Source organism: Elaeis guineensis, chromosome 15, assembly GCF_000442705.2.
Source record: "Elaeis guineensis isolate ETL-2024a chromosome 15, EG11, whole genome shotgun sequence".
Lineage (NCBI taxonomy): Eukaryota > Viridiplantae > Streptophyta > Magnoliopsida > Arecales > Arecaceae > Elaeis > Elaeis guineensis.
In genome coordinates this window covers 69,092,635-69,236,380 of record NC_026007.2, presented here as the reverse complement: position 1 = coordinate 69,236,380, position 143,746 = coordinate 69,092,635, and the positions used below count along the sequence as shown (strand labels likewise).

Below are 143,746 nucleotides of genomic sequence, written 5' to 3'. Positions count from 1 at the left end.
TCCATTTGATTTAAAAATTCAGCTGACCTATGAGCAGCAGGCGGTCAAGGATGCAGACGGTTCCACCAAATGTATCGGGAGATGCTGTTAAGAAAGAAGGAACTAGAAGAAGAAGTTGAGAACTTAAGGCAATCCCTGATAATGGCTGGAACCGAGAGTTCGAAGTCAGAAAAAGTCAAGCTTCCTTAGAGCTTCTGTGCATTCTTTTCTTTTCTTGTCGTTTTTCTTTTTTGACCTTCAAAGATTTTGTAATGCACGCTTTACTAATGAAATGAGAAGGAATTTTCTTATTACCTTGTCTATTCTTGTTTTGAGTTGTTGTTTACCGAGCTTCTTTCATCTTTTGTCTTGTTCGATGTTGACGTTGTTTGAAGGTTCCTGATCGTCGCCATGTTGATTTGCTCATTTTTGTTCATGACCGAAGGTCTTTTTGAGGCCACTTGAGTTTGACGCTTCCTCCCGATGCTCGAGCTTAGAGGTCCGAACTTCTCGTTACCTTGAGGAAGTCGATTTTCTCCTGCCAGTGTCGGGTTCCCTCTTAGAGACTGAGGGTTTTTGACAAGGGTCTCCTTTCTCGTTGAGATGAGGTTTCTTGTGTCTTTAATGTAGTTTGTTTTTCCCTTATCACCGGCGTAGCTCGTCACTTTTCCCTTTTTTGTTCCCCTTTCTTTTTTTTTTTTATGTTTGAGTGAGGGTTTTTTCACTGCTCTTAATGGGATTGTAGGGGTGTAGAGGAGCCGTTGAGAAGACTTCCCCCCTCATCCGGTCTTGACCGACCAGGTCTTCGTTTGTGTCAGGACGAGATTCTCCTCATGTTCCTGACACAGTCAATTTCAGCTCATGTTTGGGCTGCGTGGGCACATAAGGGCCGTTGTAAGGGCCTTTCTCCTCATCCGGTCTCTAAATAACCGAACCTTCGACTTTGCTCATATTAGGACGAGGTTCTCCTCCTGTTCCTAACAGGACTGTGGGGGCATATAAGGGCCGTTGCAAGGGCCTCTCCTCTCATTCGGTCTCTAAATAATCTAGCCTTCGATTTTGCTCATGTTAGGATGAGGTTCTCCTCCTGTTCCTAATAGGGCTGTTGGGGCACATAAGGGCCGTTGCAAGGGCCTCTCCTCCCATTCGGTCTTTTAATAATCGGATCTTCGACTTTGCTCATGTTAGGACGAGGTTCTCCTCCTGTTCCTAACAGGGCTGTGGGGGCACATAAGGACCGTTGCAAGGGCCTCTCCCCCCATTCGGTCTCTTAATAACCGGGCCTTCGATTTTGCTCATGTTAGGACGAGGTTCTCCTCCTGTTTCTAACATGGCTGTGGGGGCACATAAGGGCCGTTGCGAGGGCCTCTCCCTCCATCCAGTCTCTTAATAACCGGACCTTCGACTTTGCTCATGTTAGGACGAGGTTCTCCTTATATTCCTAACATGGCTGTTGGGGCACATAAGGACCGTTGCAAGAGCCTCTCCCCCCATCCGATCTCTTGATAATCGGGCCTTCGACTTTGCTCATGTTAGGATGAGGTTCTCCTCCTGTTCCTAACATGGCTATGGGGGCACATAAGGGCCGTTGCGAGATTCTCCTCTTGTTCCTGACATGCTTAGTTTCAATTGTCTGAAGGAGCTACTCCCTGTCGTTATAGTCTCATGTCAAAAGAAAAGATATGCAAATATAAAACTTTCATTTAAGGCAAAGTTACCGGTAATACATTCGTAGATTTTTCAAGTTCCACGATCGCGGAAGGTCTGCTCTTTCGAGCTCTTTTAGATAGTATGTTCCGGGCCGGACTACCTCCTTGACTTCATACGGGCCTTCCCAGTTCGGGGCAAGTTTTCCTTGGTTCTGTGGTTGTGAAACAGCAGTTTGCCGAAGTACTAAGTCTCCCACTCTAAAGGCTTTGCTCTTGACCCGGGAGTTATAGTAGCGGGCTACTTTCTGCTTGTAGGCTGCCATCCGAACTTGAGCTGTCTCCAACTTTTCTTCTGACAAGTCGAGGTTGGCCTTGAGATCCTGTGAGTTGCGCTGCTCGTCGAATGCCACGACTCACGCCGACAGAAGCTTGAGTTCGATCAGGATCACGGCTTCTGTTTCGAGGGCTAAGACAAAGGAGGTCTCCCCTGTGAGCAGTCTTTGGGTAGTTCGGCCGGAGCCAGTGTAGCCAACTTAGAGAAAAGATCAGCCCTAGTATTTTCTGCTCTTAGAATCTGCTTGATGGCAAAGCTATCGAAGGCAGGGATGATCTCTTTTATCTTTTCGAGATACTTGGCCATACTATCCTCCTGAGCTTCATAGCTTCCGCTGACTTGTCCCACCACCTATTGGGAGTCACTGCAGACTTGGAGCCGATCTACTTCTAACTCTTTGGCGATCCTCAGTCCTGCAATCAGAGCTTCATATTCTGCTCCGTTATTCATCGCAGAAAATTTGAAGCGCAGCGCGTACTCTGAAATAATTCCTTCTGGATTGACCAAGATCAGGCCCGCGCCTGTGCCTGACATGTTGGAGGAACCGTCCACGTAAAGGACCCAAAAACCATCAGGGAGATCTGTTCTTTCTTCAGGAGAATTCAACTGGAGCCCTGAGTTGTCGGCTTCACCTCGTTCAAGTTTGGTCTCTTCTGAAATAGTGCACTCCACTATGAAGTCTGCTAATATCTTGGCTTTAATTATCGGTCGAGATTGATAGTTGATGTCGAATTCTGTGAGCTCGACTGTCCATTTCGCTATCCTTCCGGAAGCATCCACTCGATGCAGAACCGCCTTGATCGGCTGGTCGGTGAGTAGTGTTATGGTGTGCCTTTGAAAGTAAGGTCGGAGTCTTCGAGCTGCAATCAACAAGGCATAAGTTAGTTTCTCTAACTTAGTATATCTGGTTTCGACGTCTCTCAATACTTGACTAATGTAGTAGATCGACCGTTGAATTTTTGCTTCTTCCTTATCCAGAACTGCTGCGAGAGCCATAGGGGAGACCACCAGGTACAGGAACAACTCTTCTCCGAATTTGGGCTTTGCCAATAGCGGAGGTGAGCCAAGGTAGCTCTTCAATTTTTCGAATGCTTGCTGATATTCAGTGGTCCAACAGAAGTTCTTCGGCTGCTTGAGGGTTTGAAAGAAAGGTAGGCATCGTTCGGCCGACCTTGAGACGAAGCGATTCAGAGCTGCTACTCTCCCAGTAAGGTGCTGAACTTCCTTTATTGACCTCGGGGCGGTTATTTCCTGGATGGCATGAATCTTTTCCGGATTTACTTCGATCCCGCGCCCCGATACCATGAAGCCCAAGAATTTTTCTGAGGTTACTCCAAAAGCGCACTTGGTCGAGTTCAGCTTCATCTTATATTTTCGAAGAGCGCTGAAGGTCTCCTCAAGGTTGGCGACGTGGTTCTTTGTGGATTTACTTTTTATAAGTATATCGTCCACGTAGACCTTCATGTTGCGGCCGATCTGCTCTTTGAAGATCTTGTTCACCAGTCGTTGATAGGTCGCCCCTACATTTTTGAGGCCAAAAGGCATGACCCTGTAACAATAAAGACTACGGTTAGTAATAAAAGTAGTTTTTTCTTCATCCTCCGGTGCCATCCTGATTTGATTGTAGCCGAAAAATGCATCCATGAAAGTGAGAAGCTCGTAGCCCAAGGTTGCATCCACTAATTGGTCAATTCTGGATAGAGGTAACTGTCCTTCGGGCAGGCTTTGTTTAGCTTTTTGAAGTCTATACACATCCTCCACTTGCTGTTCGCCTTCTTGACGAGAATCACATTGGAGACCCAGTTCGGATAGTTAACTTCTCTGATGAACCCGACTTTCAGGAGTTTATCAACTTCCTCAGAAATTGCCACTTGCCTTTCTTGTGCATGACTTTGGATTTTTTCCTTCGTCGGTCGATGTTTGGGATCAACAGCCAGACGGTGTTCCATAACTCCCGCATCAATCCCTGGCATATCCGTCGAAACTCAAACAAAAACATCCGCATTCTTTTGTAGGAAATTGATGAGCCGTGTCCGTACCTCTTCTCCTAGGTTAGAGCCAATCTTTACCACATGCTCCTCATTCCCATCGTCCAAAGGAATTGAGACAAGATCTTCAATTGGCTCACCCCGTTCTTCAGCAAAGTCGTCGCGGGTGTCCAATCCATCAACCGGATAGGGGTCGAACTGACCATTTCTTTGAAGGGCTATGTTGTAGCAGTGTCTTGCCAGGGCTTGATCTCCTCTGACCTCTCCGACTCCTTGGCTAATAAAAAATTTTAGCTTCAAGTGGTAGGTCGATACCACAGCTCGGAGGGCGTTGAGGCCAGGTCAGCCGAGCATTGCGTTGTAGGCAGACGGCGCCCTTACTACCAGAAAATCTACTTACGCTCTTGATTGCTTTGGGTACCGGCCTGCAACCACGGTTAAAGTTATTACCCCTTCCACTGGCACAGCATCGCCAGTGAACCCTACCAACGGAGAGTTTATCGGCCATAATCGATCATCCGGAATGGACATTTTCGAGAATACATTGTAAAATAGAATGTCGGCTGAGCTTCCACTATCAACAAGAATACGGCGTACATCATAGTCAGCAATATTTAAAGAAACTACAACCGCATCATTATGGGGGAATTGAATCTCCCAGGCATCTTCTTCAGTAAAGGTTATAGATTCTTCAGTCCTCTGCTGCTTGGGCAGTACGACCGATCCACTGGCTGCTCCCCGTCGGGGTCCTCCAAAGATGGTGTCGACGATCCCGATTGGAGGTCGATCTTCAGGCTGTTCCTCTCTCTTTGGCGGCTCTGGCTGTGGTAGGGCCCTCGGCCGATCCTCCCTACCTTCAGGTTGGCGTCGGATGAATCTATCGAGCCGATCTCATCTGATGAGCTCCTCGATCCGTCGGTTCATCTCTTGAAACCTTTGATCCTGGAGATCTTCTCGACTGCGAGTCTCGAGGGTCTCCTGGTGGAACGGAGGTAGGGACCCTCCGGGGGTGGAATCGTGATCGGACGAAGGACTCTCCGCCCTCTGCTTCTCCTTTCCAGGGAAGATGTGGCGACTGGCCCAAGTGGCCCGTCCGATCGTCGGATTCTGGAACTCCGACGATACTCTTTCCAGCCACACTGATGCCTGCAGCTGTTGCGGCTGCTGCTGCATAGCCTGCACTGCTTCGGTGAGGCCCCTGACCTGCTGAACCAGCAAGTCAAACTGCTCCATGCAGACTGCCGTTGTCGGAGGAGGAGGAGCCTGGAAAACTGGAGACGAGATCGAAGCTTGCGAATCTCGCTGAGATCTAACCACGGAGGCCGTAGATCGTCTGGCGGATGCCTTTCGGGGAGGCATCAGGTGGAGATCTGACAGGAGAAGAAGGAGAAAATATCGAAGAAGATGACCGAAGACAATCCCGCTGAGTACTCCTTTAAGAACAAAGGTACTGCGAAGATACAACCCCCTTCCTCTAGCGCCAATTCTGTTGGTGTAGAATTCTGCCGATGCCGGAGAAGCTGGAGTCGAGATGACCGCGGCCGCCGTCGGGATCTGCAAGGGAAGTCTAAACCGAAGTTGGGGGTACTCCGGCAAGACCCTCCGACACTCAAGTCAGTACTTTGCTTCAACAGAAATGGAGTACTCAAATAAAATTTTGGCAGAGTTTCGAGATAGAGTTTTGAGCTTAGAGGAGAACGTATCTGGGGGGTCTCTTTTATAGACGGAGGAGCGTAACTGATTGATGGCGACGTTCGTAACTGCCTGGTAGTGGGTCGTTCGGAGCCACGCAGAGTTTGTTACGGAGAGCAGTGGTGCCAGTGGGCCGTTCGGAGCCACGTGGAGTCTGTTACGGAGAGTGGAGTGGTGTCCGTTATCACGATTTGCCAAAGAGTTTGGGCCGGACGGCTGAAGCTCGGTTGGGGCGTCTAGTGGAACGGAATAGCTCTCTGCCTCAGCAATCTGAGAGAAGCTTGGATGTTTTCGAAGTTGCTGACGGGTTAACTGTTGTTGGGTGTTGTGGTGCTGCAAATGAAAGTCATCTGCTGTAGAAGCTCGGATGAGAATTGCCTGTTGAAGAAGTCCGACAGGAGCCCAATTGCTGGAGAGTTCGTCTGGAATTTGTACGATGTAGAAGCTTGTCTGAAGAATTGTCTGCTGGAGAGGTTCGATTGCACAAGGAATCTGGTTGAAGGTCGGTCGATAGAAGAGTCCGGAAGGCGTTGTGGAAGTTCGTCCGTTGGAGGAGTCTGGAGGATCCTGTGAAAGTCCGGTTGGCGTTGTTGAAGTCTGGCTAGCGCTGTTGAAGTCCGGCTGACGCTATTGAAGGTTGATAGCTGGAGAGGTACGGAAGACACTGGAGGCGGTCGGCCGTTGTAGAAATCCAACTGCTGGAGCCGATCTGCTGTAGAAGTTTGTCCGAAATTCATCCACTATGGAAGTTCAGAAGGAGTCCGGTTCTTGTAGAAGTTCGGATGGAGATCGCTTATCGAAGAAGCTCGGCTGAAGTCCGCAGTAGAAGTTCGGACTGGACTGCTTGTGGTAGAAGTTCGGAATAGACTGCTTGCGATAGAAGTTCGGCTGGAGATCGGTTGCCGTGGAAGTCCGGATGGAGACCGCTTATTGTAGAAGCTCGATTGAAGATCAGTTGTCATGGAAGCTCGGGTGGAGATTTCTTATTGTAGAAGCTCAGAGTAGAGACCCGGCTGGTGGGGCCTGTCCCGTTGTAGAAGTTCGGAGTAGAAACCCGGTTGGTGGAGCCTGTCCCATTGTAGAAGTTCATCTGTGATCCATCCACTATAGAAGTTCGGCTGGGATCCAGCTCTTGTAGGAGCTCGGATGAAATTCGGAAGGCGGTCGACCACCGTAGAAACTTGGATGGAGTCTGGTTACTGAAGAAATCCTGCTGTCGGAAAAGTTCGGACATTGACGAAGTCCGAAAGAAATTTGGAGTAAAGTCGTCCGTGGTCGGAAGAAGTCTGGAAGAGATTCGGAGAATAGTCGATCACTGTAGAAAACTGGCTGATAGCGAAGCTCAAAAAGCGTTTGGAGCAGCCCGATAGATGAATAGAGCAGCTCATTATCAGAGAAGTCCAGATAGTATTATGGAAGCTCGGACGATCGAGGAAGTTCAAAAAGACGCTGCACAAGGTCGGAAGCTAGAAGAGCCCTAGAAAGATCGGCCTTTTACGAACTTCGGCTGAGATTATTTTATATCCAACAATCCCTATTATTGTCGGCCCAGGCAGGATTGGCCGGGCCAATGCAATTTTTATTGTTCCCGAGCCTCTCTCGAATTTTGATCGGGCTGAATCAAATGACCAAATGGTGAAGTAGTTATTACTGCTTGACAAATAGTACAATATGTTATTCTGTTATGATACGACGGTAAACCGCAGTAAAATAGCATATGGATATGTATCCTGCTTAATTGAAAAATACTGTAGTGACAAAAATATTACATTGCTGTTCTATTTCTGAAGAATAGCTGCTTCTACTAAAAGCTCGTACTTAATATGGTATAAAGTGTTGGCATGTGATAAAAAAGGGAAGCTACACATAAGCGTGTAACTTTCTCTTTTCTTATTTGCTTCCGAGCGGAGGGTTCTTCAAATAGCTGGTGATGGACATCTTTTCCAAAAGTAAGCGCACTATGGACCATAATGAACCCAGCGCTAATGGACCGTAATGAACCCAATTAGTCAAATTGAGACGCATAGCCAGGTTGGACAATTGCGTAGCAATGCACTGGTTACTCTCTCTCTCTCTGCACCCTAAGAGGTAGTGTGCAAGCGCGCGCGCGCGCTCTCTCTCTCACAGAACTCTTTTTTATTTATAAAAAAAAAAAATTTAAAAATTAAAAAAATTATTTTTTAAAAATATAACTTTAACCTATTTGATTGAACATGAAAAAATAATTTATTTTATACTTATATTTAATTAAACATTCACTTTTTTAGAAAAACTATATAAAGTAATTATTATATCTTTAATAAATATAAGACGATATTTTTTTACTCTCAAACTTTATATAAATAATAATATTATATTATATTAATATAAATATAATATTATATTATAATATAATATTAAATCATAATAATTTATTATATTAATATCATAACATATGTATTAATATTATATTATTATTTTAATATAATAAATTTATTAATATAGATATAAATATAATATTATATCAATACAATATTAATGTTTTGCTATAATACTATATTAGTATTAATAAAATATTATATTAATATAAATATCAAAATAATATTAATATATTATAAATATTATAATACATATTAATATAAATATTATATTAATATTAAAATAATATTAATATTATATTATATTAATTTTATACTGAAGAAAAAATAAAAACTTTCAAATATATCACTATTCAATATTTCATCTTAATTGTCCATTAATATTTTATAAACTTTCGATCATAAATATTAAAAAAATATTTTTTAAAAAAAAATCATTAATTTTCATCATATAAAAAATTTCATAACCCATCTCTCCTCTCCCATGAATTTCCACTTCTCACGAGAAAAATATCTTCCCACCAAAATAACTTTTTTTTATTCTCTCTCAATTTAAAATTCTAATCAAATAAAAAAACTTCTCCCCTTCTCAACAATTATCTTTTCCTCCCACCACTTTCCATAAACCAAAGGAGTCCTAAAAATTTCTTGTTTATTGTATTAGATATTTTGCATCATGATGATCTGAGATGACAATATTTTGTAATATCAAGGGCTAAAAGAGAAAATAGTCCAAGACAATTTTTTGTAACACCCACAGCAAAGAGAAATTAGTCCAAGCTAAAATCTAGATCCCACCCCAAGTCGAAGGTACATACGGCGAAACCAAATAGACCTCCCAGCCAAAATATAAAACCAAATAGAAATTCTCCGCAAGCACTCGAGACATCTGAGGGCCCCCAAAAGCTATGATTGCCGTGATGTGACCTGACTCTAGGACCACTGACTCTAGGATCACAAAAACATTTTTATGGTAACAGTAAGACAGCTGCATCTCCACAGTTTGACCACCCACTATATACAAATGAGTCCCAATTACTGATAGATCAGTGTAGCTTCTATAGCCAGGGATAACTCTTCATTTTCACAAATGGCAAAGTGAACTGTATGGCTATCTTAATGGCAAACAACACGGTTACCTGACAAATACACAGATCACCTAAAATCAACTTACATTTTTCAAAAGATAACTGAGAAGAGAACAATGTTCCCTCTTCTAAGATCACCAGCACCGGTGTCATGGGATGAAGCGGAATGATACAATGAAATCAGTCGAGAACAACTATGTCGGATTTCCCCTTCCTGATTTTGTTGCAAAAGAGTGGTTGGGCGCACAGTATGATTCAGCTGTAAGAAATTGACGTTGGCCCTCCCATGTCTCAAGCATCAAAAACTTCCATCTGAAACAAGAAATGAAATAGTAAAATGGAAACCAACTTACAGAAACATGGTAGAGAATTTGATTTTGATTGCAAGATAATAAAATAAAACTTAATTCTGCTGACCTTGTGAAAAGAACAAAGAATGCCAAGTAAAAATTTTGGATTTCATCAAAACTGGTCAATGGAGCAAAAACATTAAGCAACATTAGCAAGGCATTTTTGATGAATACATCGGATAGCAATTTTCTTACCAACTGCATTTTAATCGAAAAGTATGGCCTCAATCCACAGGAAACATGCATGCAAGAATCAAGCAAGATATCGATATAGTTTCCTGTCCGCTTTGTCCCTCTCTAAAAACTCCCTCTCAATGAGAGATTCGATTCGTTTCTTTATCACCACAGGATTTGGCAGGAAACGGGACTGCAGCTGCGTTGTAACTTCAGTTACGATGCTGTTATGATCTAACACCCTTCTGGATTTCATGATTCTCACGATGGCAGCCTCAATCTGAGGCTTTCTGTCTTCCTCCACCCTTTGACGAGTCTCATGCTTCTCTGGTTCTGACTCCTTTTGTGCCACCACCGTCCCTATCTTCACCTTAATAAACTTGCTTGTAAACTTGTCATTGAAGTAGAAGGCATCATCCTCTGCAATGTCCTTGCTCATGGGTTCCTTACGGAGAACATTCTTACCCTTGACACAAGCAAGAGACTGAAGGCACCGCTTCAGATCTGAAGCTGGTATTTCGGTTGCTTGCTCAATTTCTTTATAACTCGAACAATCCGCTGAATTGAACAACATGAGGACACACATTTGGTATGTAGAAACATTCAGCTCATGCTTCTGTCCCTTCCCAAAGGTTGCTTTTATATCTGCAGTGCCCATATTTGTTTGCCATGTCAATCTCCGTCCAGTATGAGTTCCAAGATAATACGCACGAAACTTCTCACACACGCTAAGAATTTCAGCCGGAAGGTTGCAAGGGGCACTGGGCTGTGTTGGCCAAGAACCTGTTGTGAGAACTTGAACAGCCAGAGTTGGGCCATCTCCCATCTCAGAATACTGACTAGCATAGAAACCTTGCATGGTGTCCTGGGATGTCCTCATATCTGTAAACATACCTTCCAGTTTAGATGTGAACTGATACCCACATTCAGTCTTGAGCTTGACTATCATGCTTCTTTCCGCATCATCAGAAACAGTCTTCCCCGAAAGAAGCCTTTTTGCCAAGTGCTGCTTGTAATATTTCTCAAAGACATCCTTCTCCTGCAGGTACCGGAATAACATCATCACTTTGTCCAAAACAACCTCTACATCTTCTTCAGTGACCCCCTTGAGACCTTTACGGAGCTTATCATCAACATACAAAGATATAAACTCAGGAGACCTATTGTTTAGATTGATAAAATATTCAAATGATGAGTTCAAAGCATTCTGAAAGGTCTTGTCATTATTAAATGCAACGTTAATAATCTTATCATGTTTGTCCTTCATATCTAAGAGGCGTTGAACAAAGTCCACAGGATCCCTTAATCTATCTGGATCAATTACTAACTGTTTCCCAGTTTCTCTAAGGTGAGAGGTCATCACATCTCTGATCGTTGAAAACCCTTCAGGAACTCGGCGAAACAGGTTGTACATTCTGCTTAAATCTTCATACTTGTCATCCACAAGCATATTCACAAGACCAGAATTCTCCATGTGGACCAATCTCTGCATGTGGTTAGCTATCATCTCTTTCTCCACTACACTTGTTATTTTCGCCTCACTTTTGGCATCTAGGTAGTGTGAAACCCGCTCCATCTCTTCATTAAGCCGCCTCTCAGCTTTCTTAAGGTAATCACCACAATCACAGCACTCAATGAATTGCTGGGACTCGCCACTGTAAAAACTAGCTGAGACCTCTAAAAATGGTCTCTCGAAATCTTCTTGATATACAGAAGATCCAAGGTCCATTAACATTTTTGTAATGTTTCTCATCAACCCTCTGTTTATTACTTCACCTTTCCGCTCTCTGTGTATGAGGTCAAGGAGTGTGTCGAGCAACCTAGTCTGGATCTTGTGGGAGTGAATGATGTTATCCCTCCACAGATTAAGTCCAAGTTCATGAACAGGAGTCTTGTGATTACTTGGAACAAATGTCCTATCCATGTACATCAGTATGTCTCGAATCATCTGCAATGCCTTGTTGTGATCCCCCCATTTTCTGTTCAGCTCCTCTAAAAATAAACCTCCCTGAGCAGCCTCAATTGATTTTGCTATTTCTTTTAGGTGCCATGTCATAGTAGTTACAAGGCCAGAGTACAGCTTTTCTCCATATTTGTGCAGCACCATATTGTAAGCATTCCTGAATTCACAAGAGAAGCCCAGATTTTCTAAAAGGGTTCTGGTTCAGAATAATTACGGCAAAAGGTTTCAACTTGATATAAACACAACTGAAATCACAAAAACCTCAAACAATCTGAGGTAGTTGTGAATATGCATGTATGTTCCGAGTGCAGATCATCATAATATTCAGTAGAGTGGAGAAAGCATATGTGGCATGAACAGAAGCATCATCTTTTAATTGATAAGTGCAAGGGAAATTTTTTTCAAAACAGCAGAATATCATAGAACGAGAGAAACATGCAAGGTCTAAAAAAGATGGGATACGTATTTCCACACCTCCACTGAAAATAGCACAAAGACAGAAGAAAATTATGAGGCACAGGTCAAACTCCATAACAAGCTTAGGATGACCAAGATGCAATTGATCCAACTCAACACTTCAGATTATTCAAGTACCCGGATTCCCATTCCAGACTAAGTTCTATGGCAGGTTGAAACCTAAATTCTAACATGATCCCAACATGATCATGACTAAGTTATAAATTAGCTCATTAGCCTAAATATGAACTAGGTTAATTAGCTTCAGTATTCCCTCTCAAATTTAAATATATACCTTAAAGTACAGGGCACAAATATATGCTGCATTAATACCAATCCTATGGGGAAAACTGCCATACCAAGGCTACACAAAAACAATATTTACCAGGAAACCTCCCAATTTAGCTGGTACCTATTGCCTTACATACTCATTTCTAACCATTCCCAACTGTATTTTCTAGAAATTCTAAGAAGTCATCATCTTTAATTCTATTAAAGTTACACTTGCATATGGATATCCAAGCTTAAACTGTTTTTCTTCACCAGGAACCTCTATGTATATGACATCTTCATTCAAATTTTACCTTTCAGTTTCCATTATGTTTCTGGCAACTAAAAGGCCGGCAAATAAATAGTCTATAAGCTAAAAAGGACCATGTCTGCTGATCTATACAACTGCGACTGCCAGTAAAGTAGACAGATGGGAGCTTTTATGTTTGAAATAACAGTATGTTGTCAAACATGGAAAAGCCTATACTTTTTGACTTTGCAAATTCAATATCCAAATTTTCCATTACTAAAAAAATGAAAGCATTAGATGTCAACAACAATTCAACAATGCGAAAATTACCAACTAGAATGGATAAATGAATTATTAATCATAAAAATTTGTCATTCCATTGGTGAGGGAAATGCTAATCACATAGTCATCCCCAATACATAAAGGATCACCATGTATACATTGTAACATGTCCCACCACATTCAACAGCTAATCATCATAACTAGAGGGTCACCCATTAATAGTTGAGGCTTACAATTTCTGAATCACCCATTACTGCAAGCTCTTGCTTTATCAAAACCAAGTATCTTACCACTTCAAGTTTATCTACAAAAGCTTAAATCACAACACCTAGACCTTTAATTTCAGCACATAAAACAGTTAGCACCATAAATTGACTGATTCCTTCTCAATCTTAGTATAGCTTGTATGATACATGCATACATAGCCAAGATAACATGGATTGAAGTTGTGGGAAAGAATTTAGAAAATCTTGCAAATAACATAAAAGAAGTCCTTCATGGAAATTGCTGGCAACTCACAAAGGCCACACAAAAAAGTTGGGACAAGGCCTTTTTGTTTTTTATGCTTATGGCTGTATAATGCCAGACAAGGTTTTCGCCTAATAGAAGAATCACCAGCATGACCATCCTAATGTGACATAACATTGTAAAATTATTTGAAAAAAGCAGCCATCTTATGGGATGTTAGAGTAGGATTCATGAAGAAAAACTTTAGCATTTTGTACAGATAACTTAGATTTTTCTGCCTTTAGATTTCAGGCCTTCTAGAAATCCATAGTTATCATATTTTAAAGACTTTTTGGTTAATTAATTGGTGAAAACAATTTTTTTTATTAGGATAGGAGTTAAATAGACATAATCAACATATCACAGAATCCTTTAAATCCTATTTAACAAAAAATGTGCAGCCCTATATGTTTACAAACATATGCTAGTTTTGTTTAAGTAAAAAGGTCAAGGTTTTTCTACTCCTAACAATTCAAATAACATCCATCAGCTGGAAAACAGTACAATTCACCCAGATTCTCCAGTTTTCCATATGATAGTGGACCATGTTTTTACCATTTTGTAACAATCATTTCAGTTAGCAATCATTATACAGTAATAAGTGATTAAATTTACATAATGGAGCTTAGTAAATAAAAGTGCAGCATCTTGCTAGCGCAAATTGTCATCACAGAACCTCCTCTTTCTGTTTTCTGAAAAGAGCTGTACCAACCAATAACGATCAAACTACCTCATCAACTTTTATGCAACAAGATATTAGTATTTGTTTTGCTAATACAAACTGATCGACCATATTTTTTTTCTCCCATTTAAATTTTAAAAAAAAAAGTTGGGCATGATGTTCAGTTATAAGTGAAACTAGAAGATTTTTTTTTGGTAAAATATGTCTAAATTATTTTTTCTATGGAACATGCACAAATAATGATGTTCCTCTCTATTCGTGCTTCTAAATCCAGTCCAACAGCCCATTTTGGTATTTTTCACCATGCAGGCTTCACCTTGCAAAGATGTATAACAACAAAAATGGTCTTTGAAATGGATGCCTTGCATCCTTCTTCTGAAGCTCACCAGTTTAAAATTAACCACATTAATATAACAACCTTTTATGCAATCAAAAGCAAGGTATGAACCAAGTTCCACATCATTTATATTTATATACGTCATTACATTATGCAAGATTTCTTTCCCATCATAAATGCTGTATCTAATAACTGAAAGATCCAACAAACATGATCTACCCCATGATTAACATGAATTTCGTTCATCCATGAAATTCCAAATGGAGTAATCTAAAATTTGCTTGATGTCAGAAGTCTTCTTAGAATGAAGTGACGCCACTAAACTCCCAGATAAAGGTGAACAATGATACAATCCCATTTGACTTCCTTCCATTTACCTATGCAATGATTTAATAAGCCTCTGAACCTTATCTGCCTTTTGCTCCACTGGACCAAGGGAAAAGTGTCATGAAAGTAGTGCCTCCTCTTTTTTCTGAAGTTCTCCTCATAATACTTCATTATAAAACTCCTTCTAACCACCATCCTTACCCTCAGTCCATTTGAAAACTAACTCCATCCATGGGAACTCCATCCATGGGTTTTGATGATACTGAAAAATAATTCAAAACCATCAACATAAACGTACAAGGAATCCTTCAATTGCTCAATTTTTAACCTCAATGAGATTTAAACTCATTGAAAAAAACAAAATATAGGCACCTACATCCTCAACAAAAGCATGCCATACAAATCAATTAACATACATAAATCAGGGAAGAGGGCAGAGCGTACAGAATTTATAAAAATTGTTTGCTTTACAAACACAGAGATTTCTCCAAGGATGTTTGCAGCTTCGAAAGAGCTCGGTCTATAATACAAGGTAAGGCATCTAGGGCTTTCCAAAAGTTCCAATCGTAACATGATCGAAAGGCGAGATTGTTATGTCTATGGAAATCAAGTTCAGGATGTAGACAAAGCAACATGAACCTTTCTGTCTTGACGAGCTTTAGTGAACAAAAATGTGAGTTCCTAATGGCAAAGAGATGATAGCGAATCGTGGAAAGCAAAGAGATTTAAAATGCAGACAGGGAAGAAAACACGGCGGAAATGAATTTCTAAAATCAAAAGAAAGAAAAAAAAAAAAGTTTCACAGTTTGTGGGAGGAATAAATAAGGTTTTGTGTGGATGACTCAAGTATCCACTTGAAAAGTGATAAAAGGACAGAGAGAGAGAGAATGGTAGAGACTCGATAGAAAGCTAAAAATTGATTTTTTTTTTTTTCCTGACACCACCATTTCTTTTCTTATTTTACTCCATGCCAGCATGTTGTCAAGCAGAATTCTGGAAAATTGCTTGCTTCTTACAACTTTCCCTAGAATTGAAGCATGGCAAAGGTGTACATATGCAACCCCCATCACCCATAGAAGTGTCAATGAAAGGCTGCTATTTACAAACACTGATGTAGCATGAAATCTCTATGATGAACTAGAGCCAAAGTTCATTTAGAACCATCATAGTCTCCTCCCTAATTCCAATAAAACTAGTGCCAATGCATTCAAGGAATGCAAGAGAAGAACTAACGAACTTAATTTCCTCAATGAACTACCAAATTTTGGTTTCTTTACTAGTCATACTTAGTGGTATATATATTGTCTTGCATCTTTTAGTATACCTTAGCATGGTGTTATTGTCCCCTCAATTAAAGACCCCACAATTACTTGCTCTGACAGACATCTGACTTCATCTTCAATGGGAGGACCAGAAAGAGAAGGGAAGGCCCAAAAGAAATTGGTTGGGAAATGGGTATGCAGAAATTACATGTAAAAAGATTCCAATGATAACCATATAACCTTTGATAGGAACCAACAGTGGAGGAGTTGGAAGCCATTACAGATATACTAATTTGATTCATTTGCAACCATGCCTTTTTCTTTCAACCTGCAGATTTCTTGTAATCTAGACACTTTCTGTCTCCCTCTACTAATAGATTAAAGATAACAGCACTTCCAACACCATCTAATTAGAATATAACTCCTTGTCAATTTACTTAAGGTAGATTAGCTTTCTGGCTTCTAAGGACTCATAATTTACCTGTTCCACTACGGCAAATTTTGCTCCACCACTTCTATACCTCTACAATTTCGCATGCTCCATTATTTTGGGATACATCAAACTCTATAAGCCTAGAACATTATTAAGAAACTTCAACATAGTCCATCAGAAATAAGTATTTCAACTTTTCAAATTCTTACAACTTCATCAAGAATCTCTTACATATACATCTTTTCTGGTCCTTCTAAACAACAAATTTAGAGAACATATAGGCCCTTGTCTAGTCTTCATTTCACATTCAATGTTTGCTTGTCGCTTCACCAATTCCAACAAACCATAGATTTTCTCTAGTCAAGAAACTTTAAAACTAAGCCTTCAATGCTTACCACTTGAACAATCTTATCTCAAGCCTCCATCTTATGTCCATCAACCCTAACCCATTTGACATTGTTGCTCATCACTCAGCAGCCATCAAAAGCTCCAAAATCACTTCCAACTTCACCCACATCTCAAACTATTCTAGATGTAGCCCACTTCTCTCTCTCCCAAGTAACAAAATTGCAACTAAGATCTGTGGCCATAGCTTGGCCATTTAATTTTGATTAAGTCCTCATGTTCTTTTACATTCCCATGAAATTGTAGATTATATTCTTCATAATAAGAGTTTCAGACCCTTATCATCTGAAGCCCTCCACCATAATTTATGTCTACAATACACAATTCCACACTCACTCTTATCTCATCGACATCAATACATAACAGACAGTTATAACACACACCTAAAGTTCTCTGACCCCCTAGGCTGTCAAGCAAGAATGAATACATATTTTGACATTTCATTCAAAAGAGGAAAGAGCAACAGAGAGAAGAATTTACTTCAATCTGTAGTGCAGCCCTACTAGAACGAGAGTCTACCAATGGAAACTTCTGACTCTTGATGCAATTATCTCTCATTCATATCACTATTTAACTATGTATCTCGTAAATAATATTCACACATCATTACAATACATTTTCCATATGCTTCCTCCAACATGACAAAAGAATAAATGCAGATTCTTTCCTCTCTAAAATACTGCCACCAACTTTGACAATATTATTTCCATCACCCTCCCATACCATCAAATAGGGTCCATATATTTAGCTTCACTAAAATTTTGTGAACAAATCCATTTTTATGAAGTTGTAACACAATATCTCGCCAATCAATTGGTTTGTATGTCTAAGATCATATGAATAAGCATGTTAACAACAAAAGCCCAATTTGCTTCCCCAAAAACTAATAGTATTAATAATATATAGCATGATACTACAGCCTTCATGTTCACATCCTTTTCACAACATTTCTACCTTGATTTGCAAATAGATGGTGCATAGGCAATACCTAAAATGTCAGCCTCCCAAATCTCTCCCCTTGATAAAGTTCCCATTCATAAACAACTCAAAGAAATGTTTTTGCTGTGCATCGACCTTACCGATCTTCACAGATACTGCATTGTCCTTACTTTCAAGTTTCAAAGCACAAATGTTGTATCTATCTCTACTGCCCCTAAGAACCAATTCACTTGTGAGTGAAAGCTTTGCCTTACAAACCTTTTTTCTTGCCATTTTCGTTTTCTTCATCTTCCTTACTTTCTATACTGCCAGATCCTTCAACACATTTTTTTTCCCTCACTTCACCTTCATACGTATGTACCTTTCAGAGTCTCCCAGAACTTATCAAGACAACCTTAAACAAAATGATTAACTAAACTTGTATAGGAGTCGTATATAGTAACAAAACACTTGCATGGGAGTTCCACCAAACTGAGGGCATGAAGACAAGAAAATGACACAAACTATGGATGTATGCTCCAAACAGAACCTAGTGAGTAGAGGAGCTAGAATTTGTGCCACACAAACAAGAAAGAGGTGACAAGCCTAAAATAAACAGTTGGAAGCTGTGACAAGCCTTTACAAAAGCATATAACAATAGCAAATGTAGACGTCAATAGGAATAGATAGTGGAAATGATTCATAAAGCTAAATTTAATTACTCAAATTTTGATGGCTACCTTTTATACTCAATTACCACCAACAGCAATGAGAGTGTGGATGAGAGATAAGGTATGAGTTCTATTTAGCTGCAGCAAAGAAAAATTGGCTGTTGAGAATGACACAAATGCTGTATAGTGATAGAATTAAGCTACAAAGATTCAATCAATGCAAAAATAGACACTGACTGCATGTTGGGGGGGGGGGGGCGCACATGTTGATCTTAGAGGCTCACCTGAAAGGATAGAAGAGAAAAGAGATAGAAGCAATAAAGGAATAGGTGTAGATCTCTAAGGAGAAATTTGAGCAAGTTTGCTATAATGGACAACATGGCTCCATATAAGTGGATAAGCAGGAGTTTTGAACCTAAATATGTTGCTAACTATGGGAATGGCATCAAAAATCAGAAAGATCAGACATAAATATTCAAGCTTGGCATGGCAGCATGACTGCTTAATTATGAGATGTGATGGCTAACAAAAGCGTAATACAACTGCTGCTGATCAAAGCTGCAATTATCAATGATGACTACAAATAGCTGAAATTTATGACATTAACTGAGATTTTTTGTTGAAAAATATAAATTCAAATGAAGCTTTGCAACAGATTATACTTAAATCACAACCCAGTACAAAGCTAAAGCATCTAGGTTTTGATCATCTAGAAATGATGATTATATCAAATAAAGAATTTCTCAGCAGTAGTAAAGAAAAGCACCTCTTGCATCCAACAATGTGCTATAATTTGAGTATATCTGTTGCTTTGCGTCTGTAATTCAATTTGACTTTTTGGCATCTAATTTGTGCCTTAGAAATGAAGATGATTCCTTATATTAAAACTTGTATACTGTCTCTTCATATCTAAGGGAATTTGGAGGTTTTCCCTATGTTGCATGAGTTTAAACTGCAATTGATTAAGTAATTCTTCTCTGTTTGTAAAACAGCCTTTTAGGTCTCATGGCAGTCTCCTCTCCTGCTATAAGCCATGTTGAACAAGAATTCAGCATGAATTCTAGGGAAGTTGTCAACTTGACTGATAGTCATGAAAACCTGTTGAAATCTTCCATAGAGCCTGCTCAAAATAGAGCTTTGCTCTATTGTTGACTCAATTTAGGTGGGAAAATGCTTAGATATTAATGGTGATGATGTTTTTCAAAAATTATGATAAAAAAGCATATCCATCATGAGCAACATTTTGCTTGAGCTTTAAGGATGGTCTATGATCAAAAAGCATCTTCAATAACAAGAATGAAATTTCATTAGATGCTTGTGCCTATGGGCAAAAGAGACAACCATTATAACATTATAATAAGATAGGATCATGATCGATAGATATTCAATCTAAAATACAAATGAGAAAGAGAACCGACTCTGAGGAGGCTGAATCCTCCCACAGTGCTCACTTGAGGAGGATAAAAACCTCTTACAAGCCAAGCACATTTCAAATTGTTTGTTTGTTCACTCTTACAACAATATAAATATAAAAACTAACAGCAAATAACTGGAACCAACAACCAATAGCTACTTGGAATCAATATAATTAATTTACTTAAAGAACTTTATTCTCAAGGTTCATGCACACAAGAAGAAGCATGATTAGATTCATCCTCATGCACAAAAACAGTGTCAAGGAAAAAGGTGGCCGCTTAAACGGGGGCTTCCTCCCAAACTTTCACCTTCACAACAAGATTTTCATCTTCGCTGAGATCTCAGTTTGTATGAATATCGAGCACCCCCTGATATGATATATAAAATCTAGGTCCTATTACCTTGGCTGATATAAAACCGATAAAATCTAAGATATCAGCCAATGCAATATATTCATACCAGTCGATATTTTTCAATCATTTTTTTTCACTTCCTCGAAAATCTTTTAGTCAATAAATCTCGAAATTAATGGTTAGATATAGTTTTTAATTTGTGATTTGCCATATCATCTAATATTTCAATATCTTGGTTCGAAAATATTGACTAGGATCTCAGAAAATCTCAGATTCCTCCAAATTTTCTCACTTACCATATTAGCCGAGATAAACCAAGATCTTGATCCATCTTGGTCTCAGCCACTCACTGAGATAACTGATATATCAAGATTTTAAAAGCCTTGCTTTGCAAGGCTCATTCTTTCATTAAACCCACAGCCCTTGGCCGAAGAAACACTCTGGTACCAACTGACGTGTCTACCATAAAAGATAAGTTGTAAAATGGATAGAAACAAAGAAGTGCCCACGTTGGAGGGAAGCAGATCCTCCAAAGAGACCCACTTTGAGAAGGGCAAAAACATCCTACAAGCCAATCCTGATCCCTGATTAGTTCATTCCCCAACAAGTCATAAACTGTCAATACAAATAACATAAGAAATAACCAAATATAGCTGGTAAAAATTGAAAGGGAAAAAGCACTACTCCATAATCAACAAATAACTAATTTCTTCAGTGCGAAGAGTAGCCAATATTTATTGAAATTGGATAATAATAATTCAAAATAAAAAGTAGAATAGAGAAGAGCAAAATAGTGCACTTAGAAAAAGGTACTTCCCACAAACCAACTATGAGCCAAACCTATTTTACGCTAGTTCCTTCCACCACATGGTGCAGAATCTACCATATGTCCAATTTAGATACAAAAAATAACTGAAAATAACCGGATTATGTAATCAACTATTGCCATATATAATGAAATAGGATGGTGTCAGCTTTCCAAATTCTACTCCACTAGATTACGAGATACCGATCAGTCTCAAAACCTAGAAAGAAGGTTCGTCGGAAAAATGAACCCCTGATAAACAACAGCAAATAACCTATAATTCAACAATTCACCACGAAATCAATAAAACTACTAGATTACCAAATTCCAGAAGATTGTACAAAACCTAATAGATCCACCATACAGACTAGTTACAGATTAAAACAATGAAAAATTGGAACAAAGCAAACAATACATAACTAAAACGACTCGAGAAAGAAATGGATGCATCGGACAAGGAATCGAAGCAGACCTATAGAGTTCCTCGAAGCTGAGGCCGCTGGCGTTGTGGTTATAGATCTCATGGATGGCGTGCTCCAAGATCTTCCAGGTCTTCTCGGCGTACTTGGGATCGACCTCGACCCGGTGCTTGAACGCCTCGATCTTAAAGTTCCTCTTCTTCTGGGCGCTCATCGTCCCCGGCCGCTGGAGCCAATGTTCCCCAAAATTAGGCGTTGGAGACCGTCTTGGGTGGCGCCGGAATCGATTCCTCCAACCAAACTGGAGGCGAATATAGGATGGGAGCGGCGGAGGCCGCCTCGGATCGAGGGAACGAGGGTTAGGGTTTCGGGAAATGGCGGGGGTTCGACAAGAGGAGGAGAGGAGGGGGCGAGAGAGAGAGACACTTGAAAATAGACAAAAAGGAAATAATCTATTCTTGGTTTTGTTCTTTCCCTCTCGCCTCTTCTGCCTTTCGTGTTAGATGGACCAGGTTCAGTGGACCAGTCCGAATCACGAGGCACATATACGGTGGATAACGGGATGAATTCACTCCGCTGTTTTGATCTTTAATTGTTCAGATGCTACGGAGTTAGCGTGACAGGTGACTATTGGGCTGGGCTGGTCCACTGGACCTGGTTCGTCTAGTACTTTGTTCGGCTTCTCTCTTTCCTCTGCTCTACAGCTTCTCTCTTTCATGGACGGGGATTCGTCCGGTTGGATTTGGCCCTGTGGGCGGCTCCAATCATGCATGGGGGCCATGATCGTATTTTGATTATCAGAAATTCCTTCTGGAGCATGGCTGATCAGGACCGTCTATTTGATTGATATATGATTGATCAATGTGCGATGCTATCTGCTAGTCATGTGCATAAAAATTTTCATGTGTGCTTTGGATGGGTGCCACTGATTCATTTCGTTTATCTGGTGCACACCTAAATTCTGATACGATTAATGTGGCATTACTGACGTTGGTCGTGCATGATCAATTGGTATATCTACGAAGGTATATATAGCCTCTTTATGATTACGTCCAAAGCTTGCATGTACATTTTGTATTCATGCCCGTTGCAATGCTGTATCTTCGATGCAACGGTTGGGTTTTAATATGCTTTTATTGTTTTCTTTTTGTGTTTTATTGATAAAAGTTACGATGAAGTACCATCACAACTTATTGATATCGTGAACCGTCGCATCAAATAGACGGCGAACTACAATGAAGGAGATTAGATGACACAAGCCAGGAGACAGCTGCACAAGCTTTGCATCGACCCATAATACCTAAGCCACCGGGTTGGATCGTATCCTTTGCGCAAAATGATGGTTCATTTTCCTTCGTGATGTCATCAATTGGATCGCATAGTAGCCATTTTGAGATTTGTGCAAATAGTTGAAAGAAAAATTTAGAATGCTTTAAGATCTGGTAATTCAACAATCTGAATCTTTAGCCAGTCTTTTTAAACCCTTGTTTACAAGAGCCAAAATCCATGAATTATAATTGCTATATTTGACGTTATAGGTGCGTCAGTATGGCTTCATGCCTCGGAAGAAAAAATTTTACATCATAGACTCGTAGCATCATATACATGGGTAGAAGGGAAGCATTTGGAGGAAATTCTACTGCATATCCACCTCTTCACGTGCTTAACATCAATATTTACATGCAAGGGTAAAGGTCAATATGTTAGATTTTCCCAAAATATCTATCCAAAACCATAAGCCACCTTGTGGAGAGCGAGAAAACCTTTTTATCGAGTAAAATGATTTACTCAATTATGAACCTCTCATACTTTCATGGCTATTTTTATACCTTTTTTTTTTTTTAATAAGACATGCACATACATGCTTTTATATGATATGCAACAATATATATAAGAGCAAAATATCTCGAAATGTAAGTACCATGACATACTTGTGTAGCAATGTAGCAACATATACAATGTCAAAGAATCCTAAAAGGGTTGTCGGAAGATTTGTGATGGGTAGGAATAGAGTGGGGGGCAACAAAAAATGTGGTTTCTTAGTTTATTCAAGATGAACTTCTTGGATCATAGACATAGTCCTACTCTAATCTATATATAACTAATCTTATCTTAGTGGATTAGATCTATTAGAGGCAAAATATCATCGTGGATCTTCAATAAAATTTTTATTTTATTGTTAATAATTTTTTATATTTAAATTAGCATGACTACTTATATAGCAAGAGTTGCATATTGTAATTTAAAATTCTTATAAAATTAGGAATCTAGAAGATTACTCCAAAAAGTGAAATCCAAAATTTGAGATAAATTTTTTTTATCAAATTAAGAATCCATTTCTCTTAATAATATATATATATTCTTTTTAGCTCTTTAATGTTGTCCATCTTATCTCATAGCATATATCATCTCTCTATTTTTTTATGCATCTCTTGTCCCTCCATCTATTCTACTAGCCGTTCACATATCTGCTTTTCAAATTGATATCAAATTAGATCATCATCTTTTGCTTAATTTTTGTTTTGCTGCTCGTGCCATAGCTATTGCATATAACGTGATATCTTGTGGTAGTTAGATCAAATCTATACTTGTCAAGATGATTTCAAAAAAATACTTTTAATGATTAAAATATCATAAATATATCCACCGAATATATAAGTACATGTAAATGATTATTCATATCAAAATTGTAAAAATTTATATTAGTTTTAGGCCATTGCCTTGAATTGTCGCAATATTGATATATTATGCTGTTTAATTATTTTTTCTCCGTATTTGATCATTTTCCCTTGGAGGTATGCTTGAAAACTAGTTCTTGTTGTTCAAGTAACCAATTCATTCTTAAAAATGGTTTATCTCATCACTTAAAGCTCACCCCTGCAATTGGAGGAAATCTCTCTTGCAGTCACTCTTTAGCTAACCACTTCTCAACCACCAACATCCACGGTATATTTGGTGGATAGCTTACTAGGTATTTGGCCAAAGACTAAAATATATGCATCACTATAGTAGTGCATTACAGGTGTACCTAGATTTTTTTTTATTTTTTTTGCATGTAACTCTATGTATCATTAGCACTTGGAAAGGTTTCCGATTGTTCTACCAAACAAAATATCTTGCTTAAATAATCAGATCATAACCATGGTCCATGAGAACTTTCCTTACTGAGGGAATGCAGGATGATCTAGCGCGGGAAAGACTTGTTGGCGGAAATTTAATTCTTCAAATTTTGTAACATAACCTCAATAGCAAATCAGAGTGGCGCAGCGGAAGCGTGGTGGGCCCATAACCCACAGGTCCCAGGATCGAAACCTGGCTCTGATAGAAAAGCTTTTGTTATTTTTAAATTTTTTCCCCCTCCTACCCCTTTCCAGCTCCACGCCACCAAAACCTCTTTTTTTTTTTTTTTCCCCGTAAACCTTTTTGTATTTCCCCTCCCTCTCCTCATCAGGTAAAAGTTCTCCCTTATTTTATTTATCGTCGAATTAAAATTGCACTTTCAATTTTTACGTTCACCATTTTTTTCCCCCTAAAAATCCTACTTATTCTACTCAAAACAAATCGAAGCCTGATTTTGAGAGTTGCTGGTTCTGTACGCAGTGTGAGTAAAATTTACATATTACTTTTTTGTCCCATCCGTGTAGTGTTTAATTTTTACCTTTCGATGTAGCTAGTTCAGTATCATCAATTCGCATATAGCATACTTTTATTTGGTTGATTTGGTTGTTGTTGTTGTTGGCGGCGGCGTGTTGTAGTTGTTGTTTTGTTTTGGGCTTATCTTAGGATCACTAATGTGAAGTAGTTGTATCATGTTTTGTTACATTTTACTTGTTTTAGTCAGTTCATTGCGGTGTTCAATCATAGCACGACATAATCATCGAGCTGTTGTACTAACTATTTCGATTTAGCTTTAGGAATCTGTGTGCACTAATTATTGCTATCAAGGATCACATCTGATGTATCTATGAAATTCTTTTCACAAAGTTTGCATTTTTCTTTTTACCGCAGTCTCTGCAGGTTTATGATACATGCCCATGCCATCTCTGTTTATTTCTCCATTCACTTGATGCAGTATTGCCAACCACCATCGCCACAATATAACTATATACATATATAGATACACACATGCATGCTTGCATATAGAGAGAGTTATGTTGCACTTTTTTCTCAAATGCTTTTACTTTGAAGTTGCTTTACTATCTTTTTTTTTTTCATTATAAAAAGAAACTATTTTCCTTAAATTAGGTTGCACTTGTCTTTAAATTTGAGAATTTATGACTAGGAAATAATATCATCTATCATGATTTTTTGCTGAATATTTTAGTGATTTGGATTTGGAAGTGCCTGATGAAGGGAATTGTTAAGAAAATATGTGGTGAAATGCCTGTAGAAGATTGCTCAGTGCGGCCCTTATTTGCATGTGCTATAACTAGTTGCTTTGCTCCAAGGTTTCAGGTGGTTCCTTATCTTCTTCTCTTTCAAATATAACAATTTTTGGTTTTGGTTAATCCAAATATAATAATAGAAGTGGGGAAACTAACATATGCCTTTGCTTTGGACAGGATGTAAGCAGCATACGAGAAGTTCCTGATCATCAAGTTCACTAATAGTTTCCCTACTAAGCTTAAATTTATTTTAATATGATGAAGTCTGGGTTTGTTGACATAGTTTATGTATTACAAAAACTCTGTAGGAGGTTTTTGTGGATCATAGCCATGATGAGAGCCCGATTTTTGAGCTGTTAGATTTGAAACATAAGGTTGGAGATGATGGAAGTGCTGCCTGATTTTTACGTGACGTTGCCCATGAACAAGATGCTGCAGAAACCATGGTAACTTTGTTTTCCCATTACCCTTTTGCTAATCTTGTTTATGCTCGGGGCATTGAGCATGTCTGTAAGAAGACAAATTGTCATTCTTGAAGGTGTGCTTACTTTATAAATGCGGAGGCTCTTGGAGTTGCATGATGATTGTAATGTAGTTTTCACAAGGTTCAAACTGCAATTTGATACTAAAAGGGTTACATGTAGTTTTTATGAGGCAATACTGCTTTTCAAAACATAAAGGCTTGTTACTATACTTAAAACCATGGTATGACAACTTGATAGAGATAGAACTTTTAGTCATTATTGTCCAGGCCCTTGTTTTTGTGGTGGTGGTGACGGGGGATAGGTTTTATTATTATTATTATTATTACTACTACTACTACTATATTTTATTTTATTTTTTTGGGTGGGGTGGGGGCAGTGTTTGCTAGAATAAATTTTAAGGCAACTTTTTATTTTTTGTCACCTAGGTCATGTTCAGTCGGGAACAAACCAGAACAAAACACCTTGATCTTTCTTAAATCCGCTTGATTAGTCCATGCAAACATTTTTGCTTTGGAACAAGTTGGAGGAGCAATATGGAGATTTCAGAAAAACATTCTACTCATTTTGCTTAACCTGGATATTTAGACAAAATGGTAGAATAGACATATTCTAATTAGTGTTTGCCCCTCGCTTTTTCACCCCAAAAGAATTGCTCTTATTAAATTTACCGGGCAAAATCATCCCAAACCAAACTGGTCTTTAATGAGTTAATGCTAACAGCTGATTTTCTGAAAGTAAACTGTAACTATTCAATAAATCTAGCATAAGATGAGTTCAGGGCAGACCTTGACCAGGTTTTTCTATAATCTTTTATGTGCTGGGGCTGTAAATATGATAATTGGTCTACCTCCTCTTGTCAGTAACAGAGCTCATATTGTCTGTGTAGCAAATTAGCAACTACTTTGCAAGAGGTAGATGTGGACATTTTGAATAGTTCATTGCTGATTCTGACTCTTATATCAGTGATGGATAGCCTTAGAACAGATGGTGAAACCTTGAGAGATATGTATGCCTCTTTATAATCTTCTCAATGCTCTTAAATCAGCAATAAGATCCCTTTTTATTTCCACAGATTGTATTTGAAGTAGAATTTGTTGGTTGGTACATGCTCTTACTGAATGTGGACACTTTCTGTGGTGTATGGAACATTGATACCTATTGTTTGTTAGTCATTTGACATCTTGTGTTGAAAGTCCAGTGTAATAGAAGTAGTAGGCTATGATGTTATTTGATTGTAAAACTGCAGGGAAAGCCATTTACTAATTGATTTTTTTATTTGTTTGTTAAATATCTAGGTGCTCGAGCATTCTGGCACTCTTAAGGCAGCTGGTTTAGGTTATGGAAGGTGGACCTACAATAGTTAAAACATTAGTTGGCCAAATGATAATCTATTTATTCAAAATTTTTGTTGTTAGTTTTATTGTTCAAGTTCTTTTATTATCGTTATGACTTTCTTGTTTTGGGCATTATTTATGCAAATCAGCATTTGCCTAATTGTACCAACGGCCGACCAGCATGGTTCCGACGTGAAAAACGGTACACTGGTGAGGAGGGAGAAGAAAAGAGAGAAAAAAAGAAAGGGGAAGGGGAGGAAGAAGAGGAAGGACTGGAGAGACCGTTGGAGATCCGTCGAGGCCATCGGAGGATTGTCGAGGCCTCCGGAGCTCCGTCTTCCTCTATAGAGAGGAAAATAGAGAGAGATAGATAGAGAGAGGGGGGGAGAGGAAGATTTCACTCTTCGGGGGTCTCTGCGATCCTCTGGCAGCCGCCACCAACCTCCACACTCACTCTCTCTCCCTCCCTCTCTTTTTCTCTATCTATCTCTCCCCGACTCTCCCTTCCCCCACTTACTTTGCCGTGTCGGTTCGAACGTGGTACAAGGACATATCGAATGGTACCGCTAGTCAACCGACCTGGGATCCGATTTTGATATTGGTAAACTTTGATTTGAATGCTATCTTTCTGCAATTTTATGATGCATATTGTGGTGGGAATGGTTCCAAAATTTGGAAAATTCGGGATTAGATTGTCAATGCCAAAAAAATTGACTTGGATGAGTCAACTCGAAAAACTCAGACAAGTTATGACAAATTTTGACTCAGACATATAAATAAAAGATAGAATTTCTCACATTAATCATTTAATGAAAAATAAAAATTTTTGCATTAATCATTTTATCAATGTTCTGCACTTCTGCTAGTATTATTCAAATACAAAAATACTTGGATGTCCTACATATATTTTGTGTTTACCATATAAAGGGGAACTGAGGTTATTGCAGTCTTTCGATATGATCATTCTTCTATCTTTTGAATTTGAAACATCATAGGGCTGTGAGATTGTAAGTGGAAGCTTTGATATTATATTAATATTTTTCAAATGTGTATGCATGACTTTTGTATTTAGTTAGTGAAAGTGGTCATTGCATGATTTCTGTCAGCTTTTACTTATCGTTGCTGGTCATCACATACTGTGCTGGGCAAGCAGTATTTGCACCAAGCGCTGGTTGACAGGGCATCAATTGAATATTTTGTAGTATTTTTTAATTATAAAAAGCACAGCGATTTTAGGTCTTTCACACTTGTCCCCTACGATATTTTGCAACTTCATTTTGGCAGCACTCACATATTTGAAACTGAGTCCACAGATCTTTACATTACAGTAAAGAAGGCAATATGATACCTTTTGGTCTTTATATTACAGTGAAGGGGGCAATCTGAATTCTTGACTAATATGTTTGTTGAAATTTGGAGGCTATGTGGTTGATTTTGTTTAATGATGATGTAGTGTTAACGAATGGGACTAGACCATGGGTGATTGTCAAATTGTGTTAGAGAAGAGTTATATGGGAATACATATCAAATGAGGGTCCTACTCAAACTTTATGGGCTTAAGATATCATAATGTTAGAGTGGCAAAATTTAACCAACCTGTTACTCTGATCCTTAGTTGACCTGATCTGGGCTAGATTAAGGGCATGCTTATTTTATTCTGGGTTGAGTTTGGATCAACCGACTGCTTGGTCAGTGTTGCTCTTAGTTATTGTGTGGTTTGCATTGCTAAAGGGATCCCATTCAAGGCATTTGTTTCACAAGTGGCATGCCCACCAAGCAACTCTTACAGTAATTGAGATCTAACTAAATTAGTGTTTAAATGCATTTCTTGAACTTGTATATAAAGAATGCAATCTATTAGTTACATGTTAAAAGGGAGGGAACCTTTATAGATTTTACCCCCACAGTAAAACATTATCCAACCCATGTATTTCTGCTCTTGACCGTTCTTAAAGGGAACCTATTTTCCAAACTATTGGACCTTGTCATGGTCCTTTGCAATATCTCTTCACCATGCTTGGTGATTGCATCTCTTAGTCATCTGCATCAATCTTTCCTCCCTTCTCTCTCAAACCTCTTTATATACTCAAAATAGGTTCTGCTTTCCCCTTTCTCTTCCAACAAGCAAATTCAGTAAATACTCGATCAGGATCACTGCAAGAAGAAAAATTAGGAAAGTTCTTTGGGGGATTTTACTTGTGCTCGCTGTTTAAGTTTGAGATTTTCTTAGTGCATTATGGAACATGTTGTTGTTGTTGTTGTTGTTTTTTTGGTGTGTGTGTGTGGATCTTATCAGATCACATGCTCTACTTGCTGGCAGGCATTGGTCACCGGACCAGCAGGTCAGACTGGTTTAGTCAAGTCTGATTATAGGAGGCCGACCTGACCTGAGCTCGCTTGATCTATGGTTACATATTCTGTTTATCTTGGATTTGTAGGACATAAGAATTGAGAGATGTCTGAACGCATTAAAAAAATCTTAACTGGAATATTCGTTTCATGATCAGAACCATGTTTTAAAGCTTGCTGATGGTATAGTTGATTGTTAGGAAACTTAAATTAAATATGAACACTCTGCTTGACATCAATTATGGTCTCAGACTCATTACCCAAAAGGCCGCTGTCATGTGATGAAAGAGCCTACTCTTTGTCACATCATGATGAAGATATGTCCTTTCTTGCAACTTACAGCTTAAGCTTGTTTTGGAGGATTTTCCATGATGCTAGGGTGCACATATGGTCAAGATACAAGACTTGATGAAGATTTCGAATAGGTGGTTTGGTGGATAGCAGGCATGTGAAAACCATTGGAGTATCTAAAATTATTCTAACTCACATTTAGAGGTATGAGAAAGTTTCCATTCTTAGGGAATTAGACACACAAGAAGAGAAGTTAACTGCAGTTTGGTTGGAAGCTGAGAAGGGTCCAATGAAATATCTTGTTGTGTATGTGTCTGCAAGACCTACCCTATGCAGATGTTTCCGGTACGATTGGTGAAGGTTGCATGTAGTGAATTTTACATGATTTAGCCCATCCTAAATTCTAGCATGGAGCATATTATTAAAAAAAAATGTTGTAATAGCAGATGAGAATTGGGGTTGGGGGGGGGGGGGCTGATGGTTTTGGAACACGTGAAGCCATGATAAAAATATTCATTCATATATAACACATATAATGAATGTGAGAGGGATGAAATTAGTTCAGGATTTCGATGTGACTTGGAGGTCAGTTACATGCCTTATCAGCATCCTTTTTGTTTTCATTTTTCTCAAATACTCTCCTACTTTTATGAAGCCGCTATAACAGTTTTCTGGAGGCTTTTGTTTTGATAGGTTCACTGTCTCGATACTAGATCTTGTACTAGTACCATCTTATTAGAGTTTTGGTATGCAGTTCGGTACAGTACAAAATAGCATATCGAGTATTGGTATAGTATGAGACAGCATATCAGTATAGTACTGGTATGGTATATCCCGTATCGGATGGTGTGGGGCGGTATGGCAGACCACCGTCATGAAGATTTGCAGACATTCTGAGATATGCTATTGCTGATAACCCTTTGTATTGTACTAGCATTTCTATTCTGAGTACATTGAGTTAGTGCAAAAAGTTGACTGTCAGTGGGCCAGGAAATCTATTCTGCAATGCCAGCTTAGGGAGATGCAAGACTTATGTCTAAACGCTGAGTATTCTGAAGGTATATATATGTATATATACATACATGAATGCATAAATACATACATACATACATATATACATACATACATACATGTATGTATGTATGTATATATGTGTGTGTGCGCATGTGTGTAAACATTTATTGATTATCCGTATTTCATGAAATTGAATTTCTTATTTATGACAGTTCTTCCGGTCCTTGCATATAAACTTTGTAGCACAACCATTTGAATTGATGAATCCATTTATCTACTGTAGGAAAAAAAAAAAATCCTGTGGTTTGTGATATTCTATACTTCTTTCAGTGGTAGACTTATGTAGCTATGATACAAATTGTTATCAAAAGTTTTGATTACTGGGGTCTTGATATGTTTGAGAAGAAACAACATTTTGAGATTCAGTGAACTTGTTGATAGGATTTACATAACCTATTATATAACGCTAATATATCAATGACTTGACATATAACTTGAGGAAAAGAAAAGGACTCAGATACATGTCTGATGCTTCTATTCACTAAGTAATATTGATGCACCATTTTGTGGGTACTGTTACTTTAACACTGCTAGCAAAATAAGTGCCTGCTTCTTATGGTGTGGTTTGTGTTAGAACTGCAGTATATCTGTTCATTAAAAGTGGCTTTTTTTCTTTTCTTTGATAGGCCATATCAAAAGGAAGACGAGCAAGGGAGGCACAGAATGTTGTGCAGGTATGTTTACATTTTGGTTTTCTTATTATGCATAAAGAGGCTAGATACATGGTGGCTTGGACTGTTGCTTGACTTCGGGTATATCCAGTGACATAGCCTCAACAACTTTCTTTGGGGATTTTTTTTTTTTTTTTTTTTTTACAATTTTCGTTAAGAGCTCATGGATGATGTGTGCATGGTGATTATTGAACTGGTAGTTTCTGATGACATTCATCTATCAGTTATGTGGCTTAAATGGCTGATCTGTTGATGTGTTATGTTGTCTAAAATCTGTGGGAATTATGGCTGGACTGTGTTGTGCTTTCTGCAATAACTAACATCAAATTAGCAATCATGATCATGTTGGGCCTGTTCGCTTGCATGTTAGCCTTGTTAAAATATGCTTTTAATTCCATTATCTCTATGCGATGTAAAATTTCTCTGTCTTTTATTATTATCTGGAATGATGTCTAATATCTGCATGCTGTACAAAATCTCTCTCAACTATGTGTGCTTTCTTAGGTGGTGTTGAAATGCAAGTGTGGTGAATTTTTCCCCCCTTTTATCTGTCTTCTTTTTGTGGCTCTCAAGGAATATTTTTCACTTTAAAGGCTGTATCTTTTCTGTTATGATTTCAGCCATTTAAATGAAAGCACCAGGACTGTAGGAGCTGGTCCAGCTGTACCAGCTGCACAATCTGGATGTCTGCCGGTAGCTGAGTTCTTCAAGCTCGCTGTCACCAACTTTAATGTCCATGACTGGAGTCTTTTTGGCTAAGGGGCTGGAAAAAATAAAAGCAGATAGGTATGTGGGTTATTTTATGAACAAGATGTTACCATCTCTTCTACCCTGTGGCCTTTCTTCTAGAAATGGGCTAAATGTCTGTGCCTCATGTGAAGCATATCTTGGTCGTATTTTAGAACTGTTGAAAGCCTGAAGGTATGTACAGAATTGCAATTTATTCTAAATAGGGCCATGTTTTCAGTAGTGCACAGTGTCTAATGCATAATATGAACGGCCAGAGGGTCCTAGCTGAAGTTCATCTGGTGCTTATGAATTTTCCTAGATGCATGTCTATAATAAGGAGAGAGTATTTCACCAAAGGGAGGAGATATTCTTCCAATCTGGTATTGCAGGCCAGCTGTAACAGGTTACCTGCTAACAATTGGGCCATAATCTCCATGTAAATTGATTTTGTACTACCACATTCATTCATCAATGTTTTGCTTCATATATTAATTATCAGTTATTACATTGTCTTACCAGACACTGTCAGTGAACTATGATAACTTGTTTGAAATTTTACATTTAACTAGTAGACATTACTGCTCTTTGCTGCACCAATTGCTGCTTTTTTTCCCCATCACATTCATTTGTAGTTTAAACGTTAGGACATGTACTACATGACAGTAAAGAGGAAATTTGCTATGGGAATCTTTAGCTAAATCCATGGAATGAAAACCCAATTCTAACAGCTGGAAAGATGAATTGTTGCAGTGGAGGAGTTGGGGAAAAGCAGGATATTTTTCTTCTGACATCAAAATTCCGCAGGGTACTTGGTTCAGTTCATTTCAATTTCCTTCAATTAGTTGTTGATGAATTCCAAAACTTGGTTGACTTCAATTGACTCACAAATGCTGCATCATCTGGTTTGTATTTAAAATTTACCGAACATTTTCTTGATCTATGCATTTCCTTATCAATAATTACTGTTCTAAGTACCGACAGAAATCTTAGGGTATCTCTTCAAAGAACTTGCATGATTTATACTGCACTTTTTTGCAGGTACATCACTTCAACTGATGGGTATAGTTGCAGATGAAAACTAATTCACCCAGGTAGATAAGAACAGTGCCCGAATGTCATGATGAGGCTACAAATCTTTCCACTGGTTTTGAACTGCAGCTCTCAATTAGAGAGATGGTTTGGTATGCCATATCGTCAGCTTTGTTGCTGTTGTTTTTGCTGTCACTGCTGTCTATTATTAGTGCTGTTGCTGCTTCTGTCATTATTGTATTTGCTAATGACATCAAAGTTACCGTGCTGGGCCCAGATGAAGAGCTCTATTCCTGATAGGGTCGAAAGTGGTAGGCCCTATCTATTGTCAGTTGCGAGCTTTCATGGGCCTCGCACCCGATCTATTTGAGTTGTGGGTTCCATTGCTTCTTCTGAGCTGGTTCCAATCATATATGTTTAAAGATGGCATGAAATATCTTGCTTTCACTATCAATAATTCTAGTAACATGGGCCATGTAAGATTGGAGCTCCGCTAGTTTTTCGATGTCATACTGGAAAAAAAAGAAAAAACAAAAACAAAAAAGAAAAAAGAAAAATTCTTTGCCATACATAGGAAGCTATAATGGGATAATGACATAGGATTATTGGGCAGATGCAAGCTCTTCCACCAAGTGGCCATGCACGAGCCATCAGAAAGTTGAAGACCAGCAGGTACACCTGTGAGTTTATTTACTGAACGCTTATAAACTTTGGGTATCATGAGAGCAGGCTGGTTTCAGGGTTCATATGTGCAGTCTGGGCCTTATCTATTTTGGGCATGTCTTGGGCCCAAGCCCTTTCGGCAAAGAACATAGGCCCCACTAAGAACTACGAGCAGGAAGCGTGTCCTCTTTCAGCTTTGTACAGTTTGCCTCCTCCAACCCGAGAGGGGGCTTTAATTAATGGTCGGAGCGTTGGCTTCTGCTCACCCCCAGTGAACGTTAGGCTTCTGTGCCCCACCTCTTCCGTCCATTTGTATTGCTCTTCTGGCTTGAGCCCATATTGGGAAGTTATGTGGGTCCCTGAGGGCGTGAGCAGGGAGCAAACACATGCCTTTAGTTTTGATATCTGAAGGCTGATTTAAAGAGATTGCTCCTTTTCACCTCTTATTGCTGGCAGTGAGTGGGATTCGTCTGAGGAAAACGGACTGCAGATCTTGGGTGCTTGCATGGATTCTTTACACAGATATTATAGTTGTAGGGTTGGCAATGGACTGGGTTTTGGCAGGTTGAGAGTAAGAACCAAGCTCACTTGTCATTTGATCGGGGAACTCGGCATGTACCCGTCCACAGGCTGGACTCTCCATTCCTAAGGGTGCTGACCAACCCATGGCTTGCCGCACACAACTTGATCCACTTTAAGTTCGCTAGGCCCATCTTGACTGGTGCTGAAGAGGGATGTAACTAGACCCTACTTTGTTAGGATTAAGGATGTTAGTATGATTCTTTTTTTTTTTTAAGTGGAATGTTTTTTTATAACAGGAAGCGAGTCCTATCACCACTAAGTTATGTGATTGAAAAGAAAGATGAATGATTGTGTTTGAGACAAATGATGACCTGCTATCATTATAATTATCCTTCGTTAATTTTCTTTGGAAAGCATCGTTCCACTACTGAAACCATGCTGTTTGGTGGTTGCTAGGCAAATGTGTGTAAGCATCAATTCAGAAAATGAATGTTTGTTATGTCATCAAATTAATATTTAAAATCTAAGTTTGCTACGAAATCCCTTTCTATTTTTTGCTTCATGCATTTTGTTTTCTCTTTCCCTTGGAGAATTGAAGGCATTGTTTTTAGAATATGGGGAATATATAGAATAAAAAATTTGAGATGGAGCTTGAATCTTAAGAACCTGTGGGCTCAAAGTCTTTTGCATTGTGGTTGCAAGGGTAGATGTTACTACAATGACAATGTGCACCTAATCAGCGGACTCAATGGACAACCATAAACTTCATAATTTCTCTCAGGTCAGGCCCCAATTTGAACTAGGTCTGTTTGAAATTTAGGTGAAAACTCTTAATTCGAGCCAAACCAGCTTTAGCCTAGAAGGTCCATGGCTCCATGCTTGCACATCACCAGCCCATGTTTGCCAAGAGGGATGGGGGTGAGGTCACCGGCTGCGTGGCTGGACCCAGCACGAACCCCGGAAAAAACCTATCATTAGTGGTGGCGAGTCCGGAATACACGGGCGGGCCCCACGTGGCGGATGTGGTGGAATTCGAACAACCAGTTCTTCTGGGGGGCGACGTCAGCCCTAGGGCTGGTTGGGATGGGGCCCGCCTGCTTCCCCGCGGGTTCTCAAAAGAGAGGTGGCTCCTCCGGGTGACGTCATCCCTGGGGATCCAGGCAGGAAGATTCCAACTGTCTGATGACGTGGCGGCTCCAGGCCACCCACCCCCGGCAGTGCCGGTGGGAAGGACATTCGCCACCCAGCTGGACCCTGGGCCCCATCTTTCTGATGTAAAGCTCCGCTTTTTTTTTTTTTTTTTTGGGGTAACAGTAAAGCTCCACTTCTTTGGCTTAGCTTCATGGCTCATCATTACACTTGCTCACACCTTGCTAAGTTAGCAATAATTATGATTTTGGTGAGGATTTGTAACATGATTTTGTATTTTGTCTTTTATAATATGTTTTCAAGGTGATCTCGTCTTGTGAGGTCCAGTGCCCTTGAGACATCAATACTTACTTTTGTTAGTTTTTATTTGGCACTGCTATTGACTTGACATTGGAGAACATATTGTCCCTCCAGTAAATAATTTTGGCTGAATTTGCTGAGTGCATGCATGCGTCTCACCATCAAGTTCAACATTTACATTTGAAGTAACGACTGGTATAGTTTTTTCTTGCCAACCATGTCATGTTGAGAAACATTAGTTGTCGGACTAATGTTCTTGGTACCTCTTGAAGGATCCAGCCCCAAAGATGGCACTTTTTTGGTAAGAAGATTAAAAAAATCTTATTAAAAGAGAGGTGATAACTACATTTGATCGGGTGTCCGCAACATTCTTACTAAGTGTAGCTGTACTAATTTTGATGGAGTTTGGTTGCATTTGAACTGTTTCCTTTAATTAAAAAAGAATTTGGTGGTGGAGAAGCCATGTGTGGCGCATGATGGACAAGATAGCACACTATGCATGACTCTAGTGAAAGCATTTATGTTGCTGCTTTGGTCGCCAACGTATACTATTGACATTGTCACATCATTATTATTGGTTTTTTTTTTTTTTTTTTTTTTTGAAATTTTCCCAAGATGTTGTTGTTATCATAAGATACATATCATACATCAGAACGGTGGCATGTGAAGATGCCACACATAGGACGAACGTTGCTTTCTAGGTCACGTCGAGCTTGCTTTTTATTGTTACATGGCGGGGTGCAAACTTTCGTGTCAATAAAATTTTCTTTACAATTAACTCCTAACATCTTACAAATAGCTCCAGGTAATAGTAAAATCTTGAATGAACGTAAACTAAATTTTTTTTGGTATGATAATTGTAATGGGAGTAGAGCTTGGCGTCATATGTATAAAGTTTGAAAAGATATTACTCGTATCTTTAATTTCCTATCCACAAACGCATGAGATTTGCCAAACACCCTCTCACCCATGTGTGCAATAATTAATGCAAGGGATTATATGTAACACCCACACTACACTTCAGCTTACATGGTTGGAAACTGGAAGCCTTTTGATCAGCTCCAACAATACTCCTTATGGGATGATGTATCACTCAGAGCTTTATCTATACTCTTCAACCATCTGCTTCAACTTAATTTTGTTATGAATGATCTTATCTGATTGTCCTTTTGATTTCATAGTGAAGTTTACGAGTCTTTCATCCATTACTTGGCTGAACCGTGCATCACGGCCAGGTAAAATTTTCAATTGCGCAAGACTATAAATACAAGTCTCAGCTCATGCAGAAGGAAGAACTTGGAACAAAACTTCAGCTCATGTCATACAAATTAATTTAGTTATATAAAAGCTTGCACCTTAAGCCCATTTGCTTATTAAACAATTGGTGCATCATTGTTTATTTGTTTGTTTTTCTCAATCATTAGTCATGGGAAACCTTCCATCATCTATTCTTTATACTCACCAAATTTCTTGACATTTTGGACATTTATGTGGGCCCTAGCATAGTTTAAGAGATTTCATGTCATTATTCTACATGATTAATGCAATATTTTATTCCTTGCTTTCTTGTTGAGCCCCATAGGACGAATCTTCTCATATTTGGTTTCCTCTTGTCTCGGTTAAACTAGGAGTGTTGGTTACCAAACATCCACACCCTTTTCTATTTCCTTTACTTCCCCAACCATCCCCACCCACCCCCAATTTCTGGTTCTTGTCTCCCTTAAGACCCTCATCAAATGCCCCATCTCCTTTTAACGAAAGGGCAGGAGCATTGGAAGATTATCCATAAATTCAAATCCTCAAGCTAAAATACACATTGGCATCTTCCCCCCCACCTTTTTTCTATCTTTTTTAAAATCTTTTAATGATCTCAAGATCAGGTCTTTTAACAACCAGTACATAATCTTTAAAAAAGGAGAAAAAAGAAAAGAAAAAAAAATAATGGCAGGCTGAGCAGTGAGCACTTGGAACAATGTGATTGCACAACCGACTCCCCTTTTTCCATTTTCTCTCTTTTGGTTTTGATTCTATTGCTACAAAGTCGCAAGCTTCCGTATTTAACACCCTTAAGCAAATTATTGCTCATAGGATAAGGGCGTGCTAAGGTTTTGTACAAGGTTTTCAAAGAAAGGAGTATGTTTCACTGAACAAGCTAGCATTGCTTGGGGTCCTACCCACCTCCACCAATTCTCCTTGCCCAAAACATCATAGCTAAACCACCTTTTAGCTCGAATTCATCAAGTAATGAACAATGTATAGTCTGGAAATAGTTTAGTAGATGCAGTAAGAGACATGTCATTGATGTCCATTTATCATGACAGTAGTCCCATTTGATGCCCAACATCAATGTCTCCATAACATGCAGGTGCCCCTCTCTCATTTGGCACAAAGAAAACACAACCATGAGGCACAAGTACATGATATGTTCTAATCCACATGGTTGAAAAGCTGTAGATGTATACTGAAGAAAGGCTTTCTACGGAAAGTGGACCACAATTCTTAAACGGAAAATGGCCAAAGTCTTTGGAAAAAAATGGAGGACATAGCTTCAATCTATTCTCCCACCTCCCATGAGTACTCCCATTGCAGGAAATGTCCTAATAGATCCAAGCCAAAGTTTTTATTTTTATTATTTTTTTTTTCCATACGTTCCAAAGAGTGGCGCAAAGCAAGGTTAATAAGCTCTCCCGACGGGTTTGATGGTTTAAAAGCAAGCTTATAGCTAAAGGTTTTGCCATTTATTTTTTTTTTCAAAAAAGTGGGTCATATGGGAACCCTAACCCTAGCCAAGGCATTGAAGCAGAGGGAATTTGGAAGGGCCCCATCCCGGGATCCCAACCATGGTTAGGAAAACAAAGGCAAAGGCAAAGGCTAATGGGGAAAAGGTAATGGAATGATTACCAGAATGGAGGGGGGCCCCACCTGATTTTCCTTTCTGTGGAGTCTCTCGTTTTTTTGACTCGGAAAAGGGACCCACCTCGGCCACTAATGTCTTTGTGGATTGAATGATAAAGAGCACCGCACGTGGCGTCTGAGCCAAGTGACTGCCCCGCCACAGTAAAAGGATTGAAAAAAAAAAAAAAAAAGAAGAAGAAAGGAAGACCTGAAAGAAAAAGATGGAAGGAGAGGGGGCAAAAAAAAAAAAAAAAAAAGCTCGGTAAAGCAGACATTTCCTCAAAAACCATTGCTTTCCATGCCACCATGTAATCTCCACTCATTATATTTCTTGCTTAAAGTTTTCCTTCTTCCTTATCCTTCCAAGTCCCCTCTCCTTCTCTCTAGAAGTTTAGAGAGAATGGAGCAATTAAGTCTCGCCTTCCCTTTCTATCTATTCCTCCAATCTCTACAGGCTTAAATTTGAATTGTGTGTCCTACGAACTCCCTAAATAGTTGGATCTCTCTCTCTCTCTCTCTCTCTCACTTCATCTACTGTCAATTGATCATCCCTCTTTCTCCATACATGTCAAAAACTTGAACTTAGGTGTCCCATGGGCTCCAGAGTTCTTTGATTTATCACCCCCACCACACAAATCACACACACTTGGGTGTTCCATAGAGTACCTCCAAGCTCCATACAAGAGTTTGATCTCTCTCTCTCTGCGCCTCCCCCCTCACCCACCCCACCCACAGGTATCCATCTCTCTTTCTATTATCTACGCAAACATAAAATTTTGAATTGGATGTCCTACCAAACTCCATGAAATAGTATGATCTCTCACTCTGAGCCTCTCGTTTCATCTCTACACACATCCAAGTTTGAATTTTAGGTATCATTCTACAAACTCCACAAGCCTGCAGGTTGATCCGACTACTGCTTCCCTTTTCTCTAGTCTACAACGTAGGTACTCGAATTGGGTCCCCTACGAGCTCCTTAAAGGCCTAGACCTTCAATCTCATCTCCTGTAGCTGTCTCAAAGATTAATTCACTCCCCTCCCCATCCCCACACCAATCAAATCACCATCACCACCATGGTTTGATCCAACATGGAGGGCGACGCCACCGGAGGATCCCGAAGGCCCAATTTCCCCCTCCAGCTCCTTGAGAAGAAGGAAGAGGACTCCTGCTCCAGCTCCGGCTACCCGTCCCTCGCCATCTCCTCCGACCCCTCCACCGCTGCCGGTGGCAGCGGCAGTGGCGGCCACGAGCTTGCCACTGACCCCCTGCGAAAGGCTCCCCCCAAGCGGAGCTCCACCAAGGACCGCCACACCAAGGTCGAGGGCCGGGGTCGCCGCATCCGCATGCCGGCCCTCTGCGCAGCACGGGTCTTCCAGCTCACCCGCGAGCTCGGCCACAAGTCCGACGGCGAGACCATCGAGTGGCTCCTGCAGCAGGCCGAGCCTGCGGTGATCGCCGCCACCGGCACAGGCACCATACCTGCCAACTTCACCTCACTCAACATCTCCCTCCGCAGCTCCGGCTCCAGCATATCCGTCCCCTCCCGCCTCCATGCCAACTACTTCAGCTCTGCCACCGGCCTTACGCCTCCACCACTCCGGATCGGCGGCTCCGGTTTCCCCCCTGAGGGCCCTTCGTCATCCTCCTCGTCCTTGCTCCTCAATTTCAATTCAGGCAGTTGCATCGGGGCCGACACACCGTCGGACGCCGACATTGGCGGTAACATGCGGAAGCGCCGGTGGGAGCAGGAGCTTCAACAACATCATCATCACTTGCCACAGCAGCAGCAGCAGCAACCGCTACAACACCAGATGGCGAGCTACAGCCAGGCGAGCCACGGCCAAATACCGGGCACCTTGTGGATGGTAACAAACCCTAACAGCCAAAGTATCGCGAGTGGTGAGTCGATATGGACGTTCCCACAGATGGGCAGCACCACAATGTTCCGAGGATCCATGTCTAGTGGCCTGCATTTCATGAATATCCCTACCCCTATGGCTCTACTGCCAGGTCAGCAGCTAGGCCTCGGCTCGGGCAGCGGCGGCGGCGGCGGAGGAGGAGGAGGAGGAGGAGGAGGAGGAGGAGGCTCCGGCGAGGGGCACATGGGAATCCTTGCTGCTCTCAATGCGTATCGGCTGCCGCCGAGTGCTTCCGACCAGGTGCAGACCAGGTCCCAGCAAGCGCATGGCGGAGGCGACGGCCGGCATGACACGATGAGCACGAGCGAATCGTAGGTTCGGTTGGTCTCGCGCCCATGCATGCGATGATGTTGCTCTCGATCTTTCTCTTCTGTTCTTATTTAATCCTATCATTTTTCTATCATCTTCGAATCTCATATTTCTCTGAAGTATAAAACATGCTCGCAGTATACATGCAAACCATTCTTTTTGTGTGTGTGTTAGTGAGAGGTATGGATTTTAGAGTTTTAGCTAGGGTTTCAAGTGAGGCAGGAGAAGAGTGAGTGTTGATGGTTTCCAGAGAGTTTCAAGTTAGGGTTTCTTTTTCTTTTTGTTCTTTTTTGTTCCTTTTGTTTTCTTTTATTTTTTTCGGATATGGTGTTGAGTCTTTGGTTCAACAAAATTCAGTGCTGTGACACATTTATCATATTCTCGTCATATCATTTTTCCTTGTTTCTCCATTCCCATTTCCATCCTTGGGAATATTACGTCCATGAATTTTTGATCTTTAACCAGCCATAATTTACTAATTGCAATGCATTCAGACACCTTTTTTTTTTTTTTTTTGTGTGTGTGTGTGAGAGAGAGAGAGAGAAACCATTCAGCCTTTCAGGTCAACAGGAGATATATATAGAGATGGAGAAACAGTTGCGAGTGATGACAGTACACAGAAGAGAAGGATCCTGAAGTTCCTAGCGAATGAAGACCCCAAGATCCATCGAGTCCAACAGTCAGTGAACTTAAAATTCTTAACTCATATATAGGGTCATCTGATCAATGATTTCCTGGCCCTATAGTTCCATGGGTCTTTTTTAATTTGTAAAACATATAAGAAACTCTTTTGTTTATATTTGTTAATACTCATACCTACTAGATATGAGTCTTTTAATTGTCACAAAAATAGGATTGAGGGTGGTGGGAGAGTAGTAGTTCTTAGCTCAAAGGTTGCCTTGTTTATTCGGATGTGTGTGCTGGAGTTGTGGGCTCACTCCTTCCAGGGTGTGAAAGCTGAATGCAGCAAGAGGGCATGGAAAAAAGGCCAAATGGGTATAATACCATGGAGGTGCTGTCGGTTGTTTTGTTCCATGTTAGAGCTGTCACATGTCGAGATGATGGGTTACATTGAGTAACTCTAACCACATGTTTGGTCTTATCCTTTTGGCCCTTCTTTTAAGCACTCCTCTCATCAAACAAGTAAGGAACTTGACACTCCCTCTTCCAACAATGAGAAGAAAGAGAAAAAAGAAAAGAGAGACCATCTTCAGGAGTTACAGCCACCAATTCTAGAAAGAGAGATCGGGGTGGGGGGAGAGAGAGAGAGAGAGAGGGAGAGAGAGCGAGAGAGATCACTTCAGTGAAGTTTCCTTGCCATTACTTCTATAAGCTAGCACATTGCCTTATTTGTTGTTAGTTTTGCAAGGGTAACACTAGTTTCTTTTTTCTTTTTTGATGAAAAATATTGTAGATATTAGAATTATAATATAGTAGGAATGTTGGATAAACAGGACTATATATGGACTACTCGTGATTAATTTTGTGTTGTTTTTTCTTTAGATACTTAGAATAAATATTTATTTCATTAGAGGAATGACTTACATCCCCTAGATAAATAATTTGTAAAGCTCCTGTAGATAAATAATTTGTGAAGCTCCTGGCTTTTGTTTCCTTATGCATGCTCATGAAATCTCCATCACGCAATCACTTACTGTGAACCAGATATATATATTTTTTTATGGGTTGCTCGTGATGCTTATGCCTTTTCTGCAAAAGCTTCATTTCTAGTTTTCATGATCGTCAGATGATCTTTTCAAAAGAAAAGTTTCCATTTCAATCTTTTGTTTCTAGTTTCATCTCTAGTTTTATTTCTAGTTTTCATCTTATAATTAATCTATCCCATCATTTTAATCTTTTGAGCTTTCTTTGGCTGTGGCTGTAATTCTTTCCCTCCGGATCGCAGTATTATTTATGTTTGATGCATGGCATCATGAAGGAAAGTACCATTTATCGAGGTTATGAGACCCAGTAAATCACTGCTCACCAGAGGAGACAGTATATATTTATAAAAATATTCTTCCTTGGAAAGAGAGTCATCCGGTTTGAATTTTGAAGAATACTGTCCTCCAAGAGAGACCAACCTCAAAAGCACCTGCGACCAATAGAAGTCTATCATGCTCAATAATTGGCAGTGACTTAATTATTATATATTTGAGATGCTTATCTGCTCATCTACGATGGTCTAACTTGGTTTAGGCAAAATTTATTTGCTCCTCTGGCATAGAGGTGTAGAGGAATCTATTCTTAGATAGGGAGCATGTCAACATCGACCTTTACGTGTTTATTGTAGCATAAAGCAAATTATTGTGATCAATGATTCATCATTTTTTTTTTTTTTTTTGTAAAAAAAAAAGAGAAGTTTGAAGCTTCATATCATTTTCCAAGGATCGTCGGGATTCTGAAGTTTTTTATCTCTATATTTAGTAGTGGCTCTGTCATAGACGCAAATTTTCCTAAACAAAACTACTCCTTTTTGTTAAGGGTCTCTCTCAGTGTATCTCTCTCTTGTGCACACAAGCACATAATAGCTTAGCCCAAATGCTAAGGCATCATGCACCAAAAAAAGGAATATAAATAAAACAATCTTGCTCCCAAAACGCAAGGAACCGTTGCATTTTGTGGATTTTATATTTCATGATAAATAAATTTTACTTAGAAGTGTACTCAAAAAGAATACATGATTAGTTTGCTTGCATATATGATTTATTCTATTGTAAAAAGTTACAAAAACAAACTCATGTACCAATCGTAGCACTCGTGAAACTGTTTTAAATCAAGACTACCATTTAATGTTCTTAACGTAACACAAAACACAATAAAAACCTTTCCTATATAAATCTAAATAGCTCAAATTTGACTTTATTCTCATTCTTCAAATTTAAGCCCAAATTTGCAAATTAAATGACAATTAATTAGCTAAAGCTCAGAACTTGTAACTGGAAGTCTACTTCAAAATGAGTAATCACATTCCTCATCAAACGGACATAAATTACTCTAGCCCATGCACCTAGAAACAATGGTATTGACTTGATTGACTTGAAAGTTGAGATGCTCTAGAAATCCTAATTCTGATAGAATTCAATATTTGCATCACCACTGAACAAGCCGATCACTGATTTCTCTTCCATTGACCATGTATCCCATGCTTCCTCGTGCACTCTTTGGATCTGTCGCAATGCCCATTCCATCAACTTTGATATATATTCGAACAATAGGTGCAACTTAAATTTCAAAAAAAAAAAAAAGAAAGGGTGCAACTTGAGAGCATTCGTTAAGAATGACTTTCTAGATGAAGCTCTTCATTAGATAACATAACTAACATAAAGAAAAGAGAAGCTACTGAAGATTCTCGACTGTGGCTTCCGCATCTAGCTAGCTAAGAGGCTAAAGAAGGATTCTCTCCTTCCTTTCTTTCTTTACTTTTTTTCCCTTTTTATGAAACCATGATGTTGGTGTAGGGGTTTTGAAAACCTCCGGCCCGCATCGAGTCCATCCTTGTTTTGATCATCTCCTCCATTTTTGTTTGTTTTGAGTTGGTGTATGAGTAGTTTCTTCTTCTTTGTTCAGGAAAAGGGAGGAAACCTTGGTTTCATAATACTCTTATTCTCCTAACAACCATATATGTTTCCTTTCTTACCCCCCAAAAAAAAAACACAACCATGATTCTTGAAACAATAAAATGATAGGTAAATAGTATAAGAAATCGTCTTGCCTAGTGGAAAAAAAAGAAAATGCCTGAGAAAAGTGAAGATTGTGGGACTATGCATGTTGGTGCTTAATTGAAGAGCAAGAAAGTAAAACATTTTAATGTTTAAATTGTTTTATCATCTACGTACGTGATTAAAGGTAATTCAGCGAAGAGACAGACTCAGTTAAAGGAAGCAGTAAATAGTACACAAAAAACCCGTAGCACAATGACAAGTTTGGTCGCCATAGCTATAGCTGTACATCAAGCCTTTCATTTAGTCGTTTGATGTGCTTTGTTCGACAAGTTGTCAGCGATTTAACACCAACACTCGGTCTTTCCCATCCAAGCATAGAACTGGCATTAGGATTGCGACATTAATTTGCAGGAAATTTGGAACAATTTCGCTGGAGAGTTGATGATGATTGATGGGCATGCACGAAGTCATGATCATATTTGAATAGGATATATAGTTTGTCAAATTGTTATTAAAATTATTTGTTAGACCGTTTGAGTATTGAAACGGTTGTAATATTTTTCATAGTTTAATAATTTGCTCAATCACTTTGGAGTTTGGTCCAAAAAAACAATTGCTTTCTTTTGGCCTATAACTGCCGACTGATGAGCTGCATATGCCTATATTTGTCCAGTATCTCTCCATAAACACGATTGCCAGACAACTACAGCACAGACATGAGCCACCTAATATGAAAAGAAAGGAAGAAATTAAAAAAAAAAAAAAAAAAAGAAGAGAAAAACAAAAGACTGTCTGCTTTCATTTCATCTGTGTTAATACTATTATGTTATGTATCATATGCCAGAAGCCCAGAGATCATGTATACGTGCTGCCATATGTTTCCTCATCAGAATGATCCTTTTCTCATGAGATTGTAAATGTTCACCAATCCACTTCTATATATATATATATATGGCTCAAGATCTAATCAGCTAGCTTTTCCCCTCACATATTCCTCGCATGAAAAGGCTACATACAGTCCATTGACATACGCCATCCATCTGCTTGGAGTTGCAAAGTTAGACACTTAGAGACGCACATAATAATTTCCATGTCATTAGCAATCAGACTACCTTGCCCGGACTCTCCTTCTCTCCTTCAGGCATGCACAGTTCTGTGTGCCCACGCATGATACCATGCACACATGCGGGCGGATAAGATGCGAATGAGAGATGCACCATCTGTTTTATATATTAATCAAACGAGTGTGTAACACAGGAGGATAACTCATGTAGACTAGCTGGTCTCTCAGTTCAGCATGAAAGTTTTTGGACTAGCCATGGAGTCGTTGGAGTGTGCGAGTCGAGTATTTGACAAACTTAGCATCTAAACAAAATCAACACCGCAGCAATAGGAGATCGTGATTAGTTCCTAATTTAGTTTTTAGGAAAATCTTTCAAAATTGATAGATTTAGCTCCTAAAGTAATATAATTATTTTCACATTGTAATAAAATATTTTTTAATATGCATGTGAGAGCTCATGCTCACATGCGTATGTTTAGTCCTATATCAATTTTGCAATAAGAATATTTCGAATACTTATATAGAACCAAAGAACCAATATGAAACCTCTGGCTAACACTTGTTGAATGAAATAGTGAATTATTATAAATAGTATCAAATTAAGCAAACCTGGCTCGGGGCTTATATATCATGTGGACAAGGAATACTATAGCACAAGGACTAACCACAAGCTATTCATAGTAGTTTAATTTATCTATTTTGATTTATGTGCTTTGTTTTCTGTTTGATAAAATGGATCAAGTATATATTGTTTTATTCTTATATATAAGTTATTTTTGAATATATGATTTACGTACTTTGAGAAATGGATTTGAAAATTTAACTGGATAATATGTGAAATTTTTTACATGCATATATACTTAGCATGGGTATGATTCGACTCCATTAAAAAGGATTATACATTGAATCTATCGACTTATAATATGAGAAACTACTTTCGCCACCGAGCCACCGGTGATTAGAATAGTGATATCTATTATTTGGCATTTTATACAATATATATTTGATTCATGCCATTGGATTACATGGCCATAGTTTGTTGTTGGGTTTAATATTAGTTTCTAAAAAATATACTCTTGAAAAGTAAAAAGAATATTATTCTCTAAATTTTGATATGCATATATTATAAATTATATTTAATTTACTATTTAGCAGCATGCTTAGACCCCATTTTGATGTATTTACTTATTGGGCTGGTATATATAGCTCATGATTCTTTCTTTTTAGTAAGAAAAAATGTGAGATGCGGCCCTTAGGCCAGCCTAACACCTAAACTTGGCCTTGTCCATCGACTGGCATGGCTTAAGATAAGCCAACCCCAATTGAGTGGGCTAGCATGAACTCCAAAACAAACTCCCAATGGGAGTCCATCTCCCCTCCTGACCCCTTTGAAAGGTGGAATCCTAGGGCACATCAAATTCTAGCAAAGCCCTAGGTATTCATTTATAAATCACCTTTCCTTCCCTCTCTAGGCACTCCACTATTGAAGAAACCACTTCTAAAGTTATTGGTTTTGAGCTATTCACTGACAATTCTTCAGGTTCCATTAGGAGATTTTGCCAGACCATGATCGATACGTTGTTAGGAACGAGGTAAGGACCCCTAGTGCTTCTTCTTCTCTCTTTTTGAGTTTCTAAGCCATGGGTTTTATTTTGGTTGGGACCGGTGAGTCATCAGATTTATTTTGAAATGGGGCCCTCTTATTTTAGGAATTTTTCATCTGGCTTGCCATCCACCACCATCGGCCATCAGTCTGTGCTGACCTTCCACTACAAGAAATTTGATTTTTTGCGACGAAATTTTTTCGTCGCTAAAAATCTTATTTTCGTCGCTAAAAGTATTTGCGATGAAATATATCGTCGCTAAAAATTTGTAGAGAGCCTCGTAGCAAAAGACCTTAGCGACGAAAATATTTTATTTCGTCGCAAAAAATAGTAAACCCAGACGACGAAGTTATGTACTGTATTAGCGACGAAAATATTTTGTCGCAAGAGCTTAAATTTTCGTCGCCAAAATTGCAACGAAAAAAAATTTCGTCGCTAAATATTTTGATTAAAAAAAATTTTTTCTTATTTTTTGCGACGAAAATGACTTTCGTCGCAAAACTTAGCGACGGATTTCGTCGCAAAATAATTTGTCGCAAAAATTTTGTGGCAAAAATTGCGACGAAAAAATGTTCGTCGCTATAATTGCGACGATAAAAATTTCGTCGCTATAATAGCAACGAAATAAAAATTTCGTCGCTAAAAGGGCGACGAAATAAAAAATTTCGTCGCTATAATGGCGATGAAATAATAATTTCGTCGCTATAATTGCAACGAAATAAAAATTTTGTCGCAAAAAGTTTAAATTTTTAGCGACGAAACTTTTTTTTCGTCGCAAAAATAGCAACGAAATAATTTCGTCGTAAAAATTACGACGAAAAAAAAATTTCGTCGCTATAATGACGACGAAATAATAATTTCGTCGCTATAAGGACGACGAAATAAAAATATTCGTCGCCATAATTGCACCGAAATAAAAATTTCATTGCAAAAAGTTATAATTTTTAGCGACGAAACTAAGACTTTCGTCGCAAAAATAGCAACGAAATAAAAAATTTCGTCGCAATGAATAATAAATGTTTTACTTTTTTGGGTTCACAAATTTTTTTGCGACGAAATTAATATTTCGTCGCTAAAATAAATTTTGGATAAAAAATAAAATTTTTATTAATTTTCTAAATAAATCTGCTCAAATACAAATTATCTGATAAAACATATTTTAAATAAACAGTATGTTAACACAATAAAAATATTCTAAGTCAAAAGACCAATTTCAAATAACAAAAAGTTTCATAACCATCTTTGTCATATACAAAAATATAAGTCCATACACCATTTTAAATTTAAAATAAGTACAAACTAAGTATGATCTGACTCATTGGCCTCGTTCCCTCCTCCAGACGTCGATCCCTGACCCGATACGTGTCGCGATGGTGGTGCAGAGGCAGCATCATGTGACTGTAGAGGTGCTAACTCAGAAGCATCAATACCGAGCCGTCCCGCCACCGCAACTACGATCCTCTCGAGCGTCTGACTACGATTCATCCAGTAACTAATCTGATCTTGCATCATGCTCATGGATGTCCTAACTGCCTCTGGCACCGATGCATCATCAGACCGGCCGGATGACGAACTGCATGATTTTTGGACCGCATGCTATGATCAGATCCTAGCTGCCGTCCGAGGACGGTATCCAAAATCGTATCATCTGTCATCAAACAAACCTGCTGCGATCCAGTATCACCATCAGATCCCACCTCCCTCGTCGCCTGCTCTCTCAATTCTAACATTTTTTCCTTCATAATAAACCAAATAAAATCATAAATTTTTTTCAAACTCTTTAAAAATATTCAAAATGTAGAGTAATGATACTTACATGATGCTGCCTCTTGTTTTGATAGAATTTAGCATAGGCGTCGACTCCGGATAGTCCCTGTTCAAACACAAAAAAAAAAAGAAAAAAAAGATATCAAAATAATGTAAATATTTAATAAAAAGTTACAAAGTATGATTGCAAATGTAGTTACGTACCATCCTCTTCATTCCCTGTGCAAAAGAGGCACTTCCTTGTGTGTGAATAGAATCAATCTTGCTCCTATTCACCTTATTCGCCTCCGATCGTCGCTACAAAATACATACAATTATAACCAATAAAGGACATAACATAATTAAAAAAATTTGGAATACTAGACATACCTGAAATGCCTCACTTCCAAAATGCTCACATAACCACCGCCAATCGTCACTAGATCCAGCCCAATTTCTGTATGGCTGGGTCACAGGATCAATCCCCTTCGCCTGCAGCTCATTGCAGTATTTATGAAGCCTACATCGCCGATCTCTGTATCTATTTGCAGCCATTTTGAGAATAGTGTCCGTCACTTCTTCGTCAGTGCAATCCTCGAAGTCAATATTATCCTACACAGTAATCATACCAAAAAGCAAATACATAAAATTATTCATATAATAAAAAATTTATTTATATAACCAAAAATAATATGGATCATGTAATGATATGCAAGACATCCAAATTTAATATGCTCCCCTGGGTGTTCCCAAGTCATGAAAAAAAAGGGAAAGAAAAGGGCAATCCCCCATCAATCTTCTATTTTCTTCTTATTCTTCCTCTCATTTTCTCTTCCATCGATTGACCAGTATCGCTAGTTAATTTGATGGCTTGTTGCTATCATGGGATACCACGTTTGGCCTTTGCCATCCCTACCTCGAACCCTCTCCTTCCCTTTCTTTGCTTGTGAAATAGAGATTCCATGTTATTGTTCTCACTTTCTTCTCTCTCTACCTTTCTCTTTATAGATGGTAGGCGACCCTTGAGGGTCTCCCTTCTACAACCTGCTATATTTTTGATAAAGGTTCCTAACTTATAGCTGTTGGGTAGTGTATCGACCTCCATCTCGGTCCGTGTTGTATCTCATTAGATTTGGATATCCTCGATTATTGTGAGTCATATATACTCTGGTCTGGCCTCTGATTGGATGGCATTGACTTGACTTGACTGATCATGTTGTTAGACCCTACCATCTGGTAAGTCCTATCCTTTTCCATCTTTGTTGGATATGAAGTCATATCCTTAATAATATCTTAATTTGATTCATCCGAATTTTCTAGGGTTCTTATTTTTGTTAAGGCTTCTAAGACATTGATAACAAAATCAATCGTATGTTAGTGTCATTAAATAGGTAAAACCAACCCGTTTAATTGAATTTCAGATTTTGAAGTGTGAAGAGGTAAGTAATATAATACTTCAAAGCATACTTTCTATTTATCTCTTTGAAAAAATATAATTAGTTTATTCGATTTGATTTATGCTTTCTATTTGATAACATAGGTTAAGTATATATTGTTTTATTATTATATACGAGTTATGCTTGAATATATGACTACTTTTAGAAATGGATTTGAAAATTGATTGGATAGTTTGTGCAATTGCTTTTATAAATACTCTTACTATGGCTGTAATCTGGTCCCGTTAATGGAGATAATACATTGGATTTATTGACTTGTGATCCGAAAAATTAGTTTTGATACCAAGCAACGTATATTTGAGCCATGCCACTGAGTTATGTGGCCATAGCCTGTTATTGAATTTAGTATTAGTTTCTGAGAAATATACTCTTAAAAAATAAAAAAAATATCATTTGCAAATTTTTGATATGCCCAGCTAATGATATATTATAAATTATATTTGATTTACTATCTGTTAATGTATTTAAATCCCACTTTGATGTATTATGTTACTTACTGGGTTAATAATGTAGCTTATTATTTGTTTATTTTTATTTTCAAATTTTGAATCATGGATTGCTTGGAACTTGGTAGTGCACGCTAGATTGCTTGGAACAATTAGTAGATGTAACTTCTTCGTCACTTGTGTTATTCAGACTCTGTATTAGTTTCGCTTAAATTTAAAGATTTTTTTTTCTCTAGACTGAATATTATTGTTGATGAGAATGATTTGATTGGATTTTTATTAAATTAATTTTTTCGAAGATTGAATTATTATTATTATTTGGTCTAAATTATTATGATTTGATCAGTAGCCTTATATACTTGTATGGTTAGTCTTGCAGACATGTGATATCTATTATGTGCTTGATTTGAGGGCACGAAAGAAATGGTGAAAGAATAATTTTCAATCTGATGTAGACATTAGAAGCAATCCATGAATGTATGGATGTATAACAGATTAGGTCTTCGTTAAGTTGTCAAAAGTGAGACACACCACTGTCTTGAATCAATCGGCCCATATATACTGAGCTTGGAATCGAGGTTGCTGAGTTTGGAATCAAGCTTTCTTTATTGGATGCATCAGCATTCTCCTTCCATGGTTACCGTTGTACATGGACCAATTTTCCTGCACACTACGTCACCACTTCGTCTGTCCTACCAGTAATCATTACAAGAATAGCAACCTTCTTTGAAATGGTGGAATCGGCTTCAGTCTCTTATGACTGCCAGTCGATTGCAAGTATGGTAATCAACACATTCTAAGGTTCTTTGCAATTCTAATCGTTCTACCGGAAGGAACAGCAAGAATACCAAACATGATGGCTAGCTTTTCACTATGAAAAGAAAAAGCATTCCCCTCTATATCCATATCATGCAACTCATGCTATATTTGCATCGTAACCAGCAATCTCCAGCTGCCTTCCTATCTTATCAAGCTTCTCATGAATCTTTGCCTTCTTTGGATGCGAATCATCATCAACAATAAACTGAGAACCTCATCATTCAATACTATGGTATGAAATGCTTTGAGACATGTGCCAGTAGATAGATGACAAAGGATTGAGAGTTTTTAGATTTGTATAAACAAATAGATGAAAGATGATATAGTACTTTATGATCTGTGTAAGTATATGAATAATATTGGATATAGTGCTTTAAGATCTATGCAAACGGATAGATTATAGAAAATGGAGTACTTTGAGATTTTTATGGGCAAATAAATGATAGAAGACAGAACACTTTAAGATCAATGCAGACAAATATATCACAAATGAAGTACTTTGAGACTTATGTGAGCGAATAGATAACAGACAGAGTGTTTTTAGATTTATGTTGTGCAGGTGGATGGATGACAAAGAATGAAATTTTTTGAGATATGTGCATGCGGATAGATGATTGAGGCCAGAGCACTTTAAGATCTATGCTGACAAATGATAACAAAAGATAGAGCACTTTAAGAATAGGGTTGGAACTGGGTTCAGATCAATCTAAAGCTCATCGGACGGGCCGATTTTGAGTTGGGTTTCGGGCTAAGCCCGAAACAATTTAGGCCAGACTCAGGCCTAAATATAGGACCTGTTTATCTTTTGGGTCAGGCTCAGATATATCTTTGGCCTGGTCTGATCTGAAGCCCGAAGCCCAGCTCGACAGTAGCCCTCTAAGCCTAGACCGAAGTCCGATATCTATGACCTGCAATCCACGGGCTTGAGTCTAAGCCCAAAACCCTAAACCAAGATCCAAAGACCTAAGCCCAGGTCCAAGTCCAATACCTATGTATGACCTGCAATCCACAGGCCTAAACCTAGGCCCAAAATCCTAAACGCAAATCCAAAATCCTAAGCCCAGGCCCAAGTCCAATGCCCATTACTTGCAATCGACGGGCCTGAGCCCAGGCCCAAAACCTAAACCTATGACATGCAATTCATGGGCCTGAGCCTAGACCCAAAAACCTAAACCCAGCCTTAGGTTAACCATGTCCAGGCCCAAACCCAGTACCATGGGCTGTGATCCAAAGGCCTAAGCCTAGATCCAAAATGATATCCAACCCAAGCCCAACCGATAATTCAACCCAACTTAACAAACCCTGACCCTAAGTCCATGTCCTGCCCAACCCTATATGTAACTAGATCTGAATCCACACCTATAGATCCAAACCCATCCACAAATTCGAATCCATTTATAAATTTGGATCCTTTACCAAACCTGTATCTTAAACCCATTTACATACTCATTATTATTTTTTTTTAATTTTTTTTCATGCGTTCCACTCATTCACCCGTATCTTACCTTCATTCTTTCTCTGTTTCATTCAAATAATCTTCCATAATCCGATTCTTTTTTTCTGGCATAGGAAGGCTGCTGCACCACAGTAGCAACCATGCCCCAAAAATTTTTTTCGGCACAATAAGGCTTCTTCCATGATCTGGTTCTTTTTTTTCTGAGATAGGAAGGCTGTTGCACCACAGCAACAACCGTGCTCCGAAATTTCTTTTTGGCACAGTAAAGCTACTGCACCTAAGTTGCAATTGTACCCAGACTCTCTGACCGTCCCTCCCCCAAATGATGTTATAAAATAAGGAGCAGAAGGCTGTCATCACCAAAACTTCAACTCTCCTACATAGCTGATGAGAAATCGAATTAGATTTCTCATATGATGCTAAAAACAACATGATATTGATGGGGAGCAAAAAAAATTATCTGATTCTAGCAGCAACCTCTGTCCAAGTTCATGGTCATTGAAAGGCTGCTACACCACAGCAACAATTATGCTTCAAAATTTTTTTTTGACATAACAAGGCTACTACACTACAGCTACAACTATGTCCAGATCCTCTGATTGCCCCTCCCTCCAAATGATGTTATAAAATAAGAAGCGGAAGACTGTTGTTACTAAAAAAGTAACTCTCCTATATAACTGATGAGAAATTGAATTAGATTTCTCATATAATGCTAAAAACTATATAATACTGATGAAGAATAAAAAAATTATCTTATCTTGCTTTGGCCATAAACTCTCTCGCTCAAATAATCTTTTCTTCCTTTACCCAGCCCTAACTGAAAATCGAGCGATTGAGCCAGCAACTCCCATAGAACCCTTCTTAAAGGCAATCCCTTCATGTCCTCTTTCTGTTGAAAATTATGTTTTAAAGTCAATCGTTTTACGATTGTACTAATTATAAATGTGTATGAATTGATCAATAATAAAAGTTATTTGATATTTTTCATCATAAAATTATATCTTCTAACGAACTCCTATGTTGTGATAAAGTCCTTAGGACTACTTTGATCGATAAAGGAGGATTTATCATGTAGTCTTTAAACTGATTCGTGATCAAACGATACGCTATTACTAGGAAGATAGCATTATCAAGTGTAGGTCATTGTGTACTATATGCATTGGTTGTCCTCGTAACCAAATGGTATGGAGATACTGGTATGGCACATAGGTGAGATGTAGGGGTACATCATCACTGAACGTGACCAACTGTGGAGTACTCTGCTGTCAAGGATAGCTCGCGAAGGATATGGATATAAGTGTCCCTCCGATCTGAGATCACCATGGTGACTTACAAACAACTCACTATAATTTGGTACCGGACTAACTGAGTTTCTAATTTAGTAACAAAAAATTTTTGGATACAATCAGGTATTTGTCAAGTCGGTGCATGAGTCAAGATGGGATTAATCCCTCCGAATTAGTAAGAGATATGTATCAGTGTATTTCAATTTAGCAAAATCTGGATCCGGATAATCCATATGATGGATTTGAAAAAGATTGAAATATAATGTGGATGACTTATTTAGGATTGACAGTTAAATCTTAGATCATCTTCGAGTATTAGGATCAAAGAGATGAATTATACGGTAATCATACACCAATAGGTTCTTGAGTGTTGCTTCACCTTCATTCGATCTATCCGGACGTCGAGTCATCATTGCTAGATGGTTACATCGATTGGTTCAGGAAGGTATTCCTGTGCTATCGACTTAGGTTCGAACGTATAAGATCATACTCAAAAAAAAATTCTGACCGATCATGTGGTTGATCAATGATTGAAAATCATTCAAGGGCTTAATCATCAATTCGATTGATGGTTAACCTTATGCAAAAGTTATAATAAATTAATTCATCAAATATTAATGAATTAATAAAAAATTTACTGATTATCTCAATTTGATTAAGTAAAGAGGATTAAATAAAATCTAATTGAATTAGATTCAATTAGGTTTGATCCGATTAGGTTATGAGATAACCTAATCGCTAAAAGAGAATTATCCCTGATTTGATTAGGACTTTGATTCAATCAATTCTTAATTTGATTGAAATTTGATTAAAAATTTATGAACCTAATTAGATCGAGTTTCATATATTTTATTTGGACTAAACCAGATGTGATTTTGTTTGGATCCAAATAAGAAAACTTAGAGTCCTTATTGGAATAGGACTCTTCTCCCTGCACCAACCCAGTTTGTACGTCAAATATCTCTACGCACAAAATTATTTTGTATGAAATTTTTTCACACCAAAGTCTTTTTCCTTCTCTATCTCACATCTAAATTTGATTTGATTTTGTTAAAAGAAAGATTCTAAAATTGGATTTCAAAATATTCTTTATTAGGAAAATCTGTTCTCATTTAGATCAACCTCTCCACATCAATAAATTTTTTTCTCCTTATATGTATTACATTTTGAGGAGATTTTTTATGAAAGATCAGTTGGAGAATTAATTTACTGTAAAAAATTATGAGAAGGGGTGTCCCATATTTTTTTGCTATGTTTTAGGATATAGAATTGTGAAGGGAGGCGAAATCCTATAAGAGTCTAGGATCACTAAGACTCTTTACCCCACCTCCTTACACACCTATAAAAAGAGATTTTATCATTTCTTTTATGTGTGTAAGATACCAGAAGAGAGATCTTCATATGAAAGAAATTTGGGCATGGTTCATGATGTGAAAAATGGAGGGGACGGTCCTCTCTCTTGGAGTGTGCCCAAAAATCTGAATATCAGATTTTTGGTTCTAAGAGTTTGGGAAGAGAGAATAAATTAGAAAAAAATTATTTTCTTCTTCATCTTTCTTCCACCTCTTCATCTTCTCTAGAAGTATATTTTCAACCTTTGAAAAAATTTTAGAGATTTAAAAAAGAATACAGATCGGTCAAGAAGAAGATCTTCATGCGAGTTAGCACTCCCAAGAAGAACGATCAGATTGAGACTTCGAGTCGATTTTTCATCGAGACTGGATGTGTGTGCAGCTGCAAGCAACCAGTAAAGATCCTCTCTACCATATCTCTCAACAGTGATGATCATCGATCCATGCTCAGGTATCGATTTCTGAACTCAGATTAGAAGTAGATATAATCTACTGCTCACATGCATGCATGCTGATTTTAACTTAAGATTATTTCAGATTTTATATGCAACATAACATGTCATAGATCTTAGAATAAATTGATTTAATGATTAGATCATATACATATTAAATTAATTTAATTAATCTAATTATCTTTTGCTGTAATTTTTTTGAAAAGATTTCGAAATACATCCATGAAATTACCAACACGTCCCAACAGTAGTATTAGAGCAACGTTCATTATGACATGATTTATGTACATATTAAATCTAAAATTTAATTTTATTTAGATCTAATATGCGATATCTTAGATCTAAATTTTATTAATGATTGATTGTATGAACTGACATAAGGTTATCTTGCTGCAAGGTTTACCCCTTACAGTGAAAAGATTGTCCTAATTTATGCTGATCCTTGATAAAATCTGATTTTATATCATGCATGTGATATTTATGATCTGATTTAGATGTGATCTAAAATTATAATCAGATCTGATATAATTTAGATTAGATCTAAATTCATACATATATAATATGTGATTAGATTAGATGATCCGATTAGCAAGTACTTGGATTGGGTTGATCACAAGGCTATCCGATCATAAGAGTAAGAAGAATTTAAAGGCCCTCTCTTTTCATTCGATGGAGTGCTCTTATAGCGTATAGGGATACCATGTGATTAGATTCCATAAAGAAGAAAATGAAAGGAGAAAACTTACTTTCTTGCAAAATCTTAGATCTTGAAATCCTAGGTGTTGTTGTATGTGATGCAAATTGCGAAGAAGTTAGTTCTAATCTTGTTTAATCAAACTTATTTTGATTTAAAATCATAAAATAGATTTGATCTAAAAGATTTTATAACTTACATATGAAAATTATTCTCAAAACCTTAACCATATTGATGCAAAACTTAATTAAGAATTAAGTATTGAGTTGATTAGATCTAGAATTGTGATTTGAGATCTAATGACATTGCATAAAACATAGGGCATCGGTTAGCTCAAATTAGATCTTTTTAATTGGGTTAGATCTAAGGTTAGAATCAAAGAGTTAATAGACTATGTAGAGAAATTGATTAAATCTAACCAAATATTGAATTAGATTAAATCAAGATTTCTCTAAGAACCAATACAATAGCTGTAGATGATCAAGTCCATGTCTTTGATTAGACCAAATGGACCTTAATTGTGGCTCAGTAGTGAACTCGAATTATTAGGTTGATCAAATCGAAACTAATTAATCAATTGATGTCTAAAGTAAGTCCAATATTTCGATCGATGGTTTTTAATTGGGAGTGACTTACCTGATCATTTCGATGATGTCTAAGGCAAGTTTAGCAGACCCTCCCATCGATCTCACTTACTTGGCAAATTTGATGAATTATGTCTTGATTAGATCGCTAAGTGATTCGAGTTAACTCATACCATTAAGTTTGATCAGTGTGACTGATCTAGGTGCCATTTCAACTAGTATGATCCTGATCCAATTTAATGACTTAGTGAAGTCAGTGGAAAGATGGTGGTTTACTGGTTGATCTCTTCTCATCTCTTCTCTAAACTGATTCTTAAATCTTCTAAATTATTAGGTGATAACTAGATCATAGCCTCACATTATGGTGAATGATAATAGGTCCATTATTTCTCATTAATATTGCAGACACCATCCATCTGGTATCTCTCTGAATGTTGAAATTATCATTCATCATATGATAACTCTATTGTACTATCTGATGATGGTTGGATTGATCGAGCCATCCTCGGACCTGACCATTCATTAGTTAGAAATATTGAGTAGGTTCATGTTAATGGTTTGACCTAATCAGAACTTTCAGTGGAGGTCCATTGTCTACTGAAATGAAATCTGAGATAAAATTAATTATTAAAAATTATTTAAAAAAATAATTGGTTGAGAACCTACCCATAGATGCATATGGGTTGACCGAGCCATCCTCAGACTTGTATGCAGTCTGCGTGGATTCTAGTACCCACTAAGAAATTAAGATAATTTCTCGGATTAGAGGTAAAATCTATCAATTCGACTAAAATAGTAGGAGAACATTTAGACTAAAGTCCAAATATTTAGGCTCAATCAATTCATGAATATAGAGGTATTGTATTTTTCTTTCAGTTATAGCTAGATGTACGTTGCTCCATTCACTGTTTGATAGTGACTGATTTATAGGACCCAACTTCGATAGATGGTATTGAAAGTTGTAAATAGTTTTAGAGCAAGAATGGATCCTAAATATGATTATGGATCTAGCACCTGAAATTCTCACGTCCAACACATATGATGCGATCAAAGGTACTTATCAGAAGTGATCAAATGATCATATCACTATATGGTGTTATTGAGAGCAGCAAAGAATATGAATTTAGTTGTAAATTCGATGATGCTCAGTGAAAAAAAATTCTTCAAATGATTGAAGGAGTTCTTTCGCACTTTTGAAGATGTGTCTTCAGTGTGGCAATAATTCTTTGAGAAAAAAAAGTATAAAAAAAAAAATCGTGCTTGGGCTAAGGAGTCCGAACTGATAAAAGAGTCTAAGATTAACCTGGTATGGCAGAGTCTCTTAATCCGAATAGGTTAAGAAAGAAAAATCAGCAAAGGGTTGCTGAATAAGGTACTTATATGATAACACCTTGTGATTTCTCTATCTATGACACTACTACCTCGGTATTGGATATCGAAAGTCCATACAAATTATTGCAATGACTTCAAGTTAGTAGAAAGATTGAAAATATAAAAAAATTTCTGAATGTTGGAGATAGAAGTTATGTTCCAATCCTGATTTTTGAAATCATCATGCTTATTTTCAATTTTAAGAATGTCATTTTAGTGATTGTCACTATTGTTTAATGATTTTGTGATATCATTATGAATGATGTCAAAATCATATGGACAATTGAGAAATGACATTTATGAATAGTCACAGCCTGTTAGTGTATTATACACAATCAAACAAACTTTCTAAAATAGATATGTTATGAAAGCCTATCTTTGGTAATTTAAGCTCGATCATATAAATAAGAATATGATCAACAAGAGATAATTCTTAAGGTCAATAATTGTGAATCATTGTCAATCTATCAATCCTATCTCTTTAGTAAGATGACTAAATTATCTTTTGCTGGAAAAGATGAATGAGTCAATCATGTTCTGAATCTGATACATACTGATGTATTGGATCTACGAACATATTTATTATAAATTTAAATTATTTAAAATATTCAAATAATTCTATAATAAGATAGAGAAACGAACTAAGAAGAGCATTGAAATTTTTCGATCAGACCAAAGAGGAGAATGCCTTTTCGATGAGTTTTTGACATATCTAGAAGAGAATAAGGATTCACTTTTATTAGAATCGACTTTGTTAGACATAGTTCGATCCATGATGGAGTTTAAAAGTTTGTCAGTCTATTTTTTAGAATTATGCTCTTAAGACTCTTATTACGTTCTGAACTGAATTCCAAACTAATCAGTCGCAATGACTCTATATGAGATATAGACTAGGTGTATGCTGATACTTTCTTACCTTAAAGTTTAAAAGTGTTCAGTTTATGTTAAGCATTTACGGACTGATTAGCTTGATTTTTGATCTTATATATATTATTTTATATAATAATCAAAGAATCTAGAAGATATAACTTCTACCATGTTAAAGAACAAAATTATTCGGTATCTCTTTCAGAAAAGAGTACCTTGGTGAAAGTACTGATGACTTTAATGTAGAACTTATGAAGTTCGACAGATAGAAGAATTGATACAATCTGGTGAACTCATAAAATCAAAGTTGATTAAATCAAATCTGAAATTCATTGTAGAGACACCATTAAGAAGATCCGGTAGAGTACCATGTCCGTCGGATAGAGACTTCGATTTCTAGATCCGAGACGTAATCCTATTGAACTTGATGAAAACAATAAGGATCTGATCGCTTACATGGATGCCATGCAGAGGACCGACCTTATTTAGTGGCTTGGAGCCATAAAGTTCGAAATGGAGTCCATGAAGGTCAACGGTGTATGGACACTCGTTGATCCACTCGAAGGGATAAAACTTATAGAGTGTAAGTAGATCTCCAATAGGATCAGAGTAGCGCAGATGAGAAGGTGGAGAGCTACAAAGCTCATCTGATTGCCTAAAAATATTATCAACATTATGGTATTGACCATAATGAGATATTTTCTCCTGTGGAAATACTAAATATTTTAGAGTTGAAATATACATTTTGATAAGTGATCAAAATGCATGGCTTCGTTGAGAACGAAGAAGAATATTATAAATACAAATAGGTTAATAGTTCTATGAGTCTATTTCTTATATTGTGTGTGAATAAAATTTTCTTAATCAGAAATTACATTCCTTACATTACAGAGAATAAAGATTTTGCTATAATCATAGTTCTCCATAAAGGACTTGAAAAAAGTATCTCTCATCCTGGGGATGAAGATTTATAGAGATAGATCTAAGAAGCTGCTTAAGTTTTTCTGATCCAACATACATTGGGTGTTTATGAGTAAAATTTGTTCTATCATTTATACTATGTATGAGACCGGATATGGTATACTCACTAGGATAGTGAGTGGATACTTACAAGATCTGAGTGAGAATCACTGGAAGGTCATTCTTAAGTATTTGAGAAATACTAAGGATCGGTGACTCAGTTGTGGAGAATTTGATTTAAAACTTGTGGAATATGATTCTAGTTTTCAGTTGGACATAATAATAGCAAGAACGTGTTGGAATACATCCTCACCTTAAATAATGGAGTAATTTGCTGAAAAGGTTCTAAGCAAAAAAATATAGCCAAATTTAAATTGCGAGACTGAATGCATTGCAGCATCGATCCGATGTTTGTAAGAAAGCTATGTGATTGTATAGGTTTATTGGCAAGCTAGGAGTGGCATCCTCCGATGATGGTTCTGCTGTATTGTACAGCATTGGAGCCATAGCTCATGCCAAGAAGCTGAAGTCCCATTAGCTTACCTAGCATTTTGCATCGCTACCACCTTATTCAGAAAATCTGTTAAGGTGACGTCAATCTTTAAAAGATCGACGAAAAGGAGAACGTGACCAACACATAAAGCCTCAGAATTTAAGAGTTCTGATATGATAAATCGAAGATGGGCATATGATACTATACTGATTGGCTTTAGTCCAAGTGAAAGTTGTTGGGAATTATGTCCTAAAGTCAATCGTTTGACGATTGTGCTAATTATAAATGTATATAAATTGATCAATAATAAAAGTTATTTGATATTTTTTATCACAAGGTTATATTTTCTAACGAACTCCTATATTGTGATGAAGTCCTTAAGACTACTTTGATCGATAAAGAAGGATTTATCGCATAGTCCTTAAACTAGTTTGCAATCAAATGATACGCTATTACTAGGACGATAGCAATATCAAGTGTAGGCCATTGTGTGCCATATGCGTTGGTTGTCCTCGTAACCAAATGGTATGGAGATACTGGTATGGCATGTAGGTAAGATATAGGGGTATATCGTCACTAAATGTAACCAACTGTGGAGCACTCTGCTGTCAAAGATAGCTCGCGAAGGGTATGGGTATAAGTATCCCTCCGACCTGAGATCACCACGTTGACTTGCAAGCAACTCACTGTACTTTGGTGCCAAACTAACTGAGTTTCTAATACAGTAATGAAAGATTTTTGAATACAGTCAAATACTTGTCAAGTCGGTACGTGAGTCAAGATGGGATTGACCTCTCCAAATTAATAGGAGATATGCATCAGTGTATTTCAATTTAGCAAAATTTGAGTCCGAGTAATCCATGTGATAGATTTAAAAAATGTTGAAATACAATATGGATGACTTATCTAGGATTTACAGTTAAATCCTAGATCATCTTCGAGCATTAGAGTCAAAAGAATGAATTATACGGTAACCACACGTCAATAAATTCTTGAATGTTGCTTCGCCTTCATTCGATCTATCAGGACATCGAGTCATCATTGCTAAATGGTTACATCGATTGGTTTAGGAAGGTGTTCCTGTGCTACCGACTTAGGTTCAAACCTATAGGATTACACTCAAAAAAAATTTCTGACTGATCATGTGGCTGATCAACAATTGAGAATCGTTCAAGGATTTAATCATCAATTCGATTGATGGTTAACCTTAAGCAAAAGTTATAATAAATTAATTTACTAAGTATTAGTGAATTAATAAAAGATTAATTAATAATTAAATTATTGATTAGCTCAATTTTATTGAGTAAATAGAATTAAATAAAATCTAATTGAATTGGATTAAATTAGGTTTGACCCGATTAGGTTATGAGATGACCTAGTCACTGAGGGAAAATTATTCTTGATTTGATTAGGATTTTGATTCAATCAATTCTTAATTTGATTAATATTTGATTAAAGATTTATGAACCTAATTAGATTAGATTTTATATATTTTATTTGGGCTAAGTTAGATGTAATTTGGTTTGGATCCAAATAAGAAAACTTAGTCCTTTTTGGAATAGGACTCTTCTCCCTGCACCAACCCAGTTTGCACGCCATATATCTCTATGCACAAAATTATTTTGTATGAGATTTTTTTACACCAAAGAGCCATTTTCGTTCTTTATCTCATGTTCAAATTTGATTTGGTTTTGATAAAATAAAGGTTCTAAAATTAAATTTTAAAATATTTCTTATCAAGAGAATCTGTTCTCATCCAGATCAATCTCTCCACGCCAATAAATTTTTTTCTCCTTATATATGTGATATTTTGAGGAGATTTTTCATGAGAGATCAGCTGAGAACTAATTTACCATAAAAAAAATAGAATAAGGGGCATCCCATATTTTTTTGCTATGTTTTAGGACATAGAATTGTAAAGAGAGACAAATCCTATAAGAGTCTATGATCACTATGACTCTTTACCCCACCTCCTTACACACCTATAAAAAGGGCTTTTGTGGTTTCTTTTGTGTGTGTAAGATACTAGAAGAGAGATCTTCATATGAAAAAAATTTGGGCATGGTTCATGATGTGAAAAATAGAGAGGAGGGTCCTCTCTCTTGGAGTGTGCCCAAAAATCTGAATTTCAGATTTTTGGTTCTAAGGATTTGGGAAGAGAGAATAAATTAGAAAAAAATTATTTTCTTCTTCATCTTTCTTCTACCTCTTCATCTCCTCTAGAAGTATATCTTCAATCTCTGAAAAAATTTGAAAAATTTGAAGAAAGAATCTAAATCAGTCAAGAAGAAGGTCTTCATGCGAGCTAGCACTCTCGAGAAGACTGATCAGATCGGGATTTCGAGCGGATTTTTCGTAGAGGCTGGATGCATTTGCGGCTGTGAGCAACCAGCAAAGATCCTCTCTACCATATCTCTCAGCAATGGTGATTGTCGACCCATGCTCAGGTATCGAGTTATGAACTCAAATTAGAAGTAGATGTGATCTACTGCTCACATGCATGCATGCTGATTTTATCTTCGGATTATTTTAGATTTTATATGCAACATATCATGTTATAGATCCTAGAGTAGGCTGATTTGATGAGTAGATTATATATATGTTAGATTAATTTGATTAATCTAATTATCTTTCACTATAATTTTTTTGAAAAAATTTTAAAATATATGCATGAAATCGCCTACGCATCCCAACACTTTTATCCATGAATAAATGCTCCATCTAATCCCCCCCTCTTCACCATTCTCTCCACACACACACCCCCCCCCGGTCGAGCACAACTATCATGCAAAGCCTCTACAATGCTCTTTTTTTGTCTCTCTCCCAGCATTGAACAATATAGTGACACATCACTGTGCCTCTTAGATCAACCATATCTTCTTTTAATTGCCTCCCAAACCTACTCTATAGAGTTGATCAATCATCAGATCAACAACCATCCACCTACGGATGGCAATCAGGTCAGATCAGGTTAGATACGGGTCGACTCAAAAATTTTTGAATCCGGATCCGACCTATTTACTGCCCATTTATAATCCATTGAAAAAAATAAAATCCAACCCAGATCCATTTAAAAGAAAAATAAAGTCCTGCTGTCCAAGAGGGCTCTACCCTACCGCATCTCTGCTCGACCGCTCACCTTTAGCTCCATCCGACCGTCGTACTGTCCTGCGGCCGGACTGGAACCCTAGATGCATCCATAGAGCTCCCAATGCTATCAGACAAGCTGGCCTGATCCTTAATGCTGCCGAAATCCTAACCTTAGATCCCTCCCCCCAGCGCTGTTGGTGGCGGTCAACCTTGACCTCACTGCCCTCCTCTCCAACGAGCTTCTCTTTCACATCATCGGTACCCTCCTAAACCCCCTCCACAGCCCCACCTCCCTCGTCTGCAAGTGATGGCGCTGCCTTTTCGGTAGTCTCCGTCGCTCCCTCACCCTCCTTGACTGTTCCTTCCTCCACCGCCACCTCCCCCTCTAATTCCCCATCTCCTTCACCTCCTCTTCCTCCGCCACTACTGCTAGTGTCCTCCTCATTTGTGGCTTGGTGTCCGTGCCCCACACGGAGCCCCCCACCGACGATCCCTTAGAGAGGACGAGAAAACCCTAGCCAGTAGCTGCGTTGGATTTGAGTCATTTGATGCGGATTACAGAGGGGGGAGGGGAGGGGGTGGGTACCGGGGGAAATTAAAATTTGGAATGGGAATAAGCACTGAGCATAACTGCCCACTGATCCAATTTATTTGAATACCCCATACACTAGCTAATTTGATATAATCCAAAACTTAAATGAATTAAACAGATTAAATAGGTTAGACATATGAAAACTGAATCCGATCCAAATAATAAATAGATTAAATGAGTTGATTTGTTTATGATCTGAATCTGTTTAGTTCAAATCCAAACCTATTTATGGTAGGTCGAATACGGACCGGATCGATGGGTCGGATCAAATTTTGCTATTCTTACGTCTACCTCTCCTCTCCCCTCTCTCTCTATTTTTTTCTCTTTTTTTTTCATATCAAATCATTTCCCACCATATCTCCTCTTAATTACCTCCAAAACCAACTCTAAAGAGTTAATCAACCATCAAATCAACAGCCATCCACCTCTCCTCTCCCCTCTCTCTTAGTTTTTCATTCTTTTTTTTCATATCAGATCATTTCCCATATCCATGACCTCTTCTCCTTCCCTATTTTTAGGCATACAGAAATACTGCAACAATTCAGTAGCAAATACAGTATTTCAGTAGATACGTGTGTACACAGTCAGCTCCAATTAGACACATCAGCGAGCATGCCACATGGCAGGCAGGGAGAACGGAGAGACGTGCTTTAATCTATAGGATAGATATACAAAAAAAAATTATAAAATATTAAAATTTATTTTTTTTAAAAAATAATATTAATATTAGATAATTTTTTTTAAAAATAAATATTTTTGAGAAGAAAAATTAAAATTTTTGACATTGAAATAGTAAAATAATAATAATAATAATAAAGTGGATTCAGCTGAAAAGCACGGCATTCCTAGAAATTATACTTTATTAAAATTTTTACATGGGTAAAAACTTCCTACAGGAGGTATCTTATGAGATTCTATGGTTTATTTATCGTTTTTGTTTTTGCATATTTTATTTTTTTACTCACACACGTGTATCTGTAGTACGATGGTGTAATTATTTTAATTTACCCACAAAAAAGTTTTCTGTTATCGAAAAGGAAGTTTATTAGAAGGGCTAATCAAAAAATTTTGCCCTTTTTTTGGTAAATAAAAAAAAAAAGGTTTTGCCTTCGTAACCGACCCGCTGGTATCGGGGAAGTCAAGGATATGGCCTCGGCTATCGTCACACTCTCACTCCCAAAAGATAAAGCGAAGGAGATCCATGGCTAGGGTTCGAAGCTACTGCGTCCCATCGAAGCAGGCTGCCTTGATCTGGATCTCCTCCGCCCTCCTCTTCTTTCTTACGTTTCGAGCTGCCATGAAGAATTCCTCCTTTCCCAATTCCGGTATTTTTTTTCCCCCAATAAATCCCCAAATTTCCGCTCCAAGATTCTCGTCATTGTTGTATTTTGATTGATTCGACTAATTTGAGCTGATTTGGTGATTTGGGAAACTGGATCAGATTCCCCTGCATCGATCGCGGATCAGCGGTCGCGATTGTACGATAAGATGGCGCGGGATTTAGGTGAGAACGGCGCGGCCTTCCTTAAAGGTGGAGGGACTTCGCAAAGTCTTTCTCTTTCTGATATTTTTGTTCTGAAGGATGGCGCAGTCACTCCTGTACTTAAGGTAGATTAGCCTGTTGTTTAAAGATTACCTTTTTTATATCTATGTTTCCTATTGACTTTGATGGATTTTTCTACATTTCTTTTACGTTAGGCTGCCAATCCTCCAGTTCGAGCAAACGTGCTTTACCTGAGCCCGGAATTTGCGACGCCTATCTCGTACGTAATTCTTTTGATCATTTGAGCTAAGGGTAACTTTGTTTGGTGGAAAACTATTTTGCACTGGGGGAGAGATCAGTGCTAGTGAAGTCGGTTGCACTGTAGGGGCTTAACCACAAGAGATAGAGGAGACTGAAATCCAGCACTAGAATTAAAATAACACACTCGAATTGCATATCAGTTCTCCATTGTATTTCTTTCTATACCACGTGCCTTTGTGGAGATATTGGATGACAGATAAAATATATGAAGTTAAAACAAACTAAGATGGAACTATAAATATGAAGTTAAAATATGTTGTAATAGGTGACCTAAAAAACTATAGTCGCTGCTATTTTAAAATTTGGTTTTATCCTTTAGTCAAGGATATATTTAGAAAATCAATATAAAACTGATTACATTCTAATGTATAGACCAAATTGAATGGTAAAGTTGAATTACCGCTCTCTTCCTGTGCATTTCTTTGCTTTGAGATAATTAGTGCAATAATATTGGTGATTTGGATTCCCTATGTCTGTTCCTATTCCATTTGATTTTCATTCTTATTCTCTTTCTTTCATACAGATGGAATATTGTGTCATAGTTTGTAAAACTAGTTACTCATGTGTCATTTAGAAGGTTGTATTACACTAACATTAACGGGTATGAAGACTCATTTAGCTTCCATACAGAGCCATGTATTAGGGAAATAAAAGAAATTGAAGAAGTAGTAATTTCAGTTAATGTTTATTTGAATTAGACTTTCTTCTCTTCTACCTTAGTCTCTTCTTCTTTTTACGGTCGAGCACCTCTTGTGATGGCATCCATCAACATTCAAATTAATGGAAAGTTTTGAGGAACCTTTTATGCAATGCATCAACTAAATATTCGCATTTCATAATGGACCACTTTCCATATTTCATAATGGTCTCAATTTCATGAATTTTTTTTTTTTTTTTGAGTGGGCTGGAGTTTAGTTCAGGCCAATACTCTGTAATCTCCTGAATGTGCAAGCTGTTTTCAAGATCTGCATCTCTGATTGCTTAATTCTCTCTACCATTATCACATTACTACTTGTAAGCACAGTTATCTAGATTTCTTAGGAAACTACATCTGACTTAATTTCCAATCCTGCAACCACAAAGGGTAACTTATGGTATATGTGATTAACTTTTTGAAAACAAGAGCATAGAATTCAAATTGTTAATGGTGGATCCTAATTCATTTTGTGTTGCATCTTTCAATTCTGTATTAAGGGCATTTTAATTTATCTCTTTTCTGGTTCCATGTCACATATCACTTCTCATGCCTTGCTCCCAATTTGTCCACTATCGATCCAATTACACGACATACTAGCTATCTTACCCTACCTTACAATCACAAACTGAAACTAACAATGCTGCAAAACCAATACTCTTAATGATTCTTTATTGTGTTGGGCATGTGATATGTTGAGGCTATAGGCTTCTCTCTAAAGTTGAACACTGTCAGATTCTCCCCTGCGGATTACACACACACACACACACACCCTGTTTATTCTACTTCACATCCAACAAAAGCATTTCTCACCATAATTTGGGAGCGTTTGGTGAACATAAATATGCTGAATATATATGACTTACAGTATAGATTACATATTAGCAACAAGGCAAAGGTTTCAGAGTAATTAGTGGCATTCGTTTGTGGGGGGTGGGGGTGTGTGTGTGTACTGTTCTTGTAACGTCACATGCCATGAAAGCATTTCTCACAGTAATTTGGTAGTGTTTGGTAAACATAAATATGCTGCAATATTTATAAGTTACAAGACAGATTATATTTAAGCAACAAGGCAAAGGTTTCGCAGTAATCAGTAGCAAGGGTATGCTTTCATTAGGTTGTTTGTCAAAGGCATGCATACACCTTTGACACAGAGGGTATGACGTTCCAAGAGAGCTTCATTGGGGGTATTGTAGGTCATCTAGAACTACAGAGGAAAACTGGTTCAACTGAAGTTCTGAAACAAGTATCAGCTACCTTATATAGCTTTCAACAGATATCCCATCTCAAAACTTTTTGGTGAAATCAATTCAATTTTATATATTGGACTAAAAAGAATCTAATTTGATACAGCTAATTTGCTGTTCTATCAACCATTCTCATTTCAACTTTCTGCATATGATGGCTTTATTTAGTGTTGTTATCTCTCTGACATTATGTGCTTTAAAATCAATTCTCTACTTGCTTGGTTTTTCAGTGAGGACTTGCTGTGACAGGTCTCTGAGCTCTGAAGAGAATACCAGTTCAAATATTAAACAGAGAAAAAATTATATAATCCTGCATATAGAACTTTTAATCATCACTAACTTTTTTTTTAATCATTTATTCATTATATTTATTTATTAAATATTTTTGGTTTTTAATGGGTTTCTGCAGACAGGCTGTTAGAGAGATCTTTCTTCCCTATTTTGATGGAGGTAATGCCTTTGATTTTACTTGTTTTCTTTACTTTCATTCTGTAAGTCTTACAAATGGTTCATGGATAGTATGCTTAGAAACACATCCAACTCCTTTACCTTTTGTGGTCTTAAAAATTGTCACTTAGGCCCATTGGAGGCTGAATTTTAAATTTCCTTGATGTATGTATGTCATTATTAGTTGGGTCTGAATTTTCCGTCCATGTGTTATACCCTCTTATATAAACTGCAAGCAAGTTGAGTTTTACAATCTGTATACGAGCATCTGATTGTCTTCTCATCTCATTTAATGCTTTAGTGCCCCTTGGAATTTCTATCATCATTTGATTGATGGATTCTCTGTTGTTATGGTTAGTAATCTGGTTTCAAAATGCAAGTCTACATCACTTCAGTATGTTCCATGCCTCCCATCATATAACACCTGTTGTCGCAACTGAAAATGAGGTATAGAAAATCCTTTCAGTTATGATGTTTGCCCTTAGATTAGATTTCCTTGTACTAATGTGTTCCATCCTGTTTGTTGAGATTGAAGCTGAAGCAAGTGCTATTAAAGGCGTTGCAGAGGTTCTTTGCCCCCTGAAGATTGTCTTGGATAGGGTGGTGCTGACATCAACTGGTGTGCTTCTAGGATGTTGGCAGGTATGCACCACTGAACTTGTTCTTTTGCTTTAGTCTTCCCAGACATATCGTAAGATGCAATATTGGCCCGTTTTTTTAAGCAGTAGTTCGTTTTATCGATGCAAATAATCAGAAATCCATGTAATAATAATAACCACCGCTCTCCTATATGTATGTAGTTAGCATTATCTATAGTTTTCATGCATTTAGATATTCTGTTTGCTCACTCCTTTCCTAGTTTCATCAACTAATAATATATTATCCATGATGAACATTCACTGCCGGGCCTCTACTAGTGTTTGCAATGTATATCAAATACAAAGGGCAAACTTATAAATTTCCTCATCTTTTTAGTAGTCTATACACTAGTCTTGACCAGCCAGTAAGCTATCTCCACTCTTTAGCACAGGTTGAGATATAACATGTGTAATTCTTATCTAAGATGAATGACAAACAACAATTCAAATACCTCTAGGATTCAGCAAAGTCCATTTTTTATCTTTATGGCTATGCTAGGCTCTTTCCCTCATGACTTATTTATTTATCTGTTCTTAAGAAAATTGACTGAATTTTTAACCTTCTCGGCATGAAGCCATATTGGCTGTTTGAAAACTTTTAAATCACACTAGTCTTCAAAGTTCAAATAGTCTCACCTATTGCTCATGATGTGACTCTGTAATTTGATTTCATGATGAGTGGTGCTGTTCAAATACTACCATTGCTTGAAAAAAGGGTAATATTGTGTTTTCAAAATGTCTATCATGACCAAGGTTTGCCATACCGTGCCGAACCGGTCGGTACACCCCATCTCGTACCGGACCGGCGGGGAACCGGCACGATTCGACCGGTAAAATCGGTACACCGGCGGTACCGACGAATAAAGAACGAAAAGTGAGAAAGAGAGAGAGAGGGAAGAGAGGGAGGTGGGAGCCGCCGGAGGCCGGCGGTGGCCGGCTGCGGCCGTCGGAGGGCTTCCGAGCCCCATATCGCCCGATAGGGCTTTCAAGAGAGCAAAAAAGAGAAAGAGAGCGCTCGGAGGGGGGTGGAGAACCTACTGGACAGAGTCGGACAAACGGTGCCTCCGTTGCGAGGCTCCCGGTGGCCGGCGAGCCGACGCCGACGGCCTGAGGGCGGTCGAGCGGGCAGGGCGGTCGAGCGGGCGGAGCCGCGGCACCGCGTGCGTTTTTCAAAACAGACGTCGTCTGTTTCGATTTTTACTTTTTTTTTGTTTTAAACTTATGAAGTCGGCAACTGGGTTGCCGACTTAAGAATTTTTTTTTAAAAAAAACAAAAATCGTGGAGCCGGCAAATCGTTTGCCGACTTCACTTAAAACCACATTTTTAAAAAAATTTGCGAAATAGGGGCATCGCGATGCCCCTGTTTCACACCTGCGACACCGCGCGCGTGGACAGCGCCCTCCGACGGCCACGGCGGCCAATCGGAGGCCGTCCGGCGGCCCCGCCGGCTCCTTCCCCTCCCTCTTTTTTTTTTCTTCCTCTTTCTCTCTCTCTATTTCTCTCAATTTCTCACTTTCTTCTTCCGGTTCGGGTCGTCGGTTCGGTACGGTATGAAACCATACCAAACAGTACCGTCAGTCGGCCGAAACGGCTGGTGGTACCGGTTCAGCAAACCTTGATCATGACCTTATGCTTCATTATCTTATTAAAACTATGCATTTGCAAGTCAAGCCTTAGTCTGTTCAGTTTTTCCAATACTATAGTTGGCATTCCATCTAGACCGATTTTGCTTTTTCATCCTATCTGAAGCCTTGTTTATTTTTGTCGATCCTAGGGTGGATCATTGGATCTCTTCCAACCCAAGTTTAAAATATAGCAGCGTTTGTTACCCAGGCCCTTCAGTCTAGCCTATGGACACAAATGCAAAACTTATATGCAAACATTGGTACAGTACTTGGTCATGACTCTATAAGAAGAAATTGTTAGATATTAAAACAATCTGATGCTTAGACACATCCGCACCTGACACACAAACTCGAGTCCATGTAACATAGATAGCAGTCTTGTTGGTTTTTCATCTTGAGTCAAAACGAAATGTTTCTTTAGTTTCAGCTATAGCTTCCATGGTTGCAGTCCAGAACTACTAAATAATGTTCAAAAATTTATAGATGAAAGAAATCAAGAATAAATTGGAAGATGAGATTCACGTATAGGCAGATGTTTTTCTTGACATGAATGTTTAGTTGTTTTATTATTTCCACCTTGCATTGGATGACTGCTACATTTTTTCTTCACCCTGCACAATTTCTGTCTCATCTATTTATGAAAGGTAAGAGAACTGGTGCACCTGTCGCATGTCCTCTAATTAATATTAACTAATCCAGTCCCATTGATTTAAATTTTTAGGCTGGTGATAAGTGGGCCTCTTAGCTACATTAGGTATCACCTGGCTGCCCTCCTTTTCTTCAGAAATACTCATTTCATGCAATACTTGAAGAATAAATTGGGATGGTTATTTATCTATGCTGCTAGATCTAGTTGCTTTGTTCTCGTCTTTGGAGCTCAAATCAATCACACCTCCTGTATTTGGTGACCATATTTATCAAAACTGTTTGATTTTGTTATTGGGATCTATGATCGAAAATACTGGAGAGAAAGATGAAGATATTTATTGTAGAATTAGAGTTGATTGGACGAAATAGAGAGGTTCCTTTATAGACCTTATGTTCAACATATGCCCTGGAGACTTAAAAAGAGTGGTTCTACAAAAGAATAATAATAATAAGAAGAAGAAGAATAAAGTCTACAGTGTTGTATGACTCGGAATGTTGAGCAAAAAAGGTTTTGAGTAACAAGTGTGGCGGAAATGAGAATGTTATGATGGATGTATGGTAAACTAGAAATGATAGATTTAGAAATGAGCATATTAGAGTTGCAGAAGTAGGAAAAATGAGGACAAAGTGATGGAAGATCAATTTAGATGGTATGGGCGTGTACTCTGAAAATATAAGAGGGATTTGGTAACGAGAGGTCTTTAAATTTGGGCTGAAGGTCGTAAAAAAAGGAGGGAAAGACTGAAAGTAACATTGGATGGTGGTTGGGAGAAAAGATATGGAAAAAATATTTAAAACCATGTCCTTTGGGAGGCTCCTAACTTGTCAAACTTGGTTACTAGAAATGATGCCTTGAGTGACATTAGATGGTCTAGTATAAAAATTCACTACTGACTTATCACAACCATTATCATTATTGCCATAACTGCTTTTATCATCATCAGCAGCAGCAGCAGCAGCAAATTTGGCCAATCCAAGAATGCTACATTATTTATCTTATTTTAATGTCATTTGGCATGTCAGTTCTAACATTCCTTTTGCTTGATTTTAATTCCATGAACTCTCATGATTATAGTTGCATATAGCTTGCTATAAGTAATCTCATTTTGGTGATCTTTTTTGTTTGTTAGGTCCTCTCTGGTTCAGATCCTACGGTGATCCGTGCAAAATTAAGGAATGCCCTTCCTCATGCACCTGAAAAGCAACTGGTAAGAAAAGTTTGCACTCTTCTCCTTCTAATAATTTATTACTTTATGCTCTTTATGCAATTAATTTATGAGGCATCATGCAAAGTGCAAGTCTTGTTTAGATGGGTTTCTTTCAAATAAAATAAACTAATATGTGTCTGTGGGATATCTTCCAGTTAACAGTGATACGATATGATTTATATCTGCTTTAATTTTTCATTTTTCTGATGTTATCGTTTGTTTTATACAGTATGACCCTGTTTTGCTTCACACTTCCTTTGCAAGACTTCTAGGACACCCAAAAGTTCAAATCAAGGTAACATGTCAAAAAGATCTCAGAGATGTAGTTAATTGTTCTAGTGGTTCAAATCAGAGAAAAACCACTGTTTAATATCAATTTCATTTAAAACACGTCCTGTGGTATTGTAGATAAAGCTAGTGTATGAGAGGTATTTTGAACGTATGTTAAAGAGAGTTATCAAACTTGAGCTGATGGACATATGCAACACAAGAAATTAGTGTATATGACTTGAGCTGCATAAGCTGCTTCATTTTATATTCTCATATTTGTTATTTCTTTGCATTTATTTAACTTCCTAAAAGCTTTCTCCATGGATATTATTTAACTACTATTCAGTTCAGCATATTATCATACTACATAAATCTGTTTACTGTAGGAGGTGAAGAAACCATTTGATCTACTACAGTTCTTTGATGAGCTGGTTGCACAAGTTAACGATAAACTTCGTGGTTTTGAGGTAGTTTCTTGCCTATAGCAGTATTCTTCTTCTTCTTCTTTTTTGGGTAGACACTAGAACGCAACCTTGACATGTACTGTTTTAACTGGATTTCATTCTGCTATTTACATTTAAATGATTTTGCCTTTTTATCCGAATAGCCTTGAACCATAGGATTGTCAACATGTGAAATCCTTCTTTATTCTCATCCTCCAGAAACATATTTGTGGCTGCTAAACTTTAGCTTACTTTTGGGAGTTTACTTTCAGGCAACTGTATCAGAGCTCTGGTTTGTAGAAGAGTATGATGTCCTAGCGCTTGCATTGAATGGAAGAATCAAGACAAGGAGATTCCATCTTGGCTGCCAAGGAAATTAGAACCTTGAAAGTAGAAATATGATTTTTGAATAAGAAATCTTTGTGTGTTAGAATATTGATATGGCAATCATATGGTTAGGCAACCCTCTCGTGAAACTACAATAGGCTTAAAGCAGTACAACATTAGGACGGACCTCATGCAGATGGTGCTTCTACAAACAAGATTCTAGGTGGATATGCATGGATTAGGGCAGTATTTTTCAAGTTGCATTCTGTTATAACCTTTGCTCTTCGTACCATGGAGATAAACATGTGTGAAAAATTGTATTTTATATGTAATTATTGGATGCACAAGCTGTTGACCCATACTAATTGCATATCATCAAGGCTATGTAAAGGATAGAAACTTGTCCATAATGTCTTCTTTGAGCAAGCCTTATGGGGTGCTGCCAAACTGCATAGTTGCTTTCTTTCTCAATGATTGGGTGTATTCCAGAAGAAAATTATTCAGTTCCCAATTGCAAAGGGCTGATGGGAGCTCCCAGTTCTTATTAGACCTCCAGATTAGCATGGATGTTAAATTTTTTGAAGTCTATTTACTGTAATCGGTCAAGTTGATGTTATTAGGTACTTTCTGCTCTCATTGCCGGATACCAAAAATATGATTCAAAATGGGCCTAGCCTTCACCATACCTCAGATCTGGGTGTATAAAAAGTCAATGTGGAAGGCTTTCGGCCACCTCGCTTGCACTATCACCAGACGGACAAGAGCCTAATTATCTAGAGGTGCACATCTATCATCTCCTATCCATCAAAGTTCTTATATATTATTTATTAATTTTTGAGTAGTATGCAGGAACCTTGATCATATTACTTTAACTCAATCCATACATTTTGAATTTTGACTAACATAATGTTCTTACTCCTTTAATAGATTAACAATGTAGTTAATGTTTAACTATCTAGCTAAGCATTATCTAGTTTGAAGAGATGGAAGAAATATGAGTCGAAGAAAATAATGTTTAACCACCTTCTTGTAAAAATATCTCATGATGAAACTCTGCATTGGGTCCTAGAAAACCTACCTCTTGAATGCGCCGTGAGAATTGTTTGCCAATGTTGTTGCCTGGGTCCCACCCATTTAACTCCAGCTCCAGCATCAGCGTCAAGTTGTCCAATCGATGAGGACCGACGTTTTTTATTTTTTTTGTGTAAAGAAAAAGGTAAGTATATGCGGGAAGAAAGGTACAGCAACGATACCAGCTACGTACATGAACATAGGATAAAAATGAAAAGGCCAGCACAGCCAGGCCACAAAATGACCTCTTGTATGGGTAGTTTATCGATGAGGACTGACGTATTTGGGGACCATATTAGGCTGTTCACGTCAAAATAAATTACTCTTTTTAGGGATTTTTTTATAATTTGAATCAAGTGACAGCTGGAAAAAGGAAAAACGGCAAAAAAAAATAAAAAATCCAAGGGAGACACGGGTCCGTCGTGTGCCGCGCACGCGTCTGCTTGGGTCCGCGCACCTGCCCGGAAAACGTGCTCCCCACGCGCTCGCCCGCCGATTCTTCCTGCTTTCGTTCTCCATGATCCCTAGAATCAAAAGGAAATTTTACCCCTATAAAACATTGCCCATCTCATCCAAATGACCAAAACTTCCTCCCTTTTCTATGTGGCCCTCCCCCTCCCTTCTCCCAAGGAAGTATTCAACCTTAAGAATCAAGCGTTTAATTTTAAATATTTTATATTTCCATTCTCATGGATATATCTTTTCATATTTAGTTTAATTTGATGTATCCATTTTGTCAAAAAAATAAAATCAATCATCTCTTATGGGTGAATTCATTCCATACCACGACTTGATTGGAGATATTCATACTCGATAGCTAGTTGTGTAGGTACGTTTGTTGAGATTATTAATTATTATATTTTTGATTTTGATGTTAAATGGAAGACAAACATTCTTAAAATATTGAGTTGATAATAATTACATTTCAACTGTGTTTTAACAAAATTATTTATTTGTGTCAAACTTTTCTTGAAATAAACTCACTTAACTTACTTCAAAATAGATATTTCAAAAATTCTTTTTTCGTTATTGTATGTCTACAATAAATTAGCAAGTTCTATCTTTTTATATATGTATCCTTCTATAGGAACATATTTATAGAAAAAAATAATGAACTATTTATATAGTATTAAGATAAATTATTTGCATGTATACCCTTCTAAACATCCAAATTTGTGTGGATACCCTTTCAAAATTGATATTTACATGTATATCCTTATAAAATACTTGATTTGCATGTATACTCTTCTTTTTCTTTATTATATATATATATACTCACATCATCTAACGCCGTTAAAAAATTAACGGTTTAAAATTTAAATGACTGAAATACCCTTATGGGTATATATGCAAAAAAAAATTATAAGGGGATATATGTAATTAGCGATTTACGAGGGTATACAAATAAATATTAATTTTGAAAGGGTATTCATGCAAATTTTGACATTTAGGAGGGTATAAAGGCAAAAATGTTTAATTTATTTTTTTTTATTATATGTTATTTTAACGAGATGGAAAGAATTTAAACACATTAATTAATGTCATAGTAAGGATGATTCAAGTACATCAATTTTTATCTATTGCTTCTTTGTTGGTGTTTATAGTAGGGATGATTCACTTGTTTAAAGATTTTGTTCATCTATTGTCATTATTCTCAATAGCAACAACTGAGATATCAGTCCCTAATGCAGCTGGATACTCAATTTCATTCTGTTTTTGGTTCTCCTTTTGGTTATCTACTCGAACCTCCCCTATTGCAGCTACTTCACCTCTACTTTGGTCTTGGCTACCTATTGTTGATTGAGAAAACTGTATATCATTAGCCTCTTTTGTGACAAATAAGAAGTACTCCATTAAATCTTTATATTCTTCAAATAAATTTATTAGTTTATGATCTGTAGCTAGAATCATATAAGACTTAGGTGATAAATGTCTAACCACAGATCAAATCTTTATAGTCTCTTCAAGCTTCAATTGAATATGTGCACTATATCATCATATAGATCTATATAAGAATAGCGGTCAACATCAACTAACCAGCTTTTTTATCTCTCAAAATAATATTTTATTCTTATAAAATTTTTAATCTTCTTAAAATAACCTCTAAATTTCATCTTCAACTTGAAAAGCGGTTGCTTCATTCTAATAAGCCTGGACATGGAATAAGCAATTATTCATGATAAATCATATACGAAATAAAAATTAATATGATATAAAAATAAAAATAAAAATTATATCCAACAAAGAGGCAATAGATAAAAATTAATGTACTTGAATCATCCTTGCTATGATATTAATTAATGTGTTTAAATTCTTTCTATCTCGTTAAAATAATATACAATAGAAAAAAATTAAATTAAAAATTCTTGCATGTATACCCTCCTAAACATCAAAATTTGTATGAATATCCTTTCAAAATTAATATTTATTTGTATACCCTCGTAAATTACTAATTACATATATATCCTTATAAATTTTTTTTTACATATATACCCATAAGGGTATTTCAGTTATTTAAATTTTAAACTGTTAATTTTTTAACGGCGTTAGATGACGTGGATATATATACAAAAAATAAAGAAAAAGAAGGGTATATATGTAAATCAAGTATTTTATAAAGATATATATGTAAATATTAATTTTGAAATAATATCCACACAAATTTGAATGTTTAGAAGAATATATATGCAAAAAAATCTCAATTATTTTATTAAAATAGAAGCACATAAAAGGAACATTATTTAGATGCACACTTTATCACAGCTAAAAGATAACAATATGTTAACTAACTGACATAGCTAGTTAGACGCTCTTAACATCCCGTCATATATCATGCTCATAATGAAAATGCCAATCAAATAAAAAAAATAAAATTTTATTTTCTCAAATGTATAACTCACTTCAATTCCTATTCTATTTTCTAGATGCTATTCTTATGCATCGTGTTTTGCTTATGCCACCAACCATTCATACAAGCATTACTATTCTTAAATAAATCTACACTAATGCCACTACTTTATTAAAAATAATTATATTATTATTTTTATACAACTTTGCACGTGCTTTGAGTTTTGATGATAAGGGGAGATATGGGTAATTTCACAGAAAGGATAAATTATTGTCTGGATTACGTGTAGGTAGGTCACTCAAATCTCACGGTAGATAACATCCTACGGTAATCCTTGTATTCACGAATTTTCGATTGGACGTTATCCATCGTGCACGTGCATCAAGATTTGCGCTGGTCTACCGGGGCGTGGTCCAGAATAATTTCGCCAAAGAAAGGGTGGAAAACTGGTGGCGTCAACTGGGACCGGAATCCATGTGGAGGCACACGCTGTTGGGACCGGAGCCAATAAAGCGATAGCGGTCGCCACGCGCTGGTGCGTGGGATGCTCCCACCATACCCCGCCTTCCCGAAACTAAAAAAAAAGAGAGAGAAAGAAAAAACCCTGGAAATCGAGGAAGAATAAACCAGAAATCAGAACGATTCTCTTCGTGATCTCTTCCCTCTTCCTTGTTCTCTCCGACGACCCCCAAATCGGTTCAAGGCTTGCGGTATCTGCTTCCGATCTTGTTCCGCTCGAATCTTGGCTTTGTTATTATCTTTGCGAAAAATGCTTTCTGATCTCTGGTTTTGTCTTTGGATTTGCGGCGCTGTTTTTACTTGATTAGGGTTGGAGAAAATTTGATTTTTTTTTTGCCTAAAGTATAGTTTTTGTGTGTTTAAATTAGATATTATGGACCATGGTTGTCGAGAGTTGAGCCTTTGCTGTTAAGGTTTTAGAAACCATTTCTGTGTTTTTGATTTTATTTAGTACTGGTAGTATCGTTACTCAAAACGGATAACATCTAGTTATCTGGCGATTTTGTTTTCGTGCTCTAGTTCTATTATAGTCATGTATGGTGGGAAAACGATGATAAAGTTTGGAACTTGCCCTTCTTGTTTTCAGGAAAGAATTATTTTGAATGATTTTATGCGTATCGTGTGCGGATTAATTATGATCTTTGGAAAAGAAAATTGGTTTTACATTTTGTTGCATCCTGTTTGATTAGATCTGATAATTTATAAACGTGGGTTTAGATTTTGTCTTGTGGGTCTTCTCAGAAGCTTGAGTTTATTGGCATCTGATCTTATTAGGTTGATGGTGTGATTTATGTGGATTCTGTAGCTTAAATATGGTTACGGAGCCTCCCTCTTCGATGACTAATGATGGAAACATTGTAGCGGAACAACCAGTTGGAGGGTGAGTAATTATTGATGGTCCTGAATTAGTTTTTCAGAGTTTGAGAATTTGTAAGGACTTACAAGCAGTAGTAAAAAAAATTCTTACATTATATGACCGTGTAGATCCAACTGTTTACATTTTGTTGCTTATGCCAGCGTTTTGTCCATTTTGTTTACCTTCCTCATTCCATCAAAATGAGCTAGAGATAGCTTGAATTGATGAGATATAAGCTTTGCAATTTTAATTAAACTAAGTTCACCTTTCATCAGACAAATTTGTGATAGATTTTTCCTTGGACTGGTGCAATGATTCGGTCTTGAATAGTATTGTATGGTGGCGCTTGTCTAATTATCCTCTATATTGCATGTTTGCACATCATCAAGGCTCTGCAAACAATTTCATCTCTCTATTTTTCTCTTTATATTTTTCTTGGTTAGCCTAATGCAGTTATTGGGTGTTTTAACTTGTTTTCAGCAATTTGGGAAAGAATATAGGGGGGCACGGGCCAAGTTTGTATTGCATACCTGGGAATAGTGGCTTGTTAAGTAATTTTGCCAAGTTCAAGTTGAGAACTACCTAACTTATTGAGTTGGCATGGTGTAGGATTTTATGAGCAGCTCTCAAACTCAATTTGGAAGCATCTGATATAAAATTTCAATATAAACAAGTGCCCAATATTTACATGCACCAAGCTTAAGCAACTTTACAGAGTTTGTGGAGTCATTTCTCAAAGGAAAAATAATCTATGAGAATTTTTTTTTAAAAAAAAAGAAAAGGTATTGAGGGAAATCTCTTGGAAAAATGTTGTACACAACCAAGTAGAAAACAAATGTTAGGTAATAAATCTATAGCAAAAGGTCATCCTTCATAAATTGGAACCTTTACTGCTAAAAAAGGTAAATCATTCATTGCACCTGTGCATCCTATTTGCTAATAGGATGCATGAATAAAGTTATTGACGTTGGGAATTTGGGAGTCATGGCTGACTCCTATATCTGCTGAAGGGATGAGCCAGTGATAAGTTCACATTAGATAAGCTAAAGGATCATGTTTGTGCTTATCTCATAGGTGATGCAACTATATTTTTTTCATGTTTGCGATTATCTCATAAGTGATGCCACTACATTTTTTTCACTAAAGTCAGGGCTCATATTCCTTGCCGCAATTGTTGTTTGCTATCTTGGACCATGGTGGATTTTGAATCTACCAAGCTGCATATTGATCCCTTCATTAAGTATTTGTATTTATTCTTATTAAGAGATGATAACTACAAAAATATGTGTGCCTAACAGAAGAAGCTTCTTTTTTATGCTCTTTTATTCTAGATTTTATTACTTAATTACCTATTTCATCTTCATTATCATATATAAGTTATTTTAGTACATGTTTAATATTCAACCAAACTATGCTGCAAATGCTCCATCAAACATTTATCTAAAGTTTAATCCCATGGCCTTGTGCTACCTGTTCCCTCCACTTTCCTGGTGTTTTTGCTTTATGATTACCATCCTAATTCTTTATATTATGTGAGGCTCTACGTTTGCTCTATTATGTGGTTTCTGCTTCTCTTTTTTATGATAAGCTTGAATTTCTGAATTTTTTCTTGGTGCAGGTCAATCCCCAATAAAAAGAACAAAGGAAAAGTGCCGAAGAAAGAGCACAAAGCTAAGAGAGAAAAGCTGAAACGTGATCATTTAAATGAGCGCTTTTCAGAGCTGGGCCATGCAGTTGGTAGCTTTCCCCTCCTATGCTTTTTCTTATAAGTTCAAATGACATTGTCATTGTAGACCACATGTGCCTGACTTTATGAACTAGTTTAAATTACTCAGATACTTCTGCTGAAAGAATTAGAATATAACCTTTTCTGCTGAAAATTTAGGATCATACTTTGTTCTTGTATTTTTTTTTTAATAAACTAATTATGGTCCAAAGATGGAATTTCATTTCTTGTTCTAATTCTACCCCGCTGATTGTCCTGGGTGGTTTAGATGGAAATGGTTCATCATAAGGAAAATAAATTGAGGTAGTTTGCTATGGGGCATTCATTTGATGCCACTCTGCCAGCATCAACATATTTTTTCCAATTGGTAGTGCTGGAGGCTTCCATTTAAGATGAGATATTTTGCATGATCTTCTGATGTGGAATCTCCTTCTCAAATGTGGATTGCCTGATATAACATCATATGAGCATAATCATAACTCTGATAATTGTTTTCTATGGGATGTCTGTTTTGCATTTTCTAAACAATTTTATTGTTCATGTTGTTATGCCTGAAATATGAAGAACTTTTATAATTTTGTTTCAACATAATGTGTTTATTTACAGAACCAGCAAGGCAAAATAATGGCAAGGCCTCTATATTAGGTGATGCCACTCGATTAGTACAGGATCTCATTCAACAGGTAGAATCTCTCAAGAAGGAAAATGCTGCTTTGGTGACTGAATCTCATTATGTAAGTTCCTCAAACGCACCACAAACTCTTTTAAATAATAATATTCATATCCAGTTTCTAAATGCCGCTGTCCTTCATGTTTGGAAAATATTATGCTCATTTAGAAGAAGACAAAAGATGACACAGGTGTTTCAATAAATTTATCAATCAAGTTTTCTCCATACTTGGAGGACAAACGTGTAAAAGAAAAACAGATAGTGCAAAACCAATTTGTATACTATCTCTAGTCTATATAATAAGTGAAAATTTTGACATCTTCATTATTAATTATTTGATTGTTGGTGAACTTGATATTCTAATTAAAGCTTAATGTCCGCTTGTCAGAAATCTACCTTAATTCTCTGTAGATGCTACATGTGGTCTTCCTGCTACCTTTTTTGAACAGCAAAAAAATGCTGTTGATTGTTGGTGAACTTGATATTTTAATTAAAGCTTAATGTCCACTTGTGAGGAATCTACCTTAATTCTCTGTAGATGCTACCTGTGGTCTTCCTGCTACTTTTGCTGAACAGAAAAAAAAATGCTGCATGAGGTCATCTTCCTACCATTTTTGAACAGTGAAAAAGCAACTTTGTCCCAACTGAATCGATGCTAATACGAATATCTACAATACCCCAAACGGATATGGACCAGAACATGTTTCCTTTGAACTTCAGTTCCTGCTAGCTTATTTCTGATAATTTTGCTGTCTGGACATTATGCTATTTCTGATCCTTCTTGATGCAGTCTGGAGGCTGTTGGCCTTGGATCATGAAACTAGTAGCTTTTTTGAAATTTAAGGGTAGTTCATATGTATATATGATGTAGTATTCGAATCAAAGTCAGAATCAGCATTAGGATAAATTTTGAAGATCACATCATGATCGTAATGATTTTCTTGTACCCCAATTTAACACTAAAGCTGGTTTGGAATTCTGACCAGGTTGCTGTGGAAAAGAATGAGCTGAAAGATGAGAACACGGTCCTGGGAGCTGAGATCGAGAGACTGCGAAACGAACTACATGAGAGGATGCACTCCAATCCTATGTGGCATGATGGAGCAGAGGTGGCTCTTCCTGCTCCACCACAACCCACAGCTGCTGCATTGCCAATGCAGCAGCCACCTGTCGGACCCCTTTATGTCATCCCCCTCCACCAAGAGCTCCATCCCTTCTCAGAGACCGGCGACGCACCAGCTCCTCCGAAACACCCCTCTCATGTGAGGAGGCCACATGCCAGATATCCCACGCCATCAGATTCCTGGCCGCTGGAGCTTCTTTCAAGGCATCAAAGAGCAGCCCATGAAGCACAGCATAAGGGCAGTAGCAGCTGCATGACATCTAACCGTGGGGAGGAAGGTGCAGATGAAGTGTAAGTTAGCAGTATGGTCTGTCTGAGAGTTGTTCATGAACACCCTGACACCCTAGATTTCTCGGTATGGAGAGCGTTAGTCATTAGAACTTGAAGATAGCATCATATTGATGATGTTGATAATGAAAAATGCATTAAGTTAATGAGAAAGGATTTATGATCATTTGCATGTAGCTGGAGGAGTGTATCTTTGTGAAATTTTGACATTTGAACTCAGGCTTGTCTGCGTGCAGTTTTTGTCACATTTTTTTGAAGTCCTATCCGTTCTTGCTGATGGTAGGACTGTGTACTGGTGCATGCAAGCTCCAGTTGCTTTGCTGCTCTGTAATGTGGACAGATAGGAGTTTAAGTTGATTTCTGTCAAGACATGTAGCAAGGCACCATAACTGAAGTGGCTGGAAGGCTGGGCCCTGTGACTATCTCGAGATGGATAAGCTTGAGGGAGAGGACTATCTCTAACTTCTTCTGGACTCAGCGTGCAAGGTTGTTACAGTGTGGTCAGAGGAAAAAACAACGGGATTGACATACTTTTATAAAGAGTAGGCCCACCTGTTAATGCAGACTGTCACTTGATTGTTTCACCCGGCTATGACCTTGATCTGCAACGAATTAAAAACGGGGTAAAATCAGGACAAATAATCAATACCATAACCATCAAATCTTTTTACAATTTTTTGGGATAAAGATGAAATTGGATGGGATATGGATTAGATACCAGCATACATATATCTATATTTATTTATTTTTTGATGAATATAAATATAAATATATCTAATATTTATTTTGTTTGATAAATATTAATATAGATATAAATATATTTATATTCATATTTATTTTGTTCGATGAATATAAATATAGTTCCAAAAATTAGTGAGATGCAAAAATTTGTAGGTATATTTTTTTAAAACAAATATGGATGCTACTCTCTTCCTGACTAAACATGCTGTCAGATTATTTGTACAACCTTTCCCCTTCTCCTAATATTTGGTAAATGTAGTTTACATTACCATTGAGTAAATTCAAATGTTACAAGCTGGTTAGGAAAACTTGGTTGAGGCAGCTGGCTTGGTACTGATTTAGGACCAGTGTCTGTGGCATCAAAATCATCCTTGAAAATCCTGAGGTCTCCGGTTTACCGTGCATTTTGCGATTTTCCCACTACAATCCTGCGACCAAAGATATCAGAAAGCAATTGAAATTAGCCAAAGCACTATTAAAAAAATTGATGTCTGAAACATTTTTATGTGGTATGCCCTCTTACCAGGCCCTGAGGGCTAAATAGCTAATTCACCTTGCTGAGTACTGCCGGTTATCCTCTCTTCTTCCAATATCCAAACTTCCTGCTGTTGTAGCCGCAATAATCGTAAAGTCCTCACCATCCTACATCAAACTCAACCACCAACGCAAGGAAAGAGAGGTAATGATGCAAGTAAAACCATGAAATATTAAAAAGGTTGAATATACCATCCAAAATACCACAGAACCTTGGACCTATCACAAAATAGCCAAAGGCCTTGTAACTTCAGTTCCCAAGCAGTCCTGACTGGTGCATCTCTGTTCTGTGCTCAAGTTTTGATTGGTGCACCGAATATCGAACTGAATAACTATAATTCTCAGTGGGTCTCTTTCACTCTCTTTTATAAAGAAAGGAAGATGCTTCGATGTAAGACGAACAAAGCATGGTCATCTAAAGTAATACATATCACGGTACCAACATTAAACTTCATCTACAAAGCGAAGTTAACGAGAGTTCTTTTATTTACTTTAAACCTTTAACACCCCATCCAGATTACAGCAATGCACAAAACACTATCCAAATTTGGAAAATTATGGAAAATATCCGGATGGCATTAGACAGTCAGCAGCCTAAAAGAGAAAAAATACATATAAATCAACTGTTGGCCTTTATGTCTCAAGTTTGCAGGGCCCTTCTAACCGCTTAAGACCTCCCTCGCAGTAGTTGCTGATGTCAAAATTAGTCACAGCATGCACACCACGCAGTTCAATAGCTGCGATGTCATAGGCCTCCGCAGCTTCTTCCTCGGTATCTGGTTTTACCCCAAACGCATAGAGCTATCAGTAACATGGCCATTTCTCCACCGAAAAAACTATTTAGTATTTGATCAGGCTGAGCGAAGATGGGGAGCTTAATGCTTACCAAAGGTTCCAAGGTATATATCTTTGGCATCCCTGCTGTCACCAACTCGACCAATTCGAGCTTGCCACTTACCATCTTTCCGTCTTATGAACCAAAACATCCCACCAAATGTGATCGGAGTCCAGATATGATTAATATCAACTTATAAAGAAACATTTAAAAATTAAAAATAGACAAAATTTTATAGCCAACCTCGTCACTCCTCTGTAAATTGATGCTCCCCTTGAGAAACAACTACTTTTTCTGCCATTGTAACATGCCAGAAACAAATTATTATATCAGGCAACAACAACAACAACAAAAAAAAAGGATGGAGATTGGTTAGCTCCAACATGCATACCTCCGTACATAAGCGACGTACTCTTCCTGGCACATGGTCTGCATTGTCTCAAGCTCTTTCTCATAATCAGAGACCTGAGAATAAAGAGGTGAAACCAGCCGGATAATTCTCATTTGAAAAATTCAAAGATGACCGAACATATATAATAAGTTAAAGATATGAAATAAATAAATAAATAAATAATCTTTACAAGATAGCATTAGTAATCTCACGGGGAAATTTAGTTTTGTATTCGGGTTTGGACCCCAGTATTTAAGAGCTGCAAGGTCATGTGCTCTTGCTGCCTTCTCCTCTGAATCATAGCTACCTGCACGAAAAATCCAAAGACAACTGAATTTAATACCCTTTCTTCATGCAAAATAAATGCAATACGAGCCAAATAATTACTAATAACACTTACCTAGATACACTGAAGGCAACACCACAGCAGCAATTAAAAGCAAGAACCCCAGCCATGAGCAAGACCCGGAGCAAGGAAAAAACAGAAACAGAGGTAGAAGCAGTAAGTAGTCGGCAATATATCTGGATAGTATGTTCAAGTTTTTCATCTCTGATAAATAGTAGAACTATTGAGGGAGGGGTAAAAAAGATGGAATCAGAGTAAACTGGAAAGTAACTCTGCATATGCAGCAACTATAGTTATTACAAATGGCACTTGAATCACACAGTGCAGCAGCCAGTTCAACATTGACTAGAAGAGGTCCCTGGAGCATCAGCCTATACTAGAGAATAATACTAAGTCTGGAAGGGGCAAGAGGGTTAGAGGTGATGTGATACCCTATCCAATATCCCACACGAATCTCAAAGCGGTCTAGAAAAGAATTAAAAAAAAATGGAGAAGACTTCTGAAAAGAGTTTCAGGAGTCTTCTTCCTCCTCTCCGACGAATCTGGGATGAAGCCGGAGACCTAGGGCTGCTAGGACCCTAAGATCCTCTATAAATCTCTCCCTCCCCCTCCAAAGCAATCCACGACGAAGTCAGCCCTCCTCTCTCTTCTTTCTCCCTCTTTTCTTCCGTTGAAATTGCCACACCCTAGACTTATGTCCGTCGGAAATTGGAGCTGGAGACGCCATTGGAGCTCAAGATAAGTGCCGATCTCACCTCCTCTCTCTCTCTCTTTCCTTTCTTTCCATGGTGTTTGGCACCGTCGTCAACCACCGGTTTCGTCGGAAAACCACAAAAAAAGAAGCCCCTATTTTTCGACAATTCCCTTTTCCAGCCGCTAGCGTCGCCATCCCTTGAAGGCAAGTCGTAAGCCAAGTACCCCGGCCTCCCTACGACCCTCCATAGCAAGTCCACAACCGCCAGCGAACAGCCAACGGCCAAAAACGAAGAAAAGACCCTAGATCCCCTGTTTTCTGAGCCTATTTCCCATGATTTTTCCGCTGCTCGATCCTCGCTGCCAGCCACCCATATGTTGCTGCCTGCTGCCACCCATAGTGAGCAATGCATCGCCACCTCTTGCCGGTCCTCTAACGACTAGCCGCTACCCACCCCCTTTGCTCCCCTACTCAACCAAGAAAAGAAGAAAAGAAAAGAAACAAAGAAGAGAAGAAAAGAAAACAAGAAAAAGAGAAAGGGTTCTCTCTCTTGTGTCTCTCTCTCTCCTTCTCTCCAGATTTCTCTCTCCACCCACTCTCTTTCTCTCTCTATTTGATCCATGAACCCCAGTATGAATCTAAGATGAAAACAAAATGACCTAAAATCATTTTAATATCCGTGAAGTATGTTGATCCCAGTCCAACCTTTACCAAATATTCTTAGAATCTGATCACCGTTAACCCCTGTTAAGTCATCCTGACATGAGCCTTAATGATCTTGATCATGGATTCCTTTTTTGAGGGATACGAATCTCTCTCTCCACTTTCTCTCTCTAGAAAGATATGCACTTATGATAGAATCCCATCTTCTTGCTATAGGACTCGAGTTGATTGAAAAGATGATCTCGATCACTTTGATGTCTGGATGGTTTATCGACCGATCATCTGATCAACAATTTCTTTTATTATTATTTAATTAATTAAAAAAAATTGATCATGATTTGATATTTTAAACAAGATCACTAAATTCTCTTAACGAAGTCTGAAAATCTAGGATAATCGAGGTAAATGGATCTTACAGTCCTTATTTATTTTTAAATTACCATATTTTTTATACAAATAAGCTGTTGTTGATAAAATCATATTTATATAAAATAAAGATCGGCATATGTGATATGAAAAAGCATATTTTATTACGATCATTGATTTTATAATATGTTTTATGAAAATAGCATGTTTATAAAGCATGAATTTTATTATTTTTCCATCTATGTACATATATGTTTTAAGAAAAAAATAAAAAGATTTCAAAAGCTCTCAAATGGCTATTAGGAAGATTGACATGCAGAACTAGCATCCACAAGAAACGTCAATGGATATAAAGTTGCATAGAAAACAAGAATTCTATCAATTAAGAAACATGACCCTATCACAGGTATAAAGTGACCTTAGCAGGAATATTTATAAGCAATGTTTTGAAACATGACACGAACATTCAATAAGAATGATTTATACATCATGTTTACAAATTATGAATATGTTTTATGAAAATAGCATGTTTATAAAGCATAAATTTTATTATTTTCCCATCTATGTACATATATGTTTTAAGAAAAAAATAAAAAGATTTCAAAAGCTCTCAAATGGCTATTAGAAAGATTGACATGCAGAACTAGCATCCACAAAAAACGTCAATGGGTATAAAGTTGGCATAGGAAACAGAATTCTATCAATTAAGAAACATGATCCTATACAGGTATAAAGTGACCTTAGTATGAATATTTATGAGCAATGTTTTGAAACATGACACGAACATTCTATAAGAATGATTTATACATCATGTTTACAAAATTTTATGATTTATGCATGCATGATTGTCTTTATGACTTGTTTTATAATATACTATATGAAATGCTTTATTTTGTAATATCTATTATTTTCTAAATATTGCATTATCATAGAAAAATTTATACTCGCTTCGATACGAAAGTGTAGGTTTTATTTACTGAGTTAGTGTAGTTCATACCTCTCTATTTTTTTTTTTTTTTTTACAGAGGAATAAGGTTGGGAATGACAAAAGATCCAAGCTTGGGAATCTGTGCAATAAGCTTGAAAATTTTGTAATTGAAATTTAGTTTATTGGACAACTACAGATTTGTAGTCAATTATTTATGAATTATGAGACATGGATTGATATTTCATTTTAAATTTAGATGTTCTGAAATAGTTTTGATTTAATTACTTGATGAATTATGGAATTGAATTTTTGACTATATTTTATTTATAATGCATTTTAGCTAATTATGATTGATAGGCTTCGTGCTATCAAAGGCGGTACCCCTCGATAGCATGATGTATTATATCCCAATTTAGGACATGACAGGTCATACTTTCAAAGCCAAGTACGTTATCTGTAGCTTCCAGTTGAAGTGGTGAACATCCTTATTTGGAAAAAGGAAAAGAAAAGAAACACAATATCCAATCATGACCGAAGCAGAACACATTTTACAAGGATATCCTAGATGTTACCACTTTCAATGTGTTTTGCAGTCAGATATAAGAATGGATCTTGCTCAATACCATCTTTGATGAAGGAGAGTAATATACAAGAGTAGCAATTATGAATGTCTGGCAAAAAAAGGGACAAGCTTAGCAAACTAACTATCACATAATGACACCTCTTCTCATTTCCGATACAGGACTTGGTCATTTTCTTAGGTTCCTACTTAAGATCAAGAGGTGCAGAAAGAGAAGCTGGGAGGTGAGGAAGTAAAACTACCAACAAGGGAGAGATCAACTATTTCTGCAACTGAGTCATCTAGTCATCGATAGCAATTTATGTCAGAACTCTAGCCTAAGCACAAAAACAATTGCATGCCAATTATAGGGGCATCTTTAGATTCACTGGTAAAAGGTTGAAATATCTCCACCAACTCAGAAGATATGAAGAGACAATGATGATTATTGGCATATAAGGCAATAAAAGAACTATAGAGGAGTTGAAATATGCCTCTCTAGTTAGGCTCATCTTAGCTTCTCTTTATAAATATCACCTTCTATTGAAAGGGTGTCCTTTTGGGGAAAATGTGTTTATTCAAGGACCTAGGTTCATAGTCACTGAAGCACAAATAGATGTTGCTGATTCCTTGGATACAAGCACATGTAGGCAAAGAGTACAGTCACATCTCATTTGCATAACCAAGCTTGTTCCTTAATTGAATCTGACATGACCACTACCTCTCTTCACACTAGGACATGAAACATGAAATGTAAAGTCATCAGGGAGTCCATGAAATTAAAAAGGACCACATACAAATCCAATTTGCATGTTGGGACCCATCCAGCTAAGGAGGCAAATTAACTCCTACATGACCTTCTCGACCCTCCCCACCTCTTCAATCCCCTCTTTCAATTCTGGCCTGGTGAGTACCTTGCAAAGGCCTATTTGCTCAGCAAAGACCAAAAAAACAAAAACATTCTCCACTTGCACAGCTAAGGGAATCCAGCATCAAAGTCAATTGACTCAGGTCCACATCATAGAAATAAGGTAAATTCCCTCGTAAGAAGCATAGGAATGAGTTATAAAGTTTCCTAAGATGGACTTACATGAAATGGATGTTTCTATGTATCTTGTTATATGTCATTGTTATTTGTAGCTTGGGGAAGTAGGAAAGAGAATATTTGAAACCATTTTTCATAATAGATTTATTGCATGCATCAAAGGAGAGAGAGATGCATCACTGCAGACAAGACTCGTGCGGTGCAGTGGAGAGGATAGTTGACAAAACTAGAAGCATCAATATGCTATGACCATCAACTCCTACAAACTGGTAGTCTCCTAAATAGTGATTGAGAGAAAAAATAGAAATGTTGTCAACTTCAGTTCATTACGTCCTGCTCTGAACTTGAAGGGGACAGTTCCTTCAACCAGGCAAACTATGAGGAGCATTTCACATTATACCAAAAAAAAAAAAAAGACTTGCATTATCTGGTCCTAACAAATGAAACAACTTATCAAGTTGACAAAATAACCTTAAAGGAAGAATTTCATATGAACCTCATGTTGATTCCAAAACATCATCAGTACAGCCAACGGAGAAGATAGGTCAGGGAAGGTTGAAAAAAGCCACCAGATCATTCTCAACGAGTCTGCTCAAATGTGCCAAGAAGATCACATATGAGCTTATGACAGTGTTTCCACCAAATACTAATGTTTTACAGCTTGATAAGCGTGCAATTTTCCTAAAGTTTCTTATATTATTGGCCTATGCAATCACTTCATAAAGCCCTCAACAACAATCATACCATAAAAGTGCCCTCTGATTTATGATTAATAGTTCAAACTTTACATAGCAGAAAACAATAGAATGCGACAAAACTAGAACAAATGCATCCCATACCATGTTTGCCTTTCCGCTTCCGACCTTCCACTTGGCTTCTGTTATCCCACAGATGCGCCTCAAATTTCCCGCTCCATTTCAGCCTGCAATTGAACCACCAAAAATCACAACAAGCAAGAAAGATTTTTATCCTCAAAAATGAAACTTTTCCAATATAGGCTCTCTCCCTCTAAACTCACCTAGTAACTCCATGATAGCTCGATGACCGTGGGGCAGCATACTTCTTCATCGCCGCCGCAAGAAGAGTTCCAACCTTCTTCTCTGGATTCTTACCAGGTCCAGCCATGGCATCAACCGAGCTACCGCCATTAGTGACCTCGACGATCTCAGCCTTCTCGGCATCAGTGCTGGTCGCATTAAGCTCCTCACCACTTCTCGATGAACTCTTGTCAAAGATGGGCACATACAGGGCAACAACCAAACCACTGCCATCGGCTGCGTCGGAGGAATCAGCCTTCTTCTCGTCATGATCTTCACTATTTCTCGATGGCACATCCGACCTAACTCGTTCTTCTCCAGTGGCAGCTTCTTCCAATGATTCAGCCTTTTCTGCAACCGTGGCTTCTAATGGATCAGATTTCTCTTCGGCAGCAGCATTAGCAACGGAATCCACTTTATGGGCGGCGTCTTCTTGATGTCCAGAAGCTCTGAGGATTCGGCGGCAACCTTTTCACCGGCAGCGTTGGATTCGGAGCGCTCACCGCTGTCGTCCAAAGACGGCAGCAGGGAAGCGGGGTTTTTCGAAGGCTCGGGATCCTCCGACGGATCCGGCGATCTCTTTTCTTCGCTCATTTGTGCCAAATCCAAGCTCTTTCCCTTCACCATACCCTAATCCCTCTTCCAGTTCTGGAAACCCTAGTAACAATTCTTGACTCCAGAAGATTAAATGAGAAACTATTAAAAACTATCAATAAGACCGCCAGAGAGGAGAAGGAAATACTACTTTTTATAGTTTCTTGGCAGATCTAGAATCAATATAATCCATGATAGAGAAAAGATAAAAAATTTCCTTTATCTTGAGATTTCGAGCAAAAATTCTTTGTTTCACATTGAAATCAGGGAATAAATTAGAGGAAGACTAGGGAATTATTAAAGGGAAACGATCGGAACCTTTGCGCTAGCTTACACCAGTACGCAGAGAGTATCGAGGAGAAGAGAGCGCCCAGGGTCTCGTACCCCGCTTCCGCGTCACGCTGGGCCTTTTGCCGCCACGAGGAGTAGCCCCATCTGGTGCCCGCCGTACACGAGGGATAGTACTCCGCGCTCATCTGCCGTTCGATCGTGTCTCAGGCGGATCCTACCGCGCCGGATCGTTCAGCGAGCGCGGAGATCGAGGGGCTAGGGTCGCGCTTGCATCGAGATCCGAGCAAGGCAGCCTTGAAGAACACCACGCGTCCCGTGGAGGCCTGGATGTGCTTGCACACGAATCTAGAGGCTTGCGTTTGGTACAACCGAAGGCCCTGATTGGGTTACCAAAAATACCAGAATTATTTATATTTTTTATGGCCAATGTTAAATTACCGTAATATTTGGATTTTTTTTTTTTATTTCCTTTGGATACAACAAAAAGACAAAACCAAGCAAAAATCTATAAAAATAACGTTATAGGGCCAAAATAGACTCCATGTGGTAGAGGCATGAATTTGGCCACCTAAAACTAGATCCTCCTCCAAGAAGCTTGCATGATGACACTCATATAGCTTTCAAAGATAAGGTGAACTTCTATCTTAAAAAAAAAATAAAATAAAATAAAATAAAATAAATAAGCTAGACTTCTTCTAACATGCAATGTTCATCAAGTGGGGGTTGGTTGTACACTATGGGGAGAGAGAGAGAGAGAGAGAGAGAGATAGAATTAATCTATGAGATGATGATGAGGGAATCAATTTTAATTTAAATTTCCCTCGACTTCGATCTAAGTCTGAGATGTTCGAAACTGAAATATTGTACAAATCCTACTTATATCCCCATCAATTCTGAATGAGATACAAGACAAGAAAAAAGTCACCTACTAACTGTCTATGGTAACATGTGTACCTCTAAAATGAATGCTATTGCTGCATTAAATCCTCAAATTGATCCTTCAAATTTTACTTTCAATACTCCAAGAGGAGGGGATAGCCAAGACAGATATAGGAGATGATATAATGAAATAGTGAGGAAAAAAACTACTCTAATATCTTGATTGAAAATTAAAGTACTCATGTGTAATCGAACCTCAAGTGCTAGCAAAGAAACAATAAAATCATCTTACCAATTGAGAAAAAGTAGGGGCAAACGTCTAAAAAAGCAGATCATTTCAAGTCTTTTCGTAACCAAGAAATGTAAGCCATAAGGGACCTCATCCCTATCTTTACTAATGTGCCAACAAAATATTCACCAATGTCGAAGTAGAATCAAACCATCAGCCCATTTTTTTGGTCAAGTGATGCCAACAATGTTGTGCAAAGAGGCAAGAGAAAATGACATGAATTTCAGTCCTCTATTGAAGTAGGCAAAAAATCATATAATGGTGGGTTGCCGCACAAGACTTTGCATCAATGTAGGCAGTGCTTGCATAATAGCTCATACCATACTAGCTTCCACCAAAATATTTTTATCCTCGATGGCACAACCAAAGTCTAAATCCAACCAGAAGTGAGTGAGCGATACAATTCCATGGTAGAAATAGAAGTAAGCACGTCGATATCCTAAATTTCATGAAAATATCTTTACAATGGAGCAAATCTTTCTTTGCGGTAGTTGTGCTATATCATGAGAAAAATTTAAAACATTCAAAAGCTTGAGGATGATACCGTCCTATGCGGCTAATACCACTTCATAGTTTAACGTTGTTCCTAAATTTCATACCTTATGAGGTAGTTAAATTTGAGAAGTTAAATTTGCAAGTTGCAACTCATTTATACTATCAAGAAAATCAGACAGGCGACTGGTTAGTAAGCAAAGCACTCCAGGAGGCCTTTATCATTCACCATGACAACATGCTGCAACTAAAACTTACCTGGGTTTTGAGATCTGATGCATATGGGGTTATATTTCTAAGGAAAAAACCCATTTATATTATAAAATTTGGGCTCTTACAGTTTTTGTATCTCTTTCGTGATGCTACTGTTTCCTCTGCAGAACTTACTCTCTTTCATGATGTACTAAAAAGAGGGAAAAAAAAAAAACTAATAATCTCTTGAAATGTCTTACCATTGATATATAAGGGTTCCCATGATTCATAGTTGGGTTAAATAATCTCGTAAATATGTCCCATGATATCTGAATTTAATCAAGTAATTTGTTCTAAAAAAAGAGAGATCTAAGGAGGAGCGAGTGAGAATTCAAGATATCCAATCAATGGACCTTGAACCTTTCAATCAGACAATCCACAACCAACCATCACAGACGTCCCAAACGGACGGTTCTGATCAACGATCCTCCTGTCGCCATCCTCGCTCGCAGCCGACGAGCCCCACGTGTCACCCAAAACTCGCCGCCCTTTGCCCCACGCGTCCGCTTAACCCTAATCCTCGATCGTAACGGCTACCGCCCCCTCGGGTTTTTTAGCCCGCAGAAAAAGAGCAGAAACCCTAATTCCTCTATCTGGTATCCGATCCTGAGCTCGTTGTCGCGTCAAATGGCGGTCACGGACTTTTTGGAGGGCATGAACGACTATCGGCTGAGGCCTCGGATGCTGCGGTCGCTGGTGAGGGACCGCCTCCCCGACGAGAAGCGCCCCTTTTCCAGTCCCGCCGAGCTGTCCTCCGTCCTAGCCTATGTGAAGACCCACGGCCTCCTCTCCGAGCGCCTCGCTGATTCATCCGATGGGAAACTGATCGAGGCTTGGAGATCCGCCGTCGATGCCTGGGTTGATCGCATCCTATTTCTGGTCTCAAGTAATATGGTAGCTGTTCAACTCCTCTCCGATTTCTTGTCCTGATGAGAAAAGTTTTCGAAATGCGGTTTCTTTGAGCATATAGTGGAAGTTTTGCAGCTTGTTTATAACAGGAACTACGGAAGAGCGAAAATCTGATTTTTGTACTGGTTATATTCTTTAACAGAGCTTATTTTGACAAGTTAGTAATTATTCTTCAAATGCAACGGTAATTTACATGAAGTAGGAAAAAAAGAAACACGTATACTGATAAAGTATCGAGAACAGAAAAAAATAACTTGGTTTGATTACGTTCATTTTTGCATTATTTAAATCAAAATTCAATTCTTTTAGCTGAATTGAAGGAGGAAATATATACAAATCGAAGCTTTTAAGGGGTTTTATGACATTGATTAGTTGTATATTACATTTTTTGTATTCCATACTACAAGAAAGAACTTGTATAGTTCTCAGCAAAAAAGCATATGCGGATTAACAATGTGATTTGATGAGGCCAGAAACTTAGTGAATGAACCTTGTTCCTTAATTTCTTAAATTAATAAAGCTTGTGCTTATCGTATCACATATGCTAAATTGCTGTTTGCTCAGTCCAGGTTGAGTGGTTTTTTTGGTTTTGCCTTCCAGGAGGGTGAAGTTGCTTGTTAATATTAGCTCTTCAGGACTATGCTGTCGTAGTTTTAATAAGTTTGGATATGATTATTTCGTTGGCAACAGATGCTGCCAAATTGCCCGTTAGATTTTGTTTAATTTCAACTGGAACACTTTTATATCAATTATTTCCAACCAACTGTTTTCTTCTCTGCATTTTAAATGATCTAGCCAGATAAATGTTGGGCGGGGACCTGTTTGCTTGGCGTCACTTGTGAAGAGTGCAGCTCTGACCGTTTCATAGCATCATACTCTCTTTGGTTCCAGAAGCTTCTCTCAAATATTCAGGTAACTTATATCAACTTTCAGTTTATTAACCCTCTGTGACAGTGAAACATTGCCCATATTATTAGATGAGACCTTTTTCTTACTTAAAATTGAACATGCAATTGTTTAATTCGTAATTCAAAGGTTTGATGATTTTGAATACATGATTTCCAATCTTCCTGTTGTCCTAATTGTAACATTGGTACCTGCACAGGTTTGTCATTCACTACTAAGCAAGTGCTACGGAGGATGAAGGATTTTGAGAATGTAGTACTGGTTTTTAATGCAGTGAAATGTATCTTATTAATGTCTGATATGGTAGATGGATGATGGTTTGGGAGTATATAAGCTTCCACTGCATAGGAAGTGAACAGGATGGCAGCAAAATATTATATTCTTGATGATTATGAGATATAAACATTAGCAAATTTAAGTAATACAGAAAATGTATGTCAACCTTGAAGCTGATAAGAACGAGAGACTGTTCCTCAGTTATCCAGAGAAAATCTATTAAATCGGAAACAGGGCAAACGTATATGTCTAGAGTCACCTTCTACCTGACTAAACAATACATAGACATGTCGCAATGATCTTATGATGCACAGTGGCCTAATGCTGGGAAGTTCACGTATTAAGGTTTTCCTTGGGTGATCGATCAATAAATTTTACACCCAGCACTATAAAGTGCAATGGCTTGAATCTGAAAACCAAGTGAGGTTGTTTGATGGTCATGGAGGATGGTTTATGTATCTACATGTTGACAATGTTTAACATATTCATGAAGCAGCAGTCCAAGATGAGACTGTATTTTGCTTTAATTTCCTGTTGTATCTTACTATGAATCTCAAGAAATATGGGTTCTTGAAATATGGGGATTGGGGATAATATATGCTGCTTTTGGAGTGTAACTTCAGTGGGAATTGAAGATGCATTGACTATCACTACTTTGATGATACTATTTTCGAAGAAGAAATGATAGATGAGGATGTCTCAAGTATTATGGTGAGGGTAGATTAGGTGGCCATTTCTAATTGAAAAGGATGCACCTGTGAAGGAAAAGAAAATCATTAGGAAGTTGTAAAACCAACTCTCTATTTAAGTCAATTGTAATATTTGGAAGTAAAGAGTTTTGTCAATGCAAGAGAATAATGAGAAAATGATGGTTGTAAAGGCAATGGTCTGTAAAAGTGGGGAAGATGTAGTTACAGATTAGTATGCTGGAGCAGGCTTGGTTTCACCATTAAGAAGTTGAAAGGATGAAGTGGAGGTGTAATAGTCATGATGGTTGGGCCCATATGTAGCATATTCACTAGAATATTCATCAGAATAGCCCCATCGTAATGGGGTTCAAATGCTGGTTCATTTGGGTAAAGTGTATCAGGAAACCACAATAGTTGGGTGAAACTATTAAAGGATTTGCTCTTGGACAACATCCGATTGTGATATTGGAACCGTAACCATGCTGATAAGATATCTTTATGTTACCACTTTATCATAGATTGAACAGTGGGAGGTCTCCAAGGACTGAAAAATATTTAAAATATGCATTCCGTTATCAATTGGAAGGGGGACAAGAGGGTTTACTCCTATTACCTTTGAGCCTTGACCAAAAGAAGAAGATTCTCTGTATCCTGACATTTGATGACACATATTCTTGGTCTTGATAACCTCTTAAGCCTGTATACCTGGCTTTCACTCTTTAGAGCAATATTGTTTATTGAGCTACATTGGAATATGGCTTGTGATCTAAGAATCATGATCACCTGCCCTCTATATATACTGATGTATAAGTATCTGTTAGGGCCACTTCTTATCTTAGAGTCTAGGTTCAGACTTGACTTTTTTGTTTCCACAATTAAGGAAAGGAGAGGAGAATTAGCATGGAAGAAGATTTTTTTTTTTTAGAGAGAGAGAGAGAGAGCGCGAAGGAGGTTGCATAAACTATTCCAAGAACAAAAAACAAACTTTATTTACTATTCTAGTCTCTGCCAAAACTTATTTTCATTATTTCTGCTGAATTCGAACCATCCAACTTCCAAGTAATCTATATCAATAGCTAGAGTTCACTTGAAAGTATTAGATGCTGTTATTTCAGTTTATATTTTAGCAAATTAGTCAGAATGTTAAGACTGTTGTGTAGTGATGCTAGTTTTGTTGATCCCGTCATATGTTCATGATTGAAGCTTCTGTATATTGTACTCATGCATGCATGATGTATTCATGCATGTTTCATTAATATGTATTCCTTTTCTTGTTGACAGCCGCCATCCAGCACACATTTTGTGAAAGTGGCTTCTTGTGCTTCCTTGGCTGATCTTTTCACAAGGTCTGTTGAATTGAACTTGTTGTTGCATGATAATAGTAGTATTGCTTCTTAAGATACCTTGCACAATTGAATAGGTTGCAGCACCTTTTTCTAAACTATGCTTGACTTTTCCATCAGCTATGCTTGACTTATTTTAACCTATGCTTGACTTATTTTAACCTATGCTTAATTGACTGTGGTCCTTGGCTCTTATATGTCATTTCAAATTGAGAATCTACACCATTGATTGTATCTACATAATAAAAGCTATTAAGAAACTAAAAATCATGTATTCTTGAAGCCTCCTGTCCATGCATCAAGCCAGCACAAAAAATCATGGTGGTAGTAATATTATTATTCTAAATTATATGAGAAGACATATGAACTGAAATATATACCATTAATCACATCATAGAGCATGTATAAACAAAATTCAATATATTTGGATGCTTCCAAACCATAATCATACTAGACGTCATGTCAAACCATTAAAATAATGTATTGTTGAACCAGTTGATGTGTAAGCAAATGACCTCCAAAATATATGATATTTGATTTCATAGTAGTTTTTATGATGTCACATATACTCAACGTTGTGGTCCTTCATATCTCATCTTCACCATTGATTTTGGATTGGTAGGATTGAGGCCTCAGTCCTTCCAGGAGGGTAGACCCTCTCTCTCTCTCTCTCTCTGTGTGTGCTGCGCGCACGTGTGTACATAGTATGAACTGCAAGTATATATTAATTCATCGATCAACATAAACTGCAGAACTGATGCCTATTATTCCTTAATATTATCTAGAAGTTGCTGAAGCTGATATCAGCTTTTTATGCTTCATTGTGGTTTTATTGCAGAATCTTTCAAATAGGTCTCTCCTGTTAAGTGGATTCACACTCTAGCTTCCACCTTTAACAGATCGGGGCTTCTTGTGAAAGACCATCTGTGGCATTGCTTTACAATGTTAAGCCAAACTCAATAAGCTGTAACTCCCTTGCTTCTATTTTATGTTACAAGCTTGGTCTACCAAGCCAATGTAGCATATTTGGGCAAGGCTGAGAAGTGAGAACTCTTCAGTCCTAATTTAAGGCTTATTTTCTATTGAATTTTCTAATCAAGCATTCTTGCTATGTTCAGTTACATTATTTAGATGGTGCTAACCTTGGAAGTTCACATAATGTACTTGGTGCAATTTCTTGGCCATTTTCGTATGAACGTTTTCTCTCATACAATTGGGCATCATATGACTTATTTCTTTGATATCAGATCTGCTGGTTTTACTAGTTTGAAGAAGGATGCAACATCATTTGCTGGGAGACTTATTCAGCCAGTTCTCCAGTTATTAAACAATGATGGTGCAGAGGCTGTATGGGTGAGTCTAATTTGTCAAGGAGTTTGTGGTTTATTTCTTTGTCGGGATGCTGATAGTAAGACAATGGAATTATGAGTTTTTTGTGCTGCATGTGTACATAGGAAGGAGCAGTTGATTTATTGTGCACCCTCATAACATTCTATCCATCTTCGCTGCATCGACATTATGATAATGTAAGTTCCTTTCCATATTTTCTACTTGTTTTTGTTAGGGAAAGCATGCCTTTTTCATTCCTATCAGCTTGGTGTTGCTTGTACACATTTATTTTATTGAAGGATATATAATAAAAGTCTATACTTCTCATGGACAAGGAATTTAGTTGTTATTTGGGTGAGATGACTTATTCATTAGTTGTAGTTATTTTGATGAAACTAATAAAAATTTCTGCTAATCTATGGATGTTAGCAAATATGCTGCATTCAGATATAATTGCATCACATAGTCATCAGTCATCACATACTGTTTAATGGAAAACCACCATGGATATTATTTTCATTTTTAGTAGAGAAGCAAATTCAATATCTCACATGGCACAATCACGTGCTCAATATTTATGCTGAAGCTTGCATGCAACCTCAAGGTCATGCTTAAATTCATGGTGTTTAGCCTTAAAACCATCTTTTAATCATTTAGAAATGGTTTAACAATAACCATCCGTTTTTTGAATATAGATGATAATGAAAAAATTTTCTAGATTTTTTTTTAAAATTTAAATTTTGTGGCAAAAAAAAAAAGGATGCTTCTATTTAAAATAGTATAGATGACCCTGAGTATTCCAATAAAAAAGTGACCATGGTGATAGCAACTTGCAGTAACAACAATCCTATGTATTGATTCTTTTTGCTGACAGCCCAATGATTACAGTAAGTGGGCCTAGTACATCTAATGAAGTCACAGAGATTAAAATGTTGATGTGATGTGTGATAGTTCTGGAGAAAGTGTTGGAAACTGTTGGCACATTGGTGGTTACATATGAATTGATATTGGGTAAATTGATGGGAAATAATTCAGATGATAGGTACATGCGCAACAAAGATGCACCAAAGTAAGCTGAAAACAAGTTCATAGTTGCGCAGAAGGTGAGAAAAGTTGAGGAAAGGTCTTGAAGAGGAATTATTAATGGATGAAACCTGTGATAGTACTTATTTGTTAATTATTAGTTGCATTTTGTGTAGAAATTTTGGTTACATGGAGCATAATTTAAGTTCTGGGTAGTTATTGCATTTTCTAAACATTTTCAGTTAAGACTACAGTAAGAATGCTAACTCAGTAGATAATGTATGGCAGGTTGAAGCTATCCTTGCATCAAAGATTATGTCAGCAAAGTGCAATATGCATACCTCTAAGGTGAGAGATTGCTTCTTTCCTAGAACATTCTCTTCCTACCTGTGTCATCTGAACAAGCAATAGATAATGTCTCATCTGCATGGCCCAGCTAAGAGCCATCCATTTGTTCTCAACTGGCATTCATTTGAGTTTTTTAGGTGGAGGGTGAACAGATTTTGTTCTCTTACTTTATTTTTCAGAAATTTGCCCACTGTTTAGCATTACTTCCAAAAGTAAAAGGTGATGAAGATAGCTGGTCTTTGATGATGCAAAAGATTTTGATAACAATAGATATGCTTCTGAATGATGCCTTCCAAGGACTAGAAGGTAAGGGATATCCTAACTCTGACTATTTGTTCTTTCTGTATTGTTGGGAACTAACATTTGTACACATGTGGCAGAAGCTAAAAGTTCTGAGGTTGTGAGACTGTTAGTTCCACCAGGAAAAGATCCTTCTCCACCGCTGGGAGGTCATTTGAGGTCTGAAGAAGCTTCTCAGCCAGCAACAAAAGTTCTTCATGAAGTATTGGTTCCCATAGTGTCTACTCTCATACATTGTTGCTGCATCATGCTTACTAATCCTTATCCTGTTCAGGTTAGCTGCATATCCATTTTATCTTGTGTCATAGATTTTTTTTTGCTTGTTTCCAAAATTAGATAGTATGGAACATCTGGAATATGTGATACTCAGGAAGTCATTAATCCCACTTTCAATGTGTTTATTGTTGAAAAGGTGGCGGTTCCTGTTCGCCCTTTGCTAGCTTTGGTTGGGAGGGTGCTTAGAGTGGATGGTTCTCTGCATGAATCCTTGTTGCTGTTCACAACTGTGATGCATCAAGAAATTCTCTGTTCAGAGCTTCCAGAATTGCATTTAGCAAGCTTGGATCTTTTAATTGCGACAATAAAAGGAGTGCGAAGGTGAGGGTGGTAAATTATTTCTTTGTTCTTTTCAAAGTAGGAAACCAGTAGTTACGTTCACAAAAATTTCTATCATTCTGATAAAATAGAGGACATTGGAAATAATGCCTGTTATTTTCTTTTATACAATGAAATGCCATTTTCAGTTATTTAATATTATTATTTCCTTGCACCTGTTAGCACTTTTTTTTTTTTTTTTGGTTTAGTTTCCTTGGAACAGTTTTGAAAACTTTTTGTTCTGGAGTTAGTCCTTTATCTTACGGAGTTGGTCCTTTATCTTACAGATGAAGTTTATTTTGTATCTCAAAGCCAAATTCAAAATTCATCTTCATTACCTAAACCATATTATGCTGAAAAATTCATTTGTTTATCTAATCCAGTTGTGTTATTAATATTGAAGTTGATTTCTAAGATTTTTCCTAATTGTGTTTGCTATTTTTCCTGCAGCCAACTCTTACCACATGCTGCTAACATTGTGCGACTCCTGACAGAGTATTTCAGGAGAGCTACATTGCCTAATATAAGGATAAGAGTTTATTCTATTATGCAGAATTTGCTGATCTCCATGGGTGTTGGTAAGTCTTACTTTCTTAATATCCTTATATTAAGGATAAGAACCTTGATATCCTTATTCTTTTTCATGGAAATACAGCTGGACAGTACTCCATGGTCAAAATTTGTGTTGCTAGAATGGAGCTGCTCCTCAGTGATGGACATGCATATGTGCATTTTGAGTTCGCAAGATCAATCCCAGCTTGTTAGTCAAAGAAGAAAGATTACAGTTCTGTGTCATTTGTTTACTTCAAATGTGGGCAGCGAAGTTATGAGACAATCACATCATAGGGCACATGCATTCTGTAGGCAGAGTTCATGCATTCTGTAGGCAGAGTTGCTTAAAATACTGGTGTTTTTTTCTATCTTGAGGGCATTGCATACACTTATTAAAACCTTGAAGGGTTCTCATAATACTTGAAATCAGATGATGCCATAACCACTTCAAATGGTGGTGCAACAGACAATTTCATGACACAAATGTGCAGTAAAGGACATGCATCCAGGCAGAAAATGCCTTGAGATGCTAGTGTTCTTAATATTATTTTGCATAGCCTTGTTCTAACTAAGGATTCAGGTCCTAATAGGACATCCTGTGGGACACCGGGATAGGATACCATTTCATGTGTTAGGACGGGGCTGTCCTGCTAGCATCCTAGTATCCTAATCGGGACGTCTTGGGACAACCTCTGTTCTAAATATCAGGACCGGGCGGGATGGCGGCGTGTCCTGTTCCATGAAAAAATCAGGACAGCCCTGTTCCACGGGATTTAAAACCTTGGTTCTAACCTTGAATAGTTCTCGTAGTTGTCGAATATCCAATATGCCTTATACGGTTATACCTTTTCCTGTTCCCATAAGTGACTCCCTCGTCACTTCTCTTCTTGGCCCCGGCCACTGAAGCTTGACGGCTTCTACTTCTTAAAGCTGCACCAGTTTTAATAACATCATGTTCATTTGCTTTTTATGTTAATTTTGTCCTATTTTCATGATACTCCGAGCTCATTCTACCATCTCCATCTCTACCCTCATTATTTCTGCCTGCTACCCTCTTTGTTCCTATCGTTCTCACCAGCAGTTTCAATTTCCACAACAACCACAATTTATGGCCCCATACCTTATTCACAAACAAAGTTGGGTTTACCATTATCTATAACATATAAAATATATTTCCAAGCTTTGCCCGCATGCAGCAGTCAACATTGTAGAATCACATGCCTACTCCATTCACCAGTCCATTTTTATTGGGTAATTATCTTTATTGAGACACAATCATTGTCATTATCTATTTGCCATCATTTTGGTTCAAAATCTCTTCTCCATGTATGTTTCAAAAAAAGGAAAAAAAAAAGGGTTTAACTAATTTTCAGTAGACTGTTTTCTACTATTCTATTCTTGCCCTTGACATAATCTAATCTCACTAAGTGATACCGATATATGATGAGCTAAAGGTTTGAAGGTAAAGAACTAATAGATGGTAACCTCTCCTGGATTTGAAGGTAAAGAACTAATAGAGGGTAACTCTCATACATGTCAATTATGACTCTTCACATATTGACAATTCTACAATATTAAGGCTTTAAATATCAGTTGAATGGTGTGGTCTCATTGTCCCGAGTGCCCAGATGACTCAGGAAATGGACCTGGATGGGATGGGATGGGACATTCTCCATCTAGAGTGTTCTATTCCACTTAAAAAAACTGGGACAGCCCTGTCCAATGGTATTTAAAACCATGTACCATATATGCATACATTCTTATATGTATATTTATTTGTATATACATGTTTGTATATGTATGTATGTATGTCTATCTGTACATATATGCATGTTTATGTGTGTGTCTATGTATACACCTCACATTTTACCAAACTATGAGTACTAGGATTTGACTGATAGCTGGGATGCCATTCCTTTGTAAAATGTGCAAGGACCTAGACTTCAGATTTTTGCCGTTGCATGTCAATTATTGCTTAAGTATATCATCAATGCTACCTCTTATATTAAATCAGAGTGTACTAAACTGTCTCTTGACAATATGGCATGCTTTTCCAAAGGAGTTGAAGTTTTGCATTGTTTGTTCATTCTCTGGGTTGTCTAGTTAATTGTGTAACTAGAAGAAGATTGTTGTTGACTGAAAGTATTTTCATGAAACCCGAATTGGTTTCTGGATCACTTGTGTCAGTCTTCCTTTCAAAAGATTCTTCAAAACTTTATATTACTATCTCTTACTAAATTCACAGTATTTAATGCTCGTCCTTGCAAGTAACACCATAATATTTTATCCTATATCTTTAATATTTGTATTTTATATTTGTCATTTATGCTAGCAAACTTAAAGAGCAAAAGCCAATCTCACTCTCAAAATGCATATGTCTCTCATTTTTGTGGGTGTAGATGTTCTTCTTATTATTTGTCTGGGGAGGGGTCAGTAAAAGTTTGTATATAATCTGTTCCTACACCCTCAAATCATTGTTTAAATTTTCATTTTTGCTATGGTGGAAATTGTGTCCCAAAAATTCTTGCACTTCATGATTTTTCAAATGGTTTGATTTAAGCTGAATAGATGTTTGTTGGGAAGTTATACAATATCAAGCAAGGAAATCCATCATATTATAGTTTATCTCTGCTTCCTGAATAAGTTGTATTTCTTCCTTCATCTCTGTTTTGTCATGACCACAGTGCTCTGTAGCTAAGACTATGGTTCTGCAATGAATATTCTGCTCCCATATTTACTTTAATGCTGTCAAGCTGTAATGAACTCTTAAGGTTTTTGTCGGTGCCTGAAAGGTATCCAGTCTACAATGCATGCTTATCCATGATAGTGATCTTCTCCAAATATATGAATGCAATGAAAGGAACCAAGCTAGGTTTATTTATTTTATCTCTATTTGCTCGTACTTGTATGATTTCATATTGTTAACTGAACTGTGTCTAAAAGATGTCTTTTTTGTTCATAAGACTTTTCTTTTTTTAAAAATGCATATTTTTACAATATTCATAATGAGTCAGAAGCAGTCTCTCAACCCCCTCCTCCTCTCACCCCCTCTCTATCCTCTCTTTCCTTTTTCTTTTATTTTCAATTCATTGTTCACTTGCTTTATAATCAAGTAATTTGATTACTAATTCGCAGGATTGGATCTTGATCAGGGATGGCTTTATACCTAGCCCAGGAAGTAATCAATAATGCTTTTGCTGATCTGAAGGATAGTCCTGAGAACAGTTTAATGTTCTCGAATTTATACTCATCCAAAGTAGGAAGTGAGACATTGAAGCAAAGTAGCCCTCGGAAGAGGAAGCATGCTTCTGGATCACCAAGGCAACATTTAAATAGCGTTGACCCTGAAGTTGCAGCGATCAGCAGAAAACCAGTTACTCCTCTTCCTGTCAAGATAGCTGCACTTAAAACACTGGAAGCTCTTTTGACTGTGGTATGTGTATATGTTAATGCTTTTAATTACTGTTGACCGTATAAGCATATGCATTTTCCAACATAACTTTGGCATATATTTTTACGTACAAGTAATTGAAACTTCCTACTTTTATGAGTGTATATTTGTGACTAGATACATTTTTTTTTTTAAAAAGCCTTCAAATGTACATTGCATTGACCATAATATACATGGAGAAAAGAATGTTTTCAGAACAAATATGTTCTGTCGTTGGCAGCAAACTAACAAATCTTCTTACAGAACAGGATAAGCTATATCATTTGATCATGATACTGTAGGATAATCTAGAAGATGATGCAGTTAGCAAATTTATGAAATGAAGATTTTAGAGGTTATAGTTCCACGGTGTTTCTCAAGCCTAGAAACTCTGCTAGATGCACAATGCATCTTCATCACATAATTCATTACATAGAAGATATCAACATGGACCATGGTTTCCACATTGCCCGGAATCTCAGCCAGGATATTGATATTGGCGTCAAACACTGACTGACATATGTACGTCCATGGATGCAAGCATGCGTATGTGAACCATTATTATGTTGGGTGATACAAAACCAATATATCTCAAGGTGTCAACAAGTATGATATCAACATTTTGCGTTCTCTCTCTCTTTTTTTTTTTTAAGAAATAATTAACTAGAATGAATCTGTTTTACGAAATCAATGCCCTAAACAATGACTAATCTTGCTTTGATTGTCAATATTTTGATATAGCATACAACTCAGCTAACAACGTCCAGCTCTCTCTTCATAGCTTTTCTGGCCCTAGAATGCCTCATGCCACCAACGCTCGAAATTGCTAGTTGTCTCCTTTGTGGCTGGTCAATCGACATAGTCCACCACATGGCACCTTGTGACATGCTAACTCATGCCCTCAACCTGTACACCTTCTTATGCTTTACATGTGCCATTTGCTGTAACCTCAGCTACTATTTTGGACCTTACTAGCCTTCACCTCCATGTGCCACTGCCCTCATCCCTATATTCATTGGGGCCCTTGTTATCCATTCTGCTAAGAAGTGGAAAGAATGCTGCTTCAGTCACTGACCGAGCTTGGATGGCTCCTGGGAGTTCGACGTGCAATGGAGGTGGTACAGAAAAATGTTGATAATTGTGATTTCTTCTTGGTTTTCAAAACAGGAATGGGTGATAACCACTGAGGGAAGTGTGCAACCTGAGGAGAGGGAGCATGATGGGAGGTAAATGGAGGAAATGCTTTGGGATGTGCAGAGGAGTTCATATACAATAAGAACCATGACATCTTCAAGATCTCAGAATTCATTGTTCTTTTAAAATATGTCCATCCTTACACATTCATTAGCCAAGATAAACTGGTATTTTGCTTCATCTTAGTATTATCTACCTGATGAAATAGTCAGGACTTTATAGACCTTGACTTTCACCCTTACATAATTCAATGCCCTGTGAAGTGTAGTAGAGTGCATCTCATATATTGTGATAATTTTTTTTTTGGGAAAAGGAGCGATGCTGATTACATAAATTCATAAACTAATATTAGTTTGTTGATAATAAGCTCTTTCCTGTCATTGTAACGTTGTAGTGCTCTGGCTTTTCTTTATTTATTTTCATGTTCTCAAATTTTCTTGTTGGGGATATCCTTTCTGACTAGGTGGTGCTTTGGTTAGTCGTTGATGCCACTCCAAGAAAATTGGTTTCATAGTTTTCTGATGCAATCATTATCCTATTATGGATTAGACCATGGTATAATCTGGTGTCAACCTGCTGATCCATGATGATTAGATGGCAGGCATGTTTCTCTTGATCATTGTTGGGTAGAAATGATATATTTTTGTGAACTGCTTTTGTATAATTACCTGTTTTGTGAGACTCTCTGTGTTTATTTGTTGGTTTCTGAGTTTTACGGTGGTGCTTCACTAACTTTTCAAGACTCACCCATTGCAAAGCAACTGAAAAGTGTTCTTATGCGGTATTCTTGGCATTTCGTAGGGTGGTTCTTTGAGATCGGAATGTTGGCGGCCAAATGTGGACCTACTTTTGATAAATGTAGCAAAAAATGCCTGTGAGATGGGATTGTCGTACGAGGGAAAATCTGTCATTTTAACAGAGGAACCTACAATGTCACGAGCTGATTTTCAACTTGCAGCATTACAGGCACTGTTAGCATCCCTTCTTTCGCAAGCTCATGTTCGCCCTCCATATTTATCAGAAGGCCTTGAACTTTTCCGCAGAGGTAGCTATATAAAGCATGCATTTAAAGCTCCTAACATATGACAAAAGATAGTGGTTAAAACTAGGAACATGAAACTGATTTAAGTACAAATACAATCAATGCTATAAGCACCTTTGGAATTTGCTATTACTTGGTACAGCTCTCTAGAATTATCTTTGCCAGGTTGGTATGGGGTTTGGTGGGTTCTGCTGCTTTTGCAGCAGAAATTTGAAGTTACTCAACCCCATACCGAGCTTTCATTTTGTGACAACATTCACTCATTTTCTTGTTTGAGCAGTGAGGATGAGCTCGAGTTGTGTGCAGCGGTTTCTAAAGAAAGATTTTAGTTGATATTTACCAATATGCAATGCCATATGACTCTGGGCCACCTGATTTTGAACATTCATTATGTAAATTTTCCACTTTATTAGCACCAACGCATTCAAAATGGCCTCCAAACCTATGAGATCTAACCTAGTTGACTAAGCTTTTGCTTGTTGTGACATTCAGCCTGATGTCCAGAAGGTCAGCTTCTCGTACTGTGCCAGCTGTATGTTTTATGTGATTCCGAAGAAGGGACATGTTGCATGATAATCTTTAGAAAGTAGGCATTTGTGATATAATGTTGCTAGTACTGTGGTGCTGTCCTTGAGGTTCTATGCGCAAGAATTATTACACACTGGTTTTTGAAGAACTGCCATGATATTATCATTTATGTCTTTGAAATAGGAGAATAATTATTTTTGTCTTAAAAAAATAATAAAATTGTGCAAACCTTGAAGATAATTCTGTGCATGAGTGCCTGCAAAGAAATCTCTATGTAGGGTCCCTGGAAATGCAATCCATGGTTTCTCACATATGATCATGCCCATCTATTTGTTTCTTCTATAATGCAATAAGAGAGAGTGAGGCCACGGATTGCAGATCTGGTCATCCACATCTAGATTGCTATTGTGGGTAATCATGCCTGATATTCTTCCCAGGGTATCAGGTATGATCATGGTTTGTTTCATATTCACACAAGTATGTGAGGTATCCCCTGCTTAATGTGGTTGAAGGAAAAATTTCTGTTAAACATTGGACAGCTTTAAATATTTTTGTGGCGTGGTTTCCAGGAAAACTAGAAACTGGAACTGCACTTTCTACGTTCTGCGCACATGCCCTGCTGGCCTTGGAAGTTCTTATCCATCCTCGAGCCTTACCATTGGTGGATTATTCAGTTGCCAAGAGTCTGACACTTGACAAGGGTTTCAACGACAGATTCCCAGAAAGTACATTTCTCAGCAACCAGAAAACCGCTATGCCTTCATTGTCCAAGGGTGGTCTAGGGTCTCTTAATGATTTGGAGGATGATGAACAATACTTCAATTGGTTGGGTAGTGATGAAGAGGCTGCAGCAGATGCCAGCAACCTGAGTAGACATAATCACAATGCTGATCAACCTGAGCCTGATTTATTTGAAGATTCTCTGGCAGAAAAGGGTGCGGGGGTTCATTGTGCCGGAGGTAATGAGATTGTTGAAGGCAGTCAGGAGCGCCTTATTGATGTGGAGATGGAATGCTTCAGTAAAGAAGAAAATATGGTTGAGTCAACCATAATGGAAGAACCCAATGCCAGTAATTGCATTGGTGTTGCAGCTGGCTCTGAGCGGGCATCACCCAACAAAAATGTACTTTCCAGCAATGGGATGCCTCTAGGCAAAGAAGACATGATTTCAAGTGATGCTGCGGATCTCAGCAACATTGCTGATAAATCTAAAAATTTTGCTGCTGGCGTTTCCTCTGGTGATCTGATGGTGCCAGGCAGAGGTGACCTTGCTGCAAACAGTGCTTCAAATCTCAAAAATGATGCAGATGATGGTTATAGAGGCTTAACCGTCTGGAATAAGGGAAAGGAGCTGATGGATGACTCTGACTCGGTCTCTCTTGATTCATTACCAGATATTGTTGATGGAGATCCAGATACTGATTAGTTATGTATGAAAATTTTGTAGGTTTACGGAATTACAGGGAATGGAGTAGCAGCATAGACCTGTATCATATGAAGTCTTGGTTTTTCTGTTGTTACCATTCTCATTTCTTCAATTTGTCCAAAGTACCTGGTGTGACTTCAGTCGAAGCGGTTAGCTGCCCAAACTCTGTTGTGTCAGTTTGCTTTCTTAACCGAGCTATCCGGAAGTGGATGGCAAAATTTTATTTATATATAGATGGAAACAAAAAGTAGTTTTTCTTTGGCACTGTTCTCGGTATGAAGCCTATTTTTGTTTAGGATAACGAGTATTGAATGGAGAGATGCTTTTGGTAAGGTTTAGGTGTGGAGTCTCTGATATCTATCCGACTATTGTGTTGTTTTGCCTCACTGATTTTCAGTTTCATTCGTTCCAATTTTTCCATCTGCTCTGATTTACTTCTCACTGAACTATTTGTGTTAATGTTTGATTCTTTTGGATGATGAGTGATGGTATTGTGGTTTGCTGTCTAAAATTTCAAAGACTGGTCTGGAATTTTAAGTTTTGCTTCTTTAGTTGTAGTTTTTCCATTGACTTATTGATTATATTACGATTATTGGTGTGCCCATTTCTCTTTAATGGCCAAGGGATTGTCATGTGGTTCAAGCTGCAGGTGTCTCAAGGGAGCGAATAACATGTACTATTTTAGGTGTTACAGCAGCATTATTCTCTTGCTGAGCTCTCTCAGAATTTTAGAATATGTTTTGAGTTGAAGCTCAAACTGTAATTTGCACACTCCACCCAAGTGTATGATCAACAGAACAGCCGCAGGGTACTTGTGTAAAGACTAGTGAGTTCAAAGTATACCTTTCTCCCACTGTGCAATTTCTCCCATATATGATTATAAACTGTAAACAAACCATCAAGGCATCTGAATTATTTGGGTTTGGTCATGTACGTCCTCATTTGGCATTTGTTTCTATTTATTTCCTTCAATATAATTTCCAGCTATTTTCTTATCCTTCATTACAATTTACATCCATACAACTTCTAACTCTTCCTTCTCTTCTCCATCCTCCAAAAAAGAGTTCATTACCTTTTCTCAGAGGACCTCATTAGATCTTTGCTGACAAACTAGGATCCCCTTGAAGCAAAGATTTGGTCTCTCAAAAGGCGGGTTGCCCACCGAGGATAACCTGCTTAATAGAAAAATTCCAGTACACAGGGAATTTAGCCTATTGCTTTATCAACGGCGTGGAGGACGGAGCCAGGAAGCTGCTAAGACCCCAAGGCAAACTAGGATCCTCTTGGAGGTCAGAATGTTGAGTGTGATCTATAACCTGCTTAAGAGGAATATTCAAGTCATCCCATGTACCTAGACTCTACCAAAAACTACTTGAAAGGCCTGCTTTGAGTCTGTTGTGCAGCAAAATCCGAAGTTTCTGTCTGGGCCTTGTGAGTCTTAGGTCTATGAGATTGTCATCAAACACGTATCACAAAAATCAAAGTCGAGTGTGATATGATGGCAAACCCTCAGCCGTCAGCCCCGCCCCTTCTGCAAATGCCAGAAGCCACACACTTCCACTGACTTATACTCAGAAAACATTGCCTCCATGAGATTTGGGTGATCAAATTAACAGAATCTAGCAAGGTTTGCATATATACTGACTCTACCTTATCATACCGGTTCCGAATCAACACATGGTATAGGAAGCATACCGATACTTGATATGCTAAATTGGATATTTTACCTAATCATGATGGTAGTGGTATGGGATCTGATGTCAAGACCATGAATCTTGATATTAAGCATTGCTCAAATTGCAGCAATCAAATGAACAGAGGTTAAAAGACGATGAATCTTGATATCAAGCATTGCTCAAATTGCAGCAATCAAATGAACAGAAGCTTTAACCGCTCGGCAAGAACTTAAATCATGCGGTCTTTTACATCATTTTAGTTCATGCCCATTGTATGCATACCAATCTACAATGATACATGCGGGCAACGTGTGTCTTGCATTAGTCATATCATTCCATTAGCATGCTCATCATGGTGTAGCTAGCTCATTTTCCGTTGAGCTTTTCTCCCTACAAGAGTATTTAAGATATTTGAGCCATTGATGCTCTCCTAGATATAATTTTATCCCTTCTCTAGGGAGCTGCATCAGCAAGATAGTATACAGACAAGCATGACAACCATGGGCATTACAAAGTTAAAGATAATATAGCTTATCTTTGGCGTTCCAAGTTTTTAACGTGGCTCTATAGGCCCCTGGGTCCCAAGTACTTGGGCCAACATGCCGGAATTCACTACATCAATATTCGTGTAAGCCCATCAATTTATAAATCGGCCGATCCGGTCCAGTCCTCAATGCCGGGCCAAGCCCAACGGTCGGTCGCCCAAGGCGCGAGCTAGGGTTTCGGGTTGGCCCTATAAATTGGCGATCTAGGGTTTTACGGTCGGTCTCTGGTCGCTTCTCCTCCTCCTCTTACCCCTCGGCATCAGAGAGCGAGCGTGTTAAAGCAGAAGGCGAGGTAACCAGCTATGGTCCACGTTAGCTTCTACCGCAACTGTGAGTCTCTTTCCTCTTCTCCTCTTTCTTTGTTCCAGATCTTGTTCTCCTTGGGTAGATCACTCGATTTGAAGTCGTTTACCGTTGATTTCAATCGTTTCTTGCCTGTTTTCTTTTCTTGTCTTTTTTGGAATTTTTTGCTATTAATATAGCTATATTTGCTCATTGTTTTGTCAATCGAACTGGTTAATCCTCATCGATGTGATATCGGCGTTTTGATATGGACATTTTATTTCTAGATTACATTCCGATGGTTCCTCTAGATTTACGTAATATCTGTTTTGCTCCTTTTTTTTTCTTGGTGGTGATTTTAAGCTTTGGGAAATCGGTTTGGGTTTGTTAATTTTTTTTATAAAAAAAAGAGATTTTTATCCCGAGGTGTTGAATTTGATTGGAAGACCTGGAATAATAAGTCGATCATACTCGGTTGGAATCATTAGATCTTTGTTTTAACAATTTTTATTTTTATTTTTATGTTAAAAGCAGTTAAATCTCCAATCAATGGAGAGGTATATATTTATAGCTTTGATCTTCTAAAATTTCTTTTCATCAAATAGATTTTGATTTTGATTAGTTATGCTAGTAATTTTTCCCCCTTTTTGAGGATTTAGAGATTGCTATCGATTATTTATAAATGTGTGGGATGTTTTACCGGGATAACATTAAAATCTATAGATGGGAAGACTTTTAAGAAGCCCCGTCGTCCATATGAGAAGGAGCGTTTGGACGCGGAGCTGAAGCTTGTTGGAGAGTACGGGCTCCGGTGCAAGCGGGAGCTCTGGAGGGTCCAGTATGTCCTGAGTCGCATCCGTAATGCTGCAAGGGAGCTCCTCACCCTCGACGAGAAGAACCCACGGAGGATATTTGAGGGAGAGGCCCTTTTGCGCCGGATGAACCGGTTTGGGCTCCTTGACGAGAACCAGAACAAGCTTGATTATGTTCTGGCCCTCACCGTGGAGAATTTCCTCGAGCGCCGGCTCCAGACACAGGTGTTCAAGTCTGGAATGGCCAAGTCGATCCATCACGCCAGGGTCCTCATCAGGCAGCGCCACATCAGGTATGTAAGACTGCAGTGTAGTAATTGTCATGTTTCTGATGTTTTTGTGTCGATTTCACTTGATCTGTACAGGAGACATTTTTCATGAATCCAACCGCTTGCAAAGCTTTGGTGGTTGGTCCGAGATTCTGTCTTTAATAGCGTGAACTTTTCATAATATGCTCAACTTTTGGGAACTTTTTGATTTGTTTCATGATCTCTAAGTCAAAACTATGCTCCATGCATTGTTTTTTGTTTCATATTTCTCAATATGTAATTCAATGTTGGCTGCATAGATTTGACTGTTTTGTGATTATGTGGCTGTTTAAATTTTTAACATCCAAAGTTTTGTATCATGCCCTTTTTTACTTGAAGATTGGTGACTCTTCAAGCACATGGTAGAAAATTGGTGACTCTTTTTAGAGAATAGTGCAAATTGATTTTTTTTTAAATTTTTAATTTAGTATTCAAGAAAATATGAGGCCATATGTGTTATAAGTGGACGCAAAATTTAACATACCTCTGTGCTAGAAGGTTTATGAACTAGTGTAGTCTATGCAAATATAAGCAGTCTATATAAATGCAGTTGTACATAAATTTAATGTACCTCAGTGCTAGAAGGTTTATGAACTAGTGTAGTCTATACAGATATAAACAGTCTATACAATATGAGTATTGTTATTTCTTGTTAGTTTTCTAAATGTTTTTTTTATTGCTGAGCATGAGAGAGGTGGTATGCCACTCATGATACTTTTTGTTTTTTGCAGCAATGATATGTTGTGTAGCTTAGCCATGGTAAGTATTACTTGGTTAACAATAGGCGATTCTTAGTCTTCATGCCAGCATAGAAAAAGTGTCCTGGTGTCAACCTATGATGATTGTTTGCTTACAGTTAATGTTACAATGAACCATAAATGTCTCAGCATTTCTTGATTACAAAGTAGAGGATGCCATAGAAAAAGTGTCCTGGTGTCTAATTACAGTTAATGTTAGAATGAACCATAAATTTCTCAGCATTTCTTGATTATAAAGTAGAGGACACCCTAGAAAAAGTGTCCTGGTGTGTAATTACAGTATTACATTGATGCCTTAGGGTTCTGCGTTGAATTTGGCCATGCAACATTATTTTTTATGCTCAAGTTTGTCACTTATGGAATTGAAGCTAAGTACAAATGTGTGAGGAACTGACTTAAATGAAGTTTGCCTCATAAGGAATGGTGATCCATATGGATAAATTGGATTGTATTATAGATCAGATACAGATATTGTAAAATGTGTCAGCGGTCATGTGCTACTTGGATGTAGAGCCAACTTGAACCCTGCAGTTAAACATATCCTCATTTAGACTATGGTACTCTTAAATTTCTGAATTTAGGCTCTGTTTGATTCAGGCATAAAAAATGGGAATAGCAAAATTTAGGCTTATGGGAATATTAATGCCTTGAGTTATTCCATTTTTGTATTTTGCTCCACTTTTGGGAGTAACATTGGGATGATAAATTTTTCGATCATAATATGGGTGCCTTTATGCCAGGAATAGTTTATGACTGTTGTCCCTCACAAGCATGTTTGACCGGCATAACCATTCCTTCATTATGCCTCTTTCCTAAATGCTATTTGACAATATTTAGCCTTATTCCATGACTTGTGCCTGCTTTATGCTTGAACCAAATGTAGCCTTAGGGAAAAAAAATGCTATATGGGATAACAAAAATAAAGAAGGGGGGGTGAAAATCTAATTAAATTTTAATATATTAAAATATATATTAGATGTGTAACCCTTCATTCTTTCATTTGCAATGCTCTTCGTATGCTTCTCTGCGGAAAAAAAGTGATGCTGACTTCTAGAACAGTATAAAGTGACCAGAGCAAACCAGTTTTTTGATAGGCTCACCTAGGTGCAAAGCATAGGTGAAGCCCACCCTAAGTGTCTCATCTGTCTTGAGGTAAAACCCCTTCAATAAGGCGCATTGGTAGTGCAAAGGTGTGTACCTTGTTGAGGCACTAAGGCACAAAAAAGGCATGCCTGGCTTATTAAAGCTAAGTTTATTGAGCTTCTGCAGGACTAGATCACAGCCTTGGATTAAAGCTGATCAAAGCTTCACAATTAAAAGTAAAGTGTTCAGAAATTAATTGACTTCTCCAGTTACAGAAAGGAGGAAAAGAGGAACTCATGGCAGCTTGAGGGTGATGTGACAAGCTACTCTTTGTTACTGCAACAGGAACTGTTTTTTTCCCTTTTTCTTGTTTTGCTGTTGTGAAAGAGGGGACAAAAAGTCTTCTTCTGTGAAAAAGGGGACCAGTCCCGTGTCTTCTTCTTCTTCTCAGCAGCAGCAGCTGCTGTGTGATGACAAACAGGGTACCTAGTCCTTTTGTTTCCTTTTTTCTTTTTTCTGCTGATGTGAGGGGACAAAGCCCTCTCCTTTTTTTATTTTTGTTTTGCTTATTCGCTGATGTGAAACTGGGGACTAAATCCCTTTTTTTTCCTTCATGCTGAAACAGGGTACTGTCTTCTTCAAATATTTGGACTAAGTCCCTGGTTGCATTTGGATATCTGATACAGCCTCATATTTTTTTAATATAATTTATAATTAGTAGTAATTGATGTGCTGTTTGTGTTTTTTGTGCCTCACTTCATCAAGGCGTGCCTTGCATTGCTCCTTGTGCCAAGCTTGAAGGGATGTAATTCCTTTGTGTGCCTTGGAGCTTTGATAACTTTGCAGCAGCAGATTGCAAAGTTACACAATAAGTGCAGGTTGATGGCCTGATTTTCTACCTCTATTTTTATTTTTCTTTTCCTCCATGTTTTTACCTCTTTTTCATTTTGTCATAGATGCTCTTTTTCGCTAATAAGTTATGTGCACTTTTAATTTCTTATTTTAAGAGACAAATATATAGATGTGCCATATGATGAGAATAAGTTAATATTTCTCACGACGGTCGTCTGAGACTGTTTGGTGTCTAGATTGATGCAACCTATTTTTCTCTGATGGTATCTTTACTTTTTTCCTATGGATCTTGTTTATGTTTTTGAATATGTTTATTTCATTGTTCTTGCTGGAGAGTTGAGACTGTGGTGGTGATGATTTTTGTCTGAAATCATGGTGATTGAAAGAGTGTCGTTCTTCCTCTTTCCTATTCTGGAACTCCGAAATATCTCCATTTTGTGATTTACTTTAACTATTTTCTTTTCTCCAATGATATCTTTTTGCTGACAATAATAAAGTAATAATATTATTCTTTTTTGAGATCAATGGATGTGCGAGTAACAATAATTTTAGTCCTTTTCATTTGGAGTGTCACATTAGTTGTTTCTGTGATATTCCTTAAAGCTATAAAGGATTTGTCAATACTGATATTTTATGTAATATGTTTGTTAGATTATTTGCAAATAGGCATCTATCATTATTTATCTGGGCTTTGTTCCAGACTATATATTTGTATGTGTGTGGGTGCTGTGTGCCCGATGTTTACCACAGCCTCATCAAGGCACGGCTGAAAACCCATATAACAATAGAAAGCTTAAATACTTTGCTTACAGTTATTTGTATTTATTCACAAATAAAATTCGTGATTATCTATTTCTTTTAATAGTTGCTTCTTTCCCGATCAGAATATTTGTTGTTTGCATTTTTGAAACATTTGTTTGTTCTCAGCAAATGCCACGTTGGTAATCACCATTCTTTCACACTCACGAGATCCTTTCTGCAGCCTCCAGCTTGACAATCCTTGAGTCAATGACTTAGGGTACTCTTTCAAGATGACGATTAATACGGACAAAATCAAAAAAGGGCCTTGCATATAAGGTGAATATCAATGTATCCTCCCTTTAGTTCGAAGGTGATTCTGGGGTGGTCGTAGATTGGCTGCCTCCCTACAACATAGATACTTGCAAGTCTCACCCTCTCTGCGGTGATATGCTTGCTGAGCTATCCTTTTTTAAAAAAACTATCTCATGTTTGCCAAGAGAGAGCACTTGACATGCTAACTGGTTATCCAAGAGAGCACTTGACATGCTAACTGGTTATCCAAGAGAGAGCACTTGACATGCTAACTGGTTATCTGAGTTTGCTTTTCGTAGCTTGGCCAGAAGTTGGGATCGTGACTTTCCTTTCCCTTCCATGGTTCTAGCTAAGAGTGATTGTACTTCAGTTCCTTTTCTCATGGACTATTAGTACTACTATTTGGTGTGTGTCATAGATGTGCCTTACGTGTGAAGTGGAAACAGAAAGAAAAAGAGCTTTTTTTTTTTTTTTTTGAATAAGAGGGAGAGAGGGAAAAAATCAGTTAGAATCATCCCTAGCTAGAGTCTGTCTCGTAGTTGGTACTCTGTAAATATTATCAAAAATGGGGTCAAATGTTGGTGGAGTCCTATCTCCAAGAGTTTTCTTATAATAGTAGATGGTGTCTTTGTAAGCCAAAAACAAAATTGTCTGAGATAAATATTATGCACTGCCAAAGCACCCTTTGTTGGATGGCATGAGCAGGTGCAATGAAAAAAACAAAGACTTGATTAGAACTTAGGAGGGGATTTGGTTTCATATCAGATATTATTTTGGTTGTCATATTCAGTGTGTTACCCTATATCTGTTGCCTGTAGCCATAATATGCATCCCAATAAAATTGTTGCTTGTAATTGTTATAGATTCCAATTTCATTTTGGAAAATCAGATTTTTAGTTGATTTTGGGATTGTCAGGCCAGCACACAAGTTTTTTTTTTTTTCTTTAAAAAAAGAAAAGCAATGTTGTGTTTGTTTGTTATGCAGGAATGCGACAAAATGTCTTATCATTACCTGCTCACAGTTCTGAGTTATTTCATCAAACAGTGATTCTCTCAGGGTGCCATGTTAACATGTCAGTTTTATTTTGCTTGTTTAGTCTTGTCTTTAAAGAATCAAGCTTGTCCTTCAGCAAAAAAATAAAAAAAGATTAAGCTTTTCTTTGAGGAGCTTATTTTTTTCCTTATGTCTCAATATCTGGAATTCTGTCCATTCACCAATTCTTCACAATTCATCAAGTTTGAAGTATATTCTTGTTTTTCTTGTCCCTGATGAAAGCTTTGGCTTTGTCTCTGTTTCTTGTTTTGTTATTCTTTTCGTGACTTCTGTTTGTTAGTTAAGCAACATTCCTGCTTGCAAGATGTCGTACTCCAACTACCACTAGTCTGCAACTACTAACATGGTGCCATGCTTATTTCACATTGGTTGTACGACACAGCATCTAGCTCTCTCGTGTATGAAAAGAAAGTTGATTGTTTTCTTTCATTTTCTTTTGGGTAATTACATTGTTAAAATATATCTAACCATCACAATTTCTTTCATATATGTTCTGATGGTTTCTGTAGAGGATTAGCTCTATAATTCACTCTGACCCTGATGTGGATGTCTTGAATAAATTCCTTTGAACCTCCTGTTGCAGGGTGGGCCGCCAGTTGGTGAACATTCCTTCATTCATGGTGAGGGTTGACTCGGCTAAGCACATTGATTTTGCTCTCAATAGCCCATTTGGTGGAGGTCGCCCTGGAAGAGTGAAGCGAAAGAACCAGAAGGCAGCAGCCAAGAAGGCAGCAGGAGGTGATGGTGATGAGGAAGATGAAGATTAAGTGCTCGATTATGATCCTAGTAGCAAATAATTATCAGTTTAGTTTCTCAATTATTGTTATGAAGAGTCTTGGTAGATTCACCTAGAGAACGCTCTTGTTCTTTCTTTTCTGACTATTGGAATATGAAATTGTGTTGCTCTATTGTCTCTGCTCTTATTTGGATGTTATATATGTTGATGTTATATTATGAACTGAGTATGCTGAAAATGGATTGTATCACCCAAGTGATGCGTTATTGATTCCCCCTTTTGCTTGTCTTGAATTATTTGCCTAACGATGGTTTTTTGCTGCTCCAACCCTCTCGTTTTCTAAGGGTTATATGTTTTCATCACCATCTAGAAATTGTTTGTGCTTCTTTTAATGAGTGTAAGATGAGGTGAAACAATAGTGGTTTAGGAGTGTTGCGAAGTTATAAGATAATGTAAGGTTGTCGTGTATCAGTCCGTCTTTTCCACCTTGATGGCTGCAATTTATTACAGGAGCTACTGCGGTGGGAAAGGAAATTGCTGTTTTTGGATCGATTTGTTGGGTGGATCAGCAGCATGTTTCAGAAAGGTATGAAATTGCTGTCCTCTCGGTTTTGTTGCAACTTATGAGTCTAATAACTAGAAACAACTTATGTTCTTCAAGCCAGAGGAGATGCTGTGGCGGGACTGACTTATTGGATGAAGATTCTTCAGATGTATTACAATTGTAGATAGCAGGGTTTTGGAACCAAATGTAGTCAAAGAGACGACATTTCTAAAGTATATCGGCATACGAGCATATGGAAAGATGATTATCCGGCTTCGAATGCAGGTCCCATTTTATTTTCTTTGCAGAAATATCCTTAGTGTACAAATAGAAATATCCTTAGTGTTACAATGAACATCAGCAGGCCTGACAATCTTAAAATGGGGATTTCAGGTTGGGTAGAAACTAGATCTTCCAGTTTGGTAAGCAAATTTACTCCCTACATTATTTTGTCTTGAAATATTGTTAATGAGCGAACTTCATCAGACTGTTAAATCTAATTCCATAAGAGGAACCAACCTTGGTGCTGGTAAAAAGTTTAGAGCAACTTCTGCATGTCTTATAAAAAGTATCTCTTATTTTCAGATAGAACCCGAAAGATTTAAAACTAAAATCTGAGAGCTCAGCAATGTCCAAGCTTCGCCCACCCATTATATATGAGTTTTGAATTTGTTTTTTTTTAATTCCATTTTTCACTTTTATTCTAAAATATCCTCGAATTTTTGATAGAAAAAAATCCTCTATTTATTAAAGTGAAAAGAATCGAGTTATTAACAATGTGACGTGCAAGGTATTCAATTATTTTTATAGTTAGAAATCCTGCACATCTTTAGAATACACACCGTTATATTTTTATATTGAGGAAGATATATATTTCCTGGTTTGCCCAATCGTCCTTTAGAATCTGATTGTTCGAAGTATCCCGAATTTGTATTTTTTAAAGTCAAGTAACGCCTTTTTTTCTCCCGGGAGAATTGTCGGAGCTGTGATCCGAGGGGTCAAACAGCTGGATTGGAAATGCGTGCCAGAATCATATGGATTTCAGTTAACAGACTCGGCCACAGTCAATGGCGCGATGTTCCACCCGAATCAGTGGGCAACTAAAGAGCCCGCGTGTCCTCGACGAGTGGCCCTGGCCGTGACGTGGCCCACCGTTACCCCCTACGTGGCGCCGTCGCCCCCTCCTGTCCTCTACACCTCTCCTACCGTAACCGTGACGGCTCTCTTGCTGGCCCCGGCGCCACCGCCCTTCCGCCACTCGAAACGCCCAACCATGGGCACGTGTCCCCTCACGTGCCCCACTTGTGCGCCTGGGTCGCGCAACTTGTAAGGAATTCGCAAGCCCACCTCCTCCTCCGCCTCCCCCTCTCCTTTCTATAAATGGCGTTCGCCGGACCTAGCTGGAGCCGGGGGCCATGCGGTGATGGAGACTGAGGAAGGGAAGGAGAAGGCCGCGGCGGTGGCGGAGGTCAGCGGCCGGCTTCTGGTGCACAGCCAGGTGAGGAGAATACGGGAGGAGGAGCTCAAGATCACGGCCGAGGGACTGCGGAGCGCCAGCCATCGGATCGCGCTGCTCCATCTGAGCACCCACGTGGACGCCATCCTGTGCTCGCGGTCGCCATCGATCCTGCCGTCTTCCCCTCTCGGGAATAAGGCGGGGATCAGTTCCCCCCTCCGGTGATATCAGAGCCCGGAACTGGTCCGTCTTGAATTCGATGTTTTTTCCTCCGATTTTACTTTTGGCGATCGATCTATTTTTTTCTCTACTCTTTCTCATCAGAGATTATGATTTTTTTTTTTTTCCCAATTTCAATTTAACAGGATCTTTTTTCTTTTAACATTAATTCATCGTTCTCCTTAAATTCATTATTTCTTTCTTCCTTTCTTTCTTTTATTTTCCTAATTTATTGATCGATTTTATTTTAAAGATCTATAATATTATTTATTCAATCTTCAGCGACGGTGACCGCACGTCCCATAAACCTTATACGTTTATCCCCACAGTCCTATCCTCCTGGAATCTGAGCCGCTTCGTACGCCTCACCAAATGAATGATTCTACCCCTTTGATTCTATCAAATACCCTCACTCCTAGGGGTATGACAGTCATTTCAGATTCATACATTCTTTTTCTTCGCTAGAAATACGTTTATATTATACCCTCGTTCATTAACCGAGCCTATCCTAACCTTTTTTTCCCAACTTCCACATCGTGCAGGTCCGGACGGGAAGGAAACGCACTATCTACAGAGAAGCAAAGCAGGAGCTCCATTTCAGTCCTTTTCCTTTTTTTTTTTTTTTTTTTTCTTTTTCTTTTTTCTCCCTTCTTTTTCTACCCCAATTTTATTTGTACAACATAGACTGTCTAATGTGTGGCTTTGTCATTATTGTAGAGGCATGTGTGGAAAGAGGATTCGTTTTGCCTTTCGGTGGTAACTTCTATCGCGCTTTGCCTGTGTAACCGTCCGCTCAACTAACTTTTTTTTTTTTTGTAACCGCGGGAGAGAGAGAAGAGGAAGGTACACTGATTAGATGGTGGGGGCCGCATTGTAATCGTGGGCCCGGCGGACCTAAGGGTTAAGCCCGCATCACGTTCTGAGGCTGGCGTCTCGCGCCCAATTTGCCGTCATCCGTCGCCGCCAGCCGTCCGATCCCTCACTCTCGATCGGCATCGCCCATTCTCAGTTTCGTTGCTCCACCGGAACAGCTTAATCCACATCGCTGGAATCCACCCCCGAGCCTCGTCGGCTCCCATTGGTCGCCACCCTCCAACGGGGACAGGTTCGTATCTTTCGTGGGAATCCACCGTTGGGTCGTGCAATGGTGGCTTCCAGATCTGCGCAGGCGGATGACCTCGCGAAAGAACGCGATAATTCTTTCTAGATACACCTGAACCCGCCGCCACGACTGTAGGACCTTATGCTGTGCATTCGCTATGTGGTTCCGGCGGTGCACCGGAACGGTCTGAACGCAAAGGGAAATCTTTTTTTGGGGTTAGATAGCGTAACCTTTTCAGATGAGGTACGGATAGAATTGGAGAGTTGGAAGCAGCCATGAAGGTGAGAAATAGAATAAGATAAAGGCGACCGAGTAGAAAAAAGAAGAAGCATTACATGAGATTTAGATTTCTTAGCGGTGGTTGCTGGTCGGTTGCTAGGGGAAACAACTCGAGCCTCAAAGAAATGTACATTAAAGTAGAGAGAGAGAGAGAGGAAAAAAAAAAAAAGAAGAAGCTAATGCTGCTCCTGGTCTGGCCCTAAGCTTATAAATAGTTCTACATTAGAATTAGAATATAGTAATGGTAAGACTAACTCTCATATTTAAGACTGAAGAAGACTCCGGACAATCTCTGCATGGGGGCTGTTGGTGTCCATGGTGGCCAAGAGATCGGAGAGGCGGTCGCTGAGGTCGTCGACCTCCCGGTGGAGGCTCTTGATGTAGTTGCACGTCTCCTTCAGTAGCTTCGACGCCGAAGCCTGCTTCAGTATATAAATATTATGAGAGCTCTAATTAGACCTCACATCCAGCTCAACACGGCACAGGAATAAAATGGGCAAAGGTTGGACGCTTACCCTGCTAGTGCCTCGTCGGCGGGTCTCAGGGAGTATGGACTGGAGCTTGGAGATGAGCTCATTGATCTCCTCCTCTGTGATCCTGGACCTTCTGCTGGACATCCTTGAGGGGTCTGGATGGAGAACGAGGGCGAAGCCGGAATAAGAAAGGAAGGGTGGGGTGGGGATGAGAGAGAGACGGAAAGGGAGAGAAAGGAAGGCAACTTTATAGCGTGGGGGAGGGGAGGCTGGAGAGAGAGAAAAAGATGGGAAGAGGCCTGTAAAAAGGCAAGCTAATGAGAACATATTGATGAGAAAGTTTCACAGGCCTACAATTCCCTTCCCGTTTTCCGCGATGGGCCCACCTGCTAATCCCGCCGTACTCACCGCTTTTCTTGCATTACTAACCTTGGCAATAAATTTCTTCTCCGGAGTCTTGAAGAACACGGGAATATTCATAATTCGTGGAATTTTTCCCCGGGCCGTACTATGATCGATATAGTATGATTAGATAGTTGATCGAGTCCAAACTTTCTACATTTGATCATGGACTTCATGATGACTTTTTTAGGTATTTTGCCTCTTCTGTACTTGTTGTTTATAAAAATAATATTATTTTTTTTTTATTCTAATTTTTCAGTTTGTTTCTTTCTAAATTTATTTGTTCCACTACCTTCTACACTCGTGTTGGATCTTTTTTCCTTTGTTTTAATAAAATACCCTTAGCCGATTTATTGGCAAACTCATGCCATATTTCGAACATGTTAGGCTCTTGCTACTTGACATCTTTCTCCCACTTGTCTGCGGACTAGGATTAATATAAACTTGGGACTTCTGAACTCCATCAAGTGGAGGCTTTAGTCTTATGTTAATAACATTTACACTAAACCCAAAAGATGCCTTGTCTCCCTTGTGATTGAGAATAGCACCACCGCTCGTCCTTTGCATTGTCTTATCATCTGGAGACCTCTCAGGCAAACATAATCTCCATCCCATCATGTTCACTTAGGAATCCCTCTATGTCCCCCTTTTTTTTTTTTTTTTTAAAAGTCAGATTTTATTTATGCTCCTCTATAAAAAATATATTCTTGTGAATCAGAAAATAACATATAAGAAAATAAAAAAAAAGAAAATCAGAAAATAAAGTCCATAAAAAAGTTCCTCTTTGATTAATCATATGTATTGCCATCCAATTAGCAGTATTATTAGCTAGATTCCCTAAAGATGTAAATCACTTCATAAAAAAGAAGAGCAGAATCCATTCTCCAGTGATATATGCTAATGTATAAGAAGTCTTCGAATTTGGTGGATTCGTTAACCATCTGATCACTATCAACAAATCTCCTTCAAGAACAATGTACGTAGGAAGCCTTAAGGTGTTTTATTGCATGAAGCCTTCACTAAAAAAAAAGGGTAGGTAATTGTCGCAAACATTCCTAGCGGACTACAAATTATACATAGAAAAAGTAGTTTTGTTGAGAAATATTTGTTTTGGGAATATATTGTCATGTGTTAAAATATTTTCCAATGGATGAGAGATGACCGTGGGGGGAAAATCTTTTTTTCTGACCAAACATAAGTAAAACTTGATGGAATTGGACTTTACTTTTCCGCAATTAAAATAATTGGTCGTTGGAAATGCTGAGTGGAGTCCCATGGCAACCAAAGAGATATAATCGTCTCTTTCCTTCCAAGTTTAGCTTCTACGTTTGCTGAAAAAGAAAAGAAAAATCCACTTTCCATCCCTAGCATCTTCATTTGCTTTTTTTTAAAAAGTTACAATGCTGCAGTATCCAAAAAGAGGCATCCGATGGTTGAGATGCATGTAACTTTTGCCAACGGATAAATATTTGTTATCAAAATTTTTAATTATTTCCTACGGTACTAAAATTATGGTAAAAAAAATTTATTCTCTCTCCACAGACAAAATTTCATCATAAATACTTGATGGAGCAATAGTCCTCAATAAAAAAAATAAAAAAAAAAAAACGTTGACCTTTCTTGATGGATTTTTTCATGCATCTATTTTTTGCCGACAAGACTTTTATTGATGGCTTCCGATTGACTTAAAATTCGTCAACAACAGCTTTTCCAACAACTTTTATATATTATTTTTTTAATAATTATTTTGTTGAAAAATCCCCCCCCCCCCCCCCCACCTTTTTTTTTTTTTTCTTTTTCTTCTAGTGCTTTAAATATATAATTAATTCGAGGCCGTGCTTGGAGATTAAGGTAACCAACTGGCCGGGATGGGAGTGAGAGGGTCCGAGCGTTGTGTAATTAACAAGCTCGAGATAACGGCAGCGTTTTACCAGAACCGGTAACTACGCTTCCCCACCACCACCAGCTTCAGTGCGACACATGGTGGCCCCCGGATCGGAGGCGTAGGCGCCCTGAGAGCACGGCCTGCATGGTTGGCTCCGGTCCCGCCGACGTGGAGTGGCACTGCCACGTGGGGCCACTCAGGCACCTCGGGGTACAGCCACGTGACCCGGCGTGGCATGCCGAGCCCATGCTGCGCGGAGCCATGGCCCACTTTTTGGCGATGATCATGTGATGCAGGTTCCAAGGGATATAGCATAGCAGTACACTTCTCCTCCGATGCATCGGATCAAGGCCTCCAGCTATAGCACTGCGGCTGGTTAGGGTGTACAAATGGGCGCCTCACCAACCCAACCCAACCCTTAGAGCCCTAGCGGGACCCTCCTGTCCTCGAGAACTAATTGTCAGAGAGGCCAAGACCACTAATTGGAAGTAGCACAACATGTGAGGATTTCCACTCAGAGGCACCAACATGTATGGGGCTTAGTTTCCACCCTATCATGTTCCGTGGCAATTAGCAGGAGAACCGATCAGTTCAAGCGGAAGCTTAAGGGGTGGCTCTAGGGGTGGCCATCAGTCCCATGTGACCAAAAGGAGACATGACATTGAACTCGATGTGGAGATAGAGAATAGGGTTGGCCTCCTCTCACCAACACGTGTTGCATGGGCCGGCTATCCACCACGTATATCCCGGATGCTCACATGCAGCATTAACTCCCACATTTTTATGTGAGTATCTGATCACCCAAGGATATATTAAAACAAAAGTCTGATGCATATAGATATATATATATATCCACCACTTGTATGTACATAAGGGGATCATCCTGCCCATTTTTATATGATCAGGACCTAGTCCTAGCTAGGTCATATCTAATGTTTGTTGATGTTTTGTTGCTATCTCTAGGATTAATAAATTGGTTCGATAAGTATGGGATGCAGGTGGGTGGAGGGAGAAGGAATTGTGTGGGTGGGAGTATCGAACGGGAATGGGGGCCACAGGGGAGAGAGCTTGTGGAAATGGGGGCGATGTCAGAAGGGTGGTTGTTAGGTTGGTCGCACACCAAATGCACGTCCCCGTCGGACGTCATTGCATGGGGCGGGCGGGGTTGCATGGGATGCTCCCCCGGGGTGGGCACCCACACGTGGTCGTGCTTCTGGATGCACCACGCGACTGGCTATAAGATGGCCAACTTTTTTAAAAAGTTTCTGCTCGAGAGAGAGAGGGTTAGGAGTTTGGACTCTACCAACTGTAAAAGCAAAAAACTGCCACCACATGTTGGGTTTATCTACTGGTGTGGCTCTGCACAGGGGAAGACTAAGTTGGACCAATGAGAGCTCGCCGAGTAAGCTCAGCAATCGATAATCCATGGGCATGGGATAGGATCCTACGTTTCAACATGCAATGTGGCAGCTGGGGTTATTTTGGATTGGTTGATATATGACAAATGCATGATTTACTTCGGATCTAACTTGCGCTCAAAACATTGAATGAGATTAAATGGTTTTAACTCCTCTACCATTCATCCTCATCTAACTTTATTAATAGATATTTAATCCTCTCGACTTACTTTGGCCTTTTCCAGTATATTCCTTTGGTGTAATTGAACTTGTTCAATTTGTTATAACTCTTCTAAACTTAATTTTGGCACCAATCATTTCATTAAAATTGTGGAATGAAACGTTGCATGATGCTGTGTTACCACTTGTCGGCCACATGGAGTCTGATGATAGAGCGAGGGTTGATCGGACAAGGAAGAAGAGTTATCAAGGTGTGCTGGATATCGATCGACATCCCCCCAACCATGTACAATCCCTTTTGTTTCAATTTCTTGCTTTCTTCTAACTATATGCACATGCAATTTGAGCTACACGATGGGAGCATGAAATGGGTGTGACTTACTTTTTGGCTTGAGAGATCCGTTTGAGTCTTTACAACCAAATTCTCAGTCCAATGAGGCTGAGGCGCTGAAGGATGTCCATTCGATTAATCTAGTGGTTGTTTTCCTATCAAAAAGAGAAAAGAAAAGAGATAAAAAGAATAGAAAAACCTTTCAAGGTCCTGATCCTCAAGAAAAGCACAACAAATGGACTATAGCTTTGTTGGCTTGTCCACTGATTTGTTGTATATACTAAGGAATGTTACCCTTGGCAGCATTCATTGTAACTGTGCGGACGTATATTTAGTCCTACATCAATTATTTATTTAAAAAATTTTTGATATTTATAGAAGATTAGAAAATCCAAATAATACCTTTGACCAGCCCTTTTGGATGAGGTTTAGAGTCGTTATAAATGGTATCAGGATAGATCCGACCCATAGCCTATGTGGATTAGGATATATTTGGTAGAAATGATAATAGTTTTTATGAATGGAAGTATGGATTTGGACCTTTAGGCTAGATGAGAACGTCAAGGCTTAAAGGAGGGAGTATGTAAGGATTTGTGCAGATGTATATTTAGTCTCATATCGATTATTCGCTGAAAAAATCTTGTGTACTTATATAGTACCATAAAACCCAAACAATATCTCTAGCTAGTCTTTTTAGGTGAGATCTTGAATTGTTGCGATATATGAGGTATCTAATTAAGCTGTGTTTGATTTAGGAATCAAGAAAGAAAAGACTTTGGAAACCTGCCAAATTGTTCTAGGAAAAACATGAAAACTAAAAAAATCTATTCCAATTAAGCCTCCTTATTCTAGAATAGCTACTCCAAAGGATGATTGGAATAGCTTTATTCATGGAAGAAGACCATCTTTTCTTCTTTCTTTATATAGGCAAAAGCACCCCCAGTTTCAACCTATGATCAGCTCCAATCTCTAGCAACCTTCAGTTGTTACTACCCTAATGACCGGCTTTTATAGCATCACAATCATCTACAATAGTTTTTGGATATCGTGCATTCTACCAATATATGTTCAAAATGTAACATGTTATTTGTGCCCAACATATTTGAAGAAGAGTTGATGCTGAAAATGGATCGAATACCACCATATCGATATTCATATTTATTTTATTTGATAAATACAAATATAGATATGAATATTATTTGGATGCAATAATTCATATCCATATTTATTTTAAATAGATATGAATACAATTTAGATATTGGAAGTATGGATATAATTACGGATATTACTTAGATAATTAAACTTTATGACTATAGAATCAAAGTTATGACTAAATAGATGATAAATCATGTTAATAATATATTTATATCGTTGTATATTTTTTTAAAAAATTAATAAATAGTATATAAAATGATATAGGATTACATGTAGATTCAGATATTCGGATATGGATTAAATAGTTGTCTATTCATATCCATATCAATTTTTTTTTATGGATATGGATACAAATATGGATATTAGTTGGAACCTCAAATTTCTATCCACATTCAAATTGATTCAAATACGAAAATAGCTCCGGATGGATAATATCTATATCACTTTCACCTCTAAGAAGAGTTGCATCTTTTGCATGAAAAAATAATTGATCTTCTTTTGCAATATCAACCGTTGGATCGATGTGCAAGGTATAGTTCTCAAAGCATTCTAATCTCTTTTTTCCATCTACCTCTAAGCGGTCATTGCACAATCCAATGATTGAAAGAAGATGAATCATTCTTCCATATCAAAGATACAGCCCAAACCCAACATATTTAACCTCATTCTAGTTTTGCTCATAGTTTAATCTTGATGCTCTAGAAGAAGAAAAGAATTAGGGTTATGTCACAGCTGGCTATAATCCTTGCTAGCAATGATGCATGCAAGAAAATGACCACCTATAGACCCTTGTGGATCATGATGTTGGTCCTCCCTAATAGATCATGTCCCTTACAAAGCAAAATTAAGAATTCCAATTCCCATAAATAACCTTTGCCCAACTCCTCTCTCTTGATGTATGTGTTGGGCCCAATACTTTTTCTTTTTTTGCCCTTTTTAAGTGAAAGATGGGTCCGTTCTTGGACTCCATTTTGCGGTCACTTACAGCTTTGGTACCTTTATGCTGTAAAAAGAGTGTACTGCCAGAGTAGTTGTTTGTTGATATTGACCACCTGCCAGAGTAGTTGTTTGTTGATAGTGACCACCATAACAATTGCATTATAGCAAGGTGTACCCAAGCCCTACACAAGAAATGGTAGTGAGGATGTCTAAGTCCAGTCCTAATGGCCAATGTCAACCGTGCATGACATTTTATTTGTATGCTTAATCATGGAGCCATCATGATTATGGAGTTCGTCCCCCAAATAGTTCTAACGATATCGACTGATTTGTAGTGCTACTAGAAGTGCTAACATAATACAAATATGTCATTATTCTCTCCCAATTTTTAGGAACAATGTTGTAGCTTTTCGTACCGCCAAAAATCAAACAATGGCACCTACTTAGCAAGAAAGGTTGTAAAACCAGTGATTTACATATTAACCGGTAGAACAAACAACCGCCACCAAAATGGAAGGATTTAGACCAACTAGATCCATGAGATCGAGTTACAAGATCGTTGTCATTGTTAATTTTTAGTGTATAGGATCGACAGTGTGATATAGACATCATCTAAAATATGTGTAAAATTGAGTTATGCTTGTTTGAAGATAATTTTTGTGACTTAGAAACAATAACTTTCAACCTTTTTCTAAATAGTAAAGGAGAATTGCAAAGTCACAACAGTGTGGGAACCCAATGAGTCAAGCCGATCTATTTGAATCACATAAAATTAAGATGAACTTAGTTGAATCACTAATTAGATAACATGAGTGGAGAAACACATGAAAACACACAAAAAAGAGATTTCTTTGGTTGTAATTATAGTATCATGCAGATTAGCCTTTTCATAATTGTACAATTTACGATTGACATCATTTATCATTGTTCAGAGATCTTGTTTATCATTTTATGGTTTTTCGATGGTTGACAAAATTTGCTCAGATCTATGTGGATCCATCGGATCTAATGCTACCTCATCAAAATCTCTTCAAGATTCAAGACAACATATGTCAAATCTTGGGGGTTACATCTCTAATTCCAAGTGGCAAATAGATAACCGTACTCAAATAATTTATAAATATGTAATCTTGGATATTAGATACAATGTAAGTTAACCTTTAACATCTATGATGCGAGATAATTTATAATCCATTGCATCTATTAACAAGACAACCAACATTATTTCCTTGATACTGCCTCAAAACTCCAGCCGGAAACCTTTTCAGAAATGGTATAACAACCAACTGCATATAACTTGGTGTTCAATGCTTGTCCCACGTGTCAGATATTTGTTACCGAGAGGGATAGTGAAGTTGTACGCACGACCATTTTATGGTTGTCACAGTGCATCAAGTGTTGGATGCTGATTTGCAGCAAAAGTTGGCTGCTGTCCGGTGCCGTACAGCTGGTCAGAGAGCAGATCTCTCAAGACTCGGGCATTTATATATCATCACCTCACAGGCTCACAACAGTAAAGTAGAAGCCTGTGGATGGTGTCAGGAATGCCTAAAGATACCAAGGAAATTTCTTCAAAGTAGTTCCAAGTCAAGTTGCAAATGGTCACTGTTCAGATAACCATCAGTGGAGTGAGTGGTCTAGCTGACCTCCCTGCCACATCTTTGTGTTAGGGAAGCCATCACCTGCAACACTGTTAAAAAATATTTGCATATCCAGTGGTCCTTATCCTGCCTTGTTGAGGGAAAACTTCAGCAAATTTGAGAAGTATGGATACTATAATCTTTGTGATTGGTTTTCGCTAGTTGGTACACCTTGCTATATCATCTGAGCTTAGTGCCAGTTTCTTTACTGGAGGGGCAATGATAAGCGGGGACCCTTCACTGAGAGTGGGATTCACGGGTCGATTAGCCATGGAGAAGTCCGGCCTCATGCCTTGAGAAAGTTGGACAGCCTCTGCATCCAACCTTTATCAACCATCAATCATTGAAAACCAATAAATATGCAATGATCCAAGATAATAATTGTTGTATAGTGTAAGTTTGGAGTTTCTCGATCAGACGATTAATGATCTAATCCAAAAGCTTATCATAATTAGTATTATAACAGATGTATTAATAGATGACTGCCGATTTAAAATTGATATTCGTGACTCTATGATTCCTTTTAGTTGTCATAAATCGGATCGAATCGCCGTTTTCTTGGGAGATTGGAATTAAATTCAGATCCATGCAGCATAGCTTTGTGTGCAACTAGGGCCGAGGAGTGTCAACTAGAAGTGTAATCATGTGAGCTTAAGCTAGCTAGACTCTGTTTAAGCTCAATGTAGTGCAGACCAATCAAAGCTCAAGCATAATTCAATGATATTGCATGGGGCTTATGGAATAGTTCGTCACATACTTTGCCGCTTCACAAGCCATATTCTATGTTTCAATTTAGAGCAAGATTCAAGTAAAGGAGTTCCATTGATTAACTTTTGATGTAATGCTTAAATGTTCTTTAATAATCTGAATGGAGAGAGAAGAAAGCAATTTTTTCAATCCGTTTTTAACTTGGATCTCTCTCAAACAGTGGTAACATAATGAAAAATCTACAAAGTTGCAGAAGTAGGGTTCTAAGCCCTTTTTCCTTTCATTAATTGAATAATAGAATCGGTTACCATGCTTTATTTCTGTAAGTGAGGTCCAGGTCCCTTAGTCTAGGTTCGATTCCTCTTTTTGTTAAAAATATCATTTTTTTTCTAAAATTATAAATATCTAGTAAGAGAAATCATGAAAAGGCTAAAATCATATAAGCAAGAATTTCTACTTCTACATTGGCCATGCTTTCTTTCTTTCTCATTGGAAGATATAGCTCAATCAAAAATCAACACATGCTAAAACTTGGTTTGAACCAGTATTTTAGAAGCCTAAATGGCCTTAAAATGGGGTCATTCAAAGCCCAATGTGCTACAAGCAAGTTGTTATGTTGTAAATTTCAAAAAAATTATTTGATTTCAAAAAGAAAAAGAAGAAGAAGAAGAAGAAGAAGAACATCAGAAATGGTATATGATAGTTATTCCATGCGGAAGTTTTGATATGTTAATATATCTTGGATATGATCTGTCTAAAACTATTCAAAGTGGTCAAAGTGATCCAGAAGAGATCATTGAATCACTATGAAATAATATTGTAACAACTTATTTCAACCCTCCACTTTATGAATGCATGCGATCCACGCATTCACTCTGCACACCAAAACATCCACTTTACTGCCTCAAGTTAGGATTGGTTTTCAGATAGAAATCCAGCTGAGTTTTATTCTGATCTGCCATTAAATGTCCTAAACTTTGTCTTGGTTGGATCCAACTCATAGAAAGTCCTACAGCTGACCCATTCTGATGGCTAGATCCAGCTAGGATGTACATCTACTCCACAACAAGCTCACAGGGGATCTCAGCCGATTCCTGCTCCCTCGATGACTTCTGAACCCAAAATGATCCTTTCCTTTCTCCTTGCAGAGCGTCCGGGCGATGTCGACACTGCCACAAGTTGTCGGCCACATGATCGCATCAGGACGGCACTCATCTTGGGCACCAGGAGGGACCACCGTGGACCGAGGATGGGGACCTCTCGCCCTACGGATCCAACTTGTGCCACTAGGGGACTCCGGCGCCGGTGGTCACGTGCTCATGTCCTCCGTATCATGCCCCTTTTTTTTAAAAAAAATTTATCCAGCCTGCACGACGGTCATCGTGGCGGCTCTAAAACATAGCTTTCTTAGAAATTTTTTTTTTTTTTTTTTTGTTGAATTTATTCTTTTATATTATCTTAGGTGAGTGATATCCAGCCCAGACTTGGCATAATGTGATACAATGTCAAACATTTGACCCGACAGAAGGCTGCAACTGGATGTTTTCCGCTTTGTACATCCAATGAATGCACCACAAATGCTGTAGTCTATAATTTATTGGTTTTTTTTTTTTTTCCATTAATTATCCCGTACCAAGAACAGTGACATGGTCTGCAACTTGAGTGCACATTTTTACGACTTGGGTACATGGCCAGCATTATTGCACCGCTGCGAGATGGAAATTATAAAGTTGTCCCGATTTGTCAGCTCAAAATTTCCTACTCAAATCTAGATGCATGGCCTCAGTCCCCCTTGCCATTGCTTTTTCCAATTTTTTTCCCCTCTTGACTGGGGTGTTCGGTTCGATTCGCAATCAAAATCAAAATAGATCGAAGTAAAAATTTGGATGATCATATTTTTTTAATATATTTATTTTGTGACCAAAATCAGAATTGATGTGAAAATAAAATTTCAATATTAGAGGATAGGGATTGAAACTCCTGAAATGAAAATTACTTATCTCCAGAGGCTTAACTTTTCCCAACCAAACATACCATACTATAATCCTCTAAATATCATTCTCCTCTTACATAGACTCCACATCTCATCTTAACATCGATAAATCAGAGAGCATATGCTATGCAAGTGAAAGAACATTGATTCCAGTAAACATGTAATAAAAGACCACCCAAGGGAACGACATCTAGAAACCTTAATTTTCAGTAATAACTGATAGCAAAATGTACACAAGAGGTTATTTGTTTCAAAGGATTTGATAAACAACTAGTCCAAGTGGATGCTCTGATACTCTGTGGTTTGCTTGCAGCACAACCAAGTGACAAAAGCCCATGAAGGCAGGCAGAGAGAGGCATAAATGACCGCCTTTTATTTTTTTTTTTCCTGGGTAACACGCAAAAGACTGCATTTGTTGATGTCCAAATACCATCTTAGCTAGTCTTTGACAGCACATACCAGTATCCCTTGACGGTGGATTCGACCAGGAATCCGACAGCAGATGCTGATAACCTTATCCGTGCTGGCTGTGTTTGTTTGGTTCTGCTTCTCAGTCACCTGGTTGGGTTGTCATGTGCTGTCAATGTGTCGTTTTGGTTGTCATATGCTGTCTAATGTTTGGTTTTGGGTTGCTAGATTCTACAAAATAAACAAAATGACATCAAGCTCATAAATTTAAAAATTTGAAAAAAGAATTAGAAGAAGAGTCATACTTGGGAAACCATAGACCCATATACACCAACCTCCCAGCCGAACATTTCAAACTTATAACACTGCTGTCCGTTTATTCTGCTCTTACTGAATGAATGATGTAATCCCACAGGAAGCATCTTACTTCCTCCATCTTTTTTTGTGAAAAATAAAAAAAAAAAAAAATCATCCCACAAAGACCCTATTCTTCACTATTTTTTCTGCCTCTGATACTGTTAGATGCCTAACACCGTTCTCCCTCAACCATCTCTCCTTTGCCCTTGACATCTCATCCTTGAGTTGTCTCTCCTCCATGTTTAACAGCCTCAGACCCTCATACAGCCTTGGGAAAAAGCCTTCAGGCCTCAAACACCATGCAGCAAACACCCGGAACAAGACCTCCAAGTCAACACCAAGTCTCTCAACACCACTGTTGTGAAACTTCGCATTGCTCATGAAAACTCCACTTAAAATCAGTTGATCCACACCACCAGCAAGACCTCTCCACACTGCAACAAAATCCATCGCATTTAAACTCTCCTCAAGTTTGGAGATCTTCCCTTCGAGATAGTCCAGAGCACCAATAAAGGTCCTAGATACAGCCAGTCCTTCAGTCTTCTCCTGCCACTGCTTCTTATTTTTAAAATAGTCACGGCAGCGCACATCGAATCCCCTTAGAATGACAGTTGAGATTTTCTCAACCCATTCTGTTCTGAACTCTTTCAAACTGCTCATCTCCTCCTCAAAAATACATCCTCCACTGGTATCCTCAGTGGATAGAGCTTCCATTTCAAGAAAGAATACATCCTCGCACCATTCTGTCAGTTTAGATTCAGCATATCGAGCTGCATTGATGGATTGGGAAACCCTGAGTATAGCATCATCATCAGCCAAAGCAGTGAGACCCTCAGCTTCCTGGCACCTGTGAAGCAAGCGATCAAGAAATTCCCGCACAAGTGGAGCTCCAGCCAATCTCACAAACCTTGCTCTAAGAGAAATGCTTGGCAATGGCCGGGACCTATCAATCAGCAAAGATAGAGCTTGGAGAACAGCACCAGAAACTGCAGGAGATCTGTAATCTTCTGACCCAGACATCAGAATTGCCCCTTCAATCCTTGTTTTCCAGTTTTTCTCATCCTGCATCACCGGTTTCAACTTATTTAGCATTTCCTCGAGCTCAATCTCCGACCATATCTCAAGCCAGTCTGGACGATCACAAAAGACACACAGAATTGAGACCCTCTGCAAACTCTCATCTTCCTTAAGAGATAGCAGTAGTCCTGCATTTGTGATCAAGGACTGCATTCGTTTATCAAAAGAAATCATTAAGTCAACAAGATGAAGCCATGAGATTCTAGCCTGTGATGAAACATCACTTGAATTGCCTTCCTGTAGAAGATCAACATATTTAGGAAATATTTCTTTCGACAAATAAGTAGATAATGCAGTCACCATTGCTGAAATCCACTCCTCTCTGCAACTGTAACCTACAAGTTTGGCCTTGTCTACCAGCGGTTGCAATATCTCATCCATTGAATCTACAAAATCCCTTGTAATCTTATAAACAAGTGCAAAAATGAACTCAGGCTTCTCAACCCACTTTGAGAAATGGCGTTCCCATGTGATGGATATTGGATTCACTAGCTCTTCTATGACCCACAATGGTTGATGCAATGCAATGTCCAAATTATGTCCTTCCAATTGTCGAGATTTTCTCCGTCTCTGCAACTCCTGCAAATTGCATAGGGAAAGGAAACTCTCACAGTACTTTCCCTTCAATTCCCCCTTCATTGAGATAAGAGGATTGCCAGACTCAGCTGATTTTCCTGTCTCTGGATTTGCAAAATTTGAACTGCTAAGCAGAGGAGGCCACCCAAGGGATGCTAAAAGAGATCGATGATCAGCAATTGTTTGAGGTCGAAGAACAGCTAAAGCTCGGTCGACTCTGTGATCTACGGCTGAGACAAGATGAGCCCATTGAGACCTTGTTTTTATAACAGACATTAAGATATCCTCTATTTGCTTGAGAGAGTTGATGACCCTCAGGCGAATTTCCTACAGTATGAATTAAAAGGCAAAAAAAAAAAAGAAAATAAAGTGAAGAAGGTTTAGCAGCTTAAAATTTGGAAGAGCATACCCCTCCCTATTCTAGAACATGAATCTCTCACCTTTGAGTTAACTGCATGAGGAGATCTAAGTTTCACTGTCACAGAAGAAGAAACTGCATCTTCAACATCACCAATCAGACTGTCGAGCTTTAATGCAGTCTCTGTTAAATTTTTTAAAAAAATCCAGTCAATACTTCATCAACATGATGAATGGAAAACAAATTAGTGATATTATCAGCTAGAACTTTAATTACAGGCAAATTTGAATTTTTATTTTTTTTCACATAAAAGCACTGATTATAAAATTGTAAGAACTTATAAATGCAATAATCAACTCAAGTTATACAACGGATGCAAAACTTCCATGATCTTTGTTAAAGAGATTAAATAGAAGTACAGACTACAGGCATTTCCAACTCAACTCAGTCTCAATTCTTGTTATTGGGATTCTCACAATAATGCCCATCCGGAATAGTTCCACAGTCCAGAGTGCATTCTTCCGTATAAGCCAAATACGTTAGGCAGAATTTACATCCATTGATGCCCAGGGTAAAATTTACAAAACCTAGAGCTATCCATTTGAAGTTCAGTACCTCATAGCCTCTCTGCAAGACCATCAAACAGCTTTCACATGGCATGTAAACTATTTATTATTTAATCAAGATGCAATTCTACAATTTCTTGAGTGCATATAATTGTTATATATCTGTAGTTTGATCTCATAAGGTGAAATATGATGTACAGTTGTCCAGGTTATACCATAAGTACATAAGAAACCTCTGTTGTATCTTCAATATAGCAGGTCAGACCTCAGAGTAAGGGTATTTTTTAATAAGTCCAGTCAAGAGACAACCAAGGTTGTAACATGTCAACCAAGTTACGAATGAGTTTCAAGAGCAACCCAACCAAAAATTGGTGTAGCTCTATCTTGACCTAATCCTGATCCAGGATCAATACATATCTACCCAAACCCTACCAAATATTTTAAGAAGGCCCGAACAACTATGGGCTAGACAAATTATTAACTTGGACATGTGGCATGTACTAACTTAAGCTGCCACATCTTGGTTCATCTAAGTCCTTCAAACCTAAGAATAGATATCAAATCTTTGTTATACATCAAATGATGCATTAAAAATAAAAAGAACTTAAAAATTGAAATTAGATTTTTTTTTAATTTAAAAAAACCACTACCATTTCAATCCTTGAAATCCTAATTGCAACACATGTTGATCAGAAAGCACCATATCAGATGGCAACAATCTTAACTCCCAGAGAAAGTGCCATTGCACGAGTCTTATATGCAACCTTCCCACAATTAGGTCTCAATTGTGCGCTCTATGCTTCCATATAACAAATGGTAGAAGTGCATAAAATTTGAGATATACATAAGTTACAAAGAAAAGCTCTATGTGAATGGAGGGTTAAAAAGGTAATCAAAAGTACTGTTTCCAAAATTGGCATAGAATAAAGTGTTTACAACAAGGTTTTCAAAAACCAAGGTATCAGTCATCTGGGTGTCTGACTGAGACTGGCATGAACTGAGATCTCGGTTTATCTCAATAAAGATAAAAGCTGAGGAAATTTAGAATGATACGAGATGTTCTGAGATCTCGACACAAATTTTTGAACCATGATATCAAAATCTTGACTGACATGGAAAATTTAATATTAGCAATTACTTTAAGGCATGTCTTTAGGTTTACTAATTAAATATCTATTTAAGTAAAAAGCTAATGGGAAAATATCAGCTGATATATTGATATCATATTCGCCTATATCTCAAACTTTATCAGTTTATATACACCAACATAATAGAGGGCAATAATTTCTGTCATATTGGGGGGTGTCTGTTACTAATATAAACTGAGATCTCAACCAAGATGAAAACCTTAGCATACAAAAATCTTATAAAACCCATAAAAAATGACAAGAAGGCTATGCTTTACACCATGATGCAGTAGATATTGTGCTCATGGGAATGCAATTAAGGAAAAAGAACATCTAAAAATGCTTGACATAAAGAGACATGCAACATAGAGATAGTGATTACTTTATGTATATCGAGAAATCATAAAAAAATTTAGGTGAAACATCCAAATTTAGGAATTCTTACAAAAGCTATCATATGAGTACTTTGCATGGAGTGTGTATTTACATTTTTGTGTTTAAACTTTAAGCATATAAGAGGATCATTTGAAAAAAATTTCTCATTTAATCAACTAACTAGATGATAGATTATGCCATAGTCTAATAATACCACCAACAAGTGAATGGCACCATCTATCATTACATATCAAATCTTACAATAATATGAGATATGCTAAGTAGGGGCGGCAATTTTTCCTGCGCCCCCCCCCCCCCGGATGACCTGGCCACCTTGACACCCAAGCAGTGCTGTGATGGCCAGCGGATCCCTACTCCCCACCCCTAGTGATGGTGGCTCGGCAGCTAGGGTTTCGACAAAACCCTAGCCATCATTTAAGCTTCCCAATTCGGTCGCTCCAAGCCTCCTACCTGATTGAGACTCTTAAGGGCCAAAAAAAATAGAGAAAACACCAGGGGAAAACATAGGAAAAATCAACCAAAACGAAGGAAAGATTTAAAAAAAATAAAAGGTAAGACCTTTTCCCACATAGATTGATCTTTTTTCCCTTTTTGCTTCTTTTTCTTTTCATTTCATTCTCTTTTTCGGAGATCTGTGGGGAAGGAAAGCACCTTAGGGAGATCGAAGGGATTTTTAGGTTCTGGTTGGGATTTTTTCTCGAGCACATGGGATTTTGTGCAAGTTGTGGTGGTGTGAGTTGGTCCCTTGAGGTTTTGAGAGCTTAATCTTGGTGGAAGCATGATATTTTGTAGGGTTTGAGGATGGGGCGGTGGAGGAGATGGAGAACAAAGAAGGAAACCGATTCAGGTATACCCTCCCGGATCCGACTCATCCTTAGAGCCCGACCCAAGACGGGTATAGGGCGGGTATGGATATGATTTTTTTCCTGACAAGACGGGTACGGATATTGGACAACTGGACCAATACCCGACTCATTGCTACCCCTAATGCTAATTCCTTGTTAACATGCAATCTAAGGCTCTACCTATATGGTCTTTATAAAGAGAACAACTGAAAATGGAATGTGTAAGATGACAAAGAGAGGAAAACATGAAAATAGAAAATTCTATTCAATTTTCCTGAAGAAGCATCAAGGCATCAACTTCATGACTCACCTACCAAAGGTGAGATAGCTTTACTTAGGAACTCAAAAGGTGCAACTTCTCTATGTCTAGCAAAATACCTAGGCAAAAAAGAAAGCACATGCCTTTACTATATTTAGTCGCAACCATCTGTCGTATAGTTTGGATTGATGCTTTGGGACTTAAGGGGCCAAATGTTGGGGGCAAAAAAAAAATAAAGGCAAAGAAAGAGGTGGTTAGAAAGAGAGAAAGGCACTTCTTAAGAAGATGTTCTAATCCTCCCACCTGCTCCCTCATTTCTCTCCCTCCCCTTTAATTGAATAGATATTTTGCTTACCCCCCACCCTCATTTCGTCACCTCTCCCACACATTTTATCCTTTTAGTTGAAATGAACCGACCCACACAAGCTTCTTTCGCTTTTATTTCCCACTTCCTTCTTCCCTTCAACTTGCCAACCAGCAGTTGCTAAAATCCCCACTCACTTATCTTCGTCCCCATTCTCTTGCCTACATTTGCATGCATAGGTGCTCAGTGCATCCAGAAGCTAACCTATCCCAACTTTTTAAATGTTACCTGCTTTCCTAGAACTTCACTAGATTTAATAATCTCGGGATATTCCTTTTTTCCTGGTTTTCTCCCTCAATTTCATGCCTGGTGAAGCTCATGCTTTAGATATAAAATTCTAAGCTTGTCATATCACCTGCTCAAATAGTGTATTTAGATTATATAAAGGTGTTTGTTATCATGTGTTTGATCCTAAAATTCAGATTTAGCCCATTGAAGTCAATTCACTTGACCAGATTATATTAACAACTGAGTAGTTATCCTTGCAATTACGTAAATTTCCTACCTTCCATCGATTCTTAATGTCTGAAGCCATCTATCATTCCCATTATCATCATCACAATCATCAAGACTTTTTCCCTTCAAATATCAATTAATTTCTTGTGCATAACACAAATTCCAACATAAGTTTTCATTTTCTACATCTTAAGCATACAAAGAATACGAATCAAAAAATAAAAAAAAATCCAATTTGAAGCCAGTTCTCATACATTTTCCAATGGAACTTTGCCTTATTAACTTACCAGCATAAGCTCGAACTGTTTCCACTCGCGCCACCTCCTTCGCAAGCGCTGGCAGCTCCTCTGCATGGATCTGCTGGCTCCTCCCTTCTTGTAACCGTTCCGATCCCCACAGTGAACAAACCAAAAAAAGAAAAAAGAAAAGAAAACACTAATTCTGCCAATCTGAAGCGAGAGAATGGAATGGACTACCTACTGATGGCCCGGCAATGGACGACCGGAGACCGATTAATCCCGCACGGACTTCGCCGAGGCGGCCGCCAAACTCCTCCGATCGGAAAGCGAAGGCGGCGATGCTCTCCGAGAACCGGCATCCCAGATCCGACAGGGACGCCTCGAGATCCGAGCACCGGCCCCGCAGCTCCACCTCGAGGTCGGGGGCCCGAGAGAGGTCGTCCTCGGCGCGGAGCCGCTCAGCGAGGAAGCGGCGGAGAGCGGCGGAGAGGTCGGACGGGTGGGGCAGGAGCGGCACGGCCCCCTTCATGCTCCCCCTCAGATCATCAATCTCACGCTCGGAGGCCGCAGCGGCGACTTCTAGGGTTAGGTTTTCGTCTCGATCGGAGGAAAGAGAAGAGCTGGTAAGGTGGACGAGTCGGGGAGACGAGTGCTGCGATGCCAGACAGACGTGAGATGTGTGCCGATCCGAGCCGTCCGTTCAGTGATTCCCTTTAGATTTGGGTTTTAATGCTGCCGTGATGTTATTGATTGGGAAAGTGCTTAGATCACCTGCGAGATCACCGTTCATTTCGCTGGTCCAGCATAAAAATAGAAAAAATTTCCCTTAAAATTTTGTTCATTTGTCTTTGAACCTCAAACATCTAAAATATTAGAGATAGAACCCAAACATTAAAATCATTGCAAAGTCCTCCATTGCAAAACATTATGACATGAAGGTCATTTGATATATTAACTTTTATAAAATTTTCAAATTATCCTTCCCATTAATATAGCAAGAAGCTCTTGTTTTGACGATAATTAAAAGAAAAGAAGAAAAGTAGTACTTTGAGATCTATGCCAGCGAATAAATCACTCATTTTTTAAGATCTATATAAGTGGATGGATGATAAAATTTAAAGTATTTTAAAATTTATATAAATGAATAAATAATAGAGGATGGAGTACACTTTGAGATTTGTGTAGGTAGATGAATGACAAAAGATGAAGTGATTTTAAGATTTGTGCAAGCATATAATGATAGTATATGGAGCACTTTGAGATCTGTGTAGACAAAACATAACAAAAGATTAAGTACTTTAAAATCTATGTAGGTGGATGGATGATAGAGGATGAAGTATTTTGAGATATATGTAAAAAGATGGATGATTGAAGATGGACTATTTTGAGATTTTTGCAAATAAATGAATAACAAAGGATGAAATACTTCGAAATCCATATAAGCAAATGAGTGACAAAAGATTGGAGTGCTTCAAGATTTGTGCAAGTAAATAGATGATAGAAGATGAAATGTTTTGAAATCTGTATAGATGGATGGATGATAGAGGATAGATCATTTCAAGATTTATGTAAATGAATGGATGATAGAGGACAGGATGTTTTAAGATTTGTATAGGTTGATAAATAACTAAGGATGGGATGTTTTAAAATCTATGCAAGTAGATGGATGATAAAGGATAAAGTACTTTGAGATTTGTATAGGTGAATGAATGATAAGAGACTTCATGCTTTGAGATCTATGCAGATGAATGGATTGTAGATGCAACACTTTTAGATCTGTACCAACAAATGAATCACAGATTGAGTGCTTTGCCATCTGTGTAGGTGAAAGGATGATAAAATCAAGCTCTTTAAGATTTGTGCATGCAAATCGATAATTGAGACATGAGTATTTTAAGATCCACGCTGGCAAATAAATGACAAAGAATGTGATGCATTAAAATCTGTGCAAATGAATAAATGATAATAGAAGGGGCACTTTGAGACTCGTGCAAGTAGATAAATGATAAAAGACAATCTCTTGGAGACAAAAATATTTTCATCTTTTTTTTATTTTATTAATGGTGTTAGAATCCAAATAGATGGTTAGGCCACTTTGCAACGATTTTA

At 38.0% G+C, this 143,746-nt stretch overlaps 9 protein-coding genes, 2 long non-coding RNA genes and 2 other non-coding genes across 24 annotated transcripts; 9 read left to right on the top strand and 4 right to left on the bottom strand.

Moving 5' to 3' along the window:
• Window positions 1-9,016: 9,016 nt before the first annotated feature.
• LOC105058331 (cullin-3A) lies at window positions 9,017-21,811 on the bottom strand. 3 transcript variants are annotated; one of them, XM_073249037.1, is made up of 4 exons: window positions 21,421-21,811; window positions 9,633-11,731; window positions 9,505-9,555; window positions 9,017-9,399 (listed from the first exon to the last, which is right to left on the bottom strand). In XM_073249037.1, exons 1-2 carry the CDS (start codon window positions 21,579-21,581, stop codon window positions 9,691-9,693), a joined length of 2,202 nt encoding a protein of 733 aa, XP_073105138.1. In that variant the 5' UTR covers window positions 21,582-21,811; the 3' UTR covers window positions 9,017-9,399; window positions 9,505-9,555; window positions 9,633-9,690. The 3 variants fall into 3 exon arrangements, with proteins under 3 accessions (XP_073105138.1, XP_073105139.1, XP_073105140.1); XM_073249038.1 differs by lacking the exon at window positions 9,505-9,555; XM_073249039.1 differs by having other exon boundaries at window positions 9,505-11,731; window positions 21,421-21,810.
• A 2,808-nt stretch (window positions 21,812-24,619) lies between these two features.
• Window positions 24,620-24,691, top strand: TRNAM-CAU (transfer RNA methionine (anticodon CAU)). Its single transcript has one exon. It is a non-coding gene; the product is annotated as a tRNA-Met (tRNA).
• Window positions 24,692-39,553: 14,862 nt separating this feature from the next.
• Window positions 39,554-43,088, top strand: LOC140854144 (transcription factor TCP15-like). Its single transcript, XM_073249634.1, has one exon. It carries the CDS (start codon window positions 40,333-40,335, stop codon window positions 41,476-41,478), a length of 1,146 nt encoding a protein of 381 aa, XP_073105735.1. The 5' UTR covers window positions 39,554-40,332; the 3' UTR covers window positions 41,479-43,088.
• Window positions 43,089-66,568: 23,480 nt separating this feature from the next.
• Window positions 66,569-75,273, top strand: LOC105058333 (uncharacterized). Of its 2 annotated transcripts, XM_010941220.4 has the most exons (10): window positions 66,569-66,794; window positions 66,911-67,077; window positions 67,168-67,232; window positions 69,624-69,664; window positions 70,020-70,108; window positions 70,190-70,303; window positions 73,704-73,781; window positions 74,011-74,076; window positions 74,438-74,518; window positions 74,767-75,273. In XM_010941220.4, the coding sequence occupies exons 1-10, from the start codon at window positions 66,671-66,673 to the stop codon at window positions 74,872-74,874; spliced, it is 933 nt and encodes a 310-aa protein (XP_010939522.1). In that variant the 5' UTR covers window positions 66,569-66,670; the 3' UTR covers window positions 74,875-75,273. The 2 variants fall into 2 exon arrangements, with proteins under 2 accessions (XP_010939522.1, XP_010939523.1); XM_010941221.4 differs by lacking the exon at window positions 74,011-74,076 and having other exon boundaries at window positions 74,767-75,153.
• A 3,987-nt stretch (window positions 75,274-79,260) lies between these two features.
• LOC105058334 (transcription factor BHLH062) lies at window positions 79,261-84,098 on the top strand. Of its 2 annotated transcripts, none has more exons than XM_010941222.4 (5): window positions 79,261-79,450; window positions 80,065-80,139; window positions 81,734-81,852; window positions 82,448-82,575; window positions 83,498-84,098. In XM_010941222.4, exons 2-5 carry the CDS (start codon window positions 80,072-80,074, stop codon window positions 83,927-83,929), a joined length of 747 nt encoding a protein of 248 aa, XP_010939524.1. In that variant the 5' UTR covers window positions 79,261-79,450; window positions 80,065-80,071; the 3' UTR covers window positions 83,930-84,098. The 2 variants fall into 2 exon arrangements, with proteins under 2 accessions (XP_010939524.1, XP_010939525.1); XM_010941223.3 differs by having other exon boundaries at window positions 79,262-79,450; window positions 80,034-80,139.
• A 1,555-nt stretch (window positions 84,099-85,653) lies between these two features.
• On the bottom strand, window positions 85,654-93,130 carry LOC105058336 (AP2-like ethylene-responsive transcription factor PLT2). Its single transcript, XM_010941224.2, is given in 10 exon segments — window positions 85,654-85,973; window positions 86,084-86,166; window positions 86,276-86,326; window positions 86,424-86,497; window positions 86,636-86,730; window positions 86,824-86,832; window positions 91,864-91,946; window positions 92,043-92,508; window positions 92,511-92,730; window positions 92,974-93,130. Coding segments are annotated over 9 exon segments (1,182 nt in total). The 5' UTR covers window positions 92,689-92,730; window positions 92,974-93,130; the 3' UTR covers window positions 85,654-85,830.
• Window positions 93,131-95,383: 2,253 nt separating this feature from the next.
• LOC105058337 (uncharacterized) lies at window positions 95,384-111,167 on the top strand. 2 transcript variants are annotated; one of them, XM_073249639.1, is made up of 14 exons: window positions 95,384-95,752; window positions 96,563-96,679; window positions 98,920-98,984; window positions 100,229-100,334; window positions 100,436-100,507; window positions 101,622-101,681; window positions 101,861-101,987; window positions 102,062-102,255; window positions 102,394-102,578; window positions 103,026-103,153; window positions 103,231-103,335; window positions 106,280-106,560; window positions 108,553-108,796; window positions 109,891-111,167. In XM_073249639.1, exons 1-14 carry the CDS (start codon window positions 95,486-95,488, stop codon window positions 110,745-110,747), a joined length of 2,808 nt encoding a protein of 935 aa, XP_073105740.1. In that variant the 5' UTR covers window positions 95,384-95,485; the 3' UTR covers window positions 110,748-111,167. The 2 variants fall into 2 exon arrangements, with proteins under 2 accessions (XP_073105740.1, XP_010939528.1); XM_010941226.4 differs by lacking the exon at window positions 103,231-103,335 and having other exon boundaries at window positions 95,385-95,752.
• A 1,975-nt stretch (window positions 111,168-113,142) lies between these two features.
• LOC105058338 (small ribosomal subunit protein uS4y) lies at window positions 113,143-120,078 on the top strand. The gene is made up of 3 exons (XM_010941227.2): window positions 113,143-113,298; window positions 113,974-114,355; window positions 119,754-120,078. Exons 1-3 carry the CDS (start codon window positions 113,271-113,273, stop codon window positions 119,935-119,937), a joined length of 594 nt encoding a protein of 197 aa, XP_010939529.1. The 5' UTR covers window positions 113,143-113,270; the 3' UTR covers window positions 119,938-120,078.
• On the top strand, window positions 114,363-117,532 carry LOC140854019 (uncharacterized). Its single transcript, XR_012137137.1, has 2 exons — window positions 114,363-116,693; window positions 116,837-117,532. It is a non-coding gene; the product is annotated as an uncharacterized lncRNA (long non-coding RNA).
• LOC114914848 (small nucleolar RNA Z161/Z228) lies at window positions 117,235-117,329 on the top strand. Its single transcript, XR_003802707.1, has one exon. It is a non-coding gene; the product is annotated as a small nucleolar RNA Z161/Z228 (small nucleolar RNA).
• A 757-nt stretch (window positions 120,079-120,835) lies between the features above and the next one.
• LOC105058340 (uncharacterized) lies at window positions 120,836-123,681 on the top strand. Of its 2 annotated transcripts, XR_012137136.1 has the most exons (4): window positions 120,836-120,872; window positions 121,423-122,149; window positions 122,408-122,546; window positions 122,668-123,681. It is a non-coding gene; the product is annotated as an uncharacterized lncRNA (long non-coding RNA). The 2 variants fall into 2 exon arrangements; XR_834109.4 differs by lacking the exon at window positions 120,836-120,872 and having other exon boundaries at window positions 121,342-122,149.
• LOC105058341 (transcription factor ILI5) lies at window positions 123,522-124,319 on the bottom strand. 2 transcript variants are annotated; one of them, XM_019855126.3, is made up of 2 exons: window positions 124,022-124,319; window positions 123,522-123,928 (listed from the first exon to the last, which is right to left on the bottom strand). In XM_019855126.3, the coding sequence occupies exons 1-2, from the start codon at window positions 124,304-124,306 to the stop codon at window positions 123,770-123,772; spliced, it is 444 nt and encodes a 147-aa protein (XP_019710685.2). In that variant the 5' UTR covers window positions 124,307-124,319; the 3' UTR covers window positions 123,522-123,769. The 2 variants fall into 2 exon arrangements, with proteins under 2 accessions (XP_019710685.2, XP_010939530.2); XM_010941228.4 differs by having other exon boundaries at window positions 123,522-123,925.
• A 10,479-nt stretch (window positions 124,320-134,798) lies between these two features.
• LOC105058342 (RINT1-like protein MAG2) lies at window positions 134,799-142,344 on the bottom strand. 5 transcript variants are annotated; one of them, XR_834110.4, is made up of 5 exons: window positions 141,875-142,344; window positions 141,686-141,772; window positions 137,468-137,568; window positions 135,323-137,354; window positions 134,799-135,248 (listed from the first exon to the last, which is right to left on the bottom strand). XR_834110.4 is itself a non-coding variant. In XM_010941229.4 (4 exons), the coding sequence occupies exons 1-4, from the start codon at window positions 142,164-142,166 to the stop codon at window positions 135,486-135,488; spliced, it is 2,349 nt and encodes a 782-aa protein (XP_010939531.2). In that variant the 5' UTR covers window positions 142,167-142,344; the 3' UTR covers window positions 134,799-135,485. The 5 variants fall into 5 exon arrangements, 1 of the variants encoding a protein (XP_010939531.2); XR_002166182.3 differs by having other exon boundaries at window positions 141,686-141,769; XR_012137124.1 differs by having other exon boundaries at window positions 141,879-142,161.
• Window positions 142,345-143,746: the final 1,402 nt, after the last annotated feature.

Bases quoted from the DNA above. Each gene is read 5' to 3' on its own strand.
- LOC105058342 (XM_010941229.4), bottom strand. From the start codon at position 142,166: ATGAAGGGGGCCGTGCCGCTCCTGCCCCACCCGTCCGACCTCTCCGCC. The intron at 141,773-141,874 runs GTAGTCCATTCC...AACGGTTACAAG, and splicing joins CATTGCCGGGCCATCAGTAG to AAGGGAGGAGCCAGCAGATC. The intron at 137,355-137,467 runs GTGAGAGATTCA...TTCATACTGTAG, and splicing joins CTCATGCAGTTAACTCAAAG to GAAATTCGCCTGAGGGTCAT.
- LOC105058338 (XM_010941227.2), top strand. From the start codon at position 113,271: ATGGTCCACGTTAGCTTCTACCGCAACT. The intron at 113,299-113,973 runs GTGAGTCTCTTT...TAAAATCTATAG, and splicing joins CGTTAGCTTCTACCGCAACT to ATGGGAAGACTTTTAAGAAG. The intron at 114,356-119,753 runs GTATGTAAGACT...CTCCTGTTGCAG, and splicing joins ATCAGGCAGCGCCACATCAG to GGTGGGCCGCCAGTTGGTGA.
- LOC140854144 (XM_073249634.1), top strand. From the start codon at position 40,333: ATGGAGGGCGACGCCACCGGAGGATCCCGAAGGCCCAATTTCCCCCTC.
- LOC105058331 (XM_073249037.1), bottom strand. From the start codon at position 21,581: ATGAGCGCCCAGAAGAAGAGGAACTTTAAGATCGAGGCGTTCAAGCAC. The intron at 11,732-21,420 runs GTCTGCTTCGAT...TTGTGAATTCAG, and splicing joins AGCTTCGAGGAACTCTATAG to GAATGCTTACAATATGGTGC.
- LOC105058341 (XM_019855126.3), bottom strand. From the start codon at position 124,306: ATGTTCTCATTAGCTTGCCTTTTTACAGGCCTCTTCCCATCTTTTTCT. The intron at 123,929-124,021 runs GTAAGCGTCCAA...TATATACTGAAG, and splicing joins GCCGACGAGGCACTAGCAGG to CAGGCTTCGGCGTCGAAGCT.
- LOC105058337 (XM_073249639.1), top strand. From the start codon at position 95,486: ATGGCGGTCACGGACTTTTTGGAGGGCATGAACGACTATCGGCTGAGG. The intron at 100,508-101,621 runs GTAAGTTCCTTT...AATGTATGGCAG, and splicing joins TGCATCGACATTATGATAAT to GTTGAAGCTATCCTTGCATC. The intron at 103,336-106,279 runs GTTAGTCAAAGA...GATCTTGATCAG, and splicing joins CGCAAGATCAATCCCAGCTT to GGATGGCTTTATACCTAGCC.
- LOC105058334 (XM_010941222.4), top strand. From the start codon at position 80,072: ATGGTTACGGAGCCTCCCTCTTCGATGACTAATGATGGAAACATTGTA. The intron at 81,853-82,447 runs GTAGCTTTCCCC...GTTTATTTACAG, and splicing joins AGAGCTGGGCCATGCAGTTG to AACCAGCAAGGCAAAATAAT. The intron at 82,576-83,497 runs GTAAGTTCCTCA...AATTCTGACCAG, and splicing joins TGGTGACTGAATCTCATTAT to GTTGCTGTGGAAAAGAATGA.
- LOC105058333 (XM_010941220.4), top strand. From the start codon at position 66,671: ATGGCTAGGGTTCGAAGCTACTGCGTCCCATCGAAGCAGGCTGCCTTG. The intron at 66,795-66,910 runs GTATTTTTTTTC...AAACTGGATCAG, and splicing joins TTCCTCCTTTCCCAATTCCG to ATTCCCCTGCATCGATCGCG. The intron at 74,519-74,766 runs GTAGTTTCTTGC...GTTTACTTTCAG, and splicing joins ATAAACTTCGTGGTTTTGAG to GCAACTGTATCAGAGCTCTG.